This window comes from Paroedura picta, chromosome 2 (assembly GCF_049243985.1).
Source record: "Paroedura picta isolate Pp20150507F chromosome 2, Ppicta_v3.0, whole genome shotgun sequence".
Lineage (NCBI taxonomy): Eukaryota > Metazoa > Chordata > Lepidosauria > Squamata > Gekkonidae > Paroedura > Paroedura picta.
In genome coordinates, this window is record NC_135370.1 from 74,623,801 (window position 1) to 74,738,912 (window position 115,112).

The window sequence follows — 115,112 nt, forward strand, 5'->3', positions numbered from 1 at the left end:
CTTCCTCCCACCTTCACCACAATTTTTATATTAGAAGGCTTCATTATCCTTATTCCAGAGGAAGAACATCTGCCTTGTCTTTTTTAAGAAGCAAAATTAGTTTCTCCCCACCCCTTTCCCATCACTGTCTCTGGAATCAAAGCAGCTGTCTTCCTCTCCCAAGTAAAGCTCATTCCCTTGCCCATCTATCCAATCCATTATGGGTTGACTCACACTGCCTTCTGTGATACAGCCTCAGAAGTCCCCACACAAAGGAACTCCCATCAGGGCTTGTGAGCTCTGATCTACAGGAGCTGTGTCTTGATTGAGCAAGCCTATGGAAAGTTACTGATTCTCACCCCAGCCCCAGCTGCTGCTTATTTCCCCCCCCAGCCCCCAAACTCTTAAAGCCTAGTGGCAGATGGGACAGAAGAGGTCACACTGGCTGGGGGAGGGGCAGCCATGCATTATTAACATCCAGCCACTCATAGGAGGCTAAAGAGGCACCATAATCTAGATAGGGACAAATCATCTATGAGGCGAGATGTCAGCTGGGGTTACTGGGGTTATTGTACTGCTGAGATTTAAAGGAACTGTGAATGATGCAACCTCCATCCCAAATCTCCTGTCTTCTTGTCTTGTTCCTCTTTTTCACTCATGTTCCAGTCCTTACAGAAGATCAAAAAAAACACACACTGTAGCTTCTTTCCCAGTTCAGCTGGAGAAGGCCTACGTCAAGTGTGATTTGTTCCTCTACAGTGCCCTGAAGCGGAGATCACTGCAGTATGTTGCATGACCAGTTAGCTGACCTCCCTGAATGCACTGAACAAAGCATGCCTTGATCTACAAACTAACAAGGGATTGACACAGATGCAGTAATACTGAGCAGATAAGAGTTTATGACTTCTGTAAATCCACTGCAAAAGGATCCAGGAGTAGGTTTCCAGGAAAACAACCAGTATTGGTGGCTAGACCCCTCCTTGGTTTGAGAAGTTTGCCTGCAAACACACTATTCTAACATTGCCTGCACCTCAGTTTCATGTTGCTCTGCAATCACCTTCTCCTAGGTGAAATGTACAAATGGATGTTAGTTGTACCCAAACTGACCAAATTGCAATGTCTGCACCCAAGCAGAATTAAAACTGTACTTGCCAGCATACCACCATGCTTCCAGGAGCTGCCTGGACTCCAGATTAGATTACTCTGGGCCCCCAGGACTGACTCTTTCTCTCTCCCACCCAAAATATCAATCTGCAAGACAAGAGGTGTTACTAATCCCATCAACCTGAAACACTTCTTCCTTCCCCTTTATCTGGCAAGAGTCAATTAGATAAGCATTAACAGTCTGCCACATCTAGGCTCGCATCCTGTCCCGCATTCTAGGGATCATCAAGAAATCACTTGTAGTCTTACACAGGTTTTTGTGGATGCTTTAGGCTGATCCTGCCAGAACTTCCACAATTCCGCAGGGCCTGCAAAAAGGAGCTCTTCCACCAGGCATTTGGTGGGGCTGACTGACCCATAACACCTACTGGTGTCCCCCCCCCCCAAACTGAGAGATTGAACCTGCTGAGGGAGTTTCAAAGTTATTGTTGAAGTGCTGTTCTAGTTGTTCTAGTTGGTGTGGTTATTGTTATACTGCTATATTGATTTTGATACTGTTCTATGTAAATGTTCAAAAAAAAATTATGTAAACCGCCCAGAGCTGTAGGGAAGGGCGGTATAAAAATCTAAATAAATAAATCCTGCATTAAGCAGGGAGTTGAATTAGGTGGTCTGCATGGCCCCTTCCAACTCTATGATTCTAAGTAATGTAATCATGGCTTTGTCTCTTTCCCTGGGAGATTCATTAAGGATCCACCCAGGGCAATCACAACCATTGGTTCTACTGTGGGAAACCACCTGAGCTCAACCCTACGAGTTTCTTTATTATTTTATTTGTTAGATTTATTCCTCACCTCTCCCCGTAGGCCCGAGGTGAGTTACAAACATATAAAAACCCCATTAAAACCCCATTTTATACACATAAGCACTTCAAGTACATTGTTTTAGGGGCTACAGCACCCAACTTTAGCCTGAGAATACAAATCTTGTGAATTTAAGCCACACGCCAGAATCCCTGTGTGCCTGTGTGTTTGTGGATTCTATATGCACGTCTCTACACAGTTGTAGGCTTCACATGATTCTAGAGATACTAGTAATTTCTCCCACAGACTTCTCCACATTGTGATAGTAGGTATACGTTATACTTTTCATCTTATATTCCTGTTTCACACCCTCTTAACCCTGAATTCGAATCTTTTATGCAAGTTTGATTAACTTTAAACTGTTCTCTTAAAAACCACTTTCAGTGTGAGAGTTTCTAAGGGAATAATCCTGGTATAAACTGGTGGAGACCCCATTGTTACCCCTCCCACAAACCTAAATTCCCCAAACTTTTAGTATCTAATTTGGGTAACACCAGGGGGTCAGCAGATAAACAGTCTTCCTTATGAATTTTTGGAACACAAACACTGTATTACCTAACTCCCTCTGTTAAGTGGGTACTGGGTTTTGAATCATTTATTCCCATGAAGAGCACTTTCCTCCCACTGTTCTATGCTGAGTCTTACCAATACTACCATGATCTGATTTTGCATTTATTTTGCACATTCTGCAAAGTAACAAAAGTATGAAAGCCTTCCAGACTACACTAAACCAGCGGTTCCATAGGGTGAGAGAGCCAACACAAAGCATGGGTGTGATGGGCAATTACTCATCTTACCTGCTTGCAGGATTGCACCTTCACAAGTCTTAGCTCATGTGAGCAAAGTTGTTGCAGTAGGATGGAGTAGAACAGGCTATCCTGCAGGTACATTGGTCCAAGGTCAAGAAAGACTTTGTAGGTGACAGGTAGAACCTTGAGTTGAACCTGATAAGTGATAACTAATGGAATGTCAGCAGAATGGGCTGTGGTGTGTATGTTCCACTTTGCACCTGATAGTAATCAGATTATCAGGGGCAAAGTCATTCTGTACCAACTGGAGTTATTACATTTTTAAAGACAAGAACATAGCATGGATCCAAGATCAGACAAATCAAGGTACAGTGCCATCTTCTGAGCTAGGTAAAACTGAAAAAAATGCTCTTTTGCCACTCAGAATACTGTATTAAGAAAGGCCTGAAAGTAAACTACCTGAACATTAGTGGTTTTCTCCAAAGAGAGAGAGAAGGAATCCTTCAGTGTTCAGATGACTTTGAATGGGAAAGAAATCCAGCATGTGAAGGAGCTAAATTTCTCCCCAAAATGCAGGTGGGGACTATGTTCCAGGTGCTGTTCAAGACTTAAACCTAAGAGTCATTCCTATTATCTTTTACAGAGTAGCTATAATGGTTGGCTCATAAATGAAAACATTGACCTGCTATATTTTCTGAGAAAAGTATTAAATATCCGTCGCTATGTCACTAGTGTGGCTCTGTGTTCAAAATTGGGCCAATCTTCCCTTGAGGCAAAGGCTTGGTTACAAGTGTTCAGATGAGGCTTTCTCCACCAGGGTTTCATGAATCCTGGGGTTTCTTGGAAGGATTTCCCAAATGGGTGGGAGTTATTAAATTTTTTAATATATATTATTTAAATTTATTAAACATTTATCGGGTGATATGACCAACTATGGTCATGTTGACCTGGCTCATCCTCCCAAAATGGCCAGTGATGGGCCTGAAGGGGGTGGGGAAGGGAGAGGCCCTTGGTGGGCATGTACACAGCTATACTTCCCAATCATATGCTGCACAATCACACCACTTTTGAAGTTTCTCAAACCCTGAAGAATGTTTCAGGAATTTCTCAATGGTAAATAAGTTGAGAAAGGTTGGTTTAGACTGTTCAAGTCATATTCAGCAGCAAGGGCTACCTGGTGCTCCTGAAAGAAGACTGTTATAGGTCAATGTGGTTTAAGACTACCTTTGATAAATTGTTGGCTCTTACTGTTAATCTGGACACTATCCAGGCACTGGGCTTTCATGGAGCATTTACTTTGGCAAGAAATCATATAAAACCAGTTGATCAAAGTTCAGCCTTTAAAGCACAGTGCACCTATTCATCCCAATTTTTTGGTATGCCACTTCCAAAATCTTTCCCTCCTGCACCTTGGCAGGTTTGTGTGTTATTCAGAACAGATCTGCCCCTGTTCCTTAGGTAAAATCGACACAATAGCACTTATCCTTCTGCAGTGTCTTCTGTATTCTAATCTCAGGGGTATTATATTTTACAGTGTTTGCAAGCTCATTCTGATGGATATTCCTATGACTTCTTACTTAGACTTACTTTGACCTTAGAAGGAATCCTAGCAGCTGCAAAAGTTTTTCTTTCTAAGTAGCTAACAACTGCTCAGGATCAATGTATTATAGTGATTTCATTGGATGAAGGGAATGATTTCCTCCCTTTTTGCAGCTACACTAACTTGCTTCTCCTGCAATTAAGTTGGATTCACAACACTCACGCCCTTACGAGTCAGCAGTATCCCATTGAAAGTGGGCAACATAATGTCCTTCAAGACCTCATCGGTCTTCTCAAACAATATTAACTTTGTTTTGTCAGAATTCCGTTTGAGTGTCCACCCACAGCAGTCGAGCACTGGTTCAGGACCTCTACAGCCTCACCTAGCAGTTTAGATAAAAAGATGTAGAGCTGGGTATCAGCTCCCAGTTGAAGACAGCCTATTCCAGAGGTCCCCAGACTTTGAGCCTGTAAGGCACATTTGGAATTCTGACACAGAGTGGGAAGGACAACAAGCAAGATGGCTGCTGCTGGAGGCAGGGCTAACCAGAAAATGTCAGGGAATGAAGCTGTTGCCGTTTTAATGTACTGATTTGAATTGAAACATTGTGAACCACCGTGAGCCGGTTTCTGAGAGTGGCGGTCATACAAATTGAATTAATACTAATACTAATAATAATCCTGATAGGAGCTCTCTAACATTTCAAGCACAAGTTCAGTTCAACAGGATGTCTTTTAAAATGAACAGACTGTTCAAAAATATTTTCTTGCATACATACAAAATAAGAATACACATGATAATTAAGAAACACTAACCTGGCAGTATCTGTCTTCATTTTTCAGGCATCTGCCCTAGCTTTACATTTCCTAGGGGGAAATACTTCTATTTTCTAAAAATCCTTTGGTTGGCACCACAAAAGATGCCAGCAGGCACCACAAAAGGTGCCAGCAGGCACCATGGCACCATGGCATCCATGGGCAACATTTTGTGGGCTCTGTCCATCTCTAAAACTATGATTCCTCTACTGCCACCAAGTGGCCATTTAGGAGTATTCCCTGCCAATAAGGACAGCCATCAAGCCAGAGCCCATGTGTGAGAGCTCGTTTTCTTCCAGAATCCACCTTCTAAAATTGACCCTGTTCCTTGTATCTAGGGATTTATTACCCCTTTCTGCCTCACCTCCCTTCAGTCAATCCTTCTCTCTTCCTGCCCTTCCCATAAAGAGATGCTATCCAGCATTTGGCCTTGCCTAGGTGTCATATGCCTGCCCGTGTGAGATAGCCCTTGGATTGCTTTCTGCTGACTTGCCATCAAGTCTTAAGCACCAGCAGCTTCTGAGATCCACCAACAGACTGGGGAATGCTTGAGAGTAATTAATTTCTCTTTCCTCTGGTTTCCTGTCCTTATACCAACAAAGAAACTTCTTGGAATGAATGTGGGGATTTCAATAGTGTGGTGTAGCCCAAAGGGGAGTACATTTCTCCACAAGGGGATTTGATAACAAGACCATCCTTCCTTCACAAGCATGAAAGCTAAACAATATAAGATACAGTATCTCTGATGGTCAGTTGCCTTGATTCCCTGTTTGTGAGTTTACTGGAAACATCTGTCTGACCATCATGGGAAACCAGATACACAACCACATGGACTTTGTATCTCATCTGCCTGATCTTTATGTTTTTTCTTAAAATAGTACTGCAAAATTGCCTGACCTAGGCTGTAAACCTAAACAGTTACTAGGAAGTAAATCCCATTGAAATCTATATTTTGAATATGCAAGGCATTAAATGTCACTTTCCAAGAAAAAACTATGAGATATATATTATTAATCAAAGCTGGGCCTAGGTGAATTAACTAGTGAGTAACTCAGTAGAACCGGCCTCCTTGAAAGATCAGGAAGCCTTCTCTACTAGCTTTGATGAACTGGCTCAAGATACAGTTCACTATTCCAGGTAACTATAAAAGCAGGACAAAACGTATCAGGACCCTAATAAATAAAGGTGTGCCCAAGGCAGGAGTTTTGAATGCAAATACACAAACAGTAAACCAGCTTTGTTATAGGAAGGAAATGAAGCAGAATTGCCGCAAGCATACTTATTTTAGGAAGACATTTCCTATTACAAAAATGAACAAGACAAACTGAAAGAGGCGTACTTCCTTTGGAATCTGAGATAATTCTAACTCTACCAGGTGTGCTGGTTGCTATCTAGGCCAGAGAGCCATGTAGTCCAGAGGTCTGGAATAAGCAGCCCAAGGGGAAACTAAGGATCAGCACTAGACCCTCACCCACTGAATCCTACTGGTTCACTCAGTTCAATAGACTACAAAAGAGCAGCCTTGCCTCAGTTCACTTATCTCTGACCGCCAACAACTTCATCTTTTTAAGACCTCTGTGTTATGTCTTGTGTAATAAATGAGTTAGTCAAGAGAAACAGCAGTTACTTGCAAAATTTCAACCATACAGGTTGTTACACCACATCCAAGACAGCAGAAATTAATAAATAGAATCATTTTTATTGAAAATATGAAGTCTTACAGTTAAAACTTGTCCAGCTGAGGAAGATTACGGCTTCCGGTGACCTATACCCAGGTATCTTTGCACCCAGAGACTCTAGAACACCTAAAGGAAACTCTTTCAATGATTCTGCCAATATGTGCAGTTCCTGACCAGTCTAGGCAGTGAGTTCTCCATGTTACATAGAAACATTTAGAAACAGTTCTGAGCACCTGCCTTGAGAATGCCATGCATGAGCTCCTGGTTAGCCAAGCCAGCACATTCAGTTCTGAGCACTACCCAGAACTGGTCTAGCTAGTTGGTATGCCCTGTCCCAGGATTCTCAGCAACTGCTACCCAACAGAAAGTGACAAGTGCACACAACACTGCTGTGGACAGCTGAGGAAGTGACCCCAGGATGGCACCTGGGTCTTTTAGTGCAACAGGAAGTCATTTGTGGGCAGACCAGTTAGCTCACCTCCTGCCAGACAGGAAGCAGCCTACAAAGTCACCAACAGGCCTTGTAGCGTGAATACGAATCTCGCTAAGTGTCTGCTGCCAAAACAATGATCAGAGATGCAAGCTGCCCACTTGCAGTTGTCAGACACGGCTGCTGTCTGGAATCTGGCAAAAGTTAACAGAGTTAGATCACAGCAGAGATCAGGAGGCAGACCAAGAAGAATCCTTCCAATTCCACTGAGAGAGAAATCTAGCAGTCAGTGTCCTTTACACTCCTCCTCATTCATTCCAGCACCTCAAGCACTGTCTTGTTGAGAGCAATTGAAAACATCTCTTCCCAGGGAACACGCAGCCACTCCACCAGCTCAGCCAGCAAATGTGGACACTCTGTGCGCAAGTGCCACGTACTCTCCACCTTCAGGACCTGCAGAGGTAGACAGCAAAGCAGAAATCAGGTAGTGGACACACAATGTGACAACCTGCAACTCTACTCCTACTCTCAGCACTGGGCCTGTGGGACCACTGGTGGCATACTCCTGAAGGTTCCCAAAACAGGCTCCCTGCCCAATTGGAACTGGTCTTCAGTTCAGGGACAGGTCTTTGTTGTAAAGAATGTACAGGGCATAGAGGCAACTGCATCTGAAGAAGTGAGCTTGTGCATGAAATTTTATCCCACAAAAAAACTTTGCTGGTCTTAAAGGTGCCCGCCCTTCCAGTTGGCTCAGGATGGGTAACAAAATTGATATATATAAAGTGATTTAATTTGCATGATTTGTATATATATATTTAACCTAAATAAATAATTATTTATCGCTCGATTTATATACCGCGTCTCTCGGACACGCCTTCTCAGGGCAGTGAACAATAATTTAGGTCCCATTATAATAAAAACAGTAATTTCCAATTTCTAATACAACCAAATCAATACGCTTTGAAACATAATAAAGCCACTACCAGCACTAGCAATTATTACTGAGATGGTTGATAAACTGACCAGCTACAATATTAACTGAGAGAAGGCATCAGGGACAGGAGACAGGCCTGGCATTTTTGTGGTTACCTGACTGGCCTCAACCACAGGCCCAGCAGAAGAGCTCTGTCTTACAGGCCCTGCAGAACTCCACAAGTTCAGTCAGGGTCCTGATCTCCCCAGGGAGCTTATGCCACAAGGCAGAAGCCAGGAATGAAAAGTCCCTGGCTCTAGTTGAGGCCAGGCATATTTCTTTAGGGACAGGATCCTTAGCTGGTTGGTATTACTAGATCACAGTACTCTCTGGGGCACATATTACTATTAAAAACTGCCTCCTAAAACTTTATGGGGGGTTCATTTCTATTGGTCGGATCGACGTTTTATGGATGGGATTTCTTGTGCAGAGAGGCCAATATTTGCTCGATGTTAGTTTCCTGGCCTCAGCCATAGGCCTGGCAGAAGAGCTCTGTCTTACAACTCATCTGGAATTGTTTAAGATCCTGGAGGACCCTGATCTCACCAGAGAGAGATCCACCAGGTTTGGGCCAGGACTATAGAGGCCCGGGTTGGGGCCAGTTTTACTTCCATGTGGCCAGGGATCCTTAAGCAACTGTACAATAACTCTGGAGTTGTCGACAAGTGTGCACCGAGCACCCTCCCACATACGGGTTCAAAATCCTAAATTTACACCACCATTCCTTACTTCATCATAAAGCTGCAACTTGATGTCACATGGGGAGAAGCAGTACAGTATCACACCACTGATGTTGCTGATTGGCTGACTCTCTTTCAACTGGAAGATATTCTTTGGCAGCTTATCAGTACCACCTTCTGCACCAGAAGAGGGTTGGACTTTCTGCCTCTGATGATCTTCTTCAACCAAAAAGAGATTGCTGTGGGTGCTGAGCAATGTCACAGGGAAGGCAGATGCTCCTGAGAGGAGAATTACAGGTTACTGGTGAACTGAGTTAGACCAAACCACACAATTCTTGTTGCAGTGGACAGACAGACGGACAGACAGACAACCACAGGAAAAGTAAGATCACAGGGCTCACACCTTGGATGAGATAGGCCAAGAGGTAGAAGAAAGGCTTGGCTGAGCCACCTCCAGCTTCTTTCGCTAGGTCTTTGTCAATCAACACCCTAAAACGCAAGCCCAAACAACCAGGATGAGAATGCAAGACCATTCATCTTCATATGATGCTGCCATTCAGTTCACCTTTCTCCACTACGAACTTACCAATTCATATTTCAACCATAACCACAGCAACTGCCTGCTGGCATGCATCATCATATATGCAATGTAAGAGCAACAGGCTACTTACCATAGTGGATGATGCGGAGTCATTTCTGCCACAGTAACCTCTGGGATTTCTCCCCGGCTCTTGGCTGGCAATTCCCGCAGGAGAGCTGGATGGGGCATTGGAGGACAATATTATATCCTTGATGCATCTGCCAGGCGGGTAATTTTGCCTGTACTGCTCAAATAAGAATCCTCTTTTACAAAAGCCCTGAACAGCCTAAGATGCATGAGAACACATTGGGTATGAACAGCTTTCCTAAGGCTACCTGAGCAAGGCTCTAAGTCTTGGAAGAAAATCAGAACAGGAGCAGGCTTGCCTAAGCAGGGTTGTGTTGTGCTGCTTACCTTCCAGGAAACAGAGGTGAGGCCAAAGTAACAGCACAGCCACCCACTAGCTCTTGGTCAGTTTTCTTCTTGCTTTCCACCTCAGACTACAAGCCCAAACTCTTCACTCTTCCCAACCCCCACCCCCTTACAGATGCTGGCACACACATCCCCTCCCCACTTCCACTCCTACTTGGGGAAGCACTCACACATCCAGATGCCCAGGACCCCAACTTACATTTCAGGCATTCCAAGAAACTTCTGCAGCGGGCCTGGTTGCGAAGCAGCAGAATGTAGGAGGCGCATGGGTTCTCAAACTCAAAGCGCAAGCTCTGGTGGAACAGCCCCACTTCCCAGCCACAAAGGTTACAGAGGCTGTGACAGTCACTCTTCCTCAGCCAATTTGATGGCTGCCCCCTAGGCACAGATGAGCCAAATGTCAGTCAGCGTATAGAAGAGTAATGCCCACATTACTCAACAAGATAGGAGGGGAGATGAGAACACAACATGCCATATCTGGTAGACACCATCACTGGGACAGGGTTAAGAGTGTTCTTGGATCAACAGCAGTGATTGGGAGAAACCAGAGCTCCATTGAGAGAACACATACTTTGCTAACAGAAGGCCCTAGGGAATAGGCAATGGGGCAGAACTCTGCTCAAGCCCCTGGAAAGCCACTAATAGTAATTTGCAGGCAAAGTGGGCCAAGAAGGTGACTTTGTGGGTGTAAGACTCTCAATAACTAGAAGCACATCAAGAGAATGTCAAGTCAGGAAAATGGGCATTGGTAAGACCACACTGGGAGACCACTTTTCACCTGATCTCTCCCTTAATCTCCAAGAAATAGAGCTGGACATCTGAAGCTACGATGAGTGCAAGAAATTCCCCAGGCTGGCCATCCTTCACCACACTGACCTTGAAAGAGGAGAGGAGAGCACCAACAATTATCCAGCATTGAAACTCCGAGGCCACAGTAAATCAAAAAGAAGGCCACATCTAATATAGCTGTTTAAGAATTGTGCTGCGAGCTGTTTTTCATACCTTTAGGAAACACTTGAATTCTTCTGACTTATCGAAGACTTCCATGTCCAAATAAAGCTTGAGACGATGGTCCACAGAACAGAAGTCCCGCATGGTCAACTTGGTGTTTAAGGCTGCAAGGTGACAAGCAACGGTCAATGAATGGCTACAGCAGGAGTGACACACCAAATGTAAGACTGCAGCTTGACTGTCTGTATCCGTATTACCTACAGAGCCGATCCAGTTGCTCCAGGTCTGACCTGAAACTTAGAGCAGAGTTTAGAATCCCTTGCAATATGGCTCTTTTAAGCCAATGGTGAGTTACATGAGGTCAATCAGTTCTAAAGCTAGAACTTTTCCTGAGCATGCCTGCCTGTCAACTTTGTACAAGTAGGAAGGAAAAATGCAGCCCTGAGCCTCTGTTACTCAGAAGGATGTCAAAGTGCTGCTACCCAGACAGCTCACAAGGACATCTTCCCCTCCAAACAATTCCTTAAGTTACCTGCCTGGTCATCTACTCTCATATCCTGCAATTCAGTAACTACAATAGATCTCAAAATCTCATACTATCATGTTATAACAAAAAGAAATTAACTGTCACATCTGGAGTGGGGAAAAGGACAAAAAAAAATCTGGTATAGGTGAATGCTCACTTGCATTAAAGCAATGGAAACTCAAGTCACTCTCATGACCACGTACTGACAGATTCTGCCATTCAAGGCAGAACCTGTATACAAACTGCTATATAAACCACAGCAAGCACGTGCTGCATTTCAACAGTCTTCGCAGTGGTGTAGTGGTTAACAGTAGCAGACTCTACTCTGGGTTTGATTCCTCACTTCTCCATATCCAGCCAGCTGGGTGACCTTGGGCCAGTCGCACTCCTATTAACCTGTAAAGGTTGCAGAAGGCATGTGAGAAGTGTGCCACCCACAGATGCAGAATTCTTCCAAGGAGCTGCAAATAATCAGGTAGTGAGCTGGGTAACTACCCACAGGTCTTGTTACACAGGCTTGAGCTAAAGCAACACTCTTTGGGCTGCTGTTCTCTCCATTTGAAACATGCAGCTGCCACGTTAACTCCCTTGGATTATTATTCCCTTAGCAGATGTCTACACATCGCCAGGAATGTCCCTTGGCATCTTCCAAAATGCCAGGGGGAAGCCAATTTTAAAAAATGTTTAAAAGCAATAATCATACAAAGCTCTTAACCAGCAGCTGCTGGTGGTCTTGTTCTACAACTCTAACAAACAATTTTCTCTTGAGAGGAGCAGCAGTCTTAGCCGGAAAAAATAGGTAGGCTCTGTGGTCCTCAGCTGAGAATGCTATTTCCTTTCATGTTTTCCCACTGAGTTATGAAAAATCCATTTTTAACTCTCCCCTCCCTGCCCCAAAGACCACTCTGTTGTAGTTACAAGAAGCTACTCACGGGGACTGAGGTTCCAATGCTCTTCATACTCTGAGCTCAGGGAGAGCTGAGAAGAGGTGGTCCCTCGGGAAGCGCTGTAGCCATAGCTCCCCATCAAGCTCCCAGCATTGGTGTCCGCGTGGCTAAAGGAAGAGGAGCAGTGCCGGGAGTCCAACTCCCTTTTGCTCCCACTGCCCCCTTCAGAGCTGCGGGAACTGGAATGCACAGCACTGCTGTGGTCACCGCTCAACTCTTGAGTACGGGTGCTGGAACTGGTTCCGGTCTCAGAGTTCTCTTCTCCAATATAAAACTTCCCTGACACTCCTTCCTGTTGGCTCTCATCAAGACGTTCCTGAGGGGCCAGTGGTGTGCTGGGGCGCCTCTCGCAGGGCAGGATGATCACATGGTCACTGAAGCAGCTGGGGCAGATCATGGGCTCAGGGAAAGCAGCAGCAGCAGCAGCAGCTAAAGTGGGGGGGGGGGACGGACAAAAACAGATCATCACAACCACAGAATGCAAAGAAACTCAAGTACCAGGAGCCCTGGCAGGACCTGAAGTTTAACAGAATGCTCAAGCCCCATGAGTCACTTTATCCTTCTTTCTCAGGAGCTGGAGACCAGCTCCTCTGGTCTCAAGCATTCTCAGATAACATTCAAAGTGTCTCATGAAAACCCTTACCAGTAGAAATCCACCTCAATGTTGCCTCATCCCAAAACAGGAAAGGGAAGGAAAGCAAATAATTAAGACAATGACTAACGGCCATCAGCATGCTGATGACACAGCTCTATTTGTTTTCACTGTATCCAGGCAAAGTGGTAGCAGATTTGTGATTAAGGATGGGCTCGATGATGATGTAGCCTGAAATCAGCCCAAATAAGAATTGCTGGAAAAAGTGGTGGGCTCAGTAGACCAGCAAGGGAAATGCCTGTTGCAGATTACGTCAGTTGTAGCTTTAGGGTATTCTTACAATGTGGCTGACATCTGAGTGCTGATAGCTTGGTGTGCTTTCATCAGCAATACACCAGCTATGACCTCTACATGAAAACTGGGGGCTGACCAGTCAGTCATACTTTGCGACTTCCAGATTAGATTACCTCTGACCTGGATCAGCCCTGGTTAGTCCTTGGGGCAGGAGACTACATTGCTGCAACTCCACAACCTGCCCAAGGTTCCTTACAAAACAAAACATACATTTTACAACGTATTAACATCCAGCATTAGGAGGAGGGAAAAACCCAGCCCCGCATAAAAACAAAATAAAAACAGACCTCTTACCCAGTAATAGCGGTGGACTAAAATAGTGTGTGTGTGTTTTTTTTTAAATATCAGCCCCTTAAGTGAAAGCCTGTGTGAACAGAAGTACTTTAGACTGGCACCTAAAAGGAAGCAATATAGCTGCCAGACAAGTCTCAAGGGGAAGGACATTCCACAAACAAGGTGACACTACTGCTGGAGATACACAGAAGAGATCAGCCGTTTGAAGAACAACCTACAGCTTTAGAAAGCTAAGTGAAAACTTCACTCAGTGCCATTGAGAGAAAACAAATCACCAGGAGTAGATTTAAAAAGGTAAGACGTCTAAGACTGCAGCAACTATTGGACCATCACACCAATTTCTCACATGAGTACGGTGATGTGCAAGATCATATGAAGAATACCAGCATAGATGGAATGAAAAATGTTTCTCAAGTCAAATTCAGAAAAGGAAGAGGCATTGGAGATCATCTTGCAAATTTACACTAGTTACCGGAGCATATGAGTTAATTTCAGAAGAAAACCAACTTGCTTTAGGTTCAGTCCCCAGCATCTCCACACTTTGATTTCTGGGCAAAATTCAACTCAGCACTGGGGTGATATGATCCCTGGATCCCACCCAGTGACAATAGCTTGGCTGCTGCATTTTGGACAAGCCAAAGTTTCTAGACTGTTTTCAAGGGCAGCTCAATGTAACACACATTACAGTAACATTACAGTTAATTACATTAACTTGGATGTAACCAGAGCAGAAATCAGTGCAACCAGATCATGTTTTTCTTGTAACGGCCGTAGCTGGCATATCAGCCAAAGAGCCTCAAACTGCAGGCCAGGATCCAGCAGTACCCCCCGAAGTCACAACCTGTTCCTTCTGGGGGAGTGCAAACTCCTTCAGGACAAGTTGTCTCCTTTGTATTCAGAACTTTAAAAAAAACATGCAAATGTGTCCTTGATGCACCCCTGCAAGAAAAGGTTACCGGGACATTCAATTTAAAGGTTCCAAAGCCCCTATATAGTTTCAGAAAATGCTGTAGATAAAGCCCAACAGAAGGCAAGTCTAGAAACACATTTTGAATACCATTTGTGTACTAGGAAAGGGAATTCAAATGGTCAGAAACTGAAATCATTGACAGGGGCTCTTGTCCATCCTCTTATCTTCCTTCCTAAAGGCTTAGAACATATTGCTGTAGCCCTAACTAACCTGGCCAAGATTCTCATTTTACAGTCAGGGAGCCAAGGCTAAAAAGTGGAAAGGTGATCCAAAGCTTGCAAGGATTAAAAAATAAGCTCACTAGCCACTCTTGAGTAAACAACATGACTTGGAAAACTCCCTCATTAGACCCTCTCCAAACCTAGTTCCTGTATTCAGGATTCAGAGAATCCTGCCTCAACTCTTCCAGATCAAATAAAAATGAAACCACAAAGCTGCAAGATGCTTGCTGAAACCACACATACCTTGGTCAGAGAATGATGAGGTTTCTTCAGCAGGGCCTGGATTCCGCTTACAAAGCAAGCCTACAGCAAACTCCTGTGTACATTTCAAGCACTGGAGCTTTGGACCTCCCCCGACCTGGTTTCTGCCCTTCTTCCCATTTTCTTCTATGGTGGGTTTCAACACTCTCAGCAATTCCTGAGAAGGACAACAAAGAATGAGCATGATGGGACGAGGCAGAGGAGAACGTAACAGCCTCAGATCTGCAGGGCTCAGACTGCCAAGCAACCGTATGGTGTACAAATTAATCCTGAAATAGCCAAGGCCCCTATGAACATCCCCCATTACATTACAGTCTTCTCAAGTGCCAAACATCCCGTTCACCTGTACACGAAGCTCAGGATGATTATCCAACACTACATATCGACGCTTTTGACGGTCCTTGCAGATGTAGTTGAAATGCAGCGTGAGAACAGGAAAGACACGCTCCCGGTCCTGTCAAGAAGAGTGGGGCTTCCGGTGAGAATAACCAACAAGTTGTATGTGAAGCTTCTTTTCCCTGTACTATCTTCAGAGACAGTCTATTGCCTAATGAAGGACATAAAACACCACGGGGAACTCAATATGTAGGGTTGCCAACCTCCAGGTGGCTGCTAGAGGTCTGGGATTACAACTGATTTCCAGGTGACAGATCAGTTCCCCGGAGATAATGCCCACTTTGGAATTATACATCACAAACATTATATTCCTCTCTGAAGTTCCAACCCAGCCTCAAAACATAACCTCCAAGGGTTTCCCCAATCCAGAGCTGGCATGTAACCATGGTGTAGACATGAATAAAACAGCCTCTGAGCACACAGAACATCAGCCAAATTAGCACACAGTGGAAATCTCTACGGAAACATTTTGCAGCAGTATTGCACCAGGATAAGTGACTTCTCTATGGAGGTCAATTATCCTAGTAGTGCAATACTTCTGCAAAATATTTCCTTCTCCATTAGATTAACAGCAAATACCGGACAGAGCTAAGAATTTTTTGTTTTAAATTTTTTGCTGGTATGTGCCATTAGTCAAGGGCTTAGAGAAGCCATGTGTGCTTTATAGCTCCCCCTGTTTCGCAAGGGCTCCCGACCTCAGGACCTTTTTAGATTCTTGCAGTTTCTTCTGTATTTGGATCATGTGCTTAATAGAAAATTCCCCTCTATCAAGAAGAAGGACTAGTTCGTCCAGACTATAGTTCCCAGAGGAAATTCAGGATTGGCCTTCACTTGCTCTAGAGAGTGTTGTAACCAATCCTGTGGAAGAAGGCAGGAATCTGGGGAACTAACAGCAAGGTAGCCATTGTGGATACGAAACAATATCCTTGGCACAAGTAGGGTAGTTTTTTTATTAGACCCAGCAAGAAAATAATAGGTGAACTACAGACCAGTAAAAGGTAGCCATTTATTTTGTTAACCAAGAAGGATATTTTCTGGAACAAAGGTTTAGGTCAGTATCTTACTTTCAATAACTGGAAGTCTTCAAGTATTTGTGCCGACTTTCTGTTCAATATACACCTTTATGAAAATATGAAAATTCATATTTTTCACAGTTCATGTCTCTTGGACCAGGACAAATTCCAATATTTCAACAAAGAAAATCCCAAATCCCAATATTGATATGGTACTCTGATCAAGGATTGTTCTGAGAAGATACCAAGGGTTTTTTTGTTTTGTTTTTGTTTTTAAAAGTCCAGTCCTTGGGCTAGCTTGGATTATTGTGCAGCTCCATTTAAACCATGCTGAAGCCAATACCAGGATATGTGTGCTATAGGGCAGGGGTAGTCAACCTGTGGTCCTCCAGGTGTTCATGGACTACAATTCCCATGAGCCCCTGCCAGCATAACTGCAAGCCACTGTTCAAGCAGATCCTGGGACAGGCTTCTGCAGCCCTCTAAACTTTGAAGGGACCTCAGTAGGTTAATCAGACAAGAGACTTTCACAAGAAGCCTTGTTTACTTAGCTGCTCTTTCTGACAGAATCTGTGGAAACCATAAGAGCATGAAGATATTAATACGGCGAGTGGAGGTTAACACTTTGCTTTACAACAATGTCGCCCCACCATCTAGTGCACTATAGTGTACATCACTCTACAGAATCAAGCACATGCATCTCAACAATGTGCACTGAATCACTTCCAGGAGAGCCAGGCTTAACTAGCTGAGCCAAGACTGTGCTCCGTGAGATCATGGGCTACCCTGGTGGTCAAGATAACCAGAAACTTTCTCCTCCCCAAAAGCCACTTCAAGCTCACCAGTCTTCTCCACAGTATCTCCGATGTCTCTATTTTCTGCAGATTTTGCACTTCTAGCCTGTGTACTATTTTGGCTGCTTTCAGTTCCACTTCCATTACATGTTGAGCAGTAATCCGCAGGAAAATCCAGTCTGGGTCTGGGTCACCATCGCCTTCTATCTGACTTACCAGCAATGGCTGGCAGAGGTCCGCTGCAAGGATAGAGAATTAGTCATTTGCTGCAGCATTCAGAATGCTAGTGACTCAAAGGAGGGAAGAACCTGGGACAGAAATAGTTAACAGTGCCACATATGTAGACTACTTTGTGATAATGCCTAAAAACGGCAAAGGACTAGGAGTATCTTGCCAGAACATGAAGCTAATTTTGCTGCACCCATTTTGAGATTCGGGCACCATGTTGTAGTGTCGAAAGCTCAGTTCAGATGTGAACCCATCTGTGGTGACCTGCATAAGACCTTCATTCTCAGCATAAGCTAATGGTCAGAGTGGATGTGGAGACAATGCCACTGAGGAAAAATGGAGAACACAAGGTCTGTTACCAGAGGAAGCCTCTACTTCCAAGTCACTGCCTACTAAGAAGGAGTAGGCCACAACAGCCATGAAATATTCAAGACAACACTCATTAGGAGAAAGAGTTGAACTGGTGAAGAGCAATCTACTTAGTAAAACAGAACCAGCCATAAGAGGGTGTATCCACAAGAAGTCAAAAAAGCTTGGTAAGGTCCCCACAAACCATGATCCACTGCTCTGTGATCCACTGCCTAATGAACACCTGAACCAAACCAAACAGTTTGTTCTGTAGGAGTTATTCAGGAGGCAAATAAGGCCAGACAAGCAATGGACGCTCCTTTTTTTAAAAAAGTAATGTGTAGGCAAGAAGATTATCTTTCTGAAGGCTCATTTTGTGTTTGTTCTTCCAGTAAGAATTCTATTTTATGCAATATTGTTTAAACAATGTGTGCCTGCTCTTTGAAGAAGATCATTGGGATCAATTGAGTCCACATAGCCATATTTTCATGCAAGACATGATTTGTACAATTTGACACAGTTTGTGTAATTGGATTTCCAAAATGTGCTTTGTCAGCACCATTTAGGAATACTGGGACTAACGATACTCAAGTGCTCAGAAAGTGCATATAGGTAGGCAAACTGGACAGGAAAGAGACGTACTGACCTGCGTGAAGGGATCCAAGGAAGGATCCAAGAAAAGATCCAAGACTACCACATAAAACACAGTACATTTCAATTTAAGGCATGCTTAAAGTCTACATTCTTTCAACGGGAGCAAGTGTGCTTAGATGTGTGCCATATATTGTCTCTGCTTGTGCCGCTGAATGCTATCAGAGGTAGTGACTAAATTTCTTAGGCCTGTTTATGATAATGCAACTGCCTAGGAGTTCAGATTTTGTTTTCCCTCCAACACCTTGGCATTGTAGTTTTCACATGAAATGTGCCAGGCATAAGTTCACGGGGGGAAAAAAAAGACCAGTCAAACTGGCCATCGTGAAATGCAGAAGAAAGGAGCAATGATGGCTGTCTGAGTAAAGAAATTATACAGGAGTCTCTAGTAGAAAATGGGAGGACTTCTCCTTAAACAGTGTAATACTGGAGTGTTGATCCTCCCAACACAGCTGAGCCTTTTGCCACTTGGATACTTGAAGAACCTGACTCATTTTGAAGCCCAAATTAGGAGCTTTGTCACTGATGAAAAATATATATCGAAAACAAGAGAAAAGCACCGTTCTGATGAAGCCCCAGCATTAGAATTATATAAAGAGCATTCTTTTCTACTAGAGCCTGCTGCACAGTTTCTTTATTCAGACAGCCATCACTGTTCCTTCCTCCTGCAGGGCAGAGGTTCACAGCAGCCCCCAAGGGTAGCATGACTCTTGTCACAGCCATGCAGAACCACTAGGCTTGATGGGTGCAATAAGGTAACATTTGAAAGCACTTGTTCCAGAGGGTTAATGGGCCTCCGATTCTTTCAGAAAACATGTTCTTTGACAAAATCATAGCTTGGAAGACTGAAAACATTTTAGCCAGAGGTGAGATTCAGCAAGGACGGTGGCAAGAGTGGTGAGATGCATAAAGCAAAAAAGCTACAGATTCCACTCAAGTCTTTCCCACCCCAGGTAGTACCATGCTTAAGCATGCAGCACAACCCTACAACAGTCCTCACACATCATAGAAATTTAAGGATGCCAGTCTCCAGACAGGCTGTAATTCCAGGGGATGCTCAGGTCCTTTCTCCAGGCAATAGAGATCAGTCCCCAATGGAGAAAATAGCTGCTTAGATTGGACTCTATGGCACTGAACCCCACTGAAGTCCCTTCTCCTCCCCAAACCCTGCCCTCTGTGGGCTCCATGCCCAAAGTCTCCAGGTTTCTCCCAACCTGGAGCTGGCAACCCTTAAGAAATTGCAGTTCTAGGAGTTAATTACCTTCTGGTCTCTCTTCCTCTTCACTTTCTTCCATGGATGCTGAACAATCCGTTTCCTCTGCAGCTGGGACAGCTTCAGCATGTGGCAGCTCCAGTTCCTTTCCTCTTGCAGCATCATCAATCTCCTGCTCTGCCACTGTGCTATTGATTTGTTCAGAAGTCTCAGCTGAACTGCCCAGAGAGTCTGTTGTGGGGCTGCCAGAGGGTGTACTGGGCCCTGTCTGTCCAGCTTCTAGGTGCCGTCTGTACTGGAGCCAGTGTGCACCAAAACGATCCCGGAAACTGTCCATGCGCTCCATTTCTGCCTGATGCTGCCGAACTACACCTGGAGGGGAGAGGAGGGAGGCAGCCCCAGAAATGTTTGAGCAGCAGCAGAGCCCAAGAATCCCACACACATTCAAACCCATGTAAGCAGTCTCACCGTGATTCAGTCCTTACCTGCTGAGAGGGGCAGCGCGGCATGTTCATGCTCTGTATCACTAGGCTCAGATATGCTGGCCCTGCGCACTCTGACTTTCCCCTGAAGCAGAAGATGGGCTGTAAGTAAAAAGCTAAAGAGGGCTCCTTTCACAACTGCATTAAGTCACCTTATTGCTATGAATTTCTTCACACCTTTTCAAGACAAAGCCTTGTAGGAGTGCTTGGCATTACAGTCCAAGTTAACCTTTCCCAGAAGAACAGTTGCACATTTAAAAGGTTCTCTTGTGCAATGAAATCTGTAAAAGATTTTTCTTCCTTTTAAACCATGGCAGCGGTTTTCAGGAGGCAGCACAAACTACTTTGTTTTTGGCAACTCTATGCTCCATACATCCCTGGAACCTTTTTCTTATGCAGTGTTGTCGAAATCTCACCCTCCTTGTCAAGCATGAGAGCACTTGACACAGAAGCTGCCACCAGAAGACAGTCTCCCCCCCACCACCACCACCACCACTCCCAAATCTGACTAGTGGGACCACCTTTGTTTTCTTCTGAGGTGGCAGACTGGCAGTTCTGCTCTCTCCAGCAGATGGGCTATCACTTTGGTCTGCTGCACAAGAACTTTCCAGGGCACTACGGTCTGTCAGGGCCTTCTCTGAAGCGGGCGTGTACAGCGGACGGACCACCCGCTGATCCAGTTTGGACAGATGCTGAAAAACAGAGGGAACCCATCAGGGGTAAGGTTGCCCACATTCAAGGTCTCTTCATTACTCTCACAAACCTCTTTAAAAGAGAAGGCCAGCAGGACAGTTCTATGTACTCGGAGCCTTCTCTTTCGGAGGGAAAAGTTTCATGAGTGCTCACTGGCCCGCAATTGTTTGAGGGGAACCACTGCCCACTAGGACACATTTGGCTTGAGAAAGGCTCCAGCAGGAGAAGGCGTTACACCCACCTCCCTGCCCATCCTCTTGAATGTTGTCATAATTTCCCCACTCACCCGAAGGTCAGAGGTAGACAGCACTTCTCCATCGAGGAAGAACTGGAATGAGACAATCAAGAACAGTCAGAACGCCAGCATCCCTAGCTCTTTGTCACTACTCTCAAGTAACAGCCTCATTGGAAAGGCTGCTCTGAGGCTGGTACAGTTCTCAGTCCTCTAGCACCCTGGCAATAAGTGAATGGCAAAATAAGCATTTGGACATGGGGGGGAGGGGGGTCAAGTCATTACAGTCCTTGGTTTAGTCTGATCCTTCCATTGAAGGTGGCAAAGATCATATTCTTGCTTGCCATTATGTTGCTTCAATATGCTGGGACTGTACAGCCCTGCATTCTCAGACCATAACAAAAAAGGTCATCTATGGAGGGTTGACATTGTTTCTGAACAACACAATCATGGAACAGCAGTCAAAGGGAAACTTGGGATTTAAATCCAGCGTGGCGTAGTGGTTAAGAGCAGCAGCTTCTAGTCTGGCAAACTGGGTTTTATTCCCTGCTCCTCCACATGCAGCCAGCTGGGTGACCTCGGGTTCATCACAGCCCTATTCTGACCAAGCAGTCCTTCCAGAGCACTTAGTCTCACCCACCTCACAGGGTGTCTGCTGTGCGGAGATGAAGGGAAGGAGATTGTAAGACACTTTGAGACTCCTTCAGGCAGTGAAAAGAGGGGATATAAAAACCAACTCTGCTTAATACTGGGTGGCACCCCTGTTTGAATGACTGGAAACAGATGATAGACTAGTCAATTTAGCATGTATATGAAAGGAAAGTTTCCCCAAATGACCAAGCACAATATATTCCAAAAGGAAGTCAAAAGAGATGGGGATCAGTCTAGACAGATGCTTGGAATTCATTTAGTTGAAACTTACAAGGCAGGAGCCTTCCTTTAGGACAGCGGTTCTCTACTGCCACTGCTCTGCGACCCCTACAGCAGGGGCAGTGCGAGCGCGCATGTGGAGGTACACATGCATACACGCCACCATCACTACTGCTGCAGGGGTCACGGAGTGGTGGCAGCATGTCACTAGCCTCCTCCATGCCACCTTGGAGCTTACTGATGCGGCGCGGAGGAGGCCAGCATCACAGGAGCGCCATGCTGCTTGCCACCACAGCCCCCCAGCAAAAGCCCAAATGCCGCTCAAGGGGTTGCAACCCCCAGGTAGAGAACCGCTGCTTTAGGAACTCAAATACTTATCTAAATAAGAAGAACAAGGGCAGAGCATAGAAAAATGGTAAGCAAAGATTGTGAGGAGTGCATTGTTAAAGTAATTTAGGAAAAAAATATATCAGAAGTAGGAAACCAGGTGGAAGGTGTTCAAACAAAGGAGTGAAAACACTTTGCAATTACAGGTAAGATGAACAGATTTCTTTGGGCTGGTCTTCATACCAAGCTATATTGGGCAAATCTTCACAGAATTGTAATCTTTATGGAGGGAGAGGGAAGAGTTAAATCATAGTGGCAGCAAGAATGGACATCAAGGGCTAATCAATAGCTAAAAAATAAAGACATCTAATCCAAACAGCATATACCAGCAGATTAAGCAATTGCTCATCTTCTGACAGTAATATGAAAAGTCACAAAAATCCCCATCCTTACCAGAATATTGGAAAGCATGAAATCTACTAGCAAGGTTAAAAAACAAGACATGGAAGGAGTCAAGACATTACCAGCCAGTTAGCCTATAAATGTACCTGGAAATAAGCAATGAAATACCCAAGGTGCTGCGGCAGGAAGGGAATAACATTCAAATTTGCATGTATTTAAAGGGAGTTGAACAATGTTGTGGGAATATGCTTGCAATTGTTTAACTTGTGAAACTACAGCATACACCAGATATACTCACATCACAGGAAATGGCCCTGGGTGATAACTGCAACATGGTAGCTTGTCGATGGTTCTGATCAAACCATAGTGGATTGCCTTCCAAGTGCAACTGGGGGAAGGAAAGAACTCTATTTGAACAACAGAATAACAATACAAACTATTAAAGTTTTGCCTCCTTTACTACGTGTTCATATGTTTATAGCACTGACTATAGTTCTTATCTTGCTGGAGTAACACAAATTCATCACATTTCTAATGCCACATGTACTGAAATGTTGTGGGTCATGCAGACACCTCCCAGTATGCATTCACATGTCAGTGCTACCAAGATAACTTGCCCTGGCCCCTGCAGAGTGGGTAGGTGAAAAGTAGCCCTTCTGTAAAGTCTAATCCAATCAATTACTCACTCTTCTCAAGTTATGCAGTAGGGACAGTGGGGCCAACAAAGCATGTTCCAACAGCAAGTTATAGGCAACATCCAGGTGCTGTAGACTAGATAGCTGTTCCACACCTATGGAAAAGGAAACAGATCAAAAGAGTCACAGGAACCATCTCCACAAAACTGTTTCCCCACAGCCTCAGTTTCCAATCCTCATCTAGTTCTGACACCATTAAATCTAGTTTCCAACCCACTGCGTACAACCCAATTCGTGTCTCACCATTAATACTGTCAAGTTGGTTATACCGCAGAATCAGGGCCACCAATTTAGCCCTACTATGGAGCCCAAGAGCAGGCATTCTGGGCAGGAAGTTGTAAGCAACATTTAAATATTCCAGCTCTGTCAGCACCTGTTTTGAGAAGGAGGCAAATCTCAGCACTGCTAATTTATATCCCCACATACAACATTCACTGCTATAAATTACTTTCTCCAGAAGTTTCATGAGATACCAGATAAGCTATAGGTGGCCAATATAGACAGCAGAATTCAGAAACTCTGCTTTTGCCCAAGCAAGTACATAACTTCAGGAGCACAACTCAGGATCAGAGTACTGTGATGGCACTGCTACAGAGAAACAGCCTTCATTCGAGAAGGATTGACACTTGTACCAACAGAAGAACAGCTTCCCACCTGAGAAGCATTTAATATCATGTTGATTATTTGAATTCTTTATACTGAACCTGCTGTGACTTCCTGGTGGTTATTTATTTTAAACACAGAGACAAGTACAAAAGAAAAACGCACTCTAAAAACCAGAAGGCATCTATGCCAACCCTTAAAAGCAAGGCAGAATCTCACATGACCCCCCCCCCCTCCCAGGTCAATATTAACATAGATAAGAGGTCCCCAACCTCACTGAGCTTGCTGCCACTTTTGGATTTCAGAAAAGTTAGTGGATGCAAATATGAAATAGATGCCATGGGATGACATAGTTATATGGAATAATTTTTCCCATTTTTGAGGGAAGCTTGTTTAGGGTCCCTTCAAAATGCAATCATCCTGGAATGATTCCTGGATGTTTTGTTACTTTAAAGGAAAAGGGACAGGTCTGAAGCAAGTTAAAAAGGCAGAACCTGTTATCTCATGGGTGCAATGATATTAACTTCGTTTCTTATTAAAGTAAAGTTTTACCATATGTACCCACACACATTTTTAAATACCACTGATGTACATTCTAACTGAAACTGACACGGGAAGGAACCAAAGAAAAGTGAGGGAAGCATCTCCAAAGAAGGAAAGATTACAGAGCAGAGCAAACAAGGATCAGAGCACTAAGTACAGGATGCCCATGATGGAGCAAGAAAGAGTGTTAAGTTTTGATAAACGCTACATGGATGCAACAGACAAGCTGCATCCTATTACATTGGATAGCAAGCAAATGGCTGATCCCCATTCCCAGAAGCAGAACCCCCACAAGTCAAGTCAGGACTGGCCTTCATTTGTGCCCTTTCTCAACTTTCCTGTGTCTTTACTGATTCCAGAAAACTGAACACACCATGAAGACAAAACTAAAGCATGTTCCAGTGAAAGCAATTCTTAAGCAATCACCATCTTATGAGACAGGTGGGAAATGCTACAAGGTTTATCCAAGGACAAGGAGCTGGGTCAGTAACACCAGGATGATTTCTACAGACTATTAAGTGCCTTGTAAACAACAACAAAATAATTGCATTACTGGATTTGTGTTTCCTGCCAGATACTTACTGTCAAGTAGTGCGCACAGTCCTGGAGGAGATTGTGACTAAGATCCAAAGCCTTCAGGGCATTCAGCAATTGCTTGGTTGGGGAGGAAAATAAGTTGCTCATTATCACTGGAACCAATCCATGGAAAACGCAGTCCCATGGCAAAGATGTTAATTAAAGCACACAGTCCTCCAAAACCCTATGTCTCCTGCTCAAAATCACAGATGCAGCAGGAAGGCTATCAAATACCAGCATAACCCATGGTTGCAGGAAAACAGGGCTGTACGTTTTCCTATGCCAGTTGCCATTCAAAGAATTCTTACCACTTACAACTCCCCACCCATCACCCCAGCTGCCCCAAACATACCAGTGAGTCATCCAAGTTAGAGATGGAGTTGTAGCTGAAGTTGACCGTCTGTAGTTCCAGCCAAGGCAGGGCAGAACTGAGATCTCCCCCACATGCTGAAATTATTTCCTGGAGGAGGAACAGCAAAGTAAATGGAAGAGGGAGAACAGGAGCATTATCTAAAAAGGCCTCCTTAACCTCTCAACTTCCTGGTTTGACAGCTGGTCAGATTTTCAACCGGCCTAGGCAGCTGGGCCTTTAATAGCCATATCTGCAGTGATTAGTTTGCTATCTTGACTGCCATGCCCTGAAGGGTATACTTCTTACAAACCAAGCAGCTTTGGGTACAAAAACAGGCCAGTTAACAACCTTATCTCAGTTCAGAAAATATCTGAAGCACGCTTGTTCACAAAAACTTATATCATAAATAAAACTTTGTTGTCTGGAACTTTGTTGGTGCCATCAAACTCAAACTTTGTATTTCAGAAAATGTATAACTATATTTAGTACATCATTCCTAGCTTGAGAGTCTAAACAACTTGTGCTTGATCCCAAGCACAAAAAGAAAAAAGACTGGCTGATCCACCTCTCACTTTATGCCTCAGGATAGACACACTTTACATCAAACAGCCTCTCAAACTGCCTTCCTTGCAACATCTTGTCTCTGCCTGTAAAGTCAGTTGCATACCCCATTTTTTAAGGATTAATACAGTCTACTATATTAGCCTCCTGGATTGCATTTAAATCAAGATCTTTTTTCCATACAAGCAGAACAAAGTAAAGATGCACAGTTCGTATAATGTTAGGACTCCCAGTGTATAGGCCACAGACACACCATTGGGGGGGGGGGGGGGGGAACAACAGTTACCAATATTTTCTGTGGAATGTCTTGACCATAACAGGGCATATAAATTACATTACACAAGGTTTTTACTATTTCACGGTTTGGCCACCCAAAAAAGGATCAGGTTGAGGGGCAAAATGTATTTTTGGACCAAATACCTAGAGAAGCAAACATCCCCCCCCCCCCAGTGAACCTTCCTTGATCTATTTTAACTTTAAACAAAGTAATACATTCACATTCGATATTCAATGGCAAAGTGTGAACCCCAGCTGAGCTGCCAAATCAAGTCAGGCTTAGAAACTAGAGGCTCAGAGGCTGCACCTGAGGAAGAAGCTGATGAAAATGTTTCTGTGCTATAAAGTGGTATATGGAAAGATTAGCAAGAATCAAGGGAGAGTTTTAGTAAATTGGCTGAACAATCTATATATCTGTCTGGAGAATAGGAAATATTAAATTACCCAAAAAGGTATCAGAAAACTGCATTGCCGGAAGCAACAAGATAGGTAAGTGATAAGATAGACAAGTGTTAAAACGGCAAAATCCAGGTTAACTCATCAATATGCAAAAGATCTTGTCTCCAGAATATGGTGCAACTATTCTTGTAATGCTCACAGTGAGTGGTAGAGATATTTTTCTTTGGTGTAGTGGTTAGGAGTGCAGACTTCTAATCTGGCATGCCGAGGTCGATTCTGCACTCCCCCAACATGCAGCCAGCTGGGTGACCTTGGGCTCACTAAAGGTAAAGGTAAAGGTATCCCCTGTGCAAGCACCGAGTCATGTCTGACCCTTGGGGTGACGCCCTCTAGCGTTTTCATGGCAGACTCAATACGGGGTGGTTTGCCAGTGCCTTCCCCAGTCATTACCGCTTACCCCCCAGCAAGCTGGGTACTCATTTTACCGACCTCGGAAGGATGGAAGGCTGAGTTGACCTTGAGCCGGCTGCTGGGATCGAACTCCCAACCTCATGGGCAGACAGTTCCAGACAGCATATCGCTGCCTTACCACTCTGCGCCACAAGAGGCTCATTACCGCACTGATAAATAGTAGTGGGCTCACTACCGCACTGATAAATCTGTTCTGACCAAGCAATGATATCAGCGTTCTCTCAGCCTCACCTACATCACAGGGTGCCTGTTGTGGGGAGAGGAAAGGGAAGGCGAACATAAGCCACTTTGAGCCTCCTTCAGGTAGAGAAAAGCGGTATATAAGAGCCAACTCTTCTTCTAAAAAAATGAACCATTTAATCCACTGAGACAGATATCAAGAAGCATGAAAGCTCAGAGAAAAACTGTAATTAAATCTTCTTTGGTACCAGGGGAAACTGAAGTTAAGCTCTCCAATGCTGGAAGAGTAGAACAAGGCATGATTGCAGATACCGCTGCCATGCATGAGGAAGTCTAACCTGACTCAGTCATTTAAGTGAAGAGCTAGTCACTTAGTATCTATCAGTTATTGATATCTGTGATTGTGGGTAAAGCAGTATAGAGTATATATTTATGCAGTTTACTCAATTGCTTATTTTAACTAATCTGTGCTATTTTACTTCATAAATTTTACACAGTAGAGTGGTTTAGTAAGTATGGTTTTGCCTTCATCCAATGAGAATCCTAAAGAACCTGGTATGCACCATGATTTATTTGCAGATTGCAGCATAAGATGGAGCCAGATTGCTCAGATGTTAACTCCTAGTAATGGCAGATACTGCTCTGATGAGAAAATAAATTGGCAGAAGGGGGTTTCTAAAGATTCTATGGCCTCCAAATAATTTTGCAGGAAAAGAGGAACCCTAAGACCAAACAACTCGAAAAAACTAGGATCGCTTGTATGGCATGACTATCAGGCAACAAACTACATTTCATTGAAAATAAAGGCCCTAATTTTCAGTCCTAGCAGAACTGAGATGTTAGCAGTTGCTCCAGGACACAAGTCTATAAACCCACTATTCCTTCTTTGAGGCAAAAAGATAAAAATAATGCCTGTCCCCACTCACCTCCAATGAGTTCACACACTTGGAACAGGTCAAAGCCTCCAACTGGGAATAGATAAATCGCAGTCCCCTCAAACAGTGTACAGGGACACACTTCAACTGAGCCAAGGAAGGAAAAGGAAAGAATAATTTAGAGTGTTCACACAGCAATTCTAGAGTTCTTCTGCAGACAAAGATACACACTCTAGGATCTCACACCAAACAACAGAAGCTGCCCCTCTATATTTCTTCCTTTATTTCCCCTCACTTTCCTCCTTCTACCTTTCAACAGTGTGGATTCCAGAGAATCCCCCATTGAATTTGAAAAACCAGTTATCTCCTCCCTGAATTTATGCTAGAATAAGAAGTTATTTGAGTTTGCACTGCAGGACAATAAAATTAGTCAACTATCATGATAAACTTTTCACTATATAATTTCTTCTGCAGCCTCATCCACTGTTCTATGTGCATGTGATAGACTGCCAAAGGGTTAATGCCTCTCAGAATCTGAGAACCTCTGAGTCACAGGCTGCTCAAAAGGAATTCTGTGGAGTGTCATTTAAGAACTGACAGCTGAAGAAGATACAGTTTACCACTAGCTGAAGACTGGGAAGGAGGCAGAGGAGTGAGCGGATCAATGAGGATGAATAAAGTCAAAAAGGGAAACTGCTTCTAGTTAAAGAGACATAATCCCTGGTCTGTGTAGGAAGAAGGATTTTGGGAACAGAGTTGAATGTTCCTGCCTTCTAAACCTGAAGTGAAATGTTTGAGTGTTAAAGCGGAAGCTGAAAAGAAAGCCTCTTTCATCAAAGTTTTAAAGATCTTGTTGAATAGCAGAAGCACTTACTTGAGGGCAATATGTTATCTGAAGTTAGTGCGATTATAAAGTTACCTCAGTTTTTGTCATCATACATCCTAGACGATTCCACCTGACCTTTCTTCTTTAAATAAAATATTATTAGAATTAGATGTGATTTGGTCTCTTCCCTCAAGTCCCTGGGCTTGGCCAGCATCAAAATATAGTGACAGGAGTGAACAGCCATAGTCAAAAATAGCTACAAGGGCTGCTAAGCTAGAAAGAAGAAGGGGGGAAATCTAAGGTGTGAAGGAGGGAAGAGAGTGAGATCACCATAGCGTGCTATGAAGCTCTTCATTCCACAACCACCACTAAGAATCAGCAAACTACCTTGAACTTCAGAAGACTCACCTCTAAGCGCCGTAAAGATTTGAAGGGGGAGATCTTCACAACAGGCGGCAGAGGACAATCAGGATCATGAATAAGCTAAAAGAAACAAGAGATACTACTCATGAGCAACAGACTTTAGTGCAAACATCCACTTCCCCTCCAATATATTTTCTATCCCCAAACATAACGTTTGTTCTATCACCTAAAAATATTACACACCAAAATTAAGCATCTACAAAACCACTATTGCTGTACAAAACTTGCTAGTACCAGATGTATGCTGTATTATAGTTTTGCATACAAAACCACAGCTATTGAAGCTTTGCTATCAAGTGACCTTACCAAGTAATGAAGCACATAAGGAAGAAGAAGAACTGGCTTTTTACACCTACTTTTTACTACCTTAAGGAGTTTCAAAGCAGCTTGAAATTGTCTTCCCTTCCTCTCCACACAATGGAATGGACTCCCTATGGACTAGGTTAGGCTGAGACAGCTCTGAGAGAACTGTGACTGGCCCAAAGTCATCCAGCTGGCTGCATATGGAGGAGTAGGGAATCAAACCTGGTACTCTAGATTCGAAGCCACCGCTCTTAACCACTACAACAAGCTGAAGTACTAACTGCATCTGATATTTGGATTAAGCTACGAAATGATGCTAGCTGGAGTAGTGGGTAAAGCAATAGAAGGCAACTGGTCCTCTGCTCTACTCACACCACTAGATCAATACAGCCCATTTGCCTTTAACTAGCCTTAAGGGGCACCAATTCTCCCCTGCCTTGCTATAAGATCCAACAAAGTTCAAAACATTGTTTATAGAGAGCATTTACTTATGTGGCAAAGCATTCTACCTCTTGGCTTTCTATGCTAGAACTATTATTTCAGACTCAAAAGGTCCATGAATATGGCCCATACTTTGTATTTCTAACCCACACAACTGCCACTTCCTACCACAAACCTGAACAAAGACCTGATCATTCATTTGTTATTTCCTGTAGTACAGATAAGAAATAGGCTTCTCTGACTGCTGTCCTGGGGACTTGATAGGCATATATTGCTGTCAGTTAACTGCGAGTGAAGCCAAATACAGAGTAATTGCACTGAAGTGGCACTGTGGATAAAGTGCCGAACTTGGCCTAGAAAGACCCAGCCCCTGAGTTATGAAGTGACCTTGGCTTATTGCTTTTCTCCCCTAATCTACTTTACAGGCTTGTCACAGGGTTAAAATATGGATACTGAGTACATATGCACCTCAAGCTCTCTGGAAGAAGGGGGGGGGGATAATAGTGTAATAAAAATAGCATTAGCCTGATCAAAATGACACACACACAAAAACAACTAAGCAGCTACCTCTCCGCTTATTCGGTCTCTACACATTAATGTTAAAGTATTAAAATTATATCAAATGTATCTCCAGCTAATTCTATGCAGCATCAAGTCTTTAATTTACCAGCTAACATGTTTTTTTATGTGTGTGGGTAGGGGGGATGTTGGCCAATAATGATTAGACATAGCCTATATAGACAACAAAGCAGAAGAATTCCCAAAGATAGCTTATCATATTAGCAGAGCACCATATTACTGTGGAAGGTACAAAAGGTATTTAAAAACTTATTTAATCTTTTCTTATAAAAGCCCAAGACAGTTCAAACTGTAACTATGAAAAACAATGAAATCCAACATCATAAAAATAGAAAATCCAGTAACTGCTCTGCCCCAATAAAATACAAATTCAAGAGCCAAACAGAGTCAGAAGCAATATCCAAAGGAGAATCAGAAACCAAATTCTACACACCATAACTTTAAAAAATAGCCTGCCAAAGGAAAGTCATTTTAACCATCCTTCCAAGAGCCTGTAAGGATAAGATCATGTATACCATAGCTAGTAGTAGCCAGTCACGATCCATGCCATTGTTATTGAAGGAACAGAAGAAGAAGAAGAGTTGGTTCTTATATGCCGCTTTTCTCTACCCAAAGGAGTCTCAAAGGGGCTTACAATCACCTTCCCTTTCCTCTCCCCACAACAGACACCCTGTGAGGTCAGTGAGGCTGAGAGAGCCCTGATATCACTGCTCGGTCAGAACAGCTTCATCAGTGCCCTGGCGAGCCCAATGTCACCCAAGCTGGCTCTTGGTGTCAGTCAGCAGATTTTGGGGTTGTATGTCCCTGCCATCTAAACCTTGAATTGAAACTCAAAAACCTATCCTTGAGTGTTAAAGCAGAAACTGAAAAGAGAGCCTTTCATCAACTATTACTGGAACATGGGTCCACATTGGAGTAGAAGTCCTCCAGATACCCACACCCAACAGTGGGCCTATTGCCTCCTTTACTTTATCTTTGCTCCTCACATAACTGAAAAATCTTTTCTTGTTACAGTGGGCTTCCCTGGCCAATCTTTAGCTCACTCTCAGTTTTGGCCTTTCTGACCTCACAGATAAGACTCTCCAAGTCAATACTGCAGCCATAATGAAGAACAAGGAGGGCACAGTCAAAACATGAGTAACTAAAATGGCTCTGTAGATAGATTCAGGTGGATAGCCATGTGGATAACAGACCCAAATTTGATATAACTACATTATCTATCCTTGCCGGAATTAACATCTTATGTCCAAGACAGCAAAGCACAAGCCCTGTATAAGGAACACAAAAACGGTGACCTGCCTTCCCAGTGAATTGCACAACAGTTTCAGAGTAGCCGACTTTTCAATGACTGGACTGGCATCACTGTTAAACCACTAAACTCCCCCCACCCCGCAGGAGATGAGTGTTTTTTTAAATGGTGCTCAAATATCAACATATCGTTGTGACAATAGTTTAAGCAGATTGAATCCCTAGGGTTGCTTGTTTCCTTTTTTAAAACAAGTCCCCAGCACTATCACTTGTTAAATCTGGCTTTTTCCTTATATCTTTGCAAGGGAAGGAGCAAGACACTTACTTTAGAAAAAAAGTAAGCTGGGAATTCAGAAAACCTATTCTGCCTATCATTACAACAATATTGATAGTTGGGTGCCTTAAAATATAGCCATTATACTGTTATATCAATTTCCACGTATGCAAAAAATCAAAAAGGGTGCTGTGCCATCAATGACAACTACAGTGTTGTCTCTTGAGAAATTCTGATTTAAGGCATTTGTGGAAGAAAATAAACTGACTCTCCAACTGCGAAAAGGCAGAGGGAGGGCAGATGTATGGAACAACTTTGTTCCAACTGTTTCTAATGCTTCTGATCAACTGCCAAGAAAATCAGAGTAAATTAACCATGCAGAAAAGCCTATCAGTTCCCCAGAAAGTTCTGAATATGATGACTTGGAAACTTCTAATAAGCATTTGTTGTTTCTCATGGGAGAGTCCCAGCCTCTTGCTTAGCAACAACCTAAAGAGTGCAGGATGACTGTAGATTCCACAAAATGAAGACCAGTAAACATTTCCCACACCAAATACCACTTTTCAGCCCCTATGATTGTGAAAACAATGTTAGAGACACAAAGACAACTCTTGCAAAAGTTTAGAAATAAGACTGATGCCTAACCTTGACATTAGTACTTAACAGGTGGGATTTTATCCTAAGTTCCCCAGTAGTCTCTTGCCTCTAAACAGTCTCCACCCAAAAGAGACTGGAAGAATAAACTGCCCTGACTGTCTGTCTCTCAGAGGGTATGTGGGACACATACCTGCTCTGGAGCAACTTGGTCAGGACCCCCTCCCTCACTCGCAAATACACACACACACACACACAGACATACAGAAACTCCCTTTCCTCCCCCCTCAAACCCTTACCTGGTTTCCCAACCTCATTTCCTCTCCCCTCCCTCACTTGCAAACACACACAGACAAGGACTCTCTCTCCTCTCCCCCTTTACCCATTGATGTCCCAACCTCCCTCCCTCAAAGCAAGCAAGCAAATGTGCACGCACACACACTCCCTTCCCTCCTCCTGCTGCTTACCTGCTCTTCTGCCACTGCCTTGACCCCCACAGGTTGCACAGCGGCTGTCCAGGCCCCCCCCCCCGGGGCTGGCACAGCTGTTGCAAATGCCACAGGGGTGGGGCAATCACTGCCTCGACCTCTGCAGGTTGTGCAGCAGCTGCCCAGGCCCCAGGGGCCTGTATAGCCACTAGCTGGGCCCTCATCTTCTTTTGCACTTCGTGGAAGGGACGACAAACGTCAAACATTCCTGTTTGACAAGGCGCACCAGAAGATGTGTCTCACATTAAAAAGACAATTGCCATTAAGTACATATGTAAGCTGACCAATGTATATGTAGTGCAGAAGTGTAGACTCCGAGTTTGATTTCTATCCTTTTGTTACCCTTACAAGAACCATTTAAATTACACTTTACCTTTTCTCATCTCTATCACTAAATTTCAGTCCATTTATTTTAAGACAAGATTACTGAGCATTCATGAACAGCATCTCCAGCACATTCCAGGTCCTTCAATCTGTTTGTGTCTGCTTCAACAGATGGCACAAATATACATTTACAGCTAAGAGGAAGCTAGTTCCTTTGCCAACCTTCCACCACCTCCTCAGCCTTATGGTAGTCAGACTTGATTGAATCTGCTATTGCCCACACTCTAGACTATAGACATGGGTGAAAAACACTGAGTTATTTTATGATTACTCCAGTACCTCCCATAAGATGGTTGCAAAGCTCTTCAGGCAAGTAGCCCGAAACAATGACGGATAACACTAGAAATACTTGTTACAACATAATCATACAGCTTGCTAAACCCAGGGCATAGAAGAAGCAAGTTGTGAACATATATGCAATTCCTCGACTATGATTTCACATCAGACAAGAAAAGTTACCGCCCTATGTTTTAATTGCTGTTTTTAAACAAGTTTTATTTTGGGTTTTAAATTGACTCAAAATAGAACAATATATAGTTTTTTATTCGATTGTCAGCTGCCTGTGGCCCTATTTGGGCCAAAAGGCAGCATATAGATTTTGTAAATAAAAATTAAATCTTCCACATTAAACAGACATTAGCTGTGTAATCAGTCAGACTATGAACATTTTCCAGAGTTCTGCTTACAAGTAAGAAGGGTCCATAGCTCTGTGGAAGGGCAGTTTCCAGAAATTCCATTTTAAAAGATCACATATCTTTCCACTTTGCTGTTCATATCCCACAGAAATCCTTTCTGGAACCAGATGAGGATAGAACAACAGGCACATGGGGCAGGAGTCTAAAGTGGGGAGGGGGGATTGAAATTGCTGCCTCCTCTTATTAGCACAACTGACGCATATTATGTCCTCCTCCCCACTGTAGCCTCTTGATTCACATACATAGCTATTAGTCCATACAGGCCCTGCAAACTTTCTAAGGATATGAAAGGACTGCTGCGTAGGAAGACTATGTGGGGAAACATCCACAACCATCAACACTTCTTGCTGACAGATCACAAGATCCAAGTCAGTATCTGCAAAGTGTTACCTGAACTTTTCTTCACCTTTCATTTAGTTTTTTCAGAAAGATATGCTTGACACTAGAAGTTAAACAAATTATACAGGCTTTGTTAAGATAGTAAGAAATTAATACTCACTGAACTAACCTAAGCCTTCTGGGAAAGAATTACAACCTGGCATCTCAACTACAGAGATTCTAGAAGTCACTCAATACCTTTGATTATTTTTGGTTGGTCTTAATAAAGTCAATATGCAAGTTTCACATTCTCTGCAGCTCTTCATCAGGCTGATCATTCAGAACCCAAGATGGAGGAAAGTAATAATTTTCTTCCTTCTTTCCCTTCCTTTGCTTTTTTTTTTTACTCAGCATCCAGGCTGAAGCAGGGTTCTAAATAATCTAAAAGCTTGCACAACGTTTTCTGATATCTTGATTGGTCCTAATAAAATGTATTAAGTGCCTTAAAAAAATTGTCAGCTGATCTCTGCCACTATTTGTCAATTTATTTCACTAGCATACTACAACCAGCCCAGTCCACCTCAGGTTGATGATCACCCTCAAAACAAAAAACAAAGACTTCCAATCTCCCATTTCATTATATACCTTCAAAGACAATGTCTTCTGCAAGACATCAAAGAGGAATTGAGCTTGAAGGATGGTAGAAGTTTCAGCAGGGTGTGATGAGAGTGCAATAAAGCCATGATTCTGGTTTCGTGGTATTAGATGCTGCTCAAATATTTGTGTGAGATAGTGCAGTGTGGAGGTGAATAAGGTCAAGGTACTAGTACCATCAAGAACCAAATCTCCTAAAGAAAAAAAGACCATTAACAAACTCATATTTACTTACTGCTCATTCATACCATGGAAAAAAGTCTCAGTAGTGTTTTATAACCCCATCAGCACAATATCTTATCATAAGCTGCAAACAGAATGTAAGCTATAATTACTTCTTCTGCTATGTCTCCAAAGTGTGTGCCTTGATTCTATACTTGTCACAGACATGGTCCTTACTCTCCTGTAATTGTTCACCATTTTCTTGCACGTATAGGAGAACAAAGTTCACTGAAGTGACACAGAGAATTGTCTCCTAGATTTCTTCCTCAAGGAAGGAGGAACTTGGGAACCCAGAAACACATTGTACCCATCCAATAACAATCTCCTTTTTCTTGTGCATGATACCTAAGAAAGGCTGGACTTCCATTCAATGTTAGTAATGATCTTACTAAAAAGTACAAAAGTAGAATGGGTGGCTACACACCATCTTACTAGCAAAAAGCTAGGTTTAGGACCATGGGACCTGTATGGAAAGAAACCATATTGAACCATATTGTAATAAAGCGAGATTGATATAAACTCTGCAAAACAGCTGCTCCGATTCAATCCAAAGTTTGCTTATCACTTTGTATCAGAATATTTTTTGTGCATTTCAAAAATTGCATACAACTACCATCATTGCTTGTAAGTGAATTTATTCACGCTATTCAATGGTGGCAAATTCTTTTCTTAAAGTTGTTTTCAACACTGGCTCCAAAGTTTGATTAAGCTGAGCTTTTGAAAGCAATAATGGAATTATGAATCACTGTTTCAGGAATTAGGCTAGGGTTGCAAGTTAGCTTTTTGTTACACCGATGACTATTAGGGGTACCCCAATATTTATCTATGTACAACACATTACAACTTTAATAAAATACAAGGAACTGTAAAAAAGGTATAATAAGGTATGATGTATCAACTTAGAAAATATGATGATTAAAGTACAAAATCCTTAAAGATTAGTCAGGTTTTTACATTTTGAGGTTAGTTCCTAGAGCTAAAGAACATTCACTAAGGCCTGTTATATGCACTGTAGACTCTGGACTGGTTTCACAGCAGGAACAGAGCTTTGGCTACTGCTTCCCCCCCCTCCCATTTCAGAGGAGAGATGCCAACAAACCCTCACCAGAATCCTGTAGTAACTGTGCCAAACTATGCAGCATCATTTCCTTTTGGGTAGCAGGTGCCATCTGTAGAAATCAAGAAAAGGACACAAGTATAATAACCTCAGAACAAGAGCCCAAATCAAATTTGGACCTCTAAAGACCACATGCTCTGAAATAACTGCACCCCACCGATAACAACAGTGACTAGGGGACAACAACTCCTGCTTGAGAAAAAGCAGCAGCACCAACCAACCCAAAGCAAAGACCAGCAGCAGCAGCAGCTATATATACTCTCTAGGCAAGCACCAAGCCAGCAACCTCACAAGGTAAACCTGTTGCAATACCCACAGAGGCACGTGACTGTCCAATGTCCCTTATTTGAGAGCTGGGTAGTTGTGCTCACTCCTTCCTCGTTTCCAAAACTCCGGGGCTCCCTCGCAGAACCCCGCCAGAGAAGAGAAGGGGCCGCGTACTCACCCCCGCGAGCGCCACCCGACCCCTCCAGCCCTCCGACAGGAAAGAGGAGACTGGAGCAAGGAAGAGGGCGGCAAGCACATGACACAGGGAGAGCCAGCTGGGAGGAAGTAGCCATGGCAACGCCGGCGCAGCCTCCCAGGCCCCACCACACAAACCTCGTTATCTGCAAAGACTGGAGCCACTCTGGAGAACAGACTCCCAACCATAGACACCAGCCCGAGTACCGATCGTCTATTCACTTCCGCGTTACCATAGAGCAGCGCAATAACAGGAACAGAGCGTCCACTTCGGGCTTAAAGAAGCCCGGCCAGCCGGCCTAACCTCCGTATTCCATGGCGCCCCCCCCTTCTCGTGTCATGTAAACATTTTTATTGGTTTTGATTTTTGATTTCTAGAGGCCGGCGTCTCCCTCGAAAGGAGCCAGTCTCTGCCCTTCTCTCTTCTTACATTGGACTGCATGTCGTCTTTACAATATTCGGGGACAGGGCCGAAACGGCCATTAAACAAACAAGAGTACTAAAACACACACACACACACACAGTGGGATGCATTACAGACACTTGAAAATATTTTAGAAATGAAAAAGACCTGCAAGTATGTGCTACATCTGCATTTAGAGTTCCAAAATATTGTTTTGGAATGTCTTTAACACCTTCCACTGTTTTTGCAGTACTATTATTTGTTTAATGTACATTCCAGCCTATTCCGGGGTGTTCCAGATACATTTTGCCCCGGAAAGGGTTAATAAAAATGCGGGAGTTGCAGTTTTTCATTTCTGAAATATTGTTTTTTGTGGTACTCTTGTTTAATACCCGTTCAGGGGTGTTTCAGAAGCATTTTGGCCCAGAACAGGTTAATAAAGGGGTGAGAGTTACACTTTTCTAAAATAGTGTTCTCAAGTGTCTGTAACACAGCCTACTGTTTTTGCAGTACTCTTGTTTAATGCCTGTTCCAGGCCATTGAGGACCGTTTCAGCTTTTACCCTGTCCCAGCCACATGTAAATCTGATAGAACTCCAGGTCTCACCTTGAGATTGGTAACCATAAACCTACATGTGAAGATGTTAGTATATCAGCAAACAAAATGGGTGGAGAGGTTTGATTTGTACTTAGCCAGACATGCAGGGAGAAAAGCAAGGCCTATGGGTACTGCAAGCATCTAGGGTTGCTAGCCTTCAGGTGGTACCTTGTGATCTCTCACTATTACAAGTTGATCTTCAGACATTTAAGATCAGTTCCCCTTGAGAAAATGGCTGCTGTAGATGGTGGACTCTATAGCGTTATACCATGCAAAGAGCTCTTCTCTCCCAGAACTCTACCCCAAAACTCCAGGTATTTCCCAGTCCAGAATTGGCAGTTCTATCAGCATCCCAAGAGCTTGCTTTGGACCTGGCTAGGAGCTGTGTGGATTCAGGAGCAGTGATGTTCATCATAAGTCATACATGTTGCCTTCCCCCATGCTTACAGTCCCCTTGCTACTGCTACAGTTTCTTCAGTTGCTTAAGTGAAGAACTAGCCCTGCATTTATGAGCTGCTCATTGAGAGCGCAATTATTTGGCATGTATGCCAGGAATTCCCAGCCTCTGATTCCCTACCTAATTATTAATTTCAGGTGACATTACTAATGCTGGACTGTAAACTGTGTAAAATGATAATTGAGCCCCACACCAACATGACAGCAAAAACACTGGCATAAATCTAAACAGTCCCAATGAACTCAATAAGAGTGAAAATCAGATTCCCTCCTGCCTACCTCCCACCAAGCCTACATGGTTATGGTGCAGCTTTAGGATATAAAGTAAATATGCAGCTGCTCTGAGCACTATCTAACCTACCAGCTAGGACCCTTGTATCTCACATTATAATGTTGAGGCTATAACTCCCTGGCATTATTTGTGTACATGTAGCATGTAGGTGTGCATGCACCAATGAACTTTGGTGATGATTTGTTCTAAAATGGAGTATTTCACATAAGCAACCAAGAATCAGAACAAGCTTTATAGAGAGCTAGGGGCAAAACCCATTGCACCCAGGAATACAATGGCACTAGAATATATACCTGCACTGTGACCTTCCTGGGGGCTGGCCTTCTTCCCCCTGCTCCCCACTTAATCTTGAGATTCAAGAAGTGGTGAAATGGTTAGAGTAGCAGACTCTAATCTCAAGAGCTGGGTTTGATTCTTGACTTCACATCTATGCAGCCAGCTGGGCTGAAAAATTCCAGGTGGAGGCCTGGAAACCTACAGGAAGATGAAAGACAGAGACAGAGACAGAGAAAAAAAGAGAGAGAAAGAGAAAGAAAGAAGGGGGAGGGGAGGGAGACATCAGTTCTGAAGAAAACAGCTTCTTTGGAGGGGCACTGGCCGTCCTACCCCCACCCACATACAACAGTGTCTATATAGGTCACCACTGTCCCCCCATCCCCACCTCTCACTAGGAAGGCTGTGGGGTGCTGCCTCCTTCCCACTCACCCAACATCTCACAAAGGCCCATTATGCACGGCCGCCGAAACAGCGATTTCGGGTCACATGGAAAACGCGGAGGGGGAAGACGCGACGCATACCGGTTATGTACGGGGCGGGGCGCGACGGCGGCAAAACCCAGAGTAACCGATTATGCACGCGGCGATCCGGGCGCCGCTTCTGGTTGCGCCCCGGTCACCCGGAAGCTGCGCTTTCTTCCGCATTTCACTGACGCGGCTTTTTCGGCGGCATGCACCGAAGCTGCGGCCGGTTGCAGCCGGCTCCGTGCATTATCGGTGATTTTAGTCGCCGCCATTCCACCCCGAATGTGCGCTAAAACCCCCGTGCATAATGGGTCAAAGGCTGGACAGGGAAGGCTGCCTCCTTCCCACCCCCTACATTTCCCAAAGGACAGGCAAAGCTGTGGAGTGCTGCCTCCTTCCCATCCCCCCACATCTCCCAAGGGCCAGGCTGGGTGGAGAAGGCTGCTGGATCCCACCAGCTCCTCTGAGGAGATGGAGGGTGGGGAAAGCAAAGAGTGCTCTGATGACTAGCTATAGGGTCATGGGGAGGTGTTGTGAGGAGTTGTTAGGGAGTACACCTTAGAGCAGGGATAGTCAACCTGTGATCCTCCAGATGTCCATGGACTACAATTCCCATGAGCCCCTGTCAGCAAATGATATGGAATACTATGGAAAAGCCAGTACCTCTTACATCCAGGAAGAAGAGGACAGATAAGCCCCAGGATTGTTCCTCATTGGCAGAGTGTGATCTCCCTATTGGCTGCATACTCCCAGGGAGGGCCAATCAGGTAGGGATTGAGTTGTCTGCATGACAGCAAATGCTGGCAGGGGGTCATGGGAATTGTAGTCCATGGACATCTGGAGGACCACAGGTTGACCACCCCTGTTTTAGAGGAAAAGCATTGCCAGGAACTCCCAGCTTCCCCCAAGCCTCAGCTGGATGAGAGCTTAGCCCAGCCAGATGTTCAACAGGCAGAGAACTCTGACAAGTAGGAGGGAATGGAGCTGCAGATAAACCATAGCTTAGATTCCGAAGTTGTTGCAGAAGCTCCTCATTCCTCTGCCCATCCTCCAGCTGCAGATATCTACCTTGTCAGCCCACCTGGCTCAGCCCACTTGAGCCAATTAAGCAATACCATCTATGTGCTAGAAGAAAGCTCCAGTATAAAAGGCACCACAACATGTTAGCAAGACAGTTGCTGACTGCAGAAGATTGGGATTCATTACAGACGGCTGACAGTCTATATCAACTTGAGGCTGAGAGGTCTGGGTTGTAGATACAGTCTGTGACCTGCTCCTTCTGCTCATGCCCTTGGACTGCCTGAAGGAACCTTTGACTCACTAGACTCAGTTAAGACATTCATTGCATTCTGTATGTCCCTTGGCATTCTGTTTTTGAAATAATGATTATCTCTACCTCCTGTGCAGCTCATCTTTGCTTCCTTATAGCATAGAGACTGAGAATGGAGCAACTTACCAGTAGCAGGGCCTTTCACAAAAGCCAGTACCTCTTATACCCAGGATGAAGAGGACAGATAAGCCCCAGGATTGTTCCTCATTGGCAGAGTGTGATCTCCCTATTGGTTGCACACTCCCAGGGAGGGCCAATCAGGTAGGGATTGAGTTGTCTGCATGACAGATTGTAATTTGAACTGATTGGCTCTCATTGACAGAGTACAATTTGCATTGATTGGTCCTCACTAGCAGAGTGGTATCTCCCTATTGGCAGCACACCCCCAGGACCAATTGTGTAGGGCAGTGGTCCCCAACCTTTTTATCACCGGGGACCGGTCAAAGCTTGACAATTTTATTGAGGCCGGGGGGGGGGGGGGGAGTAGTCTTTTGCCGAGGGACTTTGCCGCCGCCTGAGCCCCTGCTCCACTTGCTTTCCTGCCAGTGCCCCTGACTTCCTGCTGCCTGCTGGGGGGCGCTGCCAGCAGCAGCTGCGCAGTGCCATACTGAGGGGGAACCCCAGCCATGGTGCCCACTGGAAAGCACCAAAGGTGAGCTGGCGGCAGAGTGGCATGGCAGCCCCCAAGCCACCAGCTGGGGAGGAGGACGAGGCAGAGCCGTGGCCCGGTATCGACTGACCGACGGACCGGTACTGGTCCCCGGACCGGGGGTTGGGGACCACTGGTGTAGGGAGTGAGTTGGCTGCATGCAACTCCAACTTTATAATATTTAATGTTTAATGATTATTTGTCTTTGACTGCTGCTGTGTTGATGTGATGCTTTACTTGGCTGCTGTTTTATAGATGTTATTTGAGTATTTTAACTTTTTTTGCTCTGCTTCTGATAAAACATACAGAGTGCCATTTTTATGGTAGAAAATATTTTTTTCCATAATCTCAGCCAGTAGGATTTTGATGTCACTGCATGATGTTTTTGATTGTTAACATTCCTCGCTAAAGAGTTACTTACTATATAGCATGGGACAACTTTAAATCAGCAGTTAGACCATCCTTTCTAAACTTTGTTATCATTGAGAAACCTCTGAAATATTCTTCAAGCTTCAAGAAACACCAGAAATTGTATAGTTGTGCAGAATATGGTTGGGATAGGTGTGCATACACTCACCCAGGGCCTTTCCCTTTCCACTCCCTCCAGGCCTATCACTGGCCATTTTGGGAGGCGTGGTGGTCAACATGACCATATATGGTCATATCACCCAATTAAATGTTTCACAAATATTATTTTTATATTTATATATATATATTGACTCCCACTCATTCAGGAACCCCTTCTAGGGCCATCAATAAACTGCAAGGTTTCATGAAATCCTAGTTAAGAAAGTCTGTGTTCAGCAAGGTTTCATGAAACCCTAGTTAAGAAAGTCTGTGTTCATCCATAAAAATGCTTAATTATATGGGAATCAATAGAGTTTACAGCTGCAGCCTTAAAATACATTCCAGGGAGAAAGCCCCATTGAATACTATGGAACTTGTTCCTGGCGGTGGGGAGGAACTGCTGGATGGTTAGAGCAGAATCGCTTGAAACTCAACCCCTCCAAGACAGAAGTCCTGTGGCTGAGCAAAAAGGTGGCAGGACAGGAAGTACAATTGCCCACCTTGGCTGGGGCACAGCTTGACATCTTGTCCTTGGTGAGGAATTTGGACATGATTCTGGATGTCTGTCTATGGAGGCCCAGGTCATAGGAGTAGCCCACACGGCATTCTTCCATCTGCTTCAGGCAAGGCTACTAGCGCCCTACATGCCCCCAGACTGCTTGGCTACTGTGATCCATGCAGTGGTCACCTCTAGATTGGACTTCTGTAACTTGCTCTATGTTGGTCTGTCCTTGGCCTTGACCCAGAAACTCCAGCTGGTACAGAATGTAGCTGATAGGGTCCTCACAAAAACATTTTGGAGGACTCAAATCTGGCTGGTGCTGAGGCAGCTGCATTGTTTGCCAGTTCTGGCCCAGAACAACTTCAAGGTTTTGGTTTTGACCTTCAAGGCCATTTGTGACTTGGGCCCTGCCTACCTGAGGGACTGCTTGCCTGCTTATGCTCTCAACAGAGCCCTTTACTCTGTGGGCACGAATCTTTTGGGTCCCTTGCCCTAAGGAAGTATGCCTGGCCTTGACCTTTTTAGTCCTGGCCCCAACCTGGTGGAATGAGCTCCTGGGAGAGTTGAGGGCCCTAAATGGAGCTGTCACAGTTCAACAGGGGGCTTAGAGCCCTGGGTATAATAAGTTTTATGTGGTGATTTTACAGAGGAGGAGGGTTATGTTGTAAGCCGCCATGAGTCTTCGGAAAGTGACAGGATATAAGTTCAATTAATAATAATAATATCCTAAGTAGTTTGTGAAGTGTACTCAATAAAAGCACCCACTAACCTATATCATCCAGATTATGATACACAATAGAGAAAAACAGTGACCAGAGTTCCCAATATAAAAAGAATGGAACTGGCTCAAGCAAATAAGTTGTGATACAAGCTAAAAGAAAAAGTCAAGAAGAAAAAGTGATATCACATTAGACCTGAGGAAAAACTTTGTCTTGGCCCCCTATCATATAACATCTGGAGTATGGATCTGTTACTTGGGCTCATATGTTCCTTCCTCTCTAGAAGACATGTTCTCGATCTCCCTGTCCAAGCTTTGCTTTATGAGTTATTATTATTAAAGGACATCAGCAGATGTTCCTGTCGTTCATATTTAAACACTTTTGAGACAAATGGCTGAAGGTCACATAAACAGGTCTAATTTGGGAAGTGAGAACAGAACTTTTATCTGTGTCCATTAGGGCATAAAGACTTAAAAAAAAAGAGTGCTTTGTTCAAATAGATTTTAAACAAGAAAATATAAAACTATCATGTCCAACTGCAAAGACTAATTCCTATACTTATAACCCAAAACATCCCTGCTCCTTCTTCGCAATCTTTCTTCAGAGATAATGCTTGTCTTGCAGTCATAAAACTGCTACTCAGTCTGTACAACGGATACAGTGCAAGGTAGTGTGTGATGAGACAATGAGAGCAGTGTGCAAGGGTAAACGTACTTGTGCTTGTACCCGTGCATTGCCTGGCCACAAGGTGCCAGCATGGTGAATTCCCTTGCAATAGGTGCGGAGGTGCTAGGGAAGATGTACTAAGAGAGGCTACTTGCTGCTTCACAGCCTAAGTCCCAGAATAGCCACTTGCTCAGTTGCTGCCTGTTCGAGCAAAAGGCAGTAAGTGAGTCATAGCCTCTCTGATCACCACACAGAATTTTAAATACGGGAGCAAGACTAGCCAATGTGCAGCTCGTCTCTAGAGCCAGTAGCAGCGGATGGCTGCCTGCAGGAGGAGCAGGAAGCTGCTGCACTGAAGAGAAGGAGGAGGAGAGGAGAGAAGGAGGAGGTGGTGTCTGACACAGTCGCCCTACCTGAGCTGCTAGCAGAGAAATGGACACATGTTGAGGGATAACCAGCCTCAGAGGAGCAGGCAAGAGGCAAGTAGCAGCAGCGTACATCCTGTGGACCCCTGGCTGGAGGCAAACAGCTGTCCCTCTCAGCAGCTGCGAGGTACAGTATAAGCTCCTTCCCCACCCCCACTCCCGCTTTCATCCCAGCCTGGTCCAGCATCTGCACATCGCTGACATTGCCAGGTGAGATCCAGTGGCACTCCCAAGGGAAGAGAGCCATGCATCTCATGGCTGGATGTCTGTTAATGGACTTTCTTTCTCCCCTTTTGTCCGGCATATGAGTTTTAGAGCTTGCAGTCAGTAGAGTGTTAAATCTTTCCTGCAAGCAAGGGCACTCCAGGCATCTGTCAGGGTAGCGGAGGAGACTGCAGGATATCTGCACGCTTTGTGAGTCATTTCGTAAGCATGAGAGAGAACAAAATGACCATTTCAGGACAGGCCACTGTGTGTAAATATGTGTTGAGTGCGTGAGTGTGCATTCCTTACCCCCCACCCCCAAATCATATGCTCCTATATATACTTGGCATGCCCACAAGAAATGCCAGTGGTATCTCAAACATGAAATATGCAGGCTCTTGAGCTTGTAGGATACCAATTCCACCCTGTGCAAATCCCTGTACCCAGAATCAGCACCCTCTTGGGGGTCTCAAGGGTTTCATTTTTGCTCAGATTAAGCCTGAACTCTTTCAATGGCAACTCCAGAACATGTGAAGTAATGCTGAAGAGAGTGTCTCTGAGCACATGTAGAGTATTTTTCTCTTACTGCTGGTCTAGGATTATAGACTAGCATTTTCAGGTGGGTGTGGACTCCAATACTGCTCACAGAAGTTAACCATAGAAACCAGTAAATATGCTTAAATCACACAGCACCCTGGAATAGAAGCTTTCAAGATTGTGTATGCTTTTTATGTACAAGTTATGCCTCCAGTTCTGTTTCACCTATCCTGCATTATTTCTTGGTGCTATCTTTTGCCCCATGGTAACTGCCTCAGTAAGGATCTGGCTTCTGGGCATGTACTGTGGGCAGCCGCAGTTCAGGATTTTGCGTCCTCGTCTCCTGCCCACATCAGGCACAGCATTCAGCCCTTGTCTCCTCATCTTCCTTTGGCGCCAACAACCTACCATTTGGGAGTGACATTTGTCTCTAATCAAATCTGTCCTCCTCTTCTTCCTCTTGCTTTCCCTTGTTTATTGTAACAGGGCCAACAAGCTTCAGCTATGAGCCATATCTGTATAACTCTCAGCAGTGTATAAATATAGAACAAAAAGACAATATGGGGCCCCAAAGCACCCACTGTCTGAATATAAAACAGGGTAAACAGCACAAATGCACAGGCAAAGGCTGGCTACTGAGAAATAGCTGCATGACTATAAAAGGTCAAAAGAAATGTCTTACTCATTAGGTTGGTGGGCCACCTGATCCAGCGGCAGCCGTTTGTTCTAGGCTTAAGAAGCATTAACAACAACAGGGATATAGTAACAGATTGTTATCCTTATCAGCCATTGACACTGATTTTAACTGCTGCATGAGAAGCAGACATTCAGCAGGCAAAGTTGTGATAGAAGATGCTTTATCTGCTCAATGCCTGCATATTAATGAACAGATAAAAATATAAACATTCTGCCTGAAAAGACATGGTACCTTGCTCCCAGATTCCAAAAAGGAAAGGTCAGGGAATTGTTAAATTTCATAAGCCTATGAAGTACATTATGCAAAGTCTTCATACAGCTAACACAGCCTCTGTATTTGACACAATACGGGACCCTTCCATTGCCTAGTCCAGGCTGTTCCTGGTTAGGCAGCTGCCCTTTCCCTCCCTCTGCTATCCTGGGCCACCCAAGGGATCCTACTCCTCTGCTCTTACTGTAGCTAGCTTCTTTTACCAAGTATCTCCTTCTGAGCTCTCATAGTCCCAGGCCCACAATGAGGCCTGGGGAGAGGAGAGAGAGATTGGTCACAATGTTAGACCGAAGCTAGGTTTTTGGAGCATCTTTGGTAAGACAATGTGTAATACACTAACCCATTGAGATAGCAGCTGTTTAAATGTATCCATTCAGCCATTCACATTCTATTCTGGAATGGGTCAGCTATTAATCCAATTTAGTTTTCATATGCCATCAGAGTACATACACACATACATTGATACATACTGAAAATAAGGTGTTTCTGTAGTTCTGATAGTTGAACCCATGGAAAGTGATTAGTTTAGATTAGACACTGGGGTTCAATTAGAGATGCCAGTCTCCAGGTGGGACTTGGGGATCCCCTTGAATTATAGCTCATGTCCAGACTAAAGAGAAAATTTCTATTTTGGAGGGTAAGCTCTATGGCATTATACTCCACTGAGGTCCCCCACCCCCACCTTAAATCCCACCCTATCCTGGCTCCAGCCCCAAAGTCTCCAGGTATTTACCAACCCAGAGCTGGCACCCCTAGGCTCAATTGTGATGTTAAGTCATGTTCTCTGACAATAGTGTACTATAGCACTATAGATAAAGACAAATATTTAGAAGTGGGGTGCCTGAGATATGCAAAAGTTTATTTGGATTCTGAGAGTCAAGTTAGGTATCCTCTGGGCATTCATTTACATTTATTCATGCCTAATCATTGATCAGGAAAAGAGTGGGTGAGGGGTGTACTTTTGTGCACAAAATCAAGAGAGTAGATGGGGGGGGAGTTAAATTATGCCCACTCTTCTGGGTTCTCACACTGCATTCCATCATTTGAATTATTTTTTACTCTTCGGCTCATTTTTGGTATTCAAACTGGCTGTGTGTGTGCGTGTGCGCACGCACGCGTATAAAAGAACAGTGAAGTAAGATGGGAGAGCGTTAATTTCCCTTACAAGTACACTACATTACACAGGAACAGTTGGGTGCACGAATAAGTACATGTCTTATTTTGCATTCCCATCCTGATCCTCCATCTTATTTATGCATTTATTGTATTGTTGAGGTTTTGCTGACAAATTGCAGGCAAATTACGGTAACCACCATAGGGCTTCAAGGTGAGAGCCATTCAGGGATGGTTTGCCATTTCCTGCATCTGCACAGGAACCCTGGATTTCCTTGGTGGTCTCCCATCCAAGGGCTCGATGGGGCTGACCCTGCATAGTTTTCAAGATGTGATGAGGCTAACTAGGCTAGGCAGGTGAGAGATAAATTGTTTTTAAAGTTGTTGGGGTTTTTTTTAGTATTTTAAATGTCTCTACCTTGAGAACCTAACTGGGTGGAAAGGCAGGACAAAAAAGTCTAAAATAAATAATGATAGCTCCTGTGTCATGTCTACTGTGACCCTTTGTGATAAGGTAGCAAGTATTCATACACGCTGAGAGGAATCATGGACCCTGGCACTGAAAATATGTTTCAGGTCCAGGTCCCTGCAGAGTTCTGACTCACAGGAGAGGTCACACCTAAGGAGTAGTGTATACTCCCTGCATGTGCAACCTTCCAGGTTCAATCACCAATATTTTTGGTTGGAGGTTCTCAAGTAGCTGGACTAGGAAAGTCCTCTACACACTGGACACTTGCAATTTATGAACTGACCAACGCAGCCTTTTAAAAGGGAAATAGCAGGTGGCCTTGACTGAGATTGGGGCTATGGTTTAGAAAAAGGGAATTTAACCTTTCCACCTTTGTGGTTTCACTGCCACCAGGTTGTTACTAGCCATGGAAGTTGGGGGGGGGGGGAATATAAGTATCCTCTTTTTGCCTGTTGAATGCATAATAATAGTATGTGTGCATGTCAGCAGGGGAAGGTCAAAGCCTCTTCCATGTACTATAGCCTTTATTCAAACTGGGCTTCTGCAGAGTGGCTATTTCCCTTTAAAATGTGGGGGAAATAATATTCACAGAGCTCTTAGCATCAGACATAATTTGACACCAAGATCTTAGAAACTTTGCTCCCACACACTGCTGTGCTAGAAGGACCAATGGTTTGATTTGTTATAAGGTAGCTTTGTCTGTCCATATATGCCAGCTCACTGTTGCTGACAGAGTGCCTGAGTTTCATTTATCCCACCAGGTTCATTGGTATTAAGTTCAAGGGCAGATGAGAATCTCTAACGTCTGACAAACCTACCTGAGTATAACATCTAAGTCTCAAGGCTTGCTGCCTCAGCATTTCAAATGGGCCATACCACATTGTCAGGATATATGTCTATATGCCTATGGAGACAGATAAACCAGCATTCACAGATGTTTGCAACCAAGATGCTGGAGGTGTGAGAGTTTTGGTCAGAACAGGATAGGAAACTACGGTTATTTAAATCTATATTAATTGAAGCTCAGCTATGTACCACAAATCAAGTTTGATTCACACATGCAGGAGAATAAGGTGGTAGAATGTACTACATTTTAAAGATGGAAGACTTACTCAATTAAGAACAAGAAGGAGCACAGGCTCTGGAAAATTATTTGACAATAAGGAAAGAAGAAAATGTGGGGAACAACCTACTGAAAATATTAAGACAAACAATAAAAATGTCTTTAAATACATCAGAAATAAGAAACCAACCAGGGAAGCAGGTGGGCTTTTAGGAGTGAAAAGATTGCTAAAAGAAGGCCACAGAGAAGCTGAATTGATCTTTTGTGTTGGTAGTTACTGTGGAAGATGCAGAGCAATTACCCACGCTGTAACTGCTGATTTTGTGGACGGTATCTGAAGAACTGAGTCACTAAATGGTGATAAGAGATGAAGTTCTAGGGCCAACTTATCAATAAAAAAACAAATAAGTTTGGATTATATTCATCTGAGGATTCTTATAGAATTCAAACATGAAAGTGCTGATTTTCTAACAGTGCAAATTGTCTTTAAATATTATGTGGTGGTGTTTTATCTGGAATTAGATATGACACATACCTTTTGTTAATTCTGTTTTTCACAATCTATATTGGTCTTGGATCTGCCTTTGTCATGGATTCGCAACAATTCTATTTATATTGTGATTTGTGTATTTTTGATATTCAACTTGTCACAAAAACCAGCCATTTTATCAGGAGAGTGAAAAAGTTAAAACATAATACCATTTTTAAGGACTTAAAGAGATTGAGGAAATGATAAGCCAATATTTGATTCAGGAAAACTTATGGAAACTGTTATTAAAGCTGAAACAATTAAGCATATAGAGGAACAAGACCCATAGAGGAAGAATTATCATAGCTTTTGGCAGTGTGACATGGCTGTAGTAAATGGCAAATATGATTTTTAGGTTGAATTAACTGAAACAGGCTTGGATCCTGCCTACAAATTTCATGGAAAGGATCAGCAATTTTTGCTGATTCCCCACTTCTATGGGAGACCTCACCCATTTATTCCTGGTGGTCCCTAATCCCTGGGGAAACAGTATTTCAGGGGGCTTTTGGGGTTGCTGTAAGAGGGAGAAGTCTTTAAACAGAGGAGCTTGGACCTTTCAACTTCAAGACTAAAAAAGGTCCTGCCTCACTAACCTTCTGGAATTCCATCAGAATGTTAAAAAAACATATGGATAATGGTGCTCTGATAGGCATTACGTACTAGAATTTCTAAAAAGATTTTAGAGTCATTCACCAAAAACTCCTGAGAAAATTTAATAGGATAAGATTTCTCTCATGGATTAGTAGTGGGTTAAACAACAGGAAGCAAGAGGGTAGAGCAGTTCTCATGGAGAATTAAGCAGTGGTATTCCCCAGGGACTAACATTAGGATTGCATATATTTCATTTGTTTATGAAGGATCAGGAAGTAGTACTGAATTGGCCAAGACTACAGATAACACCGGATTGTTCAGGATGCTGAAGACTTATACAGACTGTTAAGAGCTCTCCGAGCTGGGAAAGTGGACAATAATAAGAAAAAGGTATAGAAAAAGCTAGTCAAAATGGCTATGTTTTCCATATGAGGAAAGCCTAGGTCTTTCAGTTAAAATAAAGAGATTGAGGAGGGATGTAATAGATGTTTCTAAAATCATGCAAGATGCAGAGTGAACAAAGGGAAAAATATTTTCTTATGATATTAGAACTTATAATACTAAAACTTGGGGTCACTGAAATAAGTTGATGGACACTAGCTGCAGAACATAAAAAGCTAAGTACTACTTTATACAATGAACAAAATAATTTATGGAAATCATTGTGATCAATGTTGTGATTGCTGCTAGCTTAGATGGCTTTGAAAGGAGATTAGACAAATAAGCAGAAGATGGTCCAACAGTTACTATTAGCCACAAAGGCTAAACAGAACCTTCATGTTGAAAGACAGTATATCTCTGAATGCCAGTCCTTGTCAGGCAAAAACAGAGAAGATCAGTGCAAATTACCATCATTAAAGTTTATGGGACTACCCTTGAAACTATTAAAGATGAAATCACTTATCAAGAATAGCCCAAACTTATCACAAAATCCACTGAATTTTAGGCAATTTGAAATTAGAATTGAGATGCATGTTTTCTTTCTGTTTCAATTGCAGTAACTTTTTAAAGTGGCTATAGATAGATTCACTGTCACTGCAAGAGAAGGGGCTGTGTTTCAGTAGTAGAGTATCTGCTTAACTTGCAGGAGGTTCCAGGTTCAATCACTGACATGTCCAGTTAAAGAATCAGGTACTAGAAGATGTGAAAGACTTCTGCCTAACATCCTGGAAAGCTGAGCAGACAATGCTGACCCGGATGGACCAATCATCTGATTCTGTATAAATCAGCTTCATGTATTTAAGGAGATATGAATTTGAATCAGACCTTTGGTCTGTCAAAGTCATTATTATCATTTAATGTTGCCTATTACCTGATCCCCTCATGAGAAGGAAGGACTCCCTGGAGAAGAGCCTAATGCTGGGAGCGATCGAGGGCAAAAGAAGAAGGGGATGACAGAGAATGAGGTGGCTGGATGGAGTCACTAAAGCAGTAGGTGCAAACTTAAATGGACTCCGGGGAATGGTAGAGGACAGGAAGGCCTGGAGGATCATTGTCCATGGGGTCGCGATGGGTCGGACACGACTTCGCACATAACAACAATTACCTGATCCTTTAAACTGGTGATGTTGGTGGTTAAGACAGGACTTAAATTAATTGTTCTACTTATTAAACTTCTTTTAAGCTACTCCTCAGTCTGGTACTCTCCATCACTGGGCCCATTATAGCCAGGGTCTGTAGGCACCATCCTGATGTTTTCAGGAAAGTTTTTCACAAGTCATTTTGAAGACTTCTCAGTGCTTTTCTGAGCTGGATCAGTGATTTAAAAAGCCTAAAACTATACATGTATATTTGGAATTATTTCTTCACTTTACTCATGAATCTCCAGTTAGTTCCATGTGCCATTTTGTTCCTGATGGTCCTATTGCTATGGGAGACATTTGTCACTGTTCTTATCAGTTCCGCCTCTCCCAGAGAAAACAGTCTTCCTCCGCTAATTTACATGCTCTGCTCAAACAACACAGATGTCTCCTGAAAACTGACCAGCTCCAAATCCTGCAATTGGAGGTAAACACAAACAAACATAAAAATGAGCCAGGTGGGACAAAAAATAGCTCTCATTATTTATATTCAGCTAGGAAGCAATATTATCCTCTTGCCCACTTTGTACAGTTATTTTGAAGAGAAAGTAGAAAATCCCAAGAGAGCGATTAGGAGACATGTTGCTTCTCATACCCAGTAGCTATGCAGGATTACACACAGAGAGGGATTACTCAGGCGCACTTCCTTGATTAGCTAGGAATTGCTGCCTTTTAACCCCTGTGTTTCTTTGCCTTCCATTTCCTGTTCCTTATTTGCAAACATCTGTTGTGTCTTCTCACTTTGCTTTGCTCCAAAAGGTATCCCTCTAGTCAATCATTCCCTTCAGCACCTTCTATCTAGCATTTTATCCAATAGGCATTCACTCCCGATCCCCCCCTTCCCCCATGCCTTTATGAAGCTGGTGACTGGGGAGGCATATAACTCTCAGCAATGGACATTATCAGATGGTCATTCTTATTATGCTACACCCCATCCCTTTTTCATCCTGATACTGTGCTGTATGCAATTGGAGCCAAGCAAGTTGTTGAGCAGTCCACAGCCATATCCAGGTCACTTTCCTGATTGCTTATAATTAATTTAGAGCTCAGTATCTTGCGTAAGGGTGTTGCATGATTCTGAACAGTGGCTATTGCTTTCCATTAGCTCTCATTCTTCACAGCTGTACCTATACTTTCCTGTTCCCTGTACCAATATACCCAATCCTTTCTCCACAGGTTATGCCACGCCTCAGACTTACTGGGTGTCTGCTAATGAAAGAAAAGGGTTGATATTTACCCAAACATTGCATGACGGGCCATAGGTCATAAAACAAGATGGCAGCTGGAAATACTGCTCCCTCAGGAGGCATCTTCAATACAGTGCAGCAGGTGATTTTTAAACTTCTGATTTTATTTGCAAGCATAGGGAAAATGGGAGACTGGGAAATGTTAATTATGTACACCTCACTAAAGCAACAGCATTTGCTAAATGGAAATGCTGCTCAAACCTAGAGTGGCCAACTCTGGGTTGGGAAATTCCTGGGGACAGAGCCTGGGGAATGGGGGAGGGTAACATCGTGGAGTCTGTCTTCCAAAGCAGTCTTTTTTCTCAAAGAGTACAAAAGAGCAAAAGTACGGCAGCACCTTAAAGACTTAACAAGATTTGTGGCAGGGTATGAGCTTTTGTGAGTCACTGCTCACTTCGTCGGCTACACCCAGCAGCTTAGCAGAGTGTTCATGTGAGAAGGGGATAGGGATCAATATGTGTAGTATGTTTCACTGTACCTCTGTTACGGTATGCCTCTGAACAAAACAGACGTTCAGTGGCAACAGCAGTGATCCCAAAATGAGCCCATATCCTTAGACATATGAAGGAGAAATCACACAGGAAGCCGTCAGGGAATATCACAGAGGGCAGAGAAGAACATGAAGGGAGTCCCACACACTCAAAAACAGGTAGACAGGGACAGAATTGGGGAACTCTCCAGATTTAATCAAACAGTAAATCCTGATGAGGTCCAATGAATATGGTTGCCAACTTCCTCTTTGTGGAATGGCCACTGTGCCTTTGTGAGACATTCGCAAAAGCCATGGGGAGACAGACTGAGCTGGCATGCATGTCAGTGGAAAGGATTTGCTGAATGAAAGGGTCTCTGAGGCAGAACGTTTTGGAAGCCAGACTGGAACTGGTGGCTGAGCAGAGTGGCAGGAACTGCACCAGTCATGCCCGGAGGTTTCTCTGAATCATCACTTGTACAGATGCCAAATGAAATGATGGCAAATGAAGTACATGCAGTACGTAGCCTCAATATTACACTTACTGATCCCATGAGGAAGTGCTCTGTGACTGTGTCATCTGGTGCTGCTGTGCTGAGCTACAGTCTCACAATCGAATGGGTTCCATGATTGCTTGACCAGCTGATTAATATCCAGCAATAACTGGGTCACTTTCCTGAGTGCTTAGAATTAATTTAGACCTAAGTGTAATATATAGCTAGGCTCTTAATGAAAAAGGGGGACGATACATGCCACTGTGATCTCCTTGGAGGAAAAGTTGATAAAAATGTACTAACTGATAGATTTTATCATGCTTACGTTGTTGTGAAAAAGTGCCTTCTCACAAATAAGATTGTAAACATGGTGAGATGCTTAAAAGAAACTTATGGAAGTTCTTATTTATTTCATAATGTGTTTGTTGAAAGTAGATAAATGGTTTGGAATATTAGAAATACGGTCTGTATCTAACTTTCATGGAAACTAAATTCACAGACACATTTGACAGCAGGGTTACAGTTATTAGGCAATATCTGATTTCCCCCCCCCACTTAGTTCTTTAAAGCCCTGCCTGGAAATGCAGTAGCCCCACTTGAGCAAGTCTGTGTTTCCTAGTGATGTTCCAGAGGACAGAAGGCCTCTTTCTTAGATAGCAGCATCACATTGACTCTTGCAAGATCTATTGGGAAGTGTGATGCAAAACAATCTTTAATTTCTAAATTGACACAAGTAGAGTACTCAGACTTGCCTACCTTTGACTAGTATGTGCAGGGTAGACTAGACTATGATTGGTCAGTGGTGAGTGATGCATTCATGTGCTCAGAGGTGCTCTTACAATAACTTTGCATAAGACAGCAATGAGTCCTGTCACTAAAAACACATTCCTGGCTCATATTAAGCTCTGTGGAAGAGCTTCTATAAGGAGTGCCAATGACTCATGAACACCCATGTCCATCTGAACAAACAGGTGTCTGCCTGTGGCACAGAGACCTCAGTTGCTCCTGCCTGTTATTTATAGGTAGGGGCTGAGGGACCAATGTTTAGCTGAGGCCCATTTTCCTTCTCATTCTGGTTCAGCACAGACAGACCTGTCACCGCGGCGCTGGGCCTACTGTGTTGCCATAGTAACTGAAGAGTCCACAACAGCTTGGCACCAACGTTTTAGGCTAAATTGACAGGAAAATTTTTACCGGTGGCAGCAGCTGAGAATCTGAAAGGGATAAAACTGGAAGAGCTCACAGCTGCAGAATTATACCTTGGTGCTTAGAAAAAGCATGAGAAGAAAGGGGTTAGACTGCCCTCTGAAAGAAAGCGCTAGAATCACAGAACTCTAAACTGAAGAGGCTGTGATAGAACGGAAGAGTGGAGGGAGGAATTTGACGGTATAAATGTCAGTTTATGAAACATTTATAACCTGGAAGAGAGTGGGGTGAATTGATAGATCTGGAAAAGAATCTCTTTCCTCATTCATCTTCTGAATATACCAAGCCAAAATTGTGCAACAAATCAACAAACCTTATTGCACTCTCAGTCATGGCTGAGAAGGGGGCAATGAGGAAAACTGCCCTAGACACACACACACCCCTTCTGCTAAAAGCCCTCAGCAGTTTGGTTACTGTTTGTTTATGCATATCCCACCTCTCCAGAGAACAGCTCAAGGTGGCTCACAAAGTAAAAACCATACAGCTGATGGAGAAGGGGGTGAAATAATATTTTCTTAATTATTGTTCTGTAAAGAGAAGCTTAGTGTACCAGAAGGCCCAGAAACTTATTCTTGTTCTTGGCTGTATTTTGAAATGTTACCAAGGCTGATATGTTCTATTCTCAAGGCCATAGACAATTGTTTATATCATGCCATTGTTTATGTTACCAGAGTATTCAGAAAGAATGGGAAATTGCCTTTTGTAACCTTTTCCCGGTGACTTGGCATAATGGCAATGGGTTGATGCTGTGGGATGTGCAAGGGGTAGAGACCCCAGGTTATTGGTTTGACCCGAAAAGCATCATCTTTCCCAGCCTTCAATGGAATATTATAAAGTCTTATGCAATCTTTTGTTCTGCACACAGATTTGGGAAATTTGGGATATGCCCCTGTGTCTGTATTTCTGCTGCAGTAAAAATATAAAAGGTTCTTCTCTCAGTGTGATTTTTGGGACAGCAAAGGGACCTACAGTATTTGCTGGCGTATAAGACTACTTTCCCCCCCTGAAAAACATGCCTCCTAGTAGGGGGGGTCGTCCTATACGCCGGGTGCACTTCAGTTGGGATAGACATAGCTGCCCATAGTGGCCCATAGTACTGTAATGTAATGTAACAAACTCTATATTTTGAGTGGAAATGTTGGGGGGGGGCGTCTTATACGCCGGCAAATACGGTAATTTAGCCGCTTGGCTATCACAGCAATAAAATCATAAGAATTATCAATATTAAAACCAGCCATAAAACAAGGCAAGTATCCATCATGGGCATAAAAACATCCTAAAAAGATATTCAGTGTTTTATAAGAGTTTTAGAAGTGTATCCATAAAACAACCTTCAAGCTAGAAATGGACTATAAAATAGCTTTAAAAGATGGAACTCTTCAGGAAAAAGAAATGTTTTGGTCTACTGTCAAATAAGGCAGCAGGTGAGACTCAAATGGAGAACATTCCAATAGTGGGATGCCAACACTGACTTAAATTTATAACCTCCAGTATGTCCTTCTCATTCACTCACTCACTCACTCACTCACTCACTCACTCACTCACTCACTCACTCACACACACACACACACACACACACACACACACACAAACCAGTTGAATTCCAGATCAAGCTTATCTTGGTAATTACCTTTAAGGTAAGGTGCCCATCCGTCCTGATTCTGGCGAGACTGTCCCGCCTCCAGGCCACTCGCCCCGCATCCCGCCACGTTGCTTAAATTGCCCCACGATGGCAAGGCGGCGGGGCGGGGCGGGGCGAGGAGAGGTGGCACGGGGTGAGGCAAGGTGGTGCGGTGAGGCAAGGTGGCACAGTGAGAGGCAGTGCAGGGAGAGGCGAGGCGGCGACGGAGCCGTGCAGCAGGCCAGCCCGGATGGGCCCGGCTGGCCAGGCAGCTGCCTCAGCCCTGCCCCCAGCTCTGCAGGAAAGCCAGGATATGGCAGGTGGCCGGGCAGCTGCCTTGACCCCACTCCCGGCTTCACTGCATCCTGGATGGGGCAGGTGCCCAGGCAGCTGCCTCAGCTCCGCAGGAAAGCCCAGATGGGGCGGGTGGCTGGGCAGCTGCCTTGACCACGTCCCTGGCTTTGAAGAGACTGTCTGGCACAGGGCCTGGTGCGGCGTTCACCCACACTTCCCTGAAGCCGCTGGCTGGCCAGCAGGTGAGCAAGCTGGGAGGGGACAGGAGGAGAGCACCCCCGCCAATGCCGCCGAGCAGGAACCGCCACTGCCCCCCCCCGCAGCCAAAGAGCAGGAGCCACCCCCGCCACCACCGAGCAGGAGCCCCTCCTGCCCCCGGTGTCCCGCCTTAGGTCCCTCAGAATCTGGTCACCTTACTTATGTTGCAAGTAAAAATATATATATTACAATACTATTTTTGCATTCTATGTGTTCTATGAAAATTTTAAATCAAGAACCTCCCCCCCCCCCGGGGTCAATGGTGTCCCGCTTTACCAATGTTAAAATCTGTCACCTTACTTTAAGATCATACACAGTCTAGACCAAGTGTACATGAAGGACTGCTTCTCTACTTACACCCACAAAGAGCTTTACGCTCAGCCAGTTCCAAACAGCTGGTGATTCCTGGCCACAAGGGAGCATGCCTTGTGACCAGGGATCACCAGGGCCAGGTCATTCTTGGTCCTGGCCCCCACTTGATGGAATGAGCGTCCAGAAGAGATCCAGGCCCTGATGGAGTGAGCACAGTTCCACAGGGCCTGCAAAGTGGAGCTCTGCCACCAAGCGCTTGGTCAAGGCCGGTGAAACTGAAAACAACTGTCTGGCCCTCCAGAACACCGCCTCTTGATTTAACCAATCAACAGCTTTGTGGTCAAATTGTGGTTAAATTATATACTAAATGTTCAATGTTATTGATGTTACTGTTCTTATTGATTGATACGATTACTAATTTCTCATTGAATATGTCTTATTGGTTTTATGTTCCCTGTGAACCACCCTGAGCCGCAAGGGAGGGTGGTATAAAATGTAACAAATAAATAATAAATAAATAATATATTTTCAAATAAATAAATTGATTATATTTATAGACTGCCTTTCTCACTGAGACCTGGGGCACATTATGGCATGTGAAACAATGCAATAAAATATCTTGAGACATTCACAAAACTATGGAATAAGTCTAGAATTTGAAACATATAAACAAACTTATAAAAGTAGAAAACAATGCCATAAAAAGCAAGATTAATACAATAGCGGACTAAACTGCACACCTATGCCTTTGACAAAGTGCTCTTCTTGACTATGTAATTATTCTCCATTCCTATTCCCTGTTTAAATTTGAGCTTCTGAACAATTCTGTTTACATAGATTGTGGAACAGTAGTCTTCCTTCCTGATCATAGAATCATAGAATAATAGAGTTGGAAGGGTCCTTCTGGGTCATCTAGTCCAACCCCCTGCATAATGCAGGACACTCACAACTGTATCGCCCATCCACCAGTTGCAGGCCATTCCACAAGGAGAATACCACAATAGAAAACGCACATGTATAGGCATCTATCAATCTTACCCATTTGCAGGGCAGCACCTTTAGAAGACTTTGTTCATATGAACAAAGCTGTCATAACATAGCTTAGCAGGAGAGGTAGTCTGCCAGATATGGGAGTCCAAGGCCATGAAGGACTTTGTGTCCAGTAACTAGTGCCTTGAATTGAAGTGATATTTATTTGCTTGTTGTTTGTTTATGTTTCAATTTATATACCGTCTCTTCTACACAGTGGCTCATGGCTGTTCATGACAATAAAACCAACATAAAATTCCCCTATAAACCTCCCCTCGCAGTGACAATCCCACCTCCCCCCAGCTCAACAGATCTTTTCAGTAACCAGTGTTCGTGGGGTTAACAGAGGGCTTATGGATTAACTAGCCAATGGGGGGACCCACATCTTCCTAGCCGTGGCCTCAACCAAAGACCTGGTAGAAGAACTCTGTCTTACAGCCCTGCGGAACTGAGATAATTCCATCAGGGCCCTTAGCTTTCCCCGGAGCTCATTCTACCACCTAGGGGTGAGGACCAAGAAGGCTATAAATAAAACAAAAGTCCAGGGACATCTTGAAGACTAACATTTATGTCATATATTCAGTATGTGTTTTTGTGAATGATGGCCCATTTCATGGATGGCCCATAGACATGTAAAGGAAAATTTAGCAGCAACTATTGAGTACCCAGCTTGTTGCTGGGGGGTAAACAAGGCCACCCTGTATTGAGTCTGCCATGAAAACGCTGGAGGGCGTCACCCCAAGGGTCAGACATAACTCGGTGCTTGCACAGGGGATACCTTTACCTTATTGGAGTCTGATCCATAAAGAACAATCTAAATCAATCCAAAGCAGATACATTTGCCACCAAGCATGTCAGAAAGATGGTGTTGTTCACAGCTGCTGATAAATCCAGTGGAAGCCAAAAACAGTCATATACCTTGTTTACATTCAGACAAGGATCCTACATCTCTTTTGCTCTCCTGGATCATCAAAGCCACCAGTGCTGTTTCTGTTTTTCAGCCTGGCCTGAAACCAGACTGGAAAAGGTTCCATAGTAGATAAGGCAGCCAGGAAGACCTGGAGTTGTTCTGAAACCACTCCATCTATCCTCTTGCCCAGAAAGGGCATATTAGAGACTGGGTGACAATTGGCCACACCATACTCAATAATACAATAATCTAGAACTTTATTGAGGCATTGTATATTTATCTGTTCTGCTAATTATCTGCGGGTTGCTGTGTAGGGTGGTGAGGATGCTGAGACAGTCTTTCCTGGTACAGAGGATGAGGAAGATCTGGACAAGACCTTGTCTATTGAACGGTTTGGAGACCTGATCAGCAAATCTGTGCTAAGGGACCAGGAGAAGCATGGCCGCAGCTACAGCGAGAGGGACTTTGAATGTATGTATATTCTTTATTATTTATCTTATTGTTTATCTCACCCTTCTCCAAAGAACTCAGGCAAGTGTACGTTTGGGGCATTTCCGCACCCTTTAAATATAGTGTAATGTTTACCGTAAGTAGTCAATATATTCCGGCCCCTCCACATGACGTTGCCAACATCTAGCGTCCAAGCAGCAACCGGATGGCTACATCCAACATTTTAAAACGCTAGTTGGTGAATCCCAAAAGCAGGGATATGTAGTGCTATGTAGTGCTACCTGCCAGAGAGCAACCAGCAGGCCACCAGCAAAAAAAAAATATGGAGGTGAAGGAGCATTAGTTCTGCCTCCAGTGTCCTGCCCTCGCACCCGCCTCCCTTTCACTTCTCCCGGAGATGGGAGTTTTCTGTGTGTGTGTGTTTTTAAGTGGACTGCCTAGAGCAACAAATAGACAATGCAGGCAATGGCAAAAAAAAATCCCCCAAAGTTGTAGCACAAAGCATATCCCCCCCTTGCAATGAGGAATAAGATTTATGTTTTAAAGAAGCAAGACGTGATTCCATAATGGGTGGCAATAAAGCACTATGTAGCTAATCATAGATCTATGCATTTCAATAGAGAAGTACTGATTTTTTTTTTTAAGTGGGCATCACGAGCCCTTTAAAGCATGGGGAAAGGGGATTGGCTGCCTGGCTTGATTGACAAAGGAAAGAAAAAATCTGTCCAGTGGCTTAATTAAAGATCAAAAGAAGAGTCTCTGTTATTTCTTTTATTTACACTTGGACTGCCAGAACGGTCTCTAGATTGTTTTCTGTTTTCAGTGCTTTTGTCAGTGACAAAACGAGTCCATTCTTGTTAGTCACTTGAAAATGTAACTAGGCTAGTGCTCTTTATTATTATTATTATTAATTAGATTTATTTCCTGCCACTCCCCGTAGGCTCGTGGCGGGTCACAACAATCCTATCCCCATTAAAATACCCATTAAAAACTTTAAAAACAATCCCAACATGGCGGAAGCTCTCATTATTCCCACCCCTGCTATTAGAGCGGCAGGGAGGGTGGGGAAGAGATCTAACTTACTAGGTCCGGGGGGGCGGAATGTTGGCACTCACTCGCTGACCCCGGCCTCAACCAAAAACCTGGCGGAAGAGCTCCGTCTTGCAGGCCCTGCGGAAAGCTGGTAAATCCCGCAGGGACCGCAGCTCACCCGGGAGCTCGTTCCACCAGGTAGGGGCCAGGACCAAAAAGGCCCTGGTCCTGGTCGAGGCCAGGCGCGCTTCTCTAGGGCCAGGAACGATCAGGAGATTCTCCCCCGCTGAGCGTAAAGCCCTTCTGGTGTGGAGAGTCAAGGCTGTAAGCTCTTGGTCTCCTGATTGACAGGCAGAAGAGAGTCGTGTATAAATTGCATTGCTCTCTTCTGCCATTTCCAGCAGCACTTGTGGAGGGGTAGAAGCGCAAAATGGTGGCAAAGAAGAGCGAGACAGCAAAAAAGGTGAGGAGGGGCTGGGAAGCACAGTTTTATTTAGCATTACAACACTCAGCTGGCGTAACACTATTTTTAAAGATGTGTGGAAATGTTCTGTTTTTTTTTTCTTACAACAATTCTATGAGGTTGGTGATTGCCCTGAGTCACCTAGCAAGCATCTTGGCACAATGAGGGTTTGAATTTGGGTATCCTAGAACTTGATTTCCTAGTGTAGTTCTTGGGAGTGCAACCTGAGAGTACAGAATCTACTCTCCAAAGAAGCTGTTCTCTCCAGGGCAATTGATCTTTGGCATCTGGAGAACAATTGTAATAGTAGATCTCTGGGTACTACCTGGAGGTTAGTAACCCTAGTGACCATTTTTCATTCATCCTGCTTTGTTTTGATGGATCTTACATATCACTCTCATCGCCAGTCCAGCAAGTTTCTTCATGGATCCTCTCCTGGCACATCACTTGTAAACCACAGTCCCCAAGTTTACTGTTGCCTTCATTCAGTTCTCCAAACTTTTCCTGCTTCTTCCTTCTCTGGCAGATATGATACATCTTGTGTGAAATGCTTGAACTAGGTTGCCACCTACAGTCATCTAATGGTATGGTTGACCCTGATACTGTCTCTTCATATTCATTAAGTAGCTGTTCTAGGACTGAACAAATAGGTCTGGAAGATGATTAAAGGTTGAAGAAGTTAATCAGTATACAAAGAATACAATGTTAACTTTTTTGTGTGAAAATAATAAAAATCTTAATTTAAATTATATTTAAACAATTAAAATACTGTTTAAATCAATTAAAATATACACCATCAATACTAGAGGGAGGCCAAATCCTGTTACTGGTGGTGGTGGTGTATGACATGAAACAAAAAGTCTTCTACTGGTGGTGAAAGTCATCAATAGAAGCAGCCAGGTGAATCTGAGGAGGGAATTCCCGTTTTTGTGCCAGGACTGAGAAGGCCAGCATCCATCTTGCCTCAGGGCCTCAAAGGATGACTTATCACAAAAACTTCATATTGATATGAGGCAGATAATGCAGCTTCTTCTATACTTTGTCTGAACGGAAGATGAGCAGTGTGTGGCTGAAAAGAGCTTCTTCTAGACTGTTACAGTGAGAATCCCAAGAGGGGCAAGAAAAACTTATTTTTCTTTGCTTCTTAGCTGGGAGAGTTCCTCCTGCCCTTTCCTTCTCTTCTATTCCTGTTTATCATGCTATGAAGACTGCTTTCCTGCTCTGTGACATAATTCTTCCCTCCCTCTGTCTTTTTATTCAACAGTTCATCGCCAGACATCCCACCACATCCATCACCCCCTCTCGGCCCACCTGCCTCCTCCTCATAAGTCCCAGAAAAGACTTCCCTCTTCTGAGAGGAAGAAGAAGAAGAAAAAGAGAAAGCCAAAAAAGACCTCTATACCTCCCTCCAATGTCACCCCCACCATCCAAGAGGTAGAGGAAGAGGAAGAAGAGGAGGGGGAGGCAGAATCAGGAGAGGAAGTTCTAGAGAAGGAAGCCTCTGCAGAATCAGACCTTGAAGCCTCTCCCAAAGGGGAGTCTCATGGTGTACCAAAGGCAGTGCCATCTAAAGGAAATGTTGAGGTAGGAGACATTCCATCCTCCTAGTTGGCAATGTCCATGGGTTTTGAGGTGAATCAGGAACAGGGCATAGGGGTTCTCATTATACCTTACTTCTAGAGGCAGTGTAGACATTGTGTGTGTGTGTCCTGCATGTCAAAGAAGATGTCAGTGGAAGATGAAAGGACTCCTATAGCCTTGTGTAACGTAAAGGACTGGATGCCAGTTTCTCCAGTACCCCAGGGGTTATACTTGTTATAGTTTTGTCAGCCTTAGCCGGGGCAATTGAAGTCACAGTTCCAAGGGGTCCTGAATGTTTGACTCTTTCCTTTGGTTATCTGCAGTTCACTATTGGGAGCGATGAGGAGGAGGAGGAGGAAGAAGAAGAGGCCTGTGGCAGCCCATGCACTTTGTCATTTCATGTGACAGAGGAATGCAGTCACCTCTCCTCACTTCCATGTCTTTCTGATCTGCTGCCAGAGAAAGGACTGACGTCTCCCAGGGGGTGAGACAGAACATAAGAACACAAGAGGTGCCATGCTGGATCAGACCAGTGGTTCATTTAATCTAACATGATGTCTCAAACAATGTGGGGGAGGGACAAACAGACTAAGTACTTCCCCAATGTTGCATCCTTGCAGTGATATCCAAAGGTTTGGAGTGTTCTGTGGCCCATGTCACAAAAGATTTATGAAGCTTTGTTTCTTCCATTACCCTGTTAGAAACAGCAAGATGCCTGAATGTTTCCATGTTTCCATGTATAGCAAAAGAGGTTCTTCGTGGAACACAAGCACAGACCGGATGTGGGGGACTTGCACCTCATCAGGATTAGTACTAGAACTTATATTCATGATCAGACTTTGGTCCTTGAATAATTAAAAAGAGCTCAGCTTTCATTTACCACTGAGCAGTGTGATATGTCCAAAGTGGTTTCATATATAGAGCATTGGACTTGGTTTGTTTGGGTTCAAACCCTCAGCTGAGAAGCACATTGGGTGACCATGGGCCTGTCATTACTTCAGCCTGACAAGGTTGTTGTGGGGATAAAATGAGATAACATCACCAACTGCACTATGAATACCACCCATAGATCTTTGAACGATGGAGTACCAGCATGATTAATAATAGCTACCGGCAGCCATCACATACCTGGGTTAAGAGATCAGATTTCCATAACAGAAGGCTTGTTTTCTAGGCAATGTTAAATCCTGAGCTTTGATCAGTTTCAAATCATAGAATCATAGTATAACAGAGTTGGAAGGTACCTCCTGGATCATCTAGTCCAACCACCCGCATAATGCAGGACACTCACAACCCTATTGCTCATCCACTGTAACCTGCCAACCCCTTGAACCTTCAAGAACCCTGAAAGAAGTACATATGCAGCTTCTAACTAGGAGGGGTGTTCCACCCATAGCTGGGTGAATGATAAGTAACTGATTTCATACTTTCAGCTTTGCCTGTTAGTTTCAGGATCTTTTAGATTTGATGGAGAGGTAAGAACATCCATAGCCAGTCTTGTTCCCATCCCCTAAACATGGCACTGCATACCTCTGTGCTAGGCATGGCCGCTTTCTCTTCATTGCCACTTATGTGCCATCATCAGCCTCTCTGTCCCTTATTTTCACAGCTTCTCTGGGTGCAGGGATCATACACCTCAAGGATGGGAGAAGCGGAAGCCTTGGAGTCAGGTGCCAAGTGGGCAGCGGGCAAACTACGATCTGAAGGAGAGAATGTGCATTGGCAGCATGACCACCCTGGAAAGTGCCACATACCAGCGAATCCCCACAGATGAGGCTGAGGCTCAAATGCTGGCTTCTGCTGACCTGGATGACATGAAAAGTGAGAGTCAGATGAGATACAAAAGGAGAAGTGACAACTGGGTCATTCTGTTGCAAGTCTTCCACAATGCATCACTTTGAGTGATTATAAGAAGTTAATAAAAACAATAATTGCTATGCTCCTCCAAAACAATATACTTTGTTCCCACATGCAACCAGCTGGGTGACCTTGGGCTCACCAGAGCACTGATAAGGTTGTTCTGACGGAGCAGTGATATCAGGGCTCTCTCAGCCCCACCTACCTCACAGGGTGTCTGTTGTGGGGAGAGGAAGGGGAAGGCGATTGTAAGCTGCTTTGAGACTCCTTTGGGTAGACAAAAGCAGCATATAAGAACCAACTCTTCTTCTACTTAAAGTGGGCAACTAGATGTTTTATAAGAAAGTCTTATAAGAAAGACCTAAAAATCCTTCCAGGATAGATTCAAGTGGATAGCCATGTTGATCTGAGGTAGCACAACAAAAATTGAGTCCAATGGCACCTTTAAGACCAACAAAGATTTATTCAAGGTGTGACCTTTCATGTGCATGCACACTTCCTCAGACAACGGAACAGGAACTATAAGAGTACAGATATAAGGATATATAAGGATAGTTTATTAATTGGAGGTGTGCTGCCTTTGAAAATAGAGTTTGCGGTTGTTTGTTTTTGTTTGTTTTGTTTTTGTTATCACAAAATTTAGGTATTGGTAGACCTATTTTCAAAAAGGAGGAGAAAGTTTATTCTAGAAAGGGAGGAAGAGTGCAGTCTTGAGTCTGGCTTATGATTTGAAAATCATGGGTAGCACTTCAGGGAGCCAGTGTGACTGCTGCCAATGCTAGCTAACAATTCTCAACCATTTCCATGAAAAATTCACCAAACCCATAAGAGGAAATCCTCCTTCTGGCCTTTATTTCTGTATAATATACTGTCCATACCAGGATGAGGTGGCTGATGGCATGAGGAAGCAAATCTGTAACATGTGCTGTGTTCTGTATTTGCAGCAAGTAATTGTTGAGTTATTTCTCTTTCTTAAGGAAGCACTGCTGTTATACTCAGTGCTCAAATAAGGAGGGTGCAAGCTAAACAATGAGATGGGGCTTTATGCCATATTATTCAATTCTGCTCACATCTACATCCCTAATTTCCACACTGTAGTAGTGTATTGAAAACCCACTCCAGTGAGTATTGACTGCCCAGGCCTCACTTTGCAGAGAGGAAATTCTTAAATACTTACCTCACTTTCCAGCTTGATCCTGTGATAGTCCAAGTATGCTACCCCACATCTCAATTCTGTTTTACTCCTTTTTATGCATATGCAGTGGACTGAATGTAATTCAGTTCTGAGTTGTCCGACAATCCCTAGATCTTCCATGATTTGGCTCCAGGGCTTTCCCTTATCCTCATGATCTTCTGGTTCAAGGTTATGAACACCCCTTTCTATTGTTATCTTCTGGAGGAAGTAGCCAAGTAAGAAACAGATTATTTATTCAGAGGGCCTGTTGTGATTGCTGTTGCTGAAAAGTTGTATAAGGCACCTGAAGCTCCATTTATGTATGTGCCTTTCTGGCTGAGCTTTTCACCCATCCAACCCCTCTTGTCTTTTGAGAGCACAGATGAGACGTCATGGAAATGCTAGCTCTGAGCCCCAGGTCAAAGAGAGAAGTCAATAGACTGCTTTCCAGGCTTCGGTGGGTGGAGACAACAAGGGTGTATAAGGCAGCACCAGCAGGTTGTGCCATAAGCAGATGACATTTTTTTCAGTAGTCTATATTGGATGTCCTCCAGAAAACTCCCTGCTGAGCTGTGGCAATGTCAGGGATATGCATACATTCCCCTGAAGGCCAAGCAAGCAGGGTCAGTCTCTGCAGTTGTCTCTACCCTAGATGGATTTACACTGGTGCATTTGCTCAGGTCCTTTAAAAAGATACTGGGCTTGGCAACTTCTTGGATTCTGTGCTACATGGAGGGATCCATCCACTAAATCCTGCTCCCTGCTGATGTCCAGATTATGACATGCACCTTGACCTCTGACCATGGCTGTTCCAGAGAAAGAGGAGACAATGAAGGAGATGGGGTTAATATGCAGCTCAGAAGTAGGGAGAGACTTCTGTGTCTCTAATTCATTTGGCTATGAGGACTTTGAGGAGTTTGCCCTCAACTTTGAAGATTATGATCTATGGGAGGCTATCCAGAGCCATTTGAGTCACCCAAGCTTGAAGACAACCTGTAAGTACCTGTTGCTGTGCTGGGACTCATATGTGCAAATATGCACATTCTAACACACTCTTCAGATTTTGTCCAGAATGTTTGCTTCCCCTCCCATTATGTGAGCAGATGCAATGGAAGACAGGACTCCTGTATGTTTAGGAGCTTCACAGAAAAGGAAATTTCAAAAGGTGCACTCAGCTAAAATGTATTATTTTTAAATTATGCACACACAAACATATTTACATACAAACAGTCTTGTAACTTCTCACACTGGCATCTATTTGTAATACTCTTCTCCAGGATTAGGGGCTTTTATCTATGGTATTCATTTATATGCATGCACAAACAAAATCTAAAACGTCATATGATCACCTTATGGAAGATACTTTTAATAGAGCATGAATGTTTTTTCAGTTAGTGCCAGTATGCTGGAAAATCTGATTACAGTGCATCCTCTGGAAGTTGCTGCTAAGAGGGTTGGGCAGATTAATAAGGGGCAGTAACAAGGTCTGGGTGCGTGGCGTCATCTCAAGACTGTGATGCAGGCGTGGGGAATGGCAGTGCCTGCTTATCCAAAGGTTTTCTCTTTGGGTTCCTGTAATTTCTCATTTCAGCATCCATCATAATCTAATTAGTAGTGCATCTTTGCTGCTCTTGGGAGCTGTAAGTAGAACACTATTCATACTGCGCACTGGGGTACAGGCTAATCTTGAGCAGATTGCTGAGCCACCAAACTTAGATCTCATTCTGCTGAATGACAATAACTTTATATGTTTCCTTCTCTAGGAAGATGCCAGGTAAGATCCCAGAAATGTATGAAACAGAGATGTATGAAACAGAGGTGTATGAAACCTTGGGTATCACTCTGTATAGTTATGTTGCTTGTCCTATTAATTCTAGTCGCATGTACATACACTTGTATTGCTTACTGTATAAATGCTTGTGAGTTATATGTGAATAATGTGCAGATTCCTGTCCTCAAATATAATTCATGTGAAAGCTAGAAGGAGCAGGCAAATCAGAGGAGGAGGCAATTTTACCTGATTTCCTCCAAGTCACTGTAGCACCCTCTACTATGATGGATTTTACTTTGTGAGGGTATCCCAACTTGCAGCAAAGAACAAACAGCAGACTGAAGAGCAGGAAAGATCCAGTCTGCCAAACTGCTGTAACTTTTCCATTAAATCAAACCCATGTTACAAATGAACTCCACAATTTGCAGATAAAGTTTGTCTAGCTTCACACAAACATTCACACATAGCATCTCTCAATAGGAGCTCTGACAACCTGAGTGCATTAGTATTGATAAGCAGATATTGGTTTTTGTTCACTTTGTGCAATAGAAAGTCGGGGTGGGGGTGGGAATCAATTGTCAGCAAGCCTCCCATCAGAGATGCAGCCAATGGGGGAGAAAACCCTGTGGGTCAGTGGAGATTTGATTTATATTTAATTTAGTGACCCAGATTCCCAAAGAGTAAGATTCTGACAGCAGTTTAGGATCTAAATTATTTCTTCCAAGGGACCAGGTAGTGGAGAGACTCCCAGCTTGACATTTAAACATTTATTATTACATTTCAATCTCCATGGTATAGTGTGTTAAACAAAGATAAAGAATATAAAGAAGGCATCGCATAGCTTGATTATCTTCAGAATTCTTAGCTAGCAATTAATAAGGCAAAAGTTCTATCTTACTCGTATTTGTATATTACCTTCCACTGGGTGACCCAGAGAAAATATAAGCAGCATTTCTCATTAGTCACCTTTGATTTGACTCACATGATCAGAATCTCTGTTTTGTTTTGTCTGGGGAGAACTCTGTTCCCATTATGATCTACAAAACCCTCATCTCTTCTTGGCACTATGGCATTAGAAGTTACTGCATCGGAATTAATAGTAGAAGATGGAATAAGATGCTGATACCCGTCTGCTTTCAAACAAAAGACAACACTTGTTACACTGATATGTAGAATCATAGAATCATGGAGTTGGAAGGGACCTCCAGGGCCATCCTGCACAAGGCAGGAACTCACATCCTTTGGTGATTTATTTTATTTAGAGTGCAAGCAAAGCAAAACTGAATGTTAATAAGGCTCTCTGAAAACTTTATATCCAAAACGTTTTAGAAATGTGAATATGAATTTTCATTTCACTAGATATGCTATGAGTCTAAGCAACAGTATGCAAATATCATTCCCATTTTTATAAGGTAGCTCTTCACTCTGTGGGCTCAAATTGGCTGGTGATCCCTGGTCCACGTGAAGTCCCCCTGGCCCCTGCCCGGTGCAATGAGTTCCTGGAAGAGCTAAGGGCCCTCTTGGAGCTAACTCAGTTCCTCAGGGCCTGCAAGACAGAGCTCTTCCGCTGGGCATTTGGTTGAGGCCCAGCTGACAGAAGATCTTGCCCCTCTCCAGTGCTCCCTATCTGTAACATTCCTGGAGATTTGGCAAATTGGGGGAGGTAGAGTTTTTTGAGAGAGTAATGATGATGTGCAACATATAAAAAGATATAAAAGTAACATTAAAATAGTGTAAAATGCCATAAATAATTAGGAACACAACCAAATAAAATGAGTTAACAAAAAACCTCACAATGATTAATTACATAAATAAAAACAAAGGGAAAGAGGCATATTCACATGTCCCTAATTCTCATTAATACCTGAAAACCCACTACCCAATAACCACAGCTATTATACAATATTCAACCCTCAATGTTAGTAGTTAAAGAACTTAATAGGTAGTATTTGGGATACCAGTGGTCTGACTCTGTATAAGGAACATAACAAAAATAGAGTCTAATAGCACCTTTAAGACCAACAAAGATTTATTCAAGGCATGAGCTTTTGAGTACATGCACTCTTCCTCAGACTAAATGAATGACCATCGTAACGGTCTTGAAGAGTAGAGCGGAAAAGATCAGTAACACAAACCAGCGTGATGGGTGTTCTAATGTATCCAAATCAGAAAGCACCAGTTGCTGGTCTCTGCCTCTCTGTTCTTCAAGACTGTTATGATAGTTGTTCATTTAGTCTGAGGAAGAGTGCATGCACTCGAAAGCTCACACCTTGAATAAATCTTTGTTGGTCTTAAAGGTGCTATTGGACTCTATTGTTGTGCTACTTGCAACCAACACAGCTACCCACTTGAATCTGTATAAGGAAGTTTAATATACACAACAACAACAAATCAGGAATAAAGTAAACCAGAATGAATCTGCAATATTCTTGCAATGCATTCTACTTCTGCTAGTTGTACAGAACAGAAAGAATCAATACAAGATTAAGAAACCACTATAAATACTACTCCCCCTTTTCTGCCTCTGGAAATTTCACCATACATTCTTACATATTTAGAAACCTGCATCCATAAGAGCCAGAAAGCCAAGAGCTTGCAAAGGTGGCCATCATCAATATATGAGTTTGTATGTTGCAATCATGGGAAATATACAGCTTTGGCTAAAGTGTATATTATTTGTTCTAATAGCATATTTTCATTACTCTCTTTGTTCTCTTTCCTGTTCTGTCTTTATTCTAGGTCATCGTTTTGAAGACAATCCAGGAGTAAGGAGACATCTGGTTAAGAAACCATCTCGGAATCAGACTACCAGAGCTAGCAAAAAATCTTTGACCTTACACTCAGTCAAGAAAAAGAAGAAAAAGAAAAAGCTTGACCGGAAGCCTCATGAGGTACCATAATGACTCATCCTTTTAAGACCCCACACTGTGTGAGCTATGTTGGCCACTGGATTAATGTACTGGTCTTGTTTCATGCTGCTTGACTGCTTCTTTCAAAAGTAGTGGCGATAGTCATAGGTAGGGAGTACCCAATACCCCAAAAGCAGAGTAGATTCTGGCAGTCACATTTCTAATACTGAGGTGTGGCCTTGATCTGTTAGCAGAATATGTGTTCCTTGGCTCTTGATGCAAAGGCTCTTGGTTTTTATGGGGGAAATTGTTAGCTTGTACATATGTTCTGGAGCATGAGAGCACATCTAAAAGAGCCTTTGGCACTCTCTGAACCTCAGTCTAGACCTCAGGATCAGTTAGATCCACAGTCTGCAACCTGGTCCAGGTAGCAAGAGGAAAGCAAGAGTTTTGGAGTTAGCAGGTTCTGTCTTTGGCAGAAACTCTAAGGCTAGGCAGGGTGAGCTACATTATGGGTACCATGAGCATCCCTGTAAAAGGACTTTGGTGCGAACATCTTAAGGAGGAACTCCCTCAGAGAAGTAGCGAAGAACAGGTCAATGTGTTTCTAATTCATGTGCCAGGATTGTCACTTCTCCTGCTCTGGCAGATATTTGTGGAGCTGAACGAACTAGTGGTAGATAAGAACCAGGACATGCACTGGAAGGAGACAGCCCGCTGGATCAAATTTGAGGAAGATGTGGAAGAAGACACAGCCCGCTGGGGGAAGCCTCATGTGGCCTCACTCTCTTTTCGCAGTCTTTTGGAGCTTAGAAAGACTATTGCTCATGGTGAGTAACCAACAGTGGATCACAACTTGACCTGAGCTCTTTGCTGACAAGGCCTGGGTCAAGGCTGATGACCCATGAACAAAGAAAAATCAGCAAGATTATTTTTTCTCCTTTTTTCCCCCCAGCAGGTCTTATAGCTGGATGTGCAGCAATGCAAGAAAGGGTCCAAAGGGTTGTACATTAGCGTTTTATCCACTGCTTCCTCTTCTCATAAGTTCCCAAACTAAGATGCAGAGTTTCCTAAAAAAACTAACAGTGAAATTCTAAGCAGTTACGCTCTTCTCAGCTCACTGACCTCAAGTGAATTTAGGAGTAACTTTGCTTTGAATTGCACTGTAAGCACCCATAGTTATATGGACGGGTGGTAGAAAAATCTAAATAAATAATTGGCTGAAATCCTATGCATTAGAGTGTGTGAGCACCATTCTTCAAACACTCGAATAGCCTGGAATTTTCCCATCAGACATATTTCTAAGGCTGACAAAGATGAGATGAATATTCCTTTGAACAAGAGAGGGGATCGCAGGCAAGAATGGATATGGGAGGTTTCTTAATTCATTCCCTTGAAACCTGTTGGCCTTCCTGATTCCAGGAGCTGTTCTGCTGGACTTGGAGCAAACAACATTACCTGGCATTGCTCATCTGGTGGTAGAGACCATGATAATCTCGGACCAGATCAAGGCTGAAGACAGAGCCAATGTACTGCGGGCTCTACTACTTAAGCACAGGTGAGTGCTGTAAAATAGGTGCAAAATGGAGAGGGATGAGAGGTGTGGGGAAATAGAGATCAGGGAAGTGGAGGCTAAATAGACGAGAAATTATTTAATTCTGTGGGTGTGATAAAGATAAATCTTGTGTGAATTGGTATATTTTCCTCACTTTGGTCCTGCTCTGGGCAACTGCAGAGCTGAAACCACTCCTAGCCAAAGAAAGCTGGTTAAGATCTTATAGCCCATTTAAGAGTCACATTGCTTCCTCAGCCACCCCAATGATGAGAAGGAAGGATTCTTTCCTCGGAACCAGTCCAACTCTAGCATGAACTCTGTGATAGGAAACCACCACCACAACCATAACCACACAGTTGACACTTGCATGCCATTGATGGGCGAAGAGTGCATTGAGATGACAGAGCCCAGAATCCATGACCCTGACTACAGAGAGGTAAGTGAGGAAAAGAGAAAGCAGCACAATTTTAAAATAAGCAGATTTAAAGGTGTGTGAAGGAAAGAAAACCGTGATTACCTTCACTATCAAAGCTGTGTGCACTAAAGAAAAAATAAAGATGTCAATGTTCTGTCTTCCCCCCCCCAAAAAATCCCCTGACTATGACTTATGTAAATTATGAGACAAAACTGAATGTATTTCAACATAATTGATTATATATATCAATTGAGTATATATATATATTGAGTATACATATATACACACTAGGGACAAAGCCCGTTGTCTCCAAGAATACAATGGGCGCTAGAGCTTGGCAGTGGGAAGAGAAAGGGGAGGAGTTGTCCAGTCTGTAAGGGCATGGGGTTGTCATGTGTGTTGTGTGGGAGATTGTGGTGGCATGGTGGCAAATGAGGCCATGGGTGTAGAGATATGGGTGTCAAGAACCTGTGGTGTGGAATGTTCGTTGATTGTGGGAGAGGACTGACCTTTGAGAATTGTGGCATAGTGGTTACAGATGAGCTTTCCAGAGCCATGTCCTCAGATATGTGAAGGGAAAATCAGACTGGAGACTCTTCTTAGGGGAAGATTACATGGCAACCAATTCCTCCCAGTTCTGCGTCATTTCCCTTCTTGTGTGAATTAGGCCTCATTCACCGAAATGCCCCTCTGCCCTAATACACATAGGGTAGTCACAGTACACAGGTGTCCACCCTGTTCCTTCTGTCTCCCATATTTTCACTGTTGGTAAAATGTTATGTGCCCACATGCTTCTTTCATGGTTGCTCCTTAGAAGAACGGATTTTTGTACCCTATTGCTTACTACCCAAAGGAGTCTCAAAGTGGTTTACAAACACCTTTTCCATTTGTCTCTCCACAATAGTCAACCTGTGAGGTATGTAGGGTTGTGAGAGATCTGAGAGAACTGGGAATGGACCGCAGTGACCCAGCAGGCCTCAGGTGTCTCAAAGCATTTTCCAATCGTCTTCCCCTTCTCTCCCCATAGCAGAGTCCCCATGAGGGAGGTGGGGTAGCGAGCCTCACAGGGAAGCTGGCAACCCTAAGAGGAAGACTGTCTGTGCACAGCAGTCTTGACCTTAGTAAGGTTTTTAATTCTGTTTTTTTATTTGCCAGGCCAAGGTTATTTGCCAGTTACTATTTCAGTTACGATGTGTCTCCAGACATTTACTTGTTCTCTATTTAGTCTCAGGCTGTAAATATTTATTTAGATCTTCCTGCACTTTCCAGACTCACAGGACTGATGCTGGTCTGCCTGTCTGCGCCCCAGAATACAAACAGTTGCTGATAAGGGCTGGCCATAACCCATAGGCCAGGAGGGACACTCCTGCACCACTCCCTACCAACTGCAGGCAAAAATGGCTCATTTGAAGGCTGGACTCTGAGGCATTGTACAATTTTGAAGTCCCACCTCCAAACCTCCAGGAATATTTCCAACCCAGGGGTAGCCAACCTACAGGTGTGGCCTGGAGAGCTCCTGGAATTACAGCTCACCTGCAGAGTATAAAGATCAGCTCCCCAGGCAGAAAGGGCTACTTTGGACAGGGTTGTGGTAGAGAAGAAACATTTAAGGCTTCCCACACAGGTTGTTGTTGAATTGAAAGACTTGAGGCCTACTGCACAGGGTTGTTGTGCAGATGAAACAGGAGACAAAAGAGCCAGCTTCCTCTGCAGAATAACACTATGCAGTGGCCTCAAATCTGCAGAGAGTTGCAAAGAAGAAAGACACATGGCTTGGCTGTGTCTAACCCCCGGCCAGAGCAGTATTTTAAGTGAGGAGGGGCTTTTCTGTGGCCTCCCTGGCAGGCAACTGTTTGGCAGAAGGGGAAAGTCCCCCCCCCTCAAAAGGAAGGCCTTCAGGCTCCCCTGCGTTGCTCTTGGAAAGGCCTCCCTCCCCTCAGTCAGGGCCTGTCAGAGGCTCCTTCAAAGCAGGCCTGAAGGGAGGGGGGAGCACTCTGCAGCCTCCTGCCAGCTCTGTCAGGGTTCTGAGGCAATTTGCAGTTGAACATGGCAGTTAGGACAGCCTTGGGGCGAAAAGGGCTGGTGCATCCTCTGTTCTCATCCCCCTTGGCAGCCCTACTGACCTCCTCTCCCCTTGGTGGTCAGGAGCAGACTGGCAGCCAGCCAGACTGGGCTGGGTGAATGGAATTTTGGTCTGTCCTGGTGAGGGGCCAATAGGAAGGCTCCTGATTGGGCACTCTGAGTTTTTATCCTGGACAGGGCCCGCCCTAACTCCTCCCCAGGTGGCCTTACTCTTTTATTTAATAGGACCCTGTCCTATTTAAAGATATATATACATATATAATCAGTATAAAAACATGTCTGAAACTAGAGAACAAGTGCATGAGGGCTAAAACAAAACATGACCCAGAAGATCCGTGGTGAGAATTTTCCAATGTTTTTGAGAAGGGTAGAAGTAGCTGGGGGCATGTGGGCTTAATCACTTCCCCTTCATCATTTTCCTGTTGCAGAATTCCTCCTTGAAATCACTATACTGGGGGTTGTTAATCACATGAAGGATAGGCTCATTTCCCTCCCCAGTGCTATTGTTCCAATCCAAATCACCTGCTTCCTTTTTTAAAACATGGGAGATCCAAATTACAGATCACCTAGCTGGCATCTAGTGTGGCCCCAAATATTTCAAGGTAAATGTAGTTATGTCATATGCTGAAACAACCATTTCTTAAACTTGTATTGACACAAATTAGTGTGTGGAGATAGAAGGAATTGTCAGGGGGGACTAAAGACTTCTCTGCTTGATTTCAGTGACCAGAAGGTAGCCTCTTTTTTATGGCACATTCAGCCACCAAAGCAAAGACCATTTCCACATGAGGAATCTGACCCTGTACAGCCTCTGGTTGCTGGCGGGTTTTAGAGCCTCCTCCACATGACATTGCCTGCATCTCTAAGCTGTCCAGATTTGTCCCAGGGTGAGGGAAATTGCAAAAAGTGGATTTGCCACCTTTTATCTCGCATCCTGTCGGTGAGCAACCAGTAAGGGGCAAGCAGTATGGAGGGGGAAAGGTCGTCTCTGCAGCACTGTCCCATTCTCACACCTGTCCTCCCCTCTCTATTCCTGCTCCAAGTAATTTTTCTTTTTAAAAAATGGTGAAGTCTGCATTACCTAGCAACTGCAAAGCTACATTGTCAAAAGTAAAATAAAATTTTCTGCAAAGTGTCCACGGCCTTTTTGGGATCAGGCAGGCAAAACACATTCCCATGTCTGTTTTCTGGAGATGGGGAATGAGCTGGGAAAGGGGGGTGGGTGGGTGATCAAGCAGCCTTCTCCCGATCATACAAGGGTCTGAGTGCTTTGTTTTTAAGCCAACCATTTACACAAAATTACTCTTTGGGCTCCAGTTACCATGTTCAGCATCTCAGAAATCCACCTAGCCATAAATGAAATCCAAAAGAACACAAATCCCTAAAAGAGGGTGGGAATGCTGTATTGTTCTGACATTTCTCCATAGCAATGTGCGAGTGTTGATTTTTATTAAAAATGTATCTGTGTTGTGGCATTACCGCATAGCAATGCAGAAGTGCCTTTTTAAAAAATATATTAATTTCAGAGCTTGGGGGAGGGAAGAAAGTTTCAGTCCATGAGAGAACTGCTATGCTGTGATTGGTGGCTTGCTGTGATTGACAAGCCAGGGAGTGGGGGAGGGCAGAAGTTTGGCTTGTTTTCTCTTGCAGTCTCATTGGGAGGCAAAAATCCACAATGGGTCAAAGGGAAAATGTGGGAGGGGTCTCCCATGAGGAAAGCTGCAAACACAAGATTTATCATCCCGCATTTGCAAGCAGGGGGCCACATGTGTTTTATCTCTCCGCGTGGAAATGGTCCAAGTGTCTCTCCAGCAGTATGGGATGTTAATATCCCAGAGAAGGAGTCCCATCTAATGACAATCTTTGTTGCTGAAACAGAAAAACATGCACATTCACAACTCTGAGGGACACCGTGGCAAATACCTCAAGCTGATGGAGAAGATTCCCAGTGATGCTGAAGCTACCGTGGTGCTTGTTGGTAAGGAATGCCTCTCCTAAGTTAAACAGAAGCAATGAGCAGAGCCCAGAGTAGCAGTATAACATTCTGAGGGTGTGCCCTCCATGATTCTTTTTACTAAGTTTTTTCCCCTCACAGATTGCATATGCTTGCCCCAGTAGGAGTAAAAGCAACCTAGGTCATGAAGATTCTTGGCAAGAAAAGGGAGTATGAAGAAAGACTTAAGTACCTCTCACTTCTCCTCATGCGAAAATTGAAGCCCAATCTGTAAGAAAAACAACCTCAGTAACAGTAGGCAATAAATTGTCAAAGAGTAGGCAACTTATCTTGTGGCTGCTGTCTCTTGGGAAGATCAGGCATTTTCCTCAAACCTGTTTCTTTACCAAGCCTTTCTGTTGGGTCTTAAGCTAGGTGTAAAGTTTACTTTGTCTGGACTGAGCCTTCATCCATCTCCTTAATTTCTCCAAACCTTCAGGACTTCCATAGACCCACTTAATTCTGCTGGTAAGAAGAAATAGATCTATGTGTCACCTGTGCCATGGTCTGGATCACTTCAGATTGTTACACTTTGTCAATAGCATGAGTTAGCAACCAACTGCAAGGAAAGGGTTAACTGTTAGTTAGCACTTCTTGTTGCTAGTGGGGACAGGCAGAGCAAGTCATGTGATTTGTTTATAGGTATGTAAATTATTTACTCCATTGGCTACATGTCTTGTTCTCAGGTAAGCAACTGTAACCAGAAGCGAAGGGAATTCCCTTTCCTCCCTTTGTTTCTAAACTGCTTTGAGCAAATCCATCTTGAATCTCAGCATGTAACACCTGAGATTAGCAGCTCCTTAATGAGCTATAGGAAGATATGCATTTTCTTGTTTTGCATCCCAGTTACCCTACCCTGGTACTAGTAAAATACTTTATTATACTTTAATACTGCCTTGTCCCATTATTATTAATTCTGATACTTTTGAATACAAAATATTCAACATAAGGTTATGGAAGCCCAGATTGGGGGGGGGGGGGTTGGTGTTCTTTTTTGGGGGGGGGTGGCAAGATTGAAATGAGAGACTAGAACAGGATAGGAAGATTTTTTTGTCTACAAAATTTATTTTCCTTTTGGAGATCGTCATGAGCATTTTAATTTTTTTTTGTAAAGAAGATGGACTACAAAGCTGGAGCAGAGTCCCTGCAGGAAATAGGAGCCTCTGATTGCCTGGTCTCATCATTATTAACTCTCCTACTTTTAAATACAAAATACCCAACACCGATCCCCTGAGGGTCTCTCTCTCTGTAGATATTATCCAGCATGTGGAACAAGAGAGATCCCTTCAGGACCCCTACGGCATAAATGCCACAAGGTTAAGCAGCTGTCTATCATAGGTTTATTTTAGCTTTATAGCAATCAAGACTGATTTGCACGCTTTTATTCTTACCTTCTTGGTAGGTTGTGTTCAGTTCCTTGAACAACCAACAATGGCTTTTGTCCGGCTAAATGAGGCTGTTTTTCTGGAGTCAGTCCTGGAGGTTCCAATCCCCGTCCGCTTCATCTTTGTCTTGTTGGGGCCGAGCCAGTCCAACGTGGATTATCATGAGATTGGGCGATCCATCTCCACACTCATGTCAGACAAGGTGAGTAGCAGGAGCTAGTTCTGGCTGGAGTGGTAGGAAAATAGATGCTGAGCAAGAATGGATTGGCCTTTATGGCCCCTGAGAAAAGTTCTGAAAGGGCTGGCTCTCCTGAGCCCCCTGCCTGGTTGTAGCAGGCCGAGGGGGGAATAGGTTGGTTCAGATGAGCACAAGGTACCACTCGGGTGAGTTGTGCTGCTACCTGTCCCAAGTGAGTCACGCAGCCACTGCTGACAGACCTGGGTGGTAATAGCCACCCTGCTTGCCCAGTCAGCAGAGCTGGCATTAGCATTCACTAAGGTAGGGTACTTGCTGGGGCCCAAGGCTTTGGGCTGAGCTCCCTGCAACTAGCCCCTCTCCCCATCTACCCATCCCCAGCCCAGCCACATGTGAGTGCTCTGTAAGGTTGCCAGATTCCCCCTGGCCACTGGCAAGTGACTGGGGGGGGGGGTGGACTTGCAGTTCCAAATTTCATAGTGGAGCCTGGGGAAGGCAGAGACCTCAGTGGGGAACAATGCCATAGAGTTCATCTCCCAGAGCATCCATTTTCTCCAGGGAAACCAATCTCCATACCCTGGAGATGTACTGTAATTCCAGGAGATCCCCAGGCCACACCTGGAGGCTAGCACCCCTAGTGCTCTACCTCCCACACTTCTAGATGCCCATGCTGCCCAGAAGCTGTGGAAAACTGTGGGGGGTGTACAGGATCAGTCCTCCTGGTGACCATGGCTGTGGTATGCCAAGCTGCACACACTGCCCACTACCATTGGGAAAGAGAATTCAGGCAACGGTGACTGGAGATGGCGGATGGGCTTGTGAGCAGATGGGAAGAAGGATACCCAGGCTGATGGGGCATGTGAATGGGTGGGTCTGTAGTCCTTTCTGTTGTGAAGATAAATCTTTCCCCTCCTATCTCTGCAGGGAAAAGGGTTAGGGGGAAAAGCTAGAAATTCAAAAGATGTAAGAGACTGTGGCAATAGCCCATTGTAACATTATATCAGTTACTGATTTTGAAATAAGACCTCCAGTGGAGTTGGGGAAGAGATTGTGGCTGATAGAAAAAAGTGAGCACAAAATGGTGTGGATCCTCCATAGCATTTTTAGCAGCCATGTCAGGGAAGTTGAGAATTGTTTCCATGTAGATCCAGTCTGAAGTAATAATTTTTCGATGGTATGATGTTGAATACACTCATAGTTGGTTGCTCCATGCAGCAGTTTGTTGCTCCATGCATCAACTACTAATTTCAAACTGGTCATCTAGAAAACTGTGAATTATTTAATACCGAACTATTAAGCAACTTTTAGATGATGGGTGACTAGTGGTAACCTGAAAGTGGTTCAAGTTTTCTGTGGGATTCTTCTGCCTTAATTCATTAGTCTTGATGGTATTCTTCCCAGATTTCCCTAGAACCCCATTTTTGGCTGTTCTGCTCCTCATCTCATGACTGAGGTGCCAAATACTGTTGGAAGGCAACCAAGGGTGGGAGAGGGCGCGGAAGTGAAATTAACACAAAGTTTGAGTTAACCTGGCTTTTTACTAATCTGTACAGCTGCAACTTTATGGAGGTAGATGTAGATTTACTTCCAGGGCCTTTTTATAAGAATACAGGATGGAGCTGGGGAGCTGAGAGGAAAGAAATGGGAGCTGAAACAGCTAGAGCGAGTCTGAAGGAAGAGTCGCAACCAAGCGGCAAGAACATCGTATAAGATGCTTATGAGAGCCTATGAGGTGGCAGTGAAGACTGCAAAAAGAGATTTCTACGCAACCTTCATTGCATCCACCATCTCACACCTGGCTCAGTAGTTTAGGGCAATTCAGTCTCTTACTGCCTTAACAGAAGGGCCCCCAAATAATAATAAGTTGGCTTTAAGCTGTGTGATCTCTGCAAGCTTTTTCATGGATAAAATCCTGTCTCTCTGCTGTGATCTTCCCCCCCAACAATTAATACAATAAGAGAACTGGAGGCCCCCTGCCTTGTCTTCAGGGGAGTTTTCCATAGGCTTCAGGGAGCTCTTCCAGACTGCAATGAACAGGTTGCTGCCTTCAATAAGACTGGCCCTTGAACCCCTGTCCCTCATGGCTTCTCAAATTGGGCGATGAGCAGATTGGGAGGCCTCTCTGGGCTATAATCAACCTGTTCTATTCTCAGGGACATTCCCAGGGAAGCCAAAGGAGGTGGTGGTTTGGCCTCTATCGGAAAAAAATCTTTGGATCTGCAGGATCCTGCCAACTACTGTCCTGTTTAGCACCTAGCATTTCTGGGGAAGATAGCTGAGCAGGCAGCTGTGGTCCAGTTAAAGCATACCTGGATGAAGCTTCGGTAATGGATCCCTTCCAATCTGGCTTCCAGCCTGACCAAAGGGTGGAGACAGCACTGGTCGCTCTGACAGATGACCTCTGCCGACAACTGGACCAAGACGGATTGGCGCTGCTAATATTATTAGAACTGGCCCAGCGTTCAGTGTTGTCAACCATGAGCTGTTAGCTCACTGCCTTGCTTACTCAGGGATATGGGCATCCGCCTTGCAATGGCTGATCTCCTTCCTCCAAGATGAGGGGCAGGGGATTGCTATTGGGGAGGAACAATCGTGCCACCATGAACTCCAATGCAGGGTTCCACAAGGGGTGATTCTCTTCCCAATTCACAACATCTTCATGCACCCTCTAGGCCAGCTGGTCTAGGGGGGGGGATGGGATGACTCATCACCAATATGCAGATGACACCCGGCTCTACCTGTTAATGAATGGCTGGTCGAATACTCCCACTGGCAGCCAATGCAGCTGCTTCAGCACTGGCTGAATGTGGGCCCTCCAAGATGTTCCAATGAGGACCCTAGCAACCACATTTTGTACCAGTTGTAACTTCTGGGTCAAGCTCAGAGGTAGGCCTGCATAAAGCAAGTTACAGAAGTCTAACCTGGAGTGACCATTCCATGGATCACTGTAGCCAGGTGTTCTGTGGATAGACAGGGAGCTAAAAGTCTCCTTGGTGAAGATGGAAAAACACCACCTGGGCTTCTCTAGTGACCTAAGCCTGGATTGTCATGTTTGCCGTAAGCTGCCCCGAGACTATATGGAGAGGGACAGCCAAAAAGTCAAATAAATAAAAATGAATAAAATAACTATAGACATATGCTAATTTCATTAGAATATTTATCCAACTAAATAATCAGGTTTCCATGAAACATAAAACTTGTTAGGAGAAGCAGATCTCCAGGCTTTTATTAAGCCAATAAGTTTCACGAGAACACTCAGCATCACAGGCACTAGAACTGTAGCAGAAGGGGTTGCAATGTGGACTTGGTAGTCAGGAGACTTGCGATTGGTCAGTTGCATAAGCCAAGCCATGGGCCAGCTGCGGTCAAGCTCTTGACCCAGTGTTCCTACATGGTGAACTCTCTTCCCTCTGCCTCCAGCCATTTTCCTCCTGTGGATGGATCCTCTGGTAATGATTTATGTTTGGCCTACACTTGCCCTCCCCCAATGGATACAGAGAGTTATTTATTTATAGAAAATATGTTCATCTCGCCCTCTTGTTCAATGGGACCGTCAGAGTTGCTTTAAGTCAAATTTTAAAGGATGTCCTGTACTATATAAAGCACAGGAACAAAAGTCAGATGGCGGTCAGTGGCCACCTTCATAAAAAGCATAAAAGAGAAACACAAAAGAACAGAATGCAGTGAAAATACATCATGCAAAGCAGGAAGGTCAAGTCCCAAAGTACCTCTAAAAGATAACTGTTTTCACCTTTCTGGTGAAATGGCAGCTTGGAAAATACCTGGAGATTTGGGGGTGAAGCCTGGGAGGCTGCAGTATATGGAGGAGAGGTATGTCAGCGGGATATAATGCCATATAGTCCACCCTCCAAATAAGCCATTTTCTCTAGGAGAACTGTGGGCTGAAGATCCATTTGGTAGTGGTTAGGAGCACTGACTTCTAATCTGGCAAGCCGGGTTTGATTCCCTGCTCTCCCACATTCAGCCAGCTGAGTGACCTTGGGCTTGCCACAGCACTGATAAAGCTGTTCTGACCGAGCAGTGATATCAGGGCTCTCTCAGCCTCACCTCCCTCACAGGGTGTCTGTTGTGGGGAGAGGAAGGGAAGGCGACTATAAGCCGCTTTGAGCCTCCTTCGGGTAGAGAAAAGCGGCATATAAGAACCGACTCTTCTTCTTCTGTCAGGAGATCCCTAGACTCTACCTGGAGGCTGGCAGCCTAAGTAGTGAAATGATGGTGGACATTCTTTGTTGAGACTTGTGGCGCCAGAACAGAAAAGGTCCTTATCATGCTTCAGGCCACGTGGCTGAATAAAAAAGGAAGGATGATGAAGATGATAAACTACCCATGGAAGTTTCCCTGAAAGAAAACTGTTCTTTAGATACCTTAGTCCTCGGTTATGTAGGGCTTTACAGTCAAAGTCAAGATGTTGAATTTGGATGTGTATCTGCTATGTAATCCTTACAGAAGGAATGCCATCTCATGCTAAATGTGTGAGGTGGAACTACACTTCTGAAATGAGCATAGAACAAAGGAAAGAAAAGGATGTTATGTACATGTTGTCACAAAAGCCTAAAACAGTTCAAGAGCCAGATGTTTTACTCTCTCCACCATGTCACAGATGACAATAGGAATACTTGTTATGTCCTGGCTTTCATAACAAGGATCACTCCCCTTGTCCACTGTCTTTTCACTGTTAGTATTCCTGATGACTCTGCTCTTCCTGCTAAATATTGTGATTATTTACTTCTGCTAGAAACCTGACCATAGCAATTTTCTTAAAAAAAAAAAAAAGAATGTCTCACGATGGATCCAATTGTACTTATAAGTCAATTCAAACATATGCAGCATCATTTAAGGAGTTGTTAGTGAGATAGAAAGGAAGCAGCATTTTGTGTTTCGATAAATGAAGAATGGAAAGTAACATGGTTTAAAACAAAGACAATATTATTTTGCTAAAGATATAGTAGAAAAATATAATACGTTATACTTCTCATTTCAAAAAGGAACCTCTTCGGCTGCAATCTGTGAAAGATGAGGCTGTACACTAGATGGTGGCAGAGATTAACTGTGTAGATTTATGTGCATGTGAAATGGGGTAAAAATCTATCAGCTTTAACTTCCAGAGACACTTGAGGACAGAAAGAATGGTGGATTCTAGCAGACGCACAGTAATAAACTTTTAAGTGTTCATCCTCAAAATCTCCCATAAAGGCATGGATGGTGATTTACCAGTGCATGGGAACAAAATGAAAATATGCTGTTGCCATGAAAACTGGACCAAATTAGATTATCCATTGAAACTGAGAGGATAACTACAAGAGCCTGACATTGGACAGATATTGGTTTTGAACATGAGATGAAGGGCCCAACTTGAGTCTAAAGCAACATCACCAAGCAATAATATTCAGGAGGACAAGGAATAAACGATGGGAGCGGTTATCAGTGGGGAATGTAGTAGTGGGCAGACAGGGGGGCATGGATGTAGTGATTCAGAGGCCCCCAAAGCTGTAACTATCCCTGTTCCCTGACTTTGTCCCCTCCTTGGTTCACAGCATTTCCATGAAGCTGCTTACATGGCAGATGACCGCCAGGACCTACTCAATGCCATCAACGAGTTCCTTGACTGTAGTATTGTCATCCCCCCTTCAGAGATGGAGGGAAAGGGTTTACTCAAGTCAATTGCCACATTCCAGAAGGAGCTGCTGCGAAAGAGGAAAGAGCGAGAACAGAAGAAAGCTACCAAAGAAGGTCAAGTTCAGGAAGCCAAAGGTCTCTTCTCTCCCTGCCTTCATGCCCTGGGTTGGGTGGGTAAGGGTTTATGCCTCAGCTCAAAAAAAGACACAGTGCAGGCTGAATGGGGACTTTCTTGAGGGTACTGGAGGTAAGTCAGGGGAACTAAGGTATGTCCAGCAGTCTGGTGGATTTTCTCTTGAGTGTAGCTGCTGCCAAAGTTTCTATTTCCTTCTTCTTTCTCCCTCCTCTACTCCACTGCCATGCTGTTCCTGTTTTCCCAGAGTTGTGTGAGGTGAAGGCTGAAGAGGAGGAGGAGGAAGGTGAGGAGGAGGATGATCCTCTGAAACGTACCGGCATTTTCTTTGGCGGTTTGGTGCGGGACATAAAGCGCAGGTACCCCAAGTATCTGAGTGACATCAGAGATGCCCTGCACAGCCAGTGCCTCGCAGCCGTGCTATTCATCTACTTCGCTGCTCTCTCTCCTGCCATCACCTTTGGGGGACTGCTAGGTAACAAGTCCACCCTCCTCCCCTCCCCATTCTCTGCTCAAGCGAGCTCCTTTCTGCCTGTGCTGGCCAGGAGGGTGGGTGGGAGAATTAGTCCAATTTTTGCCTGTGCCTCTGCTAGCTAAGAAGCTGGGGTTACTTCATCCATGCCTGTGGATATGCTAGTCAAGTGGCTGGGCTGAATTTGGCTCTTGCTGTGTCCAGATGAGTTTGGCTGCATCCCATTTCATTTTTGCCTGGCTCTGGGGCTTTCCATTCGATGCATTTTGGGAAGAGTGACTATCCCATGCCTGTTTCCTGTGGCAACAGCAGGTGGATCTAAGGTTCCCACCCTACAAGTGGGGCAAGAGATCTGATATAGTGATGCCAGCCTCCAGGTTGGACATGGGAATTTGCTGGAATTACAGCTCATCTCCAGGCAACAGAGATCAGTTCCCCTGGAGGAAATGGCTGCTTTGGAGGATGGACTGTATGGAATTAAACCCCAATGGGATTCTTCCCCTCCCCAAACCCTGACATTCACAGGCTTAGCCCCCAAACCTATAGGAAATCTAGAGCCAGCAACCCTAGGTGGATCCTACTCTCATCTTCCCACTCCACCAAGAAAAGTCTGAATTATTCCTCCAACTGGAGTACCACTTAAGTTGGAGGTAGTCTCCTTGAAGGATGTTTGGATCCACCTTAATAGAAGCACTTAATGATTGTTGTTCTTGCAACAACTCCCTGTATTACTAAAGTGGAGTACCTCCAAGCAGACAATCCTGGAGCCTTAATGGTGGTAGGATTACAGAGTAGAGGAGAATCTCTGTGCTGATTTACTCTCCTGAGGCTGAGGATTGCTCATAAGGACTACCCACATGCTGTCTGAGAATACCCTTGGTAGCTGTCAGAGACCAGTGTTTAGTGCCAGTTCTTCCTTTGCCAACCCTCACAAGTTTCTGTGCTCCTGTCCATTACTGTGGCAGACTACAGAAGCTGGGGCGGTGCTTCATAGAAGTTCAGAAATGCTGCCCTATGTCAGGGCAGGGACAGGGACAGACTGTAGCAACTCTCAATTCTTCCGTTGAGCAAAGCAGTACTTAAATATCTAGGGGATATCTCCCATTGCATGCTGAGCACAGTCATGGAGCATATGAAGTCTGTACAGAAATGAATTCTGTGGACATCTTCTAGAAATTCCCCAACATTAAAGTACAGCTCTCTCTTCAAAGAGGTTTGGTAATCTCCCTGTGTCCATATCAGGGAATTGTTTTGTATTAGGTTGTTTGTGCAAGGAGAGACTCCTCAGTAACTGTAAAGACAAAAGTTTATTATCTGTTGCCTCTAGTGAGCCTCATTCATCCAGGATAGTGGTCTCTGTGTGTTTCCATCTGCTACCCTGCAGGGTGTCCCAGAAATATTGCTCTTTCTCTGCAGGTGAGAAGACAGAGGGTCTCATGGGTGTCTCGGAGTTAATCATCTCTACTTCAGTACTGGGCATGCTCTTTTCTCTGCTGAGTGCTCAGCCTCTCCTTGTCATTGGTTTCTCAGGGCCCCTGCTGGTCTTTGAGGAGGCTTTTTACAAGGTACCTATAATCTAGTTTCCTGCTTTGTTCTACACTGTCCTTTCTCCATGCACTGTTGCTCCACATTGTTACTGAAAGATCCCGACGGTACTGGCGAGAGCATTTTTCTCGGGGGAAGGTGACCAGTACTCAAGTTGCACTGATTTCCACCAATTCCTCCTCAGGACTTGAGGACAACCTTCCCCCAAAGGTGCTGATACTCAATACTAGTGAATACCGCCACACACACACACACACACACACACACACACACACAAAGGCCTGGCACTATGTCTATATTTTTGTCCACCTTGAGGTTAGCCTAATTCACGCATTCCTTGAGTGTTGTCGTTGCTGTTACCATTGGCATAGAAGTAGAACAATGTGAGAAGCTGTCTGTGTGAAGTGGCTCTCGCCTGCATGGAAGTGATTTTTACTGAGTTAATAGCGAATGAGAGGTTCATGCCCCAGGCCTCATCAGAGCACTTGTGGTTTACCATACAAGTGGTTTACCATTCTCTTCTACACCCGTGCTATTCTTGCAAGCTAGCAAACTGCTCAGGTATGACTTCAGTGGCACCTTTAAGACCAACAAAGTTTCTTTCTGGATATAAGCTTGTTACAACTTATACCCACAATAGATCTTTGTTGGCCTTAAAGTTGCCATAAGACTCAAACTTTGTTCTGTTGCTTCAGACCACCCCACCTGAATCTAACTTCTCCAGTAACATTGAAAATGGGCATCTTGATTTCTTTGATTTTGAATATTTATATGCCATTATTCAGTTTAAAAGCTCAACTGGTTTAAAACACTATCTCTTTGTTTTAATGTGCTCCAGAATGTGAGAAAATGCCCCACTCCTTAGTCATATCATCACCAACTCAAGTTAAGCCAGTTATCTCCTGTAACATGTGAGAATAAGAATTTATCATTAATTGGTAACTGCAATTATCTTTTATTTTGTGCCCAGACCAGGAAGGAATATAGCTCTCCCTTTAATAATGGATGCCAAAGAGGCTTGTCTCCTTCTCTAACGGTGGACAGAAGAGTTGTTCTTGGCCAACCCTCTTTCTGTTGCTTGTTATTTCTGGCACTTTCCCCCAGAGTGTCACAGAGCTCAAAAAGGGTTTGGTAGCTGAAGTGGGGAATATGCAATTTACTAAAATGCATTCCTGCCACATTAGAATACAATATAGAGGGAATTTGGGTAGAATAGGCAAATACACCAAATAATAGGCAAATACACCAAAACGTATTGGGTAGGTTAAGATAATATAGACAAGCATTTCACTGTATACGTGGTGTAGCCTGATAGAACTCTTTTCTTGGTTGCCTATATGGTACCTTCCACACCCACAAGCCATAGCGTTGAGAATGGCTTTGATCCAGCAGCCCAGAAGCACCTCACCAGCTGTATAAGGCAACCTGCTAGGTCCTTATAAACCATTTGTTTGGGGGGATATATTGTGGATTGCCGAATACATGACAGGCTGAATTGTTTGGCTATGTTTCTCTTGTTGGATTGTGCAAGTTTACTAGCAGTGCAGTACTAAGCAGTGACACCCTTCTAAGTCCATGGAGGTCAAGAAGGATGTAGCTCTGCTTAAGATTTCATTGTAAATGGGCTAAGAAGAGGATATGGAAGAAGAGAAAATATGCTCAATACAGTTTCCTTCTCTGTGTTATCCTCAGTTCTGCCATACCCAGGGCATTGAGTATCTGACCGGCCGGGTGTGGATTGGCCTGTGGCTCATTGTCTTCATTGTCATCATTGTGGCTGCTGAAGGGAGTTTCCTAGTACGCTACATCTCCCCCTTCACCCAGGAGATTTTTGCCTTCCTCATCTCCCTTATCTTCATCTATGAAACGTTCTATAAGCTCTACAAGGTAAGCCTTCTCAGCAATACAGGCTTGGCTGTTTGGCCACTTCTGCTATTGGGTAAATTGAGAGTTTGTGGCTATTGGCCAGCTATTGCTTCTTCCTTCTCACTTGCTGCCTCTCAACAAAATCGATTATAAAACCATTTGCCCTACCTGGATGGTGTGGTTTTTCTCATTCTGTTTTCCCAGATATTTACAGAGCACCCCCTGCTTAGATCCTACCCACCAAATCATAGCAATCTGAATGCCAGCATATTATCTGCTGAGTCCACATCCCTTGACGCCCAGATGCAACCAAACACTGCCCTCTTGTCCCTCATCCTCATGCTGGGAACTTTCTTCATCGCCTTCTTCATGCGCAAGTTTAAGAACAGCCGCTTCCTGGGAGGAAAGGTGAGACTGAAGTGTGGCCTTAAACTAAGGTGACCAGATCTTAACATTGGTAAAGCGGGACACCATTGACGGGGGAGGGGGGGGGTCTTGATTAAAAATTTGGTCTAAATGGAGCAACAAAAATGTTCATAGAATGCATAGAACACAAAAATAGTATTGTTATATATATATATATTTTTACTTGCAACATAAGTACAATTTGCCAGATGTCCATCCAAAAAACCTTACCTTAAACACTTTGGGGTGGAGTGCCTGCCATCTCCATTCTAAACATCCAGTGAAGTGGTTTGTTCTTCTTGTGTTGTATATCCCTGCGCATCATATATAGGTAGAAAGCATCCTTTCCTAAATAACAGGGGTCCCCAACCTGTTTGAACCTGTGGTCACCATTGTAATTCTGACACACAGTGGCGGGAAGAGCCACAAAAAAGCTACACAAAATGGTTGTTGCAAAGGACAGAGTCAAGAAATGGCGACCACAGTTTACCTTCAATCACATAAAGATCCATGTGTTGTGATGGCAGCTGCTGCCAACGTGGCATTTAAAAAAAATTCTATGCAACCAATCAGAAGCCTTTCTAGCCCTTCCCACTTTCTAAAAACACTTTGTGGACATCAGGAAAGATGTTGGCAGGCTTCATGTTGAGAACTCCTGCTCTATAGCTTGTTGAACAAGTAGCTTAGTTTAAGAAATAACTGGAGACAAATTTGGGATTCTCAAGTCTAATCTGTCTTTATAAATATCTTGAGGCCCAAGTGCCACCGCAACCTAAATTTTGCCAAAAAAATCTTCAGAGGCCTCAGATCCTTTTAATGTGGCCTGTCATCTCTGTATGATGTGACCTATTAGGTAAACAGGAGAGCTTCATGGAACATGGAGATGGAAAGATGTCAGGGACCTTTCCACCATCTATGTTGCTGCATTATCTCCATGGCAGGGAATGTATGGCAAAGCCATCCTTCCTTTGCCATGATAAACCATTCTTCAGGGGATGGAAGGAAGCCGGGATGTAGCCCAGGTGGGATTGTATTTGAGATTGAGCTCATCATTTCCAGCCAGTTCATGACCTACTTTTCCCCCTCATATTTGCCTTGCAGGCACGGCGAATCATTGGTGATTTTGGGATCCCTATCTCCATCCTTGTTATGGTTCTTGTAGACTACACCATTACTGATACATATACACAGGTAAGTACTGCATATCCAAACCTGGACCACGGAAATGACAGATGGGAGATGGACACAGTTTTTCACAGTGCTTAATTGTGCATGTGGATGCCGACATTCCTTCTCAGTTTTACTATAAAATGTATTATGAAGTAAGGCATCCAAAAAGAAAACAAACTAGGTTGAAGGCTTATTGTGAATGAGCAGTCACTCAGGGGCATCTATTTGCATGGTGAGAGAGTTAGTATTGTGTAAGGATTAAACTGAGTGTTAAGACTATGATATGGAACACCCAGGTTCAAATCTACCCACAAATCATGGGTAATCTCCAGATTGAAATTGGCAACTCTATGGAATGGACTGGCCAATGATTAGAGGGATGTACCATCCTTTCTGCAATTCAGAAAGAAATGCAAAGCAGAGCTATGTAGGAAGTCCTTTGACTGAATGTGGCTTTATTTGGGCCCTTAGTGTCTTTAAGATCTTGCTTTTAATTTTTCCAGAATGGATTTTGAGTATGGAAACCACTTTGACTATATTTAGGAAACGCTGTATATAAATATATGAAATAAACATATAACTTATAGGCAAATATGCATAGGACTAGGCTGCACATGAGCTTCAACTTAATACTGACCCACAATAAACTGCTAGACAATTATTTCATCTGCTTATGCAAGACATTTCATTTTGTGACTTTTCTGAATATACATTAATTTAGAACATCCAAATTCACATTATCAATGGTCATCTTTTACATACCCAAATACATTGGTGACCTTAGCAATACCATTCATTCATTCATTCATTCATTCATTCATTCATTCATTCATATTTATATACCTTCCTCCCTTTTGGCTCAGGGCGGTTTACATTGTAACTTTCAAAAGCTATACAGTTCAATAAACATCTTGACATATATAAGCATATTTAACAGTGAACAGTTTGACCTGTTTAACAAACATTACTCAACAATTAGCAATTCAGTTTTTTTGCACTGTGGTTCCATTTTTCTGTTGGTATAGTTGATGGGGGCTTCTGGTTAATGGTTGGTGGCTTGTTTACTTGTCTTAACCAAAAGCCTGGTGGAAGAGCTCCTTTTTGCAGGCCCTGTGGAATTGTTGCGGCTCCATCAGGGCACTGATGTTGCATGGGATCTCATTCCACCACGTAGGGGCAGGACCAGGAAAGCCGTAGCTCTAGTTGTTGACAAACGACCTTCCTTGCAGCCAGGGATCACCATTTTGTTGGTGTTGGTGGAGGGTAGTGCACTTTGGGGAGCATTGGTAGTTACTTAGTTTTTTTATTTACTATGGATGCAATAAGGGCCCACTGTTGTGGAGGGGAAAAGGGAAACCTTGTACACCTACCGGGGGCATTTCAAGGCAGTAGCTGTGCTGAGGCTTTATTATTTATTGCCTAGTTAATAACTCTAGCTGATATCCACAACCCATTCTCGTGCTGGAGTCTTTTAGCCAGACATCAGCTACATACTGGCATGATGCTAACCAAGCCAGACCACTATGCCCTTCTAATAGCTGCCAAGAAGGCTGTGGGCTCTGCTTCCTGCAGGTTACCACTCAGTGGTGGCAGGCTTGTCCTGCCTAGTGCACCATCATGCCAACCACTACTGACTGAATGGGTGTCTGCCCTGGCCCTTTTGGCCACTTGCAAGTTGTAATTGTTTCCTTACTCTGAGACTTTCTTTGCTGAATTGTATTCACACAGCCCTTGTTTTATTGAACCAGCCTGGACACTCAGGCCAATAAGCACTGCACAAAGTTGTTGAGGAATAAGTTAGGTACGTGTGGCTATTCTTATGTCACTTGAGCTATCAGTTAATTTCAAAATCAGTGTGGCAAGCCTACTGAGCAGTGAAAGAGGGAAGATGCATCATCTAACATATGAAGTTTTTAAAATACCAGAACTTTGATTTTGATAAAGGCCTCCCCACAACCACCAAGTCCCTCTGTATAAAGCCATGTGTGAAGCTAGTAGCTAAGTTTGACTTACATTCTAGGTACATTCTAACCTTATAAGTATATTAACAATGTACTGCTTGATCTTGAGGGTGTGTGTGCGTGTTTGTATAGTATATTCCATGAAAAAATATTTGGTTTCCTTCCCTGTACATTTTGTGTTCTCACCACAGAAGCTGAATGTTCCTTCAGTGCTGTCAGTTACAGCTCCGGACAAACGTGGTTGGTTCATCCACCCCTTGGGCAGCAAACAGACTTTCCCTATCTGGATGATGTTGGCCTCTGCCATCCCAGCTCTGCTGGTCTTCATTCTCATTTTCATGGAGACCCAGATTACCACGTAAGTGCCAGATCTCCATTTTGTGGAGTGGTTAATTCCTCATTGATCGCAATGCAAGTGTTAAGAGTTGTTGTATAAACTATCATTGGGGAAAGTGGATGGGACTGGAAGACAACCTTTAGTAGAGGTTTTAGTAGTTATAACAGTAGTATTTGTTACTCGGGCTTTCTCTTTGGACTCAGGGTGGGGTACATCATACAGAAGAATAAAATATGTATACATATAGTATGCAATAAATAATAAAAAATTGGTCTTCATTGCCTATTCTGGAATTACAAAACTAAGGAAGAAGAGTGGGGCAAAGAAGCTTTTCCAGCTCCTATGATATATAAGTGGGCTTTGATAGGGAGGCCAGTACAATTCAGCAATGTTTTTAGGCTGCACGCTTCTGGCATGTGAAATCTTCTAGGCTCATAACTTGATTTGTACTTGCTATCCATAATGCAAATGAGGGTTCCCCGCCGTTCCCTGTGCAGTGTTTGCTCTCTCTGTTTTCTTCACTTCACTCAAAGAAAAGCAACTGCAAACAAATTCAAAACATGCCAACAATATATGATGTATGCCTTCCTCGATGCAGCAGTAGAGCATTAGGCTTGCCCTTATAAATCATGTATGTCTTGTCTGCCCTTTCTTTTACAGCCTGATTGTCAGCAAGAAGGAACGCAAGCTGCTGAAGGGGTCGGGCTTCCACTTGGACCTGCTACTCATTGGTACAATGGGAGGTCTCTGTGCCCTTTTCGGGCTGCCTTGGCTTACAGCAGCCACTGTCCGTTCCATCACCCATGTCAATGCCCTCACGGTCATGAGCAAGGCAATTGCACCCGGTGAGAAGCCAAAGATTGAAGAAGTGAAGGAGCAGCGTGTGACGGGAATGCTCATTGCTGGCCTTGTGGGTGAGGTCCATACAGAAAAGATTCCTTCTTTAGGCTGATGAGTGTCTCAAGCTATTTTTGCTTGAGTTATCCAGATCCGTTGACTCTTTAGCCATTTATTCTTTGTATGGCATACCAACTCCCACCACTTGTTGTTTACTGTGGCCTGAACAGTACAGGGACTTGGGCTCACGGGTAGGTGAATCCTATAAAGGGCAGTGACAGGTTGAATTAGCAGACTATTTAATCCAGTCATGATGATACTGTACAAGCACCAGGCCATGTATGCACAAAAGTTCAGATATATGGCATTGGCAGGCATAGTTCCAGGTTCTCATCATGAGCCTATTGGGACACCGCCTATTGGGATAGGCGGTATAAAAATCAAATAAATAAACACATAAAATACATTTGAATATGAGAAAAAGACTGTACGACTGTTCTGCTCTTGCAGGTCTGTCCATAGTCATGGGGAATGTGTTGCGTCAGATCCCACTGGCTGTGCTATTTGGTATTTTCCTGTATATGGGCGTGACATCATTGACTGGCATCCAGCTGTATGAGCGGCTCCTTCTCATCTTCATGCCATCCAAGCACCACCCTGACCATGTCTATGTCGTCAAGGTAGGGGCCATGAGGGACAAGTCCACTTCTGGGCACAGAGAAAAGTGGCTGGAGGTAGACCAAGTAGGTGGAGGTGGTGGTGGGTGAAACAGTGACTAGCTGAGCTGACACAGGATGGAAAAGACCACTTAGTGGTGGCTGTGATACACTGGCTTATGAGCAACTGCTTTCCTGGAAGAGAAGGGGACTGTCTCCAGAGCTTGCTTACAGGATGACCTGTCAAAAGGAGAGTGCATGACTTGCCTGGCTTGTCTCCTAGGTGAAGACATGGCGGATGAACCTCTTCACATTCATCCAGTTAGCCTGCATAGTGCTGCTGTGGGTGGTGAAATCTACTATAGCATCACTGGCTTTCCCTTTTGTCCTGATCATGACAGTCCCTCTGCGCCGATTCCTGCTGCCACATTTCTTCCATGAGAGAGAACTCAAAGCGGTAAGCAAATCTCATTGCATGATAGGGAGATGCTGGGAGTCCCACACTTGGCTTAACCATTGTCCTAAAACATTGCTGAACGGAGCTGATAGGAGCACATGTCTGATTTGATCACATGAGCATTGTTACAATCTTGGGGCTTTTAATGAAATCATGGGATTTCACAAGGGAATTGTTGTCACCTGCCTGAAGAGTAGCAATTAGCTGATTTTTGAACACATATGGTAAGCTTTCCCAGAAATACCGACACCTTCACTACATCAAAGATCTCTTCTGAAGTCTGATGGCTGCTTTTTCCTCTCTCTGTTCTCCCCCCTCTCCAAATTACAGTTGGACTCAGAGGATGCAGAACCAAACTTTGATGAAGATGGTCGAGATGAGTACAATGAGCTCCACATGCCTGTGTGAACAAGCTGGTGTGTGTCCACTTGCTCTGGTTCTCCTCTGCATCCATGGGATGGGCCCTCCATGTTCATGCTGTCCCTGAACAATAGTTCCACCAATCAGAAGTGGATTTGGACTGATCAGGGTCTGGACCAACCAGCAGCTGCATCACAGCCCTTCAAGAAATTCTATACCACAAGGGAAGCTTGGGCCATGCAGAGCAAGAGATGAAGCTACCCTTCTTTCGGATGGATGCAGAATATGGAGCTAGCTCCCTAATTTCTCCTACCCAGACCTTTAGTGGTGTTTGCTCTGTAGGCGAGAGTGTGTACCTTAGCCAGTTCTCACTCGCCTCCTTCCTCAGAAGCTGAGCAATCCCCTCTGCTTGCTAAGGGCAAAACCAGCAAAAGGCCAACATAAGAAAAGACAACTAGAAGCAGTGCCAAGACTGATGCATTCAAGTTGAGCTAGCAAATGCCTGGGGTAGGAGAGATTCACATACCTTAGGCTTTGCCATTCCACATTGCCCTGAGTTGAGATTTCCAGTCCATAGGACACTGATCTTTTATGAAATGCCAGTGGTAATTGTTGGAGGACAACATCAATAACATGCACCCAGACTGCAACCATGAAGAGGGTATTTGTGCATGCAGGGCTCTGCCCACACTCAGTGTTGTGCCTGTTGACACCATCTCTCAGGGCAGCTGCAAAGATTTCCCTAAAATAGTGGGGGATTTTGGAAGCATAGCCTTACTCTGGTGAAACTTTGCAATGTAGGATACCAAGAAATAATTGACCAAATAATCTAGTGATCACTGTATGACTGATGTTGTTTTCTTGGTTAATGTTTTCACCTACCCATGCTTGCTCCAGGTTGTCAGGGGGTATAACAGTTAAAGCAGGGGTCACAATAGCTGAAGCTGGGGCCTCACTGGGAGAATCATAGGAGACAATATGCACTGAGGGCTCACAACCCTCTTCAGGCCCAGAGAGAAAAAGAAACTCCCAGTATTTCACTAGATAAAGAATATATTGGCCTTTGCCTGGTCTACAGAACAGAAACCCTCTACCTGTTGTACCAAGATTCTTGCTTGAGTCTCCATCTCCCTGTTCAGTATCTCCAGCTTCATCTTGCTCTAGCCTCTTCCTTCTCTCAGCCACTGTTCCAATTTCTGGCTCTGGCTCTTGCATTTCCTACCTTCTTCTTTTCTTGTAATGGCCCAAAGTGGGGCAAAAGGTACTACCATGGTCAAGCCTCAAGACAGGCCATCCATGTCCTGGCCTTTACAACTGGAATGAGGGGTGGCTCTGGGCTAGGCCTTAACATACTAGATTTGTGGATATGAACCCTCTGGAACAAAAGTAAGTTTTTCATATGTCCTTGACCCTTCCTAACTATGGCTCCCAGGTTCTGGTCCAAAAACCCATTGCCTCTCCTACAAGACCTCTGGAACCTCTATCACTCCCACCCAAAACTGCCTTTTTTATACTCCTGCTGTTTTCTTCTTTTCTTTTGATTTCTTTATGAACAATTCGGAGATTGTGAGATGAGACAAAATTCAGTGATTGTGAGATTGCACAAAATATGCATTTGTTTGTCACTGAATTTAAATTATTGGGAACAGAATGCTCTTCTACCTTGTCCTTAAGTGATGAGTGGCATGCTTCTACAGGAGGGGCAGTCCATGGAACTGAGCTCATGCACCAACATCACACAGTTCAGAGCTCAGTGCAAGTTTCCAAACAGAGTTCTGATGCAAGACCATTACATAAGGGCTTGGGCAGATTTTTCAGTGGGCTCCACTGTCAAGTCCTGTTCTGTTAAATTATGTGTATGAAACAATGTGACACACAGCAGTGGTTATTGTGACTTCTGTCATAGTCAAGTGTGGAACCATGTGACTGAAAAGATTGGCTCATGGCGCTGTCTACAAAATGGAGGCTGTCCTTCCCCAACTACCTCAGGGGTGGCCTGCCAATAGCTGGACAGTTATAAGACCAAGTATTTTCCCTACTCATTCCCAGCTGGCTGCCAACCTGCCCCACCCACAGATGGTAACCTCCACATGCCCCATGTGGCCAAGATAGGAAATTTGAAGTGTTCTGAAAGAGACTCTTGGTACTCTACCTGTGCATAGTCATTTATCTGAGTGTAACAGGAATAAATAAGGCTGCACTAATAAAACGTATATTTAAGCGTTGTGCCTTGGTTCTGCTCTGAACTCCATTAGAGGACCATACAAAAAACAAATAGCCATTTGTGTAAAAATAATACAGTGGTAGCTTTCCTAGTATAAATGTATGTACTGTAAGAATTCTCAGCATTACATTTCCTGGAGATACATGGTAAGCAATGTGTACCTCCACAACTCTCTGCTTGAAATCTTATGTGGCTCAAGAATAAAGGCCAATAGATCCTGTGAAGCCACATAGATCCTTTCTACACCAAGATCTTGTAGCATTCTGCTGAAGGAAGCTTTTAATGTCCTATATACCCTGATATTTTCCTTCGCTTTTACTCTGCATTCCTGTCGGGTGTATTTTTTTGTTTTGCATGTCACCCCACTTCCACTGTGCACCTGCCTCTGTGGCTTTATTTCTTCTTCTCCATGGATTTTATGCCCTTCAGAACTCATTTCATTTTCCATTTGCTGTTTCTCCAGGGTTTTTGTAGTGCTATTGCCCCATGAGAGAGTGGTATTTGCTCCCAAGCAGAAGGTAATTCACAAGTATAATGATTCTGTCAGATTTTCATCCCTCCTGCCTTTTTTTCATCCTAAGGAGGCCACTCCTTCACCACCCACATTGAGGTGGTTCCTTCCATCCTGCAACTTCCACCATCTTGTCAAATCCATGATTGTTTTTTTTTCTTAAAGAAGTAGGCTGTGTCTAACAGGCTGTGTGTGTGTGTGCCCTCTCCTGTGTATCCTGTAAACTAGCGATCCCCAACCTGTGGGCTGCGGACCACATGTGGTCCTTCGACTAATTGGAGGTGGGCCCCGAAGGACGCCTTCTCTCCCCCCCCCAGCCCTTTATTTCATCCTCCCCAGCCCTTTACAACTTCATTGTTGTGGCGTGTCTGTATCTTATTTTGAAGGGATGCTTAAACATTACCATAGCGATCAGAGAGCGCTAGAGCAGTGGTTGAGAGTAGAGGAGTAAACTACCTCCCCCACCGGGCCTCAGTAAAAGGCATTGAGTGGTCCCCGGTGAGTGGTCCCCGGTGATAAAAAGGTTGGGGACCACTGCTGTAGACCCCTGCCCAAATTGACTGTCCTTCTGTCCTCACTGCTCTCCTCTCAAGCCCAGTTGCAGGTTTTAGACAGAGAGCCACCCAGCATGGCCTCCTTCTCCCCCTGCCCTGCCACCTCATTGCCCTCCTCCTTTCCTTCTCCACCCCCAAACTCTCAATACCTCCTGACATATTGAGTGCCAAGCTGTTCAAGTCACTCATTTATATTCAGTTTCCACTGCACTCCACTTGGAAATGAGCTGCACACCAGCCAATGCTTGCATTGCCATCTGCAACCCAGGGGAGCTTCCCGAGTCTCCTAGTGGAAGGAGGGAGTTCAGTTCACCACACGACAAGGCTGGTCCCAAAGTATGTTTTGCTCTGAAATAGACAAACACTCCTTTCACACACATCATGGTTCTGGTCAAAATTTAAAGAGCAATACTAGCAAACCATGACAACCTCCTGTCAACACTTTGGGCAGTTAAGAACTGGTCTGAGACTAATTGCAAAGGCTTCTTTCCTGCGTGTGGGCCTTCCAAAGGGCAACATGGACAGTTCTCTGGTTACCTGGGAACACCTAGAACAAAATTTGAGTCCAGTGGCACCTTTAATTGTGCATTCATGTAGAGGCACTCTTCATCTCATACACTGAAAGCCTTTTCCTTAAGCCTTACATAATGATCAAGAGACATGTAAGGGGTGAGGATAAGTATTTCAATGTATGTGATGAGGTGTGCCTGCACACAAAAACTTCTATACTCACAATTAAAATTGTTCATCTTAAGGGTGCCACTGGATTCAAACGTCGTTCAATTGCTTCAGACCAACATGGCTACCCACCTGAATCTGGACTCACCTAGCCAGCTTTCACCAGCAAAGAAGATGGTGTAGTATAGGGGTTAGGATCAGCAGTCTCTAATTTGGAGAACCGGGTTTAATTCCCCTCTCCTCCACATGCAGCCATCTGGGTGACCTTGAGCCAGTCACAGTTTCCTCAGAGCTCTCTCAGCCTCACCTACCTCACAGGGTGTCCATTGTGGGCAGAGGAAGGATAAGCTATTGTAAGTTGCTTTGAGACTCCTTTGGTTAATGAAAAGTGGGGTAGAAAAAAACAGTTCTAAATTGTTTTATTTGTTAGTCATAGTTTCCCCCATGCAAAAGTCCCAAGACCACAAAAATCATATTGCTATATGACACATTTAAAAGCCCTAACTCAAGCAGTATAATCCCTGTTCCTAAAAAACTGACCCAATTTTAAAGTCTTTACAGCTCTTCTGAATTGTTCAGCTTTAGATCTGAGTGAATCTTCAAAGAAAAGTTCCATAATTGTCATGGCTGTGTTCCCTTGTTATCAAAACACAGTGACAGATGGCATTGTTAAGCAAATGAATCTTCCAGGCAGTCATCAAATGATGGCCCTTGGGAGAGCACATTACAGTAGATGAGGTAATGGAGAGGGGACATGATAGCCCTCTTTAAGTATTTGAAAGGTTGTCATTTGGAGGAAGGCAGGATGCTGTTCCCATTGGCAGCAGAGGAAAGGACACGCAGTAATGGGGTTAAACTACAAATACAACTATATAGGCTAGATATCAGGAAAAAAATTTGCACAGTCAGAGTATTTCAGCAGTGGAATAGGCTGCCTAAGGAGGTGGTGAACTCCCCCTCACTGGCAGTCTTCAAGCAAAGGTTGGATGCACACTTTTCTTGGATGCTTTAGGATGCTCTGGGCTGATCCTGCGTTGAGCAGGGGGTTGGACTAGATTGCCTGTATGGCCCCTTCCAACTCTATGATTCTATGATTCTAAGTCAGGAGTGAAATGGCTTGAGCTGATACATCCCAGAAGCAAGTCTTCCTTCACTGAGAGAAACAGCCTGATTCCCACCAACACTTCCAACAGTCTGTGTTGTCAAGACCATTGCATTTCACAGGAACTCTATTTTCAAGGATCAGAACTCAGTGTGTTCAGAGCCCCTGAACTGTGTGAAGAGTCAGAATCTAGTCCATTGCCTTGCTGAGGAAGATTCTTGGGAGCTTCTTCCCTTCCCTGCAATACCCTTGCAAGCTCCTGGTAGCGTTCCTGCAACTGCATGAGAGATAAAAATACTGGTGACACAAAGCATTCAGGCAGTAGCTCCTGCATATCCAGCAGCCCAGTTCCCTCCCCTCCTCTGAAAGTACCATCTTCAGCTAACCCAGAAAGCCCAGTTTCCTCACAATTTGTCCATCATAGATGCCATATGCATGACCCTGCCAGTACTCTCCCTCTCGTACCATTTGGCTCGTCACCCCTCAATTCTATCCAACACAACCTAGTCCAAAATAACCCACAAGCCCACCACCTTCTTGCAGCAAGGGAACTTGTCCTAAGCTTGGCAGCACAATTGGGTTCCACAATTTGTTACCCCGGCCTCTTACTGTATGAATCTGACGAAGGAGGACTGGCCTGACTGCCAGCTCCAGCAGCCAGTCACCTTGCAGGATATTCTTGCGGTATTTTTCCAGCCTGAGCTGCCTCTCTAATGCTTCCAGCTCGTGGAAGACTGTCTGGCGCTGTATGACGGGTGTCCTCCAGTTGTCTTTCTCCAGCTGATGCTCAAGGGCTTCCATCTCCCTTTCCTTATCCACCCCTTGAATCTGCAGGCTGGAAATTCTCTGGTTTACCTTCTGGATCTCTGCCTCCAGCATCCAAGAACGTTCCTCCCTCCAGAGCAAGGACATGAGCTCTCCATGGACCTCATGCAGCTTATTCCTTTCCTGGATGGTGGCTCTGGTACAGGTGTCCCAGCCTCTGGTGCTGCTAGTTTTGGATTGAGGCCAACCTCTCTTATGGTTGTGATGAGATTGGGGTAATCCAGGCTGATGTTCCAAGCTGCCCACAATCATTCCTGTGTCATAGCCCTTCCCAACAGAGCTGGGATCTGAGCATACTTGTTGGGAGCTGTGTCTGCTTGCATGGAGTTCCACCCACTGCTGGGCAAGCTCTGCAGAAGCAAAGCTCTTGTGAAAGACGTCAGGGACCAGCCTCATGATCTTTACAAAGGGATGGATGTTGTCAAAGCCCTGAAGATCAAGCAAGCTTTGATAGCTGAAGAGTTGTTCATCGATCAGGCCCCCTTTCAGAAGCAATGTCCATTTCCTTCTGAGAGTAAACAGCTGCTTGGCTGTTTGCACAACAGAGGCTGTGGCATGTCCCTCCCTACCTCCAAAGGGTGATGTATCAAGTCGAAGTGGATCATCATTGACATACAGGTTCTCACACAAAGGAAACACAATTTTGCTGTCAAATGCCTCTTTCAAAGATCTCAGGTAGCACACATAAGATACAAACCAGGAGATGTAGCTGGGAAGGTCACTCTTCTTGTGTCCAACTGTAATTCTCACATCGTCTTTTCCATCCCACTCCCTGGACTCAACAAGCTTTTCCAGCTGCTCAAGGCTCTGAATATCTCTTCCGCCACCATCTCCAGGCAGCAGCAGCAGCACATTGTAAAGGGTGTGAATATCAAAGGCCTGCTGGCAACTCTTCATGTGCTCCTTAAAGGACTGGATCTCACCTTGCAGGGCTGTATATAGGGCTTCCATGGTTGCTGCAGGCAGCCTGGAAACGCAGAACAGAGAAGGTCCTGAGTCTGAGGAAATGTCATCAGCTGTTCTTCACAGGAGCCCTATCAGGGAAAACAAACAAACCTGGCGACCCTCGCATCAGAAAGACCACAAAAGGTATTCAAACATTTTAAAAAGACATTAGTGTTCTAATAAGCTGCCCTTTCCCCTGTCCTCCTACATGAAACTAATATCTGAGTTCCCATTATCTCCTTCTTGCATGACAGTTTTTACCTAACTCCCCATTATTCTGAGCAGTTGGGAACTTACCACCTCCAGGAGCATTGGCCAACTACAATAAGGAGAACTATGTTACTTGATACTGAACAGAGAATCAGGTAAACATCATTCACCATGGACACAGCATGCTGGGACTTGCTCTTGGCTGTAACTGGCAGGCAGGCTATGCAGTCCTCTAATGGTAAGGTACAGTCACTGGGTCAAGCACTTCAGGTGTCCCTGAATCTCAACAGCTAGGAGGGCTGAGAATACTGGTGGGGAGGAGAAGGAACCAGGTACAAAGAAGAACGGGGCTTTTTTTTTTTTTTTACTTGCATAGAAGAGAGGAGGAGCTTTTCTCATTCCCCTGTGCCATGCTGCAATTGCTGAAATTTCTTCTTTACAACCATTAATGCTGCGGTCTTTTAGATACTTAACCCCCTTCAACTCTGCAGGACTTCTTTGAGCAAACAAGCATATGATTAGTGTATCTCACTTTTGTAGCTACTATTCTTGGGTAAATGAACCAGTCTCCCCCCTCCCCTCACACACACACACACACACACGCACACACAAACACACATGGCTGTTTCAGGGGGCAGTAGAATTCTTTGGGAGTTGAAAGGACTCAAGAATCTGCTACAATTCTCCACTAGCCAAGTTACAAAAGATTTATTTTTGGGGGGAGGAGAGGGAGTCTCTGATTGGATCTCCTGCCGAAATAAGAAAGGAAGGTACTGACCAGATCCACAAAGCCAGGGAAGGGGAGGGATAAGTCTTTCATTCATGTCATTTCTCTGATTGATAGTGCATCCCCTCTATCTGAAGCCATTGTAAGGCAAAGATAAATAAATAAAATAAACCCTATATGTGCCTTACCTAGTTAAAATGAAGCTACATACCTGCAAAGGAGCAACAGACAGTATTAAACCACAACTTCTTGAAGAGCCAGAAGGTCCTTGTGGCTGGATTTTTAAACGTGATGCTCAGTGACCCAAGTTAATGGGTGGCTTATGTTCAAGTGATCAGGAAAACTTAACTGTTCCCACTGCTTTGGTGGTGAAACAGCCCCAGGGGCTTTTTGCACGCCTTCAAAATAGCACAATGGTTGCCAATTGAAAACGCTACTGATTTGCTGTTATGCACAACGTCGTCGACAATCTGCCACACACCTGAAACCAATCTGCAAAAAGCGCTTCCTTGTAGCGCTTTCAGGGAAATCCCCAAAAGTGGATTCACCCTCCGGAAAGCGATACACTCCTGCAACCAATCTGCAACACTAGCGAAAAAGACCTGTGCGTTAACATTGTTGCGGTTTCTACAAAGTCCCTCCCCCTGGCTCTCTTCTCTGATCTTCCGGCGAAGCGATCGCCATTTTTTTTTCTCCGAGCGAGCGGGGATAAACGCACCAGCGAGCCTCTTTCAGTTTAGAGGCTTCCCCGGCTTCAGCCCCTCCCCTTCAGTCACTAAGCACAAAGAACAGAGAAGCCCGTTTGCTGATGTATTTTCCCTTTATTTTTTACACATTCATTCAGCTGAAAATCGGGCCCGTGAGAGGGGGGGGGGGATTTTTTTTTTTCACTCGGAGGGAGCGTGGCAACGATCAAACAACAGCTCAAACACACTAGGCAGCTGGATGGGTCTCTCCGTTGCAACAAATTAACACAGATTCGTTGCAATGGGTCTGTTTTTTTTTTAAAAAAACCTTTCTTAAAGGGAAAGGGGCTGTTTGGGAGCATGCTAATGGCTGCCCATTGGCTGCTTGACGGCCAGGGGCGGGACGAGCTTGGCAATAGCGCTTCCTTTCTAGCGATTTCTGCCGAGACCGGAAGCCTGTGGGAAACGCTACAAAACGCAACTGGATTCCACTACAAAGGCAGGTATGCATAACGACGAATTCCACTATTTTAAATGGCGATTTTTCATTCAGTGACCAATTTGCTACAAAGATCCCGGTGCGTAAAGCCCCCCAGTATAAGCCAACTCACTTTGATAGGAGAGGTGCAGTTTATGCATTTGCCACTAGGCAGCATGAGTTAGCTGGAACTATTCTAACATAATGACCTGAACTGTCAGTAGGCTTTTAAATCAGCGTGGACCTTTCTCCATCATTGCATCTCCAGATCTTCATGGCATGGTTGAATCTCTGAACTATGAATAATTTATTCAGATTAATATTGGGCTGATGTGTTAGTCTTAAAGACATAAGAGCCTTTAGGTGGCAAGAGTTTTTCCAAAGGTCTTTGAAACTTTGAGGAAAGAGACTTTCTTTTCAGTTTCTGCTTTAACTTACAAGCATAGGTTTCTGAGTTTTACTGACACTTCACGTCTTGAAGACAGAAACATACAATTTCCTAAAATCAATATTGAGAGAGAGAGAGAGACCCCATGGGATCACTCCTCTCTTTAGAGCTATCTCCCTTTTTGCAGGACAGGAATTACTTCTCTCCACTAGAAACTCTGTTCCTTTTTAGCTTAAATGGGGATCTTCTGTGATCCTCTTACTTCTCTTTGCCTCCTTCCCAGTCTGCAATCAGTGCTACACTGTCTCTTCTTCTACTATGGTTCCCAACAGCCATTTTTCCTAGAAGTCTGTTTGAATAGCCTGTCTCCCAAAGGTGGTCAGATGCTGTGAGGCATGAACCCTGACAGTCTGTCAAATCTATTAAAGGGACAGGACTTTTTTTCTTCTAAGCAGTTGGCAACCTTGAGAACCGCAAGTAATTGTTGTGAGGTCTGATGAGGAGAAAATGGTAAGCCCAGCAATCCTGCCTGGTCAACAGATACAAAGCTCTAAGGAGGAAGAACAGGCAACATGAAAAGGAAGTGTGGGAGTGTCCTAGAGTCTTGCTCTCATGTAGTCAGCTTTACATTGGAGATGGCCCAACAGCTTCTTGCTGCCCGTTCCCTCAGCAACAGGAAGTTCAGGGCAGCCTGTTCAGTAGGTCAATGTCCTCTGGTGGACATACTACGGGACAGTCAGCTGGTGCTGTTCTTTCTGTCCTTTGAAAAATATAAGGATGTACTGGAAGCCTCAGGTGCAAGGCAAAAATCATTGGAGACCCAGAGTGTAGGAAGCTCCAAGTACCATCACTGTTTCAGCTAATTTCCTGCTATCTCCTCACTCCCCACAAAAGCAATTGCCTGTAGCCCTTCCTGCATGTGATTGTGGGGTGGAATGTGAAGCTCCTGTTTCATCAGACTAAACAGTAAAAAACAAAACTTGCTTCTGATTGGCATATCAGTCCATGCAAACTGCCTTAATTCCTCACCACACCTCCAAAGCCACACTGGATACTTACATTATTAGAACTCGGATCAGAAAGCAAAGTCTACTCTGCACTCAGGCACAGGGTGCATGGCAGAAATCAGCTGAACCTTTACATCACCACAGAATTTCTGCTGCCCTTTTTTTTTAAATGGAGCTAGAGCAAAGAACAATTCCAGGCCAGGAAGGCCACTGATCAAAGCTTCTAACTCAACTGCATCAGGGACAGAAAGAAACAAATATGCACACATTGGAAGAGACATACAAGCAATGCAAATTATTTCTGTTTGTATGCAACTCAATTGTAGCAATGCAAACATTTTCAGTTATCAGTTATATACTTCAAATTAACAGTCAGAATATCAGTCCCTAAAGCTGTGTTTTAGGGCCAATCACATTTGGCCCTGTGGATTTATGTTCAGATGTGTTGCAGTTCCATCATATATCATGTTATTTGGCCCTTAAATAACGTTAATACTAAACTAGGCTATGACTGGCGCCTACAAATGGCTATTGTATTATGGGTTATCACTTTGCAATGAAATATGCACAACCAAAAGTTCATCAGTGGCCGCAGACCACAAAATCCTCTATGGAACCCAGCAAGGAAATGCTGAGACATGCTTTCTCCCACGGCACTCCACCTCTGAGGAAATATGTGAAACATGCTTCTATATAAATGACACTATATTGAGCAAGACTTTCAGTAAAGATGTGCTGTGGGGAATGGAGAAATATTAGACATGATACTGTATTTTGAAGAGAAAATAAACCCTGACATTTATTTGAGCACTGGCTGCAACTGACTGTAGACAAAGAGGATCAAATCTCAAATTGGTTGAGTACCATTTTGGATAGGACAAGACTGTACAGTTGGAAGAGTGCCTGATGCAGTACCCTTGCTGAAGTTAAGCCAGTCTGGGAGCCATTTCACACATTATAAAGATTTTATACCTTCCCTCCTCATTCCTTTCAGTCCAGATCATTCCAAGTGTTTTGTGGTTGGGATTTAATTTCCAGGTATGCATGATCATGACCAGGGATCATGACCTGCAAGGAGTGGGGGCTGAGGCCCTCTCCATGTCACTTTCCTACCTGCAACACTATTGGCCTCACTGAGGAAATTTACATGTAGACTTTGGGGGTTCTACATATTTCCCCCCAACGAGGCACATAACACTTACCTGTGGGTGTTTCATCTTGAGAAAGTGGCTTTGGGGGGCAGGGGATTTAAGGCTCCCTTCCCTGAGTGCCAAGGTCTCATTCATAACTACGTTGTTATGCACCTGGAAATTACATTCTGAGCACAAGAGCTCTCACCGTGCCTGATCAGAAATTCCCTGTAGCAGCCACACAGGGGGCACAAGGACTCGGTCAGATTTGAATTTGCATGTCTCAAGTGACTGCCTGAATGGGAGACCTCCTGGGAACCCTGTGGGTAACTCCACACATTTTAAAAAATAGCATGACATCATTGAAATCGCATAGCACTAAAAATTACTGCGCCTCCATTCTTCACCTTCTGGCTCTCTCACTTTCGTCTGCTGCCTTCTCACACTCCTTACACTCCACATGCCTGCTTGAAATGGCAGAAGAGAGCAACACGCTTTACACGCGACTCTCTTCCGCCTGTCAATCAAACCAGGCAGCCAATCCCCTTTTGCAATGCTTTAAAGGGCCCGCAATGCCCGCTAATTATTTTTTTAAGTAAAATTTCTCAGTTGAAACACCTATGCATCTAATCATAGATGTATGTTGCTTTTTATAATGCCACCCCTTATGAAATCACAAGTCTGTAATCTTTAACAAATTAACCTCATTCCTGATTGGGGGTGGGGGTGGATTTAGAGAGGCATGCTTTATATTTAAACTGTGGAGAAACAACATTTGTTTGCTTTGCCTGCACGATTGAAAACCTATTCATTGCTCCAGGCAGTTTGCTTTTTTTTAAAAGCATCCCTGGGAGAAGGGAGAGGGAGGCGGGTGTGAGGGCAGGACATTGGAGGCGGAGATAACACTACTTCAATTCCATACATTTCCTTAGCATGTGGCTAGCTGGTTGCTCTCCTGTGGCTCATGCTACATAGTTTGGGGAATCCACGTTATGCGATTTCCCAACTAGTGCTTTAAAATGGCGGATGTTGTTTGAGGTTTGCTGGACGGACACGGGAGGTTGGTGACATTGTGCAAAATGCCAAAAATATGGCATCTTCATAAGCATTTCACTATATTGAGTGCAGAACGGCCCTGTGTCTGCTGCCTAAAAGCCTTCTATAGAAAAGGCAGGGAGCCATTTAAAAAACAAACAAGTCCGAGGAGGCAGTAAAGGCATTCTCTTCTGGCAACAGATGTGATTTGTTTTGCCAATAAATTAACAGCTCTAAATAAATAACAGGTATTAATTAAATACCTAATTATGCCTCATTAAGCATGAAAAGAGGTACCCCAGGCCCAATGATATGCATTGAAGGAAGGTCATTTCTGCTACAAGGTCAGTAGCATCTACCCAAGCAGCCCTGTTGAAAGAGGGAACTCCAGTGTGGTGGGACAGGGAATAAGCTGTCTGAGAGGCTCTAAACTGGGAATGCTAACAGGCAGCTTTGAACTGAGATAGCAATGTTAGGCGACCCCCCCCCCCACCTCAATGGTGGGAGCAGGTGTTACAGGTCCCCAGCGTGATTCGGTGAAAGCCTCTTACACCCTCTAATCTCATTCCTCCGGAGAAAGGGCACAGCTGGTGTGAAGACGATCCTATCCCAGGGGAGGCTAGGCTGATTCCCACAAAAGCCACAGTGCATGAAGGCATGAGAGGGGGTGGAGGAAGGCTGTGGGAACTGCCCCAGAAAAGGTCATAGACTGAAAAGTGCAGATCACTGCAGCAATCTGTCCGCTGAGCACCAGGACACATTTTCAATAGCCACTTGCATTATGGAGATCCCTTCAATATTCTCAGGCAACATAAGAAAAGGAACACAGTTTCAGAGAAGAGCACACCCAGGAATAGAGTTATTAAAGAGAGAGTCAGTTTAGTGTAGTGGTTAAGAAAAACAGCCTCTAATCTGGAGAACTGAGTTTGATTCCCCTCTCCTCTACATGCATCCAGTTGGTTGACTTTGGACAAATCACAATTATCTCAGAGCTATCTCTGCATCACCTACCTCATAGGGTGTCTGTTGTGGGGAGATGAAGGGTAGGTGATTATAAGCCATTTTGAGACTCCTTTCAGGAGGAAAAAGTGGGGGAGGAAAAAACTAGCTCTTCTAATTTTACTGAGATCTATATTGAAACAGATAACAACACAATCTGAACCTTAAATAAAGCATTTTAAAGCTCAACATATGCTCAGTTATCAGTTGCATAATATATTCCAGTTATTACTTAAAACTGGACTTGCTTTTCTCAAGACAATTATTATTAATCACATCTGTGATACTAAGGGTTCAACTCTATGCTCCCCTGGAATGAGCTTAATTCTATGTAAATGTACATAACATTGGGTTTCCTGCATACAATGAAGGTTCTTAGCAATCCCAAGCACACTTAGCCTTATAACCTTGTGGCACAAGCCAGTGTGCTCATATTTTGTAGATGGGGATCTGAGGGTCACAGTAGACATGACACATTTATTATATTTATATATGTGTTCAACGGTTTACATCTAAAGCAGAAGATGTGGAAGGTCTAATTAAAAAAAATATAAACTGCACGCATAAGCAAAGGACATTAAATCCTGCTCCTTGCCATACTTTAACTTGCTAACTGATCCATTGCTTTATGTACTTTTTCTTTAGCTAGATTCACTTCTAAGATCAAAGCTGGGTCAGAAGAAAATTCTTAACGAGACAGCAGCCTGAGAGATGGGAAACGGTAGAGTTTTAACCTTCCTCATTCACTTTCTACTTAAAACAAAATATAGCCCACAATCTTGTATTAGATATGGAATGCATGGATGTGGATACAGATGTAGACACACGAACCTCCCATTATTATCTAATTCAGATCGCCTAGATTAGGGGTAGTCAACCTGTGGTCCTCCAGATGTTCATGGACTACAATTCCCATGAGCCCCTGCCAGCATTTTCTGGCAGGGGCTCATAGGAATTGTAGTCCATGAACATCTGGAGGACCACAGGTTGACTACCCCTGGCCTAGATGGTATCATTCAGAATCCTGGATAAGGACTCTGGGAAAAAGAACTAGTCTAGGCAGGAGCTGGGGAAGAACTGCAGGGCTCCAACACAGCTCCAGACCCCGTCTCCACTGCAAGTTCATTCAGGTTCTCCTTTTAGCTCTGTCATTCTCCAACCAAAAACCCAATCAACACATGAACCTATGAAACTGTTTTATATCAAGTCAGACCACTGGTCTACCAATTTGGCTTGGCGGCTGCCATAGAGGTACATAAGGGTTCCAATCCAGCTCTGATAAGCAAATCATGATCACTAGTGATAGGTGGCCCAGGTTGAATTTGGCCTCAGGTAAAAAGCCAACAATCCATTCAGAAAAAATAGAAACATATATTACCAGAGACAAATCCCAAGAGCGGTTGAAAACTAACACACACAAAACCCCCACCCAAGATGTACTTTAATTAATTTACTGTGGCAATGCCAGCATACAGTTCATCCCGCAATTGCCCATTATAGTGACTGTCCAAAATAATTTTTATTTGAACAAAAGGCAGATCTGCTTAAATCCATCTTTGCAAATGGGGGTTGTTGCAGGCAGCAGCCATTTTTCCATCCCCATGCTGACTCAGTGACATGACATTAAGCTCCAAAAGGTTCTTGGTCAACCTCTCCCCAGAATTCACAGCCAAAAGCTCAGCAAGATGCAGGATAATTCATCATAACTGGCAACCAGAAGTTCAAAACTAAAGATTTGGAAGGATTGGGATTGCTGTGCCCAGGTAAACTCATTTATTTTAAAATAAATACATGTAATGTTGAACAGGCCAACTGACTCCAGTGAGGCCATGACTCTGAGCACTCTGACATTACAACAAGTTTTATTTATTTATTTATGGATTTTTATACCACCCGTTCTTTACAGCTCTGCATTTATATTTTACTAACATTAGAGTAGCTGCTATAGAATACATTTATGATTATGGTGTGAGTCTTTGTAAGTTGCATCTCTTTACTTATAGTTCTGCAAGCAGAGATTCCTCATTTGTCAAGAGTCTGGTGACTACAGCTGCCGAGGAGAACTGAGGCACATGCCACATATGTTAAGAGGAAAACTTTCATTTTTAGAAGTCACCTCACTTAAAGAAACCACAGTTTTATTCAGGACTAAGTACTATAAGATCAAAACCTAAACCCACAAGAAATGCAATCCGCTCCTATGTGTCATTACTTTGTAGGCTAGACACTCTCTGGATTATGGATGAGAGAAGAAAACAGCATAACAGCCAGAGTTCCCCACCACTGTGAAATGTGCCAAGCTCAGGCAGACTCTTCAAAGTATGAATTCCAGATGGATAGTGACCTTGATCTATTGCCGCAAAATCCACATGGAGCCTATAACTTAACTGCACATCACATTTTCCAGGGCATGCCCTAGATTTGGATTACAGGTATGTTCTGTGAGCTCTGTGCTGCCCAAGCAATGTGGGGGGCAAGACTGCGATAAGCAAAGAGTGGGGAGTAGACCTTTCCCTGTGTCTGCCCTTTTCCTATCCTGAAGTGGCCTGTTGGGGAAATGGACATATAGCCATATCTACATGGGCAGTCCCCAATACAGCAAACAACAGCTCTGCAGGATCGTTTCAGATGGAGAAGATGGCACAGTGGGAAAGCTTCATTCTCCTTGCATGCTGCTGTTCCAATATGAATAAGACCCTTGGATGTTTGGGAAGCATGGTGCTCCCAGGTACATCTATGACCCGGCCCAGGGATATACCTAGGAAAAACATGACATGTAGTTAGGAATATGTAGAGCAAGACTCCTTGCTAGTTCTTCGTGACACTCACGGGTGGCCAAACTGCGGCTCTCCAGATGTCCATGGACTATGATTCCCATGAGCCCCTGCCAGAGTGGTCATGGGAATTGTAGTTCATGGACATCTTGAAAGCTACAGTTTAACCACCCTGGAATAAATGATGGATCTGAGGAGATCCAATTCCCAAAATAGAATATGAAACCATTGTGAAATAACATGGGTGTTACCCTCCCAGACGTAAGTTTCTGTCCCTTTTGACAAATCAGCCCTGACTCATATGGTTAATGACATCATTGACCAGAGATTGTACATTCCAGGAATGTCTTTTTTTTACCAGTAGAACCACACACCTTGAGATATGTGCAGACCTGTAATATACATGTATATTCCTTCCTAAAAACCCCACTCACACAGAAAGTTCCCTGCTTTGTCCTGCAGAGAGTTGCAGGGATTTGAGAAAGAGAGAGATTTGAGCTAAACTCTGAGAGAGATTATTATCACCCTAAGGTAACTATCCACTCCCCTTCCCCTTCCCCCTCCCCTCTCCTGCTTTTCAGTGACTTCATCAGAGAGGCTGCGGCAGGAAGGCAGGAAATGGGTGCTCACCACAGCCTTTGATGTGTTGATAGATTTGTGTCACTGACCAGGCATCTCCAGGCTGGCTCCAAAACAGGCAGGATGGCTCCCTTCCTGAAACAGGAGAGAGTCTGAGATACTGATCACTGTCCTAGATGGTATCATTCAGAATCCTTGATAAGGGCTCTGGGAGAAAGAACTAGCCTAGGCAGGAACTGGGGAAGAACTGCAGGGCTCCAACACAGCTCCAGACCCCGTCTCTACTGCAAGTTCATTCAGGATCTCCTTTTAGCTCTGTCATTCTCCAACCAAAAATCCAGTCTATATATGAACCTATGGAACTGTGTTATATTGAGTCAGACCAGTGGTCTACCAAGTTCAGTATTGTCTACTCCAGGGGTACCCAACAATTTTGAGACTATGGGCACTTTGAATCAAGGTTCGGAACAAGATTCATTTCAGAGTGGAGATTTGAACCCAGGTATCCCCGATCTTAGTTTGACTCTCTGCATATATCCCCTGGTATGCCAGCCCTGATCTTCCACTATTGTGCCAGTTTGGTGTAGTGGTTAGGAGTGCGGACTTCTAATCTGGCATGCTGGGTTCGATTCTGCACTCCCCCACATGCAACCAGCTGGGTGACCTTGGGCTCGCCACGGCACTGATAAAACTGTTCTGACCGAGCAGTGATATCAGGGCTCTCTCAGCCTCACCCACCCCACAGGGTGTCTGTTGTGGGGAGAGGAATGGGAAGGCGACTGTAAGCCGCTTTGAGCCTCCTTCGGGTAGGGAAAAGCGGCATATAAGAACCAACTCTTCTTCTTCTTCTTCTTCTTGTCTTCTTTCAATGCTTATCCCTGTGATGGAAAATAACAAAGTTTGAGTCCAATGGTACATTTAAGATCATCAAAGTTTTATTCAAAGTAGAATAAGAGGTATTTATTTATTTGTTACATTTGTATACCGCCCTCCCCTGTGGCTCAGGGTAGTTCACATGGAACATAAACAATACATGCAACTTTGTTTCTTCATAACATTAACACATACATGGACTGTAACAATAATAACCATAACAATAGCAACCATAACTGAAATTAACAGTCTGATTCATAACAGTTCAACCAGGTCCATGGTTCAGGTGTATGGGTTCTTGGGAGGGAGGTTTAGGGGCCCTGAAAATGCTACTGATTCTGGTCAACCTCAACCAAATGCCTGGCGGAAGAGCTCCTTTTTGCAGGCCCTACAGAACTCTTAGCTCCGTCAGGGCCCTGATCTCTTCTGGGAGCTCATTCCACCAGGTGGGGGCCTGGACAGAGAAGGCTCTGGTCCTGATTGAGGCTGAGTGGGCTTCTTTAGGGCCAGGGATCATTAGCTGGTTGGTGGTGGCAGAGCACAGGGCTCTTTGGGGGCATAAGCAGAGAGGCGGTCCCTCAGGTACATTGGCCCTGACCACGTATGACAAAGGTAATTACCAGAACCTTTAGCCTGATCCGGAATTCGACTGGTAGCCACTGCAGTTGATGGAGGATGGGCCGAATGTGGGACCTCCATGGTGTTGCTCTGAGGACCCTGGCTGCTGCATTCTGGACCAGCTGTAGTTTCTGGGTCAAGGCTAAAGGCAGGCCTGTGTAGAGTGAGTTGCAGAAGTCCAGTCTAGAGGTGACCGTCACATGGATCACTGTAGCTAGGTGTTCTGGGGCCAAGTAGGGCACTAGTAGCTTGGCTTGGCAGAGATGGTAGAATGCCAGCCGCGCTACCTTTGTGACCTGGGCTTCCATTGTGAGGAAAGCATCCAAGATCATGCCCAGGTTCCTGGCGGATTGAGCCATTGAGAGCTGTACAGCATCCAGGGTGGGCAGGCGCACATCCTTGCAGGGGCCCTCCCTACTAGGGTTTTGGCGTCCAAAGTGGCCGTTCGTGCCTGAAGCAGCCAGCACCATGCTGCAGGGGGGGGGAGGTGTGGTCATTGATGTACCGGCAGCTGCCTGTGCCTCCTCCACCCCCGCAGTGTGGCGCCGGCTGCTTTGGGCACGAACAGCCACTTCAGACGCCAAAGCGCCCAACCCTACTTCCTACCCAGCCACAGGACCCCTGTCTTTGAAGGGCTGAGGCTTCCGATGACTCTGCTTGAGCCACCTCATCTCCGCGTCCAGGCATCTGGCTAAGGATTCAGGGGGAGAATCAGGGTCATCCAGCAGGAGGAAGAGCTGGGCATTATCTGCATATTGATAATAGCCTAGCCTGAACTTCTGTACCAGTTGGGCAAAAGGGCGCATAAAGATGGTTTTCATACCCTGCTTTTCACTCTCCAAAGGAGTTTCAAAATGTCTTATTATTACCTTCCCTTCCTCTCCCCACAAAAGATCAAGTAGGTGAGGCTGAGAGAGCCCTGACATCTGCTTTGAGATAACAGCTCTAACAGGACTGTGACTAGCCCAAGGTCACTCAGCTGGCTGCATGTGGAGGAGCAGGGAATAAAACCTGGCTCTCCATGTTAGAGGCTGCTGCTGTTAACCACTATACTAAGCTGGCTCCTAAGTATCCCTGTGCATGCACACTGCCAACACAATTACCCATCTGAACACTGATGAAAGTACATTTCAGAAACAACGAACACCCACAACTTTCGGCTGATATTATAAACATATTGGGACAATTGTGTAAAATGTCGTCCCAGGAGTCCATTCTGGTCCACTCACATCACCATCTGTCACAAATCTTGTTGATTTTCAGCCTGTGTACAGCTTTAGCATATCAGTGATAGCATTCTTTGGTATAGTCCAAGGAAGCAAGGAAAATCAAACGAAACTGAGGAGATCAGGTTCCTGTGGGAACTGCCCTGGATGGGAGCCATTTTGTGGCTGCCATTAAGTCACCCAGACTGACGTACTCTTGGTTGCCTGGATTTGTGGCTTTGTCACAGCTCTTCACTGAGGAAATGGGAATTGTCTCATCTACAGGACAAGGGCAGTTCTGCTGTAGTGTCGTGGCACCCCCCTCATTGATTGGCTACTGTCGCTCGTAGGATATGGAGTCTGTGTGCCACTTTGTATTGCGGTCAGCGAGGAAGGAAAAATCCTATTTCCCATTTCAGATTTTGGAACCAATGTGAAGATTGCCAAAAGAACTGACACCTTAGCTCACGAACCCCTGTACCTGACAGATGGAAGTATACCCTAAGGCAGGGGTAGTCAAACTGCGGCCCTCCAGATGTCCATGGACTACAATTCCCAGGAGCCCCTGCCAGCGAATGCTGGCAGGGGCTCCTGGGAATTGTAGTCCATGGACATCTGGAGGGCCGCAGTTTGACTACCCCTGCCCTAAGGGAACAGAAGTGAGCAGAATATCCGTGTTCTTTTTCAGAGATGGCAAGAGAAACAGCAGTTCATTGCTTTGGCTTGCAAACCTCTCCATACCTGCACAGGTGGCAGACTCTCACTCTGCCACTGCTAACACTCAGAATACACTTCCGGCACCTGCATTTATGTTTTGGAGTTCTAGGGCTCCTTGGGGGTTTTGTCCAAGATAACAGTAGCAACACAGGAACTGGAACACAATGTATGTTGAAAGAAAAGCTACTTCCTTGGATGCGGGTTGAAGTTCAAGATTTGGAAAATCCAGATTAAAATCCCTACTTTGCCACAGAAGTTCAGTGGGTGACCCGGCCTCACATGCTCAGCATAACATATTACACAGGGTTGCTGTGAAGATAAAATAGAGAAGGGGACAATGACTGCCTCCCTGAGTTCTTTGGAAGAGTGGGATAAAAATATAAGAAATAAATGGATGCCTTCTCTCCTTCCTGTGCTGGACCAATACAGATCAGCTCAGTCCTTCAGATGTTCAGATTAGCTCCTGTTGTCAACCAATGTTTCTACTGTAAGCATCTCTCTACATCTCTTTCCACATCACCTAACTTTCGGACTGTCTTACTCTCTTGCCCTTGACTACTTAAGGGTTATTACAGTACGTGGGCCTCATCACTATTACCAGTCTAGCACAACCACAGATATTCTACAGAACACAAAGACACTAGACCAGCGTGAGTGGCCAAATTGTGGCTCACCAGATGTCCATAAACTACAATTACCATGAGCCCCTGCCAGCTTATGCTCATTGTAATTGTAGTCCCAGGACATCTCGAGTGCCACAGTTTGGCCACTCCTGCACTAGATAGAAGAGACTAAACCACAATGCTAAGACTTGAGAAAGG

General features: G+C 44.2%; 3 protein-coding genes across 12 annotated transcripts; 1 reads left to right on the forward strand and 2 right to left on the reverse strand.

Annotated features, from left to right (window-relative positions):
* Positions 1-6,729: 6,729 nt before the first annotated feature.
* On the reverse strand, positions 6,730-37,379 carry STK11IP (serine/threonine kinase 11 interacting protein). Of its 4 annotated transcripts, none has more exons than XM_077320835.1 (25): positions 37,287-37,379; positions 36,675-36,738; positions 35,339-35,541; positions 29,355-29,429; positions 28,172-28,267; positions 25,359-25,466; positions 25,013-25,084; positions 23,528-23,657; positions 23,276-23,379; positions 22,888-22,977; positions 21,045-21,086; positions 20,587-20,757; positions 20,069-20,150; positions 19,632-19,955; positions 17,192-17,382; positions 15,284-15,394; positions 14,923-15,097; positions 12,234-12,677; positions 10,827-10,939; positions 10,603-10,700; positions 10,024-10,202; positions 9,484-9,568; positions 9,216-9,301; positions 8,862-9,091; positions 6,730-7,612 (listed from the first exon to the last, which is right to left on the reverse strand). In XM_077320835.1, the coding sequence occupies exons 1-25, from the start codon at positions 37,335-37,337 to the stop codon at positions 7,472-7,474; spliced, it is 3,465 nt and encodes a 1,154-aa protein (XP_077176950.1). In that variant the 5' UTR covers positions 37,338-37,379; the 3' UTR covers positions 6,730-7,471. The 4 variants fall into 4 exon arrangements, with proteins under 4 accessions (XP_077176950.1, XP_077176951.1, XP_077176952.1 ...); XM_077320836.1 differs by lacking the exon at positions 37,287-37,379 and adding an exon at positions 37,003-37,207; XM_077320837.1 differs by lacking the exon at positions 28,172-28,267.
* A 6,838-nt stretch (positions 37,380-44,217) lies between these two features.
* Positions 44,218-96,252, forward strand: SLC4A3 (solute carrier family 4 member 3). Of its 5 annotated transcripts, none has more exons than XM_077320841.1 (23): positions 44,218-44,621; positions 52,724-52,876; positions 59,702-59,858; positions 62,597-62,916; positions 63,237-63,397; positions 64,523-64,734; positions 70,455-70,606; positions 71,214-71,394; positions 71,987-72,122; positions 72,375-72,555; positions 76,495-76,594; positions 78,012-78,196; positions 83,746-83,962; positions 84,208-84,435; positions 85,849-85,997; positions 87,670-87,864; positions 88,048-88,251; positions 89,350-89,439; positions 91,571-91,737; positions 92,377-92,561; positions 93,064-93,233; positions 93,493-93,666; positions 93,997-96,252. In XM_077320841.1, exons 2-23 carry the CDS (start codon positions 52,823-52,825, stop codon positions 94,072-94,074), a joined length of 3,696 nt encoding a protein of 1,231 aa, XP_077176956.1. In that variant the 5' UTR covers positions 44,218-44,621; positions 52,724-52,822; the 3' UTR covers positions 94,075-96,252. The 5 variants fall into 5 exon arrangements, with proteins under 5 accessions (XP_077176956.1, XP_077176957.1, XP_077176955.1 ...); XM_077320842.1 differs by having other exon boundaries at positions 44,220-44,621; positions 84,208-84,246; positions 92,377-92,630; XM_077320840.1 differs by having other exon boundaries at positions 44,221-44,548; positions 92,377-92,630.
* Positions 96,253-97,840: 1,588 nt separating this feature from the next.
* LOC143828686 (uncharacterized) lies at positions 97,841-101,272 on the reverse strand. Of its 3 annotated transcripts, none has more exons than XM_077318926.1 (3): positions 101,163-101,272; positions 99,951-100,887; positions 97,841-99,372 (listed from the first exon to the last, which is right to left on the reverse strand). In XM_077318926.1, the coding sequence occupies exons 1-3, from the start codon at positions 101,246-101,248 to the stop codon at positions 99,229-99,231; spliced, it is 1,167 nt and encodes a 388-aa protein (XP_077175041.1). In that variant the 5' UTR covers positions 101,249-101,272; the 3' UTR covers positions 97,841-99,228. The 3 variants fall into 3 exon arrangements, 2 of the variants coding, with proteins under 2 accessions (XP_077175041.1, XP_077175042.1); XM_077318927.1 differs by having other exon boundaries at positions 99,951-100,954; positions 101,163-101,200; XR_013227833.1 differs by having other exon boundaries at positions 97,842-99,372; positions 100,618-100,954; positions 101,163-101,200.
* Between the last annotated feature and the right edge of the window lie 13,840 nt (positions 101,273-115,112).

Coding starts and splice junctions, on each gene's coding strand:
- STK11IP (XM_077320835.1), bottom strand. CDS start 37,337: ATGGTTGGGAGTCTGTTCTCCAGAGTGGCTCCAGTCTTTGCAGATAAC. Junction 10,940..12,233: donor GCATTGGAACCTCAGTCCCC/GTGAGTAGCTTC, acceptor GTCACCTTGCAG/CCTTAAACACCAAGTTGACC. Junction 9,092..9,215: donor CTTGGCCTATCTCATCCAAG/GTGTGAGCCCTG, acceptor TTCTCCTCTCAG/GAGCATCTGCCTTCCCTGTG.
- LOC143828686 (XM_077318926.1), bottom strand. CDS start 101,248: ATGGTGAATGATGTTTACCTGATTCTCTGTTCAGTATCAAGTAACATA. Junction 100,888..101,162: donor GGCCAATGCTCCTGGAGGTG/GTAAGTTCCCAA, acceptor CTGCGTTTCCAG/GCTGCCTGCAGCAACCATGG. Junction 99,373..99,950: donor TGGAGGCAGAGATCCAGAAG/GTAAACCAGAGA, acceptor TCTCTCATGCAG/TTGCAGGAACGCTACCAGGA.
- SLC4A3 (XM_077320840.1), top strand. CDS start 52,823: ATGGCAGCTGGAAATACTGCTCCCTCAGGAGGCATCTTCAATACAGTG. Junction 88,252..89,349: donor GCCGCTTCCTGGGAGGAAAG/GTGAGACTGAAG, acceptor TTTGCCTTGCAG/GCACGGCGAATCATTGGTGA. Junction 93,234..93,492: donor ACCATGTCTATGTCGTCAAG/GTAGGGGCCATG, acceptor CTTGTCTCCTAG/GTGAAGACATGGCGGATGAA.